This window comes from Archocentrus centrarchus, chromosome 24 (genome assembly GCF_007364275.1).
Source record: "Archocentrus centrarchus isolate MPI-CPG fArcCen1 chromosome 24, fArcCen1, whole genome shotgun sequence".
NCBI lineage: Eukaryota > Metazoa > Chordata > Actinopteri > Cichliformes > Cichlidae > Archocentrus > Archocentrus centrarchus.
In genome coordinates, this window is record NC_044369.1 from 14,752,198 (window position 1) to 14,865,170 (window position 112,973).

At 41.5% G+C, this 112,973-nt stretch overlaps 3 protein-coding genes across 3 annotated transcripts; all 3 read left to right on the forward strand.

Moving 5' to 3' along the window:
- Positions 1 to 479: 479 nt before the first annotated feature.
- On the forward strand, positions 480 to 51,366 carry grm1a (glutamate receptor, metabotropic 1a). Its single transcript, XM_030721189.1, is given in 9 exon segments — positions 480 to 1,209; positions 7,584 to 7,833; positions 34,000 to 34,235; positions 35,738 to 35,984; positions 36,506 to 36,674; positions 44,121 to 44,247; positions 46,396 to 47,332; positions 48,906 to 48,955; positions 48,958 to 51,366. Coding segments are annotated over 9 exon segments (3,507 nt in total). The 3' UTR covers positions 49,719 to 51,366.
- Positions 51,367 to 54,227: 2,861 nt separating this feature from the next.
- Positions 54,228 to 67,754, forward strand: rab32a (RAB32a, member RAS oncogene family). The gene is made up of 3 exons (XM_030721503.1): positions 54,228 to 54,600; positions 64,787 to 65,064; positions 67,510 to 67,754. Exons 1-3 carry the CDS (start codon positions 54,387 to 54,389, stop codon positions 67,657 to 67,659), a joined length of 642 nt encoding a protein of 213 aa, XP_030577363.1. The 5' UTR covers positions 54,228 to 54,386; the 3' UTR covers positions 67,660 to 67,754.
- A 1,890-nt stretch (positions 67,755 to 69,644) lies between these two features.
- On the forward strand, positions 69,645 to 111,717 carry adgb (androglobin). Its single transcript, XM_030720861.1, is given in 38 exon segments — positions 69,645 to 69,830; positions 70,039 to 70,198; positions 70,361 to 70,435; positions 70,437 to 70,454; positions 73,752 to 73,823; positions 74,067 to 74,171; positions 74,173 to 74,220; positions 77,292 to 77,431; positions 78,831 to 78,917; positions 81,254 to 81,426; positions 83,301 to 83,377; positions 85,433 to 85,607; positions 86,019 to 86,112; positions 86,611 to 86,755; positions 89,140 to 89,182; positions 90,054 to 90,165; positions 90,347 to 90,410; positions 92,264 to 92,359; positions 92,763 to 92,874; positions 93,136 to 93,274; positions 94,819 to 94,933; positions 95,772 to 95,939; positions 97,994 to 98,132; positions 98,368 to 98,499; positions 99,809 to 99,865; positions 100,249 to 100,342; positions 101,054 to 101,185; positions 101,686 to 101,839; positions 102,023 to 102,210; positions 102,314 to 102,480; positions 103,391 to 103,527; positions 104,949 to 105,060; positions 106,982 to 107,115; positions 107,896 to 108,051; positions 108,246 to 108,330; positions 108,434 to 108,533; positions 111,051 to 111,234; positions 111,360 to 111,717. Coding segments are annotated over 38 exon segments (4,464 nt in total). The 5' UTR covers positions 69,645 to 69,759; the 3' UTR covers positions 111,564 to 111,717.
- Positions 111,718 to 112,973: the final 1,256 nt, after the last annotated feature.

Sequence of the window (112,973 nt, forward strand, 5' to 3'; positions counted from 1 at the left end):
CGCACAAAACACACCAGTGGTCATTTGCAATAAAAACACAGAATTGTCTAAGGGGGTTTAAAGTGGCTGACTGTCTCCACGCGCGTTAAATAGATGCATGGTTTGGCAGTCCAGACAGTAGTACTGTTGAACCACTGTTGGCCACAGATCAACTGGGTGTCGGATAAATGCCTTGCTCAATGGCATTTCGTGCCTGGTAGTTGATAATAGTGGCATAAGGAGGGTTGCCAGCTGCAGAAATATGTAGCAAGGCGGGGATGTAAAGGAGCATGCGTGTTTAGTTAACTCTTTATTCATAAACGTTTGGCACATCTACCCTCTTTTCTCCTAGCTTGCATGTCACAGCAGTTTGTCTTTTTTTCCTGCAGATGTGCGTGGATGCCTCCCAGGTGTCGTGCTCGCAGGTCATGGATGGGATAAACGTGGAAGTACCGGCAGATAGCAGATGATATGCCTGCACAGTTGGCACGGCTCACGCGATGTGGCACAACCTGGCACGCGTAAAGATGGGTCTCTTTGCTATCCTGTGTCTCCCCACGTGTTTCTTTCGGGTTCTTGTGCTCTCCCACAGCAGCAGCATCTATGAGCGGTCGGTGGTCCCTCGAGCTGCTTCCCGCTCCGTGGCTCGCATGGACGGAGACGTGATAATCGGCGCGCTCTTCTCCGTGCACCACCAGCCGTCTGCTGAGAAGGTGGCCGAGCGGAAGTGCGGGGACGTGCGCGAGCAGTATGGCATCCAGAGGGTCGAGGCCATGTTCCACACGTTGGATCGAATCAACGCCGACCCCAACCTGCTCCCCAACATCAGCCTTGGCTGTGAGATTCGGGACTCCTGCTGGCACTCCTCTGTCGCCCTGGAGCAGAGCATCGAATTCATCCGGGACTCCCTCATCTCCATACGGGATGATAAGGACGGGTCCAAATGGTGTATTGACGGTACCCCATCCAACCAGCCACCACCTACCAAGAAACCCATCGCTGGGGTGATCGGACCCGGATCCAGCTCTGTGGCTATTCAGGTCCAAAACCTGTTGCAGCTCTTCAACATCCCTCAGATTGCCTACTCTGCCACCAGCATTGACTTGAGTGACAAGACTTTGTTCAAGTACTTCCTGAGGGTCGTTCCTTCAGACACTCTGCAGGCCCGGGCCATGCTGGACATCGTCAAGCATTACAACTGGACCTATGTGTCTGCAGTGCACACTGAGGGTGAGAGCCTTTCTCTAGTCATCTCTAAAATAATCACAAGAATAATGCACCAAATAGTCTTGTTGTCTGTGTGTGTACCATTTAGTGTAAGCATCACAGCACTGTTGCAATTGCTCCCAGAGTTTTGAGCTTGACAGTGACACATGTACAGCTTTTGGACAAGACTTTGTGAGAATCCTGGGTGTTTGATTGTCCACGTGTGAAGGGCAACTACATGGTTCATGTTTTGGCTGGATTCCCAAACAATTCACACGGACCAGCTTTTTTTGTGTGCTTTATCTTTAGTGATTGCTTTACAAATATATGTTTTTCTACTGAGGGTAGACACTTAATAATTGCTTTACTTCTCTTTGTACATCACCCTGTACCTGTACATCAGTCTTTAGCTTTTTGTAGCACATGGTCACAGCCACCTCTTTGTATTACATCCTCACTAGTTTGGAGGGTTGTGTTGGTCTCAATTACAGCAAAGCATCTTATATGCACTAAAACAGTGTTGTAGATGTCTTGCTTTAAAAAACAAACAAACAAAAAACAAAAAACATGCACAGCTGTGTAAGCTTAGTAAGCACTGGGTGCTCTGTTGTTTTGTTCCTCCATCTTGGTGCATTGTTTGCTTTAGAATTAGGATCCAAAACCGGACTTTCTCATCATTATTAAAGTAATTGTTGCAAATTTAAAAAGTAGCAATCTGGCGGGGCCTTTGTTATCATTTAAAATGCAGGTGTTCATTTGGAAATGTTAAATTAACTACACTGTTAAGTGAGAGGGCTAACCCTGGACTGAAAAGTGACATCAGTGCTTAAAATTCCACTCAGTGCATGTAAATTAAAATGAATATCATGTCTCATACAGTGGGCTCACCTTTGTTTCAAGAACTCTTTTGCTCTTTTGTTCAGATTAACAGCGGAACAGTGTATTAGGGCAGAGACAGGAGGTAAAAAGGAGAGACAGGTTGGGAAGACAAAGTAATTACTGTGACATGAATTATGTCCATGGCTTTTCATTAAAGTCTTGGTGAACACACAGTCATCGACTGTGCACCCAAATTATGAGTGACAGGCTACATTATCCAGGATCCCCCCTTGAGGAACTACATACTCATGGGGAGTGCAAAATGTCTTTGGAAAGTCTTATTATAGTCAGGTGTTGCAGATGGGCTTTGACACAGGTTGCTATCAGATAGATGAAGAGAGGGAGTTAGGGAGGTGTAGTACCTGGAGGCATAACTAGGTGGCGTCAGCTGTCTGACCTTCAATATACCTGCAGCAGGATCCTGTGGGACTGAAGTCATAATTTAAGAGTGATGAGAGCCCAGTCTGGGGACAGTGAATTTGATTGCATGCGGCATCGCTTACTCAATATTATAAGAGGAAGATACTTGTTCACAGTACAAACTTTTGAGCTTTAATTAACTGAAGGCATTCTATGTTTCAGTTTATTTAGACTTGATATATTTTGCCTTATGCAGACCTGACGCTGACCTTTGAGAAGTTGACTGTGAATCCACTGATTTGTTTTGAGCTATCGTTACTCATCTCTGAAACTGCGGTCACGACTGTCTTAAGCTCATGAGTTCCTACTCCCTGCCACCTTATTCAAGTTATAATTGCAGCTTGTTGCTAGTAGCAACAGCTAGGGCTGTGAAATTGCATAAATTACCTGTCCCGATTATCATCCATCTGGTTGCAATGCTCTGAGTGGGTTTTTGGTGGTCATTGTCAAAAGGCCTGTCAACTAATGCACCACCACCCACCTGTCTCACAGCTGAGATGGAAGGAGTAAAATAATTGGATATCATTATTTCCATTTACCAGTGGGAGAATGAAATGAGGCAATTGAAAATATCATCAAAGGGCTATTGGAAAACCAACACATGGTCACATTGTGGCAGAATAAATGCTTTAGTGTGATGCCTGTTTCAGTCTCCCTTGCTCTATAAAGCCATGCCATGCACAGATAGACTACTTTTCCCTCATCACCCATGTCAGGGGGGAACAGTGAGGGCAATCACACAGTAACAACAGCTTTTTATTTAAAGGTGTTTTTAATTACCTTCGATCAAATGCAAATTCATCTTCCTGCATGCACAAGTGATCGACTTGTCTGCATAATCCAGGTATCTTGCTAAAGATCCGTGGGCCTTATCAGCAATCCAGCCCGTCACAGATTGGTCAAGCACCGCAGTCCGCATGGAAATAGAAGATTTAGGCTCAACAGCTTTGCAGGGCTCCTGATTGGGATAGCATGCAGTTAAGCAAGGACAGCAACCGTCACCCCTCTTGGCTTTGATTGCAATCACTAGCCAGCAAACTCCCAGACACTCATTATCAGTGGATCAGGGCTTCAGCTCGGTCAGGGCTTGATACAATGAACAACTGGTGGGGTGTTGCGCTTTAAACACCGATGGTGTCATGTATCGTCTGTGTGGCAGGCAGGAAGGAGGACCCCAATGCAGGACACGCCAGGCACAGGTAAAAGGTAATACAACTTTATTATCAGGTGCACAACAAAAGGCCGGACTAGGCAGAGCTAGTGGCAAAACACCGAGCAAAATAAGAAGGCAGAACAGGACACACAGCAGGAGACATAGACGAATACGGGACCACGACGCGACAACAGGCACTGGAAACACAAGACTTAAATACACAGGAGGGCTAAAGAGGGAGGTGGAAACAGGTGGTAACACAGGTGACGCTGATAATACTGACTAGACCAGGGGAAGCAAAACTAAACACAAGAGACTGGGACTGGACAACTATCAAAATAAAACAGGAAGTAACACGATGGAACAAAAACGCAGACCTGACACAATATAGAGAGAACACCAGGGACTAGAAATAATTAAACCTCACAACCAAAAGAAATCCCAAACAGAACAGACAAAACGAAGCAAAACAAAAACACACGGGGTCCTGTGGACCCCGGACCATGACAGTACCCCCCCTCAAGGGACGGCTCCAGACGTCCCAACCGAAACAAAAAAAAGCAAAACAAACCAGACCAGGGCGGGAGGAGGGGGAACCGGACGGAGGGACCGAAACAAACCAAACCCGGGAGACAAAACAGAAGTCAAAAACAGTTCAGGGGGTCTGCCAGGGAAGTGACAAGGTCCAAAACAAAACAAAAACACAGGGCAAACCAAAAATCGGCGCCACCAAGCCAGAAAAAAACAGTCCAATAAACAGTTCAGGGTACGAGGACAAAGATGGCCGAAGCAGTCCAGGGAACCAAAACAACAAAACACAAGGAACCAGAAACAAAAAAAACACAGGGCCCAAACAAAAAACAGCACAAGGCCAGAAACCAGTCCATAATGTTCAGGGGGCCGCCCGGGCCAAGGGGCAGAAATCACAGGCCAGGAAAAAGAAGGGTCCTCAGGAGGCCGACCACGCTCCCAGCGACGGCGACGATGGATGACCTCAGGTGGGCGGCGAAGAGACGAGACAGGAGGCCGGCCGCGCTCCCAGCGGCGGCGGCGACGAAGAGACAGGACTGGAGGCCGACCGCGCTCCCAGCGGCGGCGGCGACGAAGAGACAGGACTGGAGGCCGACCGCGCTCCCAGCGGCGGCGGCGACGAAGAGACAGGACTGGAGGCCGACCGCGCTCCCAGCGGCGGCGGCGGCGAAGACACAGGACTGGAGGCCGACCGCGCTCCCAGCGGCGGCGGCGGCGAAGACACAGGACTGGAGGCCGGCCGCGCTCCCAGCGGCGGCGGCGGCGAAGACACAGGACTGGAGGCCGGCCGCGCTCCCAGCGGCGGCGGCGGCGAAGACACAGGACTGGAGGCCGGCCGCGCTCCCAGCGGCGGCGGCGGCGAAGAGACAGGACTGGAGGCTCGGACTGAGCGGGACCCTCCAGCGTGGGCTCTGGACGTGCAGGCTGGGGCTGCTTTGCAGGGCGCGCAGTCGTCCCCTCCGACGGCTGGGTCTGCTTAGGGCATTGTTTGGGTGAGTCCGATGGTGAGGTTGATGGTGACAGGGGAGCTGACTGGGACTCTGACTGGGAGACTAGGGACTCTACAGCAGCTGACGGGAGAGACTGGGGCTGAGACAGGGAAGCTACTGAGGCTGACACCAGAGGTGCTGGCAGAAGCTGAGGGGTAGTTGCAGCTGACCAAGACTGAGGGGAGACTGCTACAGCTAACATTGACAACTGTGAGGTACCTGGTAGTGCTGACACTGGGGACTTTGACTGCGTGGAAGCTAACTGAGTGCGAGGCAGAGCGACTGGAGCAGGAGCTGACTGAGTGCGAGGCAGAGCTACAGGAGCAGGAGCTGACTGAGTGCGAGGCAGAGCTACAGGAGCAGGAGCTGACTGAGTGCGAGGCAGAGCTACAGGAGCAGGAGCTGACTGAGTGCGAGGCAGAGCTACAGGAGCAGGAGCTGACTGAGTGCGAGGCAGAGCTACAGGAGCAGGAGCTGACTGAGTGCGAGGCAGAGCTACAGGAGCAGGAGCTGACTGAGACTGGAGGGGAGCTGAAGCTACAGCTGACTGAGACAGAGGAAGAGCTGCAGCTGCTGCGGCAGGCGGCTTGGTGCGTGGCTGTGGCTTGGGGCCTGCTGCTGCAGGCGGCTTGGTGCGTGGCTGTGGCAGCGGGGGCTCTGCTGATGCAGGCTGTGGCAGCGGGGGCTCTGCTGATGCAGGCTGTGGCAGCGGGGGCTCTGCTGATGCAGGCGACGGAGACTGAAGCTGGGGCAGATGCTCTGCTGCTGCAGGTGTGGACGGCTGAAGGCGAAGGGTGGTGACCAGAAAGTCCTTTACTAACCCGTGTAAGGAATCCAGAAGCCAAGGAGAGTTATCAACCAGCCCTTGAAGCTTGGCTGCAATGGCTTTCTGTTCTTCCTCACACGGGTCAGACAACAGTTCAAAACACAGAGTGTCCACTCTCCGAATGATTATTGTTTTCTTTTCCTCAAATAGGGCAAGAGCCGCTGAGTCCATAGCTTCACGGTATGATATGGTTTCAGGTTTGTCCATGTGAGCCTTGCTAACAGTTTGTGGTTTAATAGTTCCTTTTGAACCCAAAACAGACTGACTCACTGTGTTGGTGGGCTGAGATACTGGTGGTGCAGACGGCGGGGAAACCTGCGGCAGCGATGGTGGCGATGAAATCCGCGGCTTTATACCGCACGGCGCCGGAGGGGATCCTCTCCACCGCTGCTGGGAGTCTAGCTGCCTGCCCTCCGGAACAGGCTGAGGCGGCAGTGAAGAGAGTGAACTGGGTGGCCAGGGACCTTTATATCCCAGGTACCGGGAAAACGCTTCCTCTGGCGTCATCCCACTTGGCTCCGGAGAAAACTCCCTCCGCTGCCGCCGAGAATTCCTCTTCCTCCGTTGTTGCTCTGACTGCGAGAGGGAAGAGGGGCGAGTGAGCGGAGAGGCAGGTGCGGGAGCGGCTGGAGCCAAAAACAGTCCGTCCCCACGATAAACCTGCGGCTTAGGCTGTAGAGGTGAGCGGCGTTGTCGGGGACCCTTCCAATATTCGGGTCCCCCCAGAGCCAGGCGAGAGCCGCTGTACACCTCCATATCCGCGGGGTCCATTCGGGTCGCGTCGTTCTGTCATGTATCGTCTGTGTGGCAGGCAGGAAGGAGGACCCCAATGCAGGACACGCCAGGCACAGGTAAAAGGTAATACAACTTTATTATCAGGTGCACAACAAAAGGCCGGACTAGGCAGAGCTAGTGGCAAAACACCGAGCAAAATAAGAAGGCAGAACAGGACACACAGCAGGAGACATAGACGAATACGGGACCACGACGCGACAACAGGCACTGGAAACACAAGACTTAAATACACAGGAGGGCTAAAGAGGGAGGTGGAAACAGGTGGTAACACAGGTGACGCTGATAATACTGACTAGTCCAGGGGAAGCAAAACTAAACACAAGAGACTGGGACTGGACAACTATCAAAATAAAACAGGAAGTAACACGATGGAACAAAAACGCAGACCTGACACAATATAGAGAGAACACCAGGGACTAGAAATAATTAAACCTCACAACCAAAAGAAATCCCAAACAGAACAGACAAAACGAAGCAAAACAAAAACACACGGGGTCCTGTGGACCCCGGACCATGACAGATGGTCTATCAGCAGAATAATTAGAGATGTATGGTTGAAAGCAATTACACATATTTAATAATGCCACTCTGTTATTACAAATAAAAGGCTTGGCTAACACCAAGATGTGCACTGTGTCCTAATCAAAAAAAATAAAGCTTAATTTCTTGAGCTCTCAGTTACTGAAAATGAACCAGTCACTGTATCACGTGCAAGAAGGCTAATGTAATAAAACACAGAAAATACATTTTATAAGAGGCTCAATTTTCACTAATCTCACTGTCTATTTTTTTTCATCTCCTACAGGAAACTATGGGGAGAGTGGCATGGAGGCCTTCAAGGAGCTGGCCTCTCAAGAAGGTTTATGCATTGCTCACTCAGACAAGATCTACAGTAACGCAGGGGAGAAACATTATGACCGCCTTTTGAGGAAATTACGGGAGCGTCTACCCAAAGCTCGTGTGGTGGTGTGTTTCTGTGAAGGCATGACTGTTCGAGGTCTGCTGATGGCCATGAGGCGACTGGGGGTTTATGGGGAGTTCCTCCTTGTTGGCAGGTGTGTGTGGGTTTTTTTTTTTTTTTGCCTTTTAATTAACAGTTCAGAGCCTTTCTTTGGAAGGCTGCGAGATGCTGTGTTGTCCTCCTGATGTGCATGTCACCAAGGCAACTGAGAAGAATTAGACCACATACCAATAGCACTGAATAGAAATGTTCTCCAGCAATGAATAAGTGGCATTTCTGTCACCAAAAAAAGCGGCAAACAATGCCTCCAGTCCATTCTCTCCATGTCCACGCTGCGTCTCGTTTGTCTTTATTTTAAGGTGATTGCAGTCATTTCTTATTTTCAAATGTATATGCATATGTATGTTTGTACACATGAAGGTCATCCTGAATCTGCCTTCATCATAAGAATCTATCCCTTTTAAAGTTATTCATCCTCCTTAAATATTCACCCAAGCCTTTCTTTTTCATATTTCTTCTCTTCCTTACTTTCCCTGTCATTTCTGGTGGTGGCTTAGTCACTGGAAAAGGGCAAGTAGAGTTGTCTCACACACTTATAGTGTCACATTACACCATGAAATCATCCTCAAGGAACATTCACAGTTGTCAATAAAAGTCACAGCATATTTGATGCTAATTTTCAGTTCATTCCTGCAGCATCTTTCCCCTTCATTTTAGAGAAGGAAGAGGTTTTTGGCTCCAGTCTGTTGCTGACCATTTCAGCTGATTACTTTTAATATGTATTTTGATACATATGACAGAATATATGCACTGTTAGTGTAATATTTTAGACATACTGTTAAGTTACTCAAAGTAAGTTATGTTTTTTTAAATACTTTGAATCATAAAATTATAACATGTCTGATATCATCTCTAGATGAACACAATATGGTTACCTGCAGAGACTTTACTGATGATGAGGATTGGGCAGCTGAGGATGACTTTGTAGCTGAATGCTGCATGAGCACAAATCAAACTCTGAACCTAGGGCACACAACACAGTACAGTGACTTCCATCATTTTTATATGTTCATGCATATCAAAATCTCGGTCATAGTCCAGTGACTTCTCAAAGAAGTCAATATGTTGTTCTGCATAAAAAAGATGCATGAATCATTTCAAGACTGGATGTTGAATCGGTTAATTACAGGTGAAAATCATTTCGCAATTAACAATTATTGGCTGTTTTTTTTTGGCATATGTACTAAAGGCTTGGTTACTCTTAGGGGGAAAGGCTGCGGGCATCCGGTCAAGGATGAGGCGTTACTTGTCTTTTGTCGTTTATTTTAGTTCTGCTCACATTACAGTTCCTTTGTGCATGGTTTAGTTAGCTGCATGCACACACAAAGCTCTCTTGAGTGGCCTAAACAACTTAAAACTACTGGAAAGTCCGGTTTTGCTCGCTCACAGTCCTCCTGCACTCCATCGCCGTCCTGTGCTGCTGCTCTGCTAAGTCCCGGAATCCTGAAGCGCTGATTGGTCGATGCTGATTATGATTGGCAGGCGAGCCGGCCAATGATGTTCCAGATCAGCCTTTGATGCACTGGCAGACAAGTTTCCAGTCTTTTCCACAGCCGCCCCCAAATTGTCTATGATAATTTGCAACTTGGGAAACTGTTCACGGTCAAGACAGACCATTTAATCTGGGACTTCTGGCAGTTTCACTAGACGGACTACTGGGCGAATATAGCTGCGTTCCTTCACTTGGACTTCAGCAGTGCGAATCCTTCCATCTGTTCCAGGAAAAACTGTTTTGATTGTGCCAATCGGCCAAAGAGCCCGTGGCAACTGTGGGTCTACTATCATTACAACGGTCCCAATCTGTAGGTCTTCAGCGTTCTCTTGCCACTTGTTGCGGGCCTGAAGGCCTGGAAGGTAGAATTTTAGGAAATGTTTCCAAAAGTGGTCGGCTAACACTTGACTATGTCTCCATCTCCTCCGACCAGTGAGCTCCACCTCTGGGTACTTGACTTGAGGAAGAGAAGGGTCCAGCCGCCCCATCAATAAGATGTTAGGGGTGATGGGATCTGGGTCAGCTACATCTGTTGAAACATAGCCAAGTGGTTTCGAATTGAGTATTCCTTCAACTTCCACCAAGAGTGTCCGTAGAACCTCCTCCGTCACGCTCTGAACTCCCAAAGTCGTAGTGAGTGCCAATTTCAGTGATTTAATCTCCCTTTCCCAACATCCACCAAAATGTGGTGATCCTGGAGGGTTGAATCTGAAGTCAATTTGTTGACTTGCCAACTGCTCCTGGATCTGTGGCTGAAGGGTTCGGAATGCCTCTTTAAGTTCACGTTCTCCAGCTTTAAAATTTGTGCCTCGGTCACAGAGAACTTCAAAGGGCTTCCCTCGGCGTGATATCAGACGTCTGAGGGCCAACAAGAATGAGTCAGCATCAAGACTTGACATCACATCTGTATGTACGGCCCTGGTGGTCATACATTTGAAAATGACGCCCCACCTCTTTTCATGTCGTCTACCAACCTTGATGACGTAGGGTCCGAAGCAATCCACTCCGGTGGAGTAGAACGGTGGTTTAAATGTTCTGAGTCTGGATGGTGGTAAATCAGCCATTTGAGGAGCGACTGGTTTTCCCCTCCATCGTTTGCAGCCAACACAATGTCGCTGATAGCGTCGAACCGCCTCCCTGCCCCGGAGGATCCAGAATCTTCTCCTTATTTCAGCGAATACTCTCTCTGGTCCTGGGTGGTGAAGTTGTTCATCCACATCTTTAATAATTAACCCTGTCACGGGATGACGGGAATCAAGGACTATGGGGTGTATAGAATCCTCTTCCAGCTCAGTGGCACGTCGCAGCCGGCCTCCCACACGAATGAGCTCTATAGATTGGTCAAACTGTGGATCTAAGAGGTATAAGCGACTGCTAGGTCCAACCCTCTGATTTGACTTGAGTTTGGGAAACTCAGTAGGAAAGCTCTCTTCTTGAGTTTGACGCAATATTTCCATTTCAGCCTTCCGATAATCATCTGCTGTGGAGGTGCCAGGAATGTAAGCCGCCCCATGAACGCGTCTCACCGTGGCCTCGACAAGATCCTTGAAAGTTGGATACTGTGTGACATCAGGGATGGTGGATCTTGGAATGTCTGACATGGTTCCACAAAACGCCGAACGTTTTAACTCATCTTCGCCATCTAGTGTTGGAAGTGAGGGCCTGAGCGGCCATTTGTCAACAGGATCTTGAAGAAAGGGTGGTCCTTGTGACCATCTGGAGATGAACGATAATTCCGTTAGAGTTTTTCCCCTGGTGATGTCATCTGCCGGATTCTCCCTCGACGGCACAAAATGCCAGTCGTGAGGTGATGTCAGCTCTTGGATTTCTGCCACTCGGGTCCCAACAAACACTTTAAAGTGGCATGACTCAGACTGCAACCAAGTTAGAACAGTGGTGGAGTCTGACCACAGAAAAACTCTCTGGATAGGTACGTTGAGTTCAGTCTTTAGCACATGAGCTAACTGGGCACCAGTAAGAGCTGCACACAATTCCAGCCTTGGAATGGACAGCTGCTTTCGTGGAGCAACTCGTGACCTTGCTGCTAGAAAGGCGACTTCCTTGAGCCCGTCTGGAGCTTCTGTGACTAGATAGGCAACTGAGCCATATGCCTGCTCAGATGCGTCACAGAACACATGAATGTCCCTTTTGCTGTCCGGCATATCTAAAGCTGCTGTGGTGTAGCATCGGGGTAAAGAAATCTTCTCCAAATCAGGCAACTCTGCTTGCCAGATTTCCCATGTCTGCAGCAGGTCTTCAGGGAGTCTTGGGTCGTCCCACTCTCTTTTCTTGTCCCAAAGACGCTGAATGACAACCTTAGCTCGGGTGGTGAAAGGGATAATGTAACCCAAGGGGTCATACAAGCTAGCCAAAGTTCTGTAAATACTTCGCATTGTCACTGAGTGGTCCCTAGTTGGAAGATGCTTGTAGTGCAGCAGATCTGTAGGACAATGCCAGTGGAGACCAAGTGTGGATTCGAATGAGTCAAGCTGATTTTGATTTATCCACAAATTGCTGCTGGTGGACCTGGCATCTTCTGGGAGGTGACTGATCACTGAAGGTACGTTGCTGGCCCATTGTCTTAAATCAAATCCTCCATCAGCAAGGATAGCTTGTAGCTTGTCGACTAACATCTTGGCTTCCACTTCGGTGCTGAAACTGTGCAAACAATTATCCACATAGAAGCTCTTTTCAACTGCCTCACGGATGTCCTCTCCAGGCTGGCTGCGATCTCGAATGTGCTTTTGCAGGGCATAGGTGGCACAACACGGACTGCAGGTCGTCCCAAAAGGGAGCACCTGCCACTCGTAGACACTTGGAGGTTCCTCTCTCTTCAAGTCTCTCCAAAGGAACCGCAGCAATGATTTGTCTTCAGGGAGGAGTCTCACCTGATGAAACATCGCCTTAATGTCACTGGAGATGGCCACTGTATGTTCGCGGAAGCGAAGAAGTACAGCCAACAAGGATGGGCCTAAAGTAGGACCAGGTAGAAGCAGTTTGTTCAAGTTTTTCCCTTGATGCTGGAATGAACAGTTGAATACCACTCTCTTCTTATTGTTATGCTGAACCATGTGATGTGGAATGTACCAAGCTTCCTCAGACTTCTCCACATCTCCAGGTTGCAGTTTAAGTATGTATCCAGCATCCTCCAGTTTCTTAATCTCAGACTTATATGCTTCCCCTTGATCAGGAGTTTTCACCAGTCTCCTTTCGATATTTCTGAGAAGGGGGAGAGTTGCTTCGGGAGTTGTATGCAGCGGTTCTGCGCCCTTAATGCGAAGCATTGGAGTGGCATATCTGCGTATCCCGCTAACCTCGACTCTGACGGTTTTCTCTTCCAGGATACGCAAAGCCTCACTATCTTGGCGGGACCTTGTTACTACCTTGGAGCTTCGATATGGAAGAACATCCAGTTGCCAGAGTCTTTCAATCTGTTGATGCAACTCAGTGTCGGGAGACTGAAATGAAATGAAGTGACATTGTTGTTCATCTGATCCTGGTTTTATTCCTTCCGCAGGACCTTGTAATGTCCAACCTAGACGAGTCCTGACTGCTGCTGGTCCACTTGTATTTCCCAAGCGGACAGGTTCGGTAGGAGTGATTAAATGTGGGAAGTCAGATCCAATCAGGAGGAGTGGTTGCACCGTGTTTATTGGTTGAAGTGGAAGATCCTGCAGATGTTTGTATTTTCTCTGAAGAGCCTCAGTGGGTTGACTATGTTCAGCAAGGGGCAGAGATTTAGCTGTGAAGGCTCGATTGATCCCAAATATCTTCGCTGGTTGAGTTATGGGGGAGACCGAGAATGAGACTGCGCTGCCATGAATGACCCGTGAGTCCCTTTTCACTGTGTGGAGTACAAGGGCTTCAGGCTCACCTTCCAAACCAAGCTCACGTGCAGCTCTGTGAAGCAGAATGGATCGTTCTGAACCATCATCCAGAACGGCAAAGGCGTCCATGCTTTTGCTTCCATTACTCAGTCGGACCTTGGCTATCTTGAGTAACACTTTACGCTTCGTTAGGGAACGTCCAACATAAAGGCTATCGTCCAGAGTGCTTGTTAGACAGGCACCCACAATGGTTCCTTGTTCTGGAGGTTTCCCCTTTTCCGGTGTGTCCCCCTTCCCCTGCCACTTCTCATTAACATCATGTAATATCAGCAGGTGTCTACGACCACAGGTTTTACAGGTTACTCTGAGAGTACATTTGGCAGACTGATGTCCTCTACCACAGCGCCAGCAGCGGTTATTTGTTCTTATCCACAGCACTTTCTGTTCCTTTGTGAGCTGCTGAAAGTCCTGACAGCCATTCAAGAAATGAGTAGAGTGGTCACAGTAGGAACAGTACATTTTACTCTTAGTTTTCTCAGAAGTATTGGCAGTCTGTGGCAGCTCCGAAACTTTGATGTCTCCTGATTTCCCAGCACTAAGAAGTAATGCTGTAGTTCTTGAAGCCAGTTTCTTATCCTTATCCATGCCTTTTTTCCTTTGGTTGTCTCTGGTAGGAGTCAAGAACCTGGTGTTGTCTTCATACACTTGCATCTCAAAATCCAGCCACTCTCCAAGATCATACAGCGTTGGGATGGGGACCTCAGTGGGATGAACTCTCCTTCTGAAACTGCTTCTGAGTTCCTGTGGAAGCTTACTTAGCAACCTAGAAACATGAGATCCACACTGGAGTTCAATGTTGCCTTCTCTTCCTAGCTGCTCTAACATGCCTAACAGGGAACGCACTCGTAAAGCAAACATGCGGAACGCTTCTCCATCCCCACTGCGGATGTCTGGTCCATCCATCAGTTCAGCTATGCGGGCCAAGGCAAGCTGGTGCGGCTGGCCAAACTGCCTGAACAGGGCATCCATTGTGTCTGTAAATGGATGTGGAGAGTTGCAAAAGGAATCTGCTATCAGCTGAGCTTCCTCTAATTTAAGATGGTCTGTGAGAACCTGATACTTAAAATGTTCAGAGGCACCCCCAGGTAGGATGTTGTCAAGAGCAATCCTAAGCCTGGAGAACTCCCGTGGGTCGGGATGCACAAAATAGGGAATAGTTGGAGCGGGACCACTATATGTGCCCTCATGCTTAGGTTTAGGTGCAGACGGCGAGCTAGGAATCATTCTGGAGGCACAAGGATCTTCTCTTCCCAAATGCACATCAGTGTCTGTGCAGTTGAACCTGGATGATCCGGGAGGGACTAACCTTCTAGGAGCTGGCACTGGATGTGTGGAGATCTTTGCCTCCACTGAACGTCGTGGTGCAGGACTTAGAGACTCTGGTAGACTCGCTGATGCACTTTCCTGGTATGTTCTGTTCCCATATGTATAGCCTTGGTCTGCATGTTGCACACGCTCAACGTTGTGAGGGACTGCCAACTCATCTCTTATCCTTGCTGAAAGTGAATGATGCTCTATGTCTTCCCTCCGAGCTTTCTGTAGTGTGCGAATCCTGGGCTTTGGGACAGGAAATTCAGCTGAGTGTACTCGGTGTGCTGATGGAGCAGAAAACTTATCCTCGGCCTCACTAGCCATAAGTTTCTCCATTTTGTGTTCCATCACCTTTAACGACTCCAGTACTGTAGGCAACTGTGATGCCGTTCTCCGCAGCTCCTGCAACTCTCTCCTCATCTCACTGTTGTAGTGATATAATTCATCTCTATCTCTTGTGAGCTCCAAAATAGCTTGCCGTTGGTTCTGATTTTCATAGCGTAAACGCTCCTTTTCTCTCTCATCATCAGAATGCTCCCACTGATCCATCACTCTCCAATCGGGAGGACTAAGTAGCTGGCTGACGGGTGCACTATAACGATCTTCAGCATCTGAGTCACTGAAATCAGAAGGAGGTATCTGTGCTCTAGAAGCAGACTGACGCCCGGGCTGTCTAACATCCATCTGATAATCTGACAGATAGCTTGGTTGGCATATAACTCGTCTGAGCCTCACTACAGGCCGATCTTCATCTCCACTTTGCGCACTGGTTGCCATTTCCTGCAGTCTTTCCCTTAATCCGGCTCGAAGGACCAAATTGTACTAAAGGCTTGGTTACTCTTAGGGGGAAAGGCTGCGGGCATCCGGTCAAGGATGAGGCGTTACTTGTCTTTTGTCGTTTATTTTAGTTCTGCTCACATTACAGTTCCTTTGTGCATGGTTTAGTTAGCTGCATGCACACACAAAGCTCTCTTGAGTGGCCTAAACAACTTAAAACTACTGGAAAGTCCGGTTTTGCTCGCTCACAGTCCTCCTGCACTCCATCGCCGTCCTGTGCTGCTGCTCTGCTAAGTCCCGGAATCCTGAAGCGCTGATTGGTCGATGCTGATTATGATTGGCAGGCGAGCCGGCCAATGATGTTCCAGATCAGCCTTTGATGCACTGGCAGACAAGTTTCCAGTCTTTTCCACAGCATAGTTGCGCATGTAGAAAACTCTGCAATACACAGTTAATTCTTGCTAAGTTACACGCTAACTTACTTTAGGATGTAAATAGTGTTTACATGTCAGTGTCAGTCAGCAGCATTATATTTGTTGACATCAGTAAACTCTTCTTCCTCTAATTAGATTGTGATTTTCATTACAAATTGGTGTGTTTAGAAAGAATCATTTCCTCTTTCTTACCGTTGATGTTCAGGTGTTGCCTTAGTGTCTGAAGCTGATCTCTTGATGAGGTGCAACAGCATACATTTGATCAGTTTTTTATTTTGTTTGTCACTCAACAAAGAAACTTTAAGGGGAGAAATGTTAACCATGAATTGTTAATCCTGCTACTGATCCTCTCAATATTAATGTAATATAAATATTATTTGTGTAGCTAAAGCCTCATGCAACCCATCTTTCATTGTCTTAGAGCCCAGCTTCTTTAGGGTGAAATGAAACACTGTGTTAGTGACTAGTGGATTTCCATAGACACGATTTGGCTTAGAGAGCAATAAATAGAGACATGAAGAAAAAAGGGGATAAATAGCAGGAAATGACATGCAGCAAAGCTCTGATCAACCTGGAAATGAATTTCAGACAAACTGCTGATGGCATTTGCACTCATGTGATATGATCACTAACCACTTACCCATCAAGTTGCCCGGTATACAAGTTGTCAGCAAGAAAAATACAACACCAGCTGCATGCTTTCAAACTTTAAGTTGTCTTTAGGATGTGAAATAAGACTTCTTGTTGCATTAGATAACATTTGTCAGCGAGCGTTTGCTGAATCTAATTCTTTTGCCCACATTTAAAGATTTGCTGGCACGATCAAAGCATTTGTTTCTTGTCATTGCCATTAGCAATGAAGAAGCCTTTCTGACTTCCTGTAATAGCTCGCGTTGGTATATGAAAAGAAGATAATTGGTGCTCTTACCAGGAGCACCTGTTTTGGTGGAATGTGCTATGTTCAATGCATACATGCATATTTAGGTTCGGAGCAGAGGATGGCACTCTTTCTTTTTCAGAAGCCGTTTAAATTATCTATTATAATGACGCTCTGGGATTGGCTGCATTGCTTCCCATATCTTTACTTTTCTCTTTCCTCCATAGGAGATGGGAAAAGTGTGTCTTTTTTTAGCTTCTGTGAAAGTCTCGATGGGCAGAAGAAATGCTTCTGGGTCAAAGACAGAGAAAAAGAGGGAGAGTGAGAGAGTGAGAGAGCGAGAGGGCCAACACATTTAAAGCCATGTGTGTGTATGAATGAAGCTGGCACACAGGTATTAGTGTATCAAAGAGAAGCTTGTTTTCTTAGTTTATGCGTTCACCTCCAAGGAAGCTTTTATGAGGTGCATGTGCATCAGTTTGTTTATTTGTGTGTGCATATGTGCAAATCATATTAAATGTGGCAATGTACCACAAAAAGCAAAAAGGTACAGTAAAAAGGAAAAACAAAGAAAGAAGTCTGCTGCACATTTTTGATGAATTTGCATGCGTTGATCAATATTTTGGGACTAGCAATAACTGTGAAAGTAGGTCACTTGTAATGAAGAACTGACACAGCGCAGCTCACTGTTTCAGTCTTGCAGGCTGCAACTTCACAGTTTGGTGGCTGCAACTTCACAGTCTGCATTGTTTGCAGTGGCAGTGGGTAGCTGCAACCCCCCCCTTACTTTTCACTACCTTCCCAGCACTAAATGGTAGTCGGGCAAAATTAACAACCTTGTGTCTGCTTGTTATGTAAATTAACAGCCCTTAATATCAAGTTAAAACATGGTAATAAGTCAGTGCTGTGCTTATAGCTTGTTTCTGCCTCATGTACTGAGGCGTTGCACGCAGAAAATATAGAACACAAGTATTTGAGTTTCTTTTAAGCAAGCAAACAGTGAAAATAGTTTTCTGTATATTATCACCTACACATCAGCAGATAGGTCTACTGAAGGTCTTAATTGTTCCCAAAAATCATCACACAATGCTTAAAATCAGAACAATTAAAACATGCCAAAGCAAGGCATAATATCAGCAACAGTCAGGTTGCAATTATGAGTTTTTATAAAATCACACAGGCACTCTTGAGGCTTGCAAAGCTTTTTTCACCAAAATAATAAAACATCCAAATAGTGTCCTCATCAGGCCAATCAGTGTACTAATTAAAATGTAAGTACCAGTAAAAAGAATTACACTTCATCAAAATTATTATTTTGTTTTTGTGATAAGTGTACAAGTGAGGATATTTGAGTTTAAAATATGATGGCAACTTATTCTAGTTGGCATATTTTTTTTAAGGATAACAAAACAAAATCTGTGAGATGATAAAGGCAGATACTGCAGCCTACTTTTCCCCCCAGCCTTTCATTGCACATCCCCATTTCATTATTATAAAAAATAAAGCAGTATAGTTGGTGTACCAGACATAAATGTTTGCAATATTCAAGAGCAGGCAATGTTGCGGTTTTCCTTCCATGTCGCATATATTGAGATGATCATAGAACACCACAGAAGTAGACACAAACATAATACAGCAGTGGCTGCATAAACTACAAGTGGGCATTCAGGGATGTTTGAATCTGAGAGCCTTTGTTGTTCCGTGCAGCTAACCTCCTCTTCAGACAAGGGCCAGGTGTGGCAACGTGCTCGACTCACTTCATCCCTTATCTACAGTCTCTGCTCTGCATTACTTCCACACTTTACATCCACTCCACTCTCATATTGTCACTCAGAGAGCCTCTTGTTTTTCTCTCTCTGTTGTCAATCATGATTTTGCCAATCATTTGCCTCCATTTCTTTGCGACTGCCGGCATATACACACACTAATACGCACATGCACACATTGCATAAAGAAACAACATTTGTTCCTTCCATATATTCTGGCATGGAGATACAGAGACATATTGGCAACATAGCTTATCCACTTCATTCCAATCAAGAAAAACACTGACGTCCATCTTCTTGTTGTGTTCAAGTACATTTCAAATTTATTCCATTCTATTAGATAATAATACCTTCTGCAGAACCATGAGACAGAGTGAATCATAAAGCACAAGCAATGTATTGATTCTGAACAAAAGTGAGTGAGTGCAGCTTAGTGAACAGCTCAGGAGAACCAGGCAATTCTGTGATAAACAGGTCAGAGATGGAGTGACTTCGATGATCACTGGCTGCAGATTTCTACTATTCTGTCCACTGAGTAACCTAGTGAGAAGAAAGAGACAGACACAGAAAGTTTATAGAGACACACAGAGGAAAAGAAGAAGAGGTCACAAAGCTAAACATAACTGGGAGCAGACTGTGTTAGTTTATCATCTCTAAAACTGTTCCTGTATATTTAAAAGCACCTGAAAATTCTAATGCAACTGTGAGTCTGCAGCTGAGTCACTTACACCTCTCCAGAACAGGCTCTCTCAACTTTTAGTGTGTACAATGCCAGCTTTCAAAATTGCTGCAACATGAAAAATGAAACATCACAAACTCTCATCAGTACATCTGAAAATGGAGACTTGTATATTTATATTACACCAAACTCAGCTGCAAACTTGAAAGTTATGGTGGTAACCTGCAGCTTTGAGTGATGCTGTAACAAATTGCTGTCAAAATCCTGGAAATTTTGTGAAAGTGTTTTGTTTTTTTTTTTTCAGAATAAAATTAAATACCTTAAATATTATATGGGAGTTATGCACCACATTAAGTGGAAAATGGAAATGATTAGAGGGAATTTTATTTTACATAATGCATTTAGAGATTAAAGTCAAAATGTTTAAAATTGAGTTGAAAAACTGGTTTGAGAGTTATGCCCAATGTCAGAATAAAATTAACATCTATGATATCCTCTATAAAAAGCCCCGTGTAGATGAGTCCATCATACTCTATTCTTAAAAACTGCTTTAATTAAAAAGGAAATGACTTCTCTTTTTGTGCATTAGCGCAATGGGGCAATCAGTATTCGGATTCACACAAATTTGGAAGAGGTGGTCCCATCGATGGTTAAATCTTTGGGTAGTACAGGGAGGGTAGGTCATATATGACAATCCACAATAAGACACTTGATCGAGTGGTTTGGACCTGAAGGTGTGGAGCTCAGGCAGGCGACACTTCTGAGACGCAGGTGTTACCACAACAAATGCATTGTGACACATACATTAGTACAATAAACTGAACCCACAAGGCATTCACATCACTGGTTTCAGCTAATGTGTTGTGTGAATTGAAGCTGATTTCAGATTTCACTTTTTCTTTAAAAAAGGACGCCAGCTTTAATCTTAAAATCTGATTTTACTCTCACAAGTAGAACTTTGTTCCTAAGATTTCAACTATATTCTCAGAGGTCTGAATTTATTCTCAAAATGCAACATTTTGAAAAAGACGTCCTTTTCCCTTTTTCCCTTAATGTGCCTCTTTGTAAACAGTCAATGCCTTTGGTGTATAAAATATTGCTACATTTTATACAGAGGTATATTTAATATACTGAGTTATATTTGACAGTAGAATCACAAAAGATATAACAGCATAATGACAACCGAACAGCCGACAGTATTTACTGTATAACGTGTATTCCATGTAACACAGCAGCTTTTTTTTTGCAGTGAGAATCTGTTGTTGTAGATTGCAAATGTTGTGACAGAAATGCATCATTAACAAATCTGACTGAGTGCGTGTGTATGTGCGTGCGTGTGCATACGTGTGTCTGTGTGTGTGTGTGTGTGTGTGTTTAACTCAGGTTTCCTCGGGCCAACACCATTAAAATCTCACAGTCACAGGAGAGCTCTGAATCTGGAATGCTAATTTCAGTTATGCAAAGAAATATCGGTGGAACTGAAGTCTGCTGAGCTGTAGTTTTTGAAATTTCAAAAGCTGGATGTGCATTCACTGTACAGTGTCATTATCATTCTCTCTAAAGTCTGTAGGCCTACCATTCTTGGTTTCTGAATGGCAGCATGGAGTGCATCCACCTACTCATTTGCCTGCCTGCTTGCGCTCTTGCAATTAGTATCATTCGTTTTCTCTCTCCCTCTAATGCTGCTTGAATGCTGTTATTACTAAACATCATTTGCATAAGCTGCTTTTCCACATGTAACGCTCATTTCTGTCCCTGTCTTACAAACACAGTTTTGGTCTGGCTCCCATTTTGAATGCTCTTTTTCTTGTTTGCATTTCATTCTTGACAAAATGGACACTGACACAGGAATGCGGATGTTCTGCCTCTGGAATGGCTTGGCACCAGTCATTAACATAGTATGAATGCATCTTTTGAGACTGCACTGAGGTGCAAAGAAAGCTGTGAACCCATATTGTCTGCGTCACGTGCATTCCTGCATTTGCCCGTCCTATTCAATTTTCTGTAATAAGGGGACTCTGAGCTTCAATAAATGAAATGTTTATGACAAGAATGAGACACACACACGGAGAGAGAGGAGTTGTGATGGGACACATTTTTTCCCCCCATCATCTCTGAGGCTCTCATCTCCTCCCCATCTCAGGAAGGAAAGCGAGGAGGATGTGGAATTCTGCCTATTGACTTCTTCTTGCGAGTAATTTGGCAAATTGCAGGGCTTAAGCAAAGAGAGACGACATCGCTGGTAATATAGCACTGAAAACACCGCCAAAATAAATGGGTATATTTGCCATCCGGAACTGTAGATTCAGAAAGGGTTAAGACTACATTTTTGATACTCTGCTTGGGTGTAACTCACACCTTTTAGTCAAATCTTTTAAACATATACTTAAAATAAAGGAAACTCAGTAATTTTCAACTCATCACAAGAGTTTTCCATATGCTCTTTTTTCATATTGTCTCAGATTCTCCTCAGTTTTTCTTTCTGGATGACATAGTCTTATCCCCCCCCACCCCCGCCACCGGTGATGTGCTTCATGTTTTCTTTCCAGCAACAGCTTCCTTTTGTTAGGCTTCCAGTTTCCAGCAAAATCGTGACTGATAAATCAGTCCTGAACACAAGGATTGGAGATCGAGAGCGAAGGTGCGGAAGGCAGTGGAAGGGCTGGCAAGAAAATAAAGAAGCAGAGAAGGGAGGCGGACCACCAAGCCTCCCTCTTATATTATTCTCAGCATGTGACATGACCCCGTTCTTTTTGACCCTCTGCACTAAAGCAGCGTGCATGAAAGTTTTGCGAGAGTTTCTGCGTGTGTCACGTGGGAATTAAGGTCAGTGCATTTGTTTGTTAGGAGAACAGGATTTACAGTACCGCTGGAATAAAAGGCTCGTGTGCCGCTTGTGCTACAGTCACCATGGAGATTTTGTTTGGCCTCGAGATGGAGTTGGTGTGATCGTCTCGCTGCAGATCTGTCATTCAGTCTGTCAGCGGGGCTCCACAGAATACAGCACAATAGTCGCTTCTCAGAAAATATGGCTGACATCTGAAAAATTCCTCCCAGCAACAACAGTAACAAAGATGGTAATTATAAGATAAGAACACATTGGTGGTGATCATTCAGTAATGGAGCCTGGCTTGCGAACACTTGTGGCTCTGAATGTATATTCAAGTTGAGTCAGAATTTGTGATTACATCTGTTTATGTTCCACTGAGCAAGGGAGCACAATGAGCTACATCTGAATATTTATAACACGCCTCTGATGTTAATTGAAAGCAGCCACACATTGTCAAGGACATCTCCCTCTTTCCAATTGATGCCTTGTGCTCCCCGGTGCAAAGGGGTGGGTGAATGACATTGGCGCGATCAAAAAATAGAACTCGGGCTTTGCATCTGGACACAGTTGTCAGATCCAGATTAGTAGAAGCTGAGAAGCTTTCCTCTGCAGACAGCTAACAGTGGAGCAAAGGGAACTGGTTATAACTGAGAGAGCAGTGAAAGATGCCACACAAAATTTGGACCTACACTCAAAACACCACAGATCAGTCAGAAGAACAAATCCTGAAAAAAGACTGACTGAAAAGAAAGTAAACAATAGTCATGCTTGATAATCGTTTGTAATTTAAATCACAAACGTTGTTTTTCAGCCTTTTTCTATATTTCTATATTTTTTTCTGCATCACTTCCAATCGGACCGCCTCAAGTGTTGGACAGTTTCGCAGATGAAATAAGCAATTGGAATATATCATCTTGGGCTCTGCGCTATTCTCATGTAACATTTGCACAATCTAAAGCAAAGCCTCTGGATAGCGTTCACCCTCAACCCCAGCTGGGTAAAGCAGCGGGCTGAGGAAAAAGAGAGGCAATCTGCAGTGAATTCCAAAAAAAAAAAAAAAGTGATGTAATGTTTTTACCTAAAAGGTCTCTGTGAAGCAAGTGCATCCAGATCTACCTCCCTGGCTTGTTTTCCTGTAACATATAAATATTTATTACTTATGCATTATTACTTTTCTTATGGGTAGTGAATAGGGTACAAAGTCATCCTCATAAAGTAGTGTATTACATCAATACATATTTTTTGTTAATATACTGAACAAAGTTGCAGATTACAGCACTATGTTAATCATGCAGTCCAAAATGAGACAGACTAAATAATTGTTTTTGGAGTCAAAATGCACATTTTGCAAATCACAAAAATTATTGTTGGTTCCAGTCATACAAGAAACATTAGGCATCAGTGGAACGCACGCCTTAATCAAAGTGAAACAGGATAATAAATCCTGTCGTTATATAACAACAGTCTAATAAAAATATGATCAAAAACATCTAAAACACAATTTTCTTCAGTTTTACATAGAGGTTCTACATTAAATTAATCAAGTATTAATAAAATGTCATTGAGACTTTTGTGATGGGAGTTAGTATTGAACTGACATCCCTTGGCAGTAAAAAGCAAAAGGTATTTTTTTTTTCCCCCAGCAGTGTTCCCTGTCATTGTGGAGGACAGTGATCTTCCAGCTCAAACTGGAGCATGATGAATAAATAAAAGCAGCCTGGATAGGCTTTAAAGGCTTCCCAGCAAACCCAGGGCCCCTGTGCCTTGCTGTTATGCCGCCAAGTAGCTAACAAGCCACCGCCACTTCTGTTTTAACTCAGAAGAACGCAGATTGAGATAAATAAGAGAAAAGGAGGAGAATGGAAGAGAAGGGAGACAGAAGAGCAAAGAGGAGAAAGAGAGACTTTTGCAGGCAGAGCGTTAATGCTGAGCTAAAAAAGACCGGCTCCTCTATGACTAGTTCTTCCACTCCCCGAACAATTTCAAATTAATTAAGAATGTTGTGGGATCAGGATGAAGATGGAGAACTGAGAACTAAAAAAAAAAAAAAACTACCCCTAAGAGGCAGTGTTGCTTGAAGCAAAGGAAGCAGCATTGAAAATGTCTAAAACATTTGCTTGTACTTAAATAGTGCTCTCAAGAAAATTTCTGAGACACTTTTTTATTTATTGGAGTATTTTACTTCATTATATTTTCCACTCTCTGGTGCTGAGGACAGCGGTGTACTAATGTTCACTACTTTCCTGCAAATCACATGTTCACCTGTAACATGTGATGCTTGTTTGTTGTTCAGGTGAGGCTAGTTAATGAAAGTCATCGTATCAAAAGTGCTCCTTGTACTGTAAGCATAATGAGCTTCATGCTCATTTGTAACTTCTTTGTATCTGTTGTTATGATATGATGCAGTGGTAGGTTACTAGCCTATATGTTCATCAAAGTTTGTCTGTTATTATTCTTGGAGGCAGAAATTGTAAAGAGTTGAATGAATAGTTGTTATTTACTGGTTCAAATGCTTGATGTTGTGAGGCGTTTAGTTGCCAATACAGTACTGTGCAAAACTACCCCTCATTTCTTTATATTCTGCTGCCAAGGAGCCAGACGTGTTGTAATTTTTTTAAAGTGGTCTTAATCAATAGTTCTACAGGCTTTCTGAAGGTCTTTCAAAGTTTTTCTTTGGACACTGGCTGTTTTATGACTGGTTTTCAGTCCTGTCCTTGTAAGGCACTTAAAATTTTTTTTTTGAAATGTCCTTCATGAAGCCTGGAAAACTCCTCAAAACTATTAAAATAAATTGCAAGAAATTGCAAGAAGAGTTCAAGCTGTGCTGAAGAATAAAGGTGGTCATACCAAATATGGCTCAGATATATCAAATATAGCTCATTAGAATTGGACAAACTATTTGTTTTTGTTTTGTTTGTATTGCCTTTCATGCTCTATTTCCATGTTTGCATGTTTCAATATGTATTTCCCATTTTCCTAGCAAAATATAAAGTAATGAGGGGTGACTCGAGACTTTTGCACAGCACTGTAGTAGTTACACCATGGTCATTTACATCAAATAAAAGCTCAAAGTGACGTTAAGAGTTAGATAAATGTGAGCTGCTTATTACATGACCGAAAACATTGTAACATTGAAAGCGGTCCGTCTGCATCAGGAGTAATTCTACGACTTCTAATGCTAAGCACAAACATTGTGGCATTTTTGGCATCATCCTCTAACATACCTTAAAGGGCTATCTGACGGTTGAGAAATATGCAATACGTCACTGAGGGTCCTCACAAACATAAATGTATAAACCCACGGGTCTTAAATCCTAATCAAATGTTAAATATATGATTTTATTTTTTATAATGAATAAATGTTGCCATTCTATTGTACTGTGAATGACAGGCAGACAGATTAAAAGTTTTTCTATTAACTAACTTTAACTTTTTGTTTTAACATTTGCACAGAGCAATTAGGAAACTCTTGACTCCCCTATCCTTCCCTTTCTTCTTTTTAAAGTAACTCTTCTCATTCATCCTCCAGGGGAAACAGTGCATGTGATTAAATCTCTGCCCTGCCAATTAATTCATGGCTTCATAAATATACAAATGTGCTATCAAACTGGAACTAGATCATCCGGCAGGGTGAACGGAGCCCTCAGTCTACTCTCTGTTGTGTACAGTTCTGTTAATTATACAGCTGTGCTCCTCTAAACAATGCCACACATCATCAAGTCTTAGCAAGTTATCGAAATATGCTCATCCTAATGCCAGGCATATGGCATTGAAGGGATAGCAGCCTGCTGACTTTACTTGCCGAGATAAGTACTGACATAAATCATTAAGTAGAGTAGTTTAGTGTATTTGGAAAGTAGAGAATAAAGGAGAACTGAAATTTAGCATAGAATGTGAAAGATTGCCTCACTCTAATAAGTTTTACTCTTTTAGTCTGTAAACTTTGTAGATCCATTTGTGAATGCACGCACACATTCACGGACCACACGGCAGATCAGTGTTTATCACGTCCTCCCAATAAGATGACCATCAGTTATTTGCTCAAAAGCTAAAAATGTGAGTCGTGTACTCTTATACAATATAAAACATCTAAGGCATCTTAATATTAGATCCTACAGCTTTTTCACATCATTATTCCGATTTTGTGGTTGCCTGGCTGCCTGTCAAATTTATAATTTAGCTAAAAATTATTTTAATTACTTTTACATAACATCATAACTGAGCTAAGATAGAAACTTAGCTCAGCTTAGATAGAAAAATTACTTTCTATAGTTATAAATTGTACTTACCTAATATTAATTTTCTGACATCCCATACCTAAAAGAAAAAATGTAGGCAGAAGTTACATTTGTTACCACCAAAATCCCTGTATCATGACTGAAGGTGTTTACTATTTATTGGGCAGTTTTCTAGTGACTGTTTTGTAAAGGGTAAAAAAAGAGCTGTTTAAATAAAGATTCACGTCTTAGCTGTTTATTATCATCATTGCCCAAAGGGCTATTTATAGTGTGATCCATGTTTTTTTGCCAAACAGTCACCTCACGGTGCTTTATATTGTAACGTAAAGACCCTACAATATATATAGTAGGGTCATGTAGTCATGTTGGACAGCTATGTTGTCTGGGGCGTGTCCCCCTGGTAGCGTCTCCCATGGCAAATTGGTCCTGGGTGAGGGGCCAGACAAAGAGCGGTTCAGAAGACCCCCAAGGGAACAGTTTACCCTGCCTGGGATAGGGTTACCAGGGCCCCACCCTGGAGCCAGGCCGGGAGAGGGAGTTCGAGGGGGAGCGTCTGATGGCCGGGCATTAGCTTGTGGTGCCTGGCCGGGCACAGCCCAAAGAGATGACATTGGCCCGCCCTCCTGTAGACCCACCACCCACAGGAGGCATCATAGGGGTCAGGTGCAGTGTGTGTTGGAGGGTGGCCAAGGAGGGAGGCCCTGGTGGACCGATCCCCGGCTATTGAGACTGGCTATGGAATGTCACCTCTCTGGTGGGGAAGGAGCCTGAACTAGTGCATGAGGTTGAGAAATACCAGCTAGATATAGGTGGGCTCACCTCAACACGTGGCCTGGGCTCTGGAATCAGTCTCCTGGAGAGGGGCTGGGCTCTGTTCCAGTCTGGAGTTGCCCTCAGTGAGAGGCAGCGAGCTGGAGTGGGTATTCTTGTATCCCCCCGGCTTGCTGCCTGCGTTTTTACCAGTGGACGAGAGGGTTGTTTCCCTGCGCCTTCGGGCCAGGGAATGGGTCCTGACTGTTGTTTGTGCTTAGGCGCCGAATGACAGTTCAGAGTACCCACCCTTTTTGGAGTCGCTGGGTGGGGTGCTCGAGGGTGCTCCATCCAGTGACTCCATAGTCTTGCTGGGAGACTTCAACGCTCACGTGGGCAATGACAGTGAGACCTGGAGGGGCGTGATTGGGAGGAACAGCCTGCCTGATCTGAACCCAAATGGTGTCTTGTTATTGGACTTCTGTGCAAACCACAGTTTGTCCATAATAAACACCATGTTCAAACATAAGGGTGTCCATAAGTGCACATGGCACCAGGACACTCTAGGTTGATGATTGATTTTGTAATCATATCACCAGATCTGCAGCCATATGTTCTGGACACTCGGGTGAAGAGAGGAGCTGAGCTGTCAACTGATCACCACCTGGTGGTGAGTTGGATCAAGTGGCGGGGGAAAATGCTGGACAGACCTGGCGCACCTAAATGTGTTGTGAGGGTGCGTTGGGAATGCCTGGCAGAAACCCCAGTCCGCGAGATCTTCAACTCCCACCTCCGGCAGAACTTCGACAGCATTCCGAGGGAGGCTGAGGACATTGAGTCTGAATGGACCATGTTCCGCACCTCCATTGTCGAGGCTGCTGCTCAGAGCTGTGGCTGCAAGGTGGTTGGTGGTTGGTGCCTGTCTGCCCCGAAGCAGAGTCTGGGGATGAGGGGAATGACTCGCCCATCACCGGGGGTGGGGTCACTGAGGTGGTTAAACAACTCCTTGGTGGCAGGGCCCCTGGGGTGGACGAGATTCGCCCTGAGTTCATGAAGGTTCTGGATGGTGTAGGGCTGTCTTGGTTGACATGCCTCTGCAACATCCTGTGGAGATCTGAGCGGTTCCACTGGATTGGCAGACCGGGGCAGTGGTCCCCATCTTTAAGAAGGGAGACCAGAGGATGTGCTCCAACTTTTGGCGGATCACACTCCTCAGCCTCCCCCGTAAGGTCTATGTTAAGGTGCTGGAAAGGAGGGTCCGCCTGTTAGTTGAACCTTGGATCCAAGAGGAACAATGCAGTTTTCGTCCTGGTTGTGGAACGCTGGACCAGCTCTTTATCCTCTCGAGGATATTCGAGTGTGCGTGGGAGTTTGCCCAACCAGTCCACATGTGCTTTGTGGACTTGGAGAAGGTATTCGACCACGTCCCTCGGGGTATCCTGTGGGAGGTCCTGTGGGAATATGGGGTGTCTGGCCCATTGTTGCGGGCCATTCAGTCCCTGTGCAACCGCAGTGAGAGCTTGGTCCGTATAGCCGGCAATAAGTTGGACTCGTTTCCTGTGGGTGATGGATTCTTCCAGGGCTGCCCTTTGTCACCGATTCCGTTCATAATTTTTATGGACAGAATTTCTAGGCATAGCCAGGTGGTGAAAGGCTTCTTCCTTGGTGGCCTCAGAATCTTGTCTCTGCTCTTTGTGGATGATGCGGTCCCGTTGGCTTCATCAGGTGGTGGCCTACAGCTCGCAGTGGAATGGCTCGCAGCTGAGTGTGAAAGGGCTGGCATGAGAATCAGCACCTCTAAGTCTGAGGCTATGGTCCTCAGCCGGAAAAGGGTGGAGTGCCCTCTCCGGCTCAGGGACGAGTTCCTGCCCCAGGTGGAGGAGTTCAAGTATCTTGGAGTCTTGTTCACGAGTGATGGGAGAAGGGAGATGCTGCACTGGTCTGTCATGGTGAAGAGGGAGCTGAGTGTAAAAGCGAAGCTGTCGATTTACTGGTCAATCTACGTTCCTACCTTCACCTATGGTCACGAGCTTTGGGTAGTGACTGAAAGAATAAGATCGTGAATGCAAGCGGCAGAAATGAGCTTCCTCTGAAGGGTGGCTGGCCTCTCTCTTAGAGATAGGGTGAGAAGTGCGGCCATTTGGGAGGGGCTCAGAGTAGAACCGCTGCTCCTCTACATCGAAAGGAGCCAGTTGAGGTGGCTTGTCCCACTGGGAGGAGACCCTGTGGTAGACCAAGGACACGCTGGAGAGATTATATCTCTTGGCTGGCCTGGGAACGCCTTGGGGTCCCTCCGGATGAACTGGTGGAGGTGGCTGGGGAGAGGTAGGCCTGGGCTTCTCTGCTTAGGCTGCTGCCCCCGCGACCTGGTCCCAGATAAGCGGAAGAGAATGGATGGATGGATGGTATTGTCATTACTATTTCATTAACTAATAATTATATTGCAATATTTTGTGTGCATTCTTACCTCCTCTCAGTGGGAAAACTACCAAACCTATGCTCTCTTTTTTTTTTATGCTCTCTAACAGCAGTGACTCCTTAATCTCCTTAAACAGGTGTTCCTCAAGTATATCTAACCCAGGTTATGCAATAATGGGCCTTTTCGATACGCGGTGTGAACATTGAGGTGACATTAAATCAGATTTGATCCCATTAGGCGTCCCTTTGGTGGCCCCGCAGTTTTGATGAGCTGTTTGGAGTCCTGCCAGACAACACCATCCTGAGAGAGGCGAGCGAGAAAAGAGAATGTCATTTTACCTCATCACAAACTCCACTGTGAGAAACAGTCAAGCATGTCTTCAGCGCGTTGTGCATTATTCATGTCGCGTGTTGAACAGCACTTCTCTCTCTCTCTCTCCATCTATCTCTTCTTCTACCCCCTTCTATCTTTTAATCTAAGAACAGTCTGCTATTCTCTCAGATAAAACCTGAAGTGCACTGACCACATTAGGCCACATTAAATGCAGTTACCCTGCTATGTCTGATATGACTTGGAACATAGAAACAGAAATATTTAAACTAGTGTATGAGTCTCATACCTCTCCCTATACTACATGTACTTAAATGTAGAGGAAAGGACAAAGACTGGATTCACTTGGAGTAAATGAAGGAAATGTGACCAGGACTAATGAAGTTCACGTGCCTCTGACTTAATTAGGAGGAAGAAAAGGATGACTCAGCTGAATTGTGCTATTTAAATATACAGTGCAAAATAAAGTAAAGAGTTTAAAATCTTTTAGGCAAATACAGCCTGCTGTAGTTACCCACAGAAAACAAATGTTATGCTGTGATTTCAGAACACCATACTGCGGTAATTTTTTGCCCACTCACAATTACCTAACACCGTCTCTGTCTTTAACAATATTAGCTGCATGCAGCAGAGGATAATTTAATGAATCTCAGCCTGCCTTGGTGAAGAGCAATCATTACAAGTTATTGAAAAATATTTTTCATATAATTTTTGCTTTAACGGTTAGACAAAGTACACCTTTGTCAACTTATGATGCATTGCAATATGCCAATACAAGCTCACAAATCTACACATTGATATCCAGTTTATGCAAATATGCATATCTGTTCCTCTTAGATGCACCACATTGACCAAAACATAGTTAGATGGCACTGACTGAGCTTTTTTTTTAAGCTTATTATTTTTTTATATTTGCCTAAGTTACTGATTTGGAATCCATCTATCCATTTTTTTTTAATGCTTATCCACTTTAGGGTCACAGGGCCAGAGCCTATCCCAGCTATCTTATGGTGAGGGGCTGGGGTACACCCGGAACAGGTTGCGAGTCTATCAAGGGGCTCACACAAAGAGACAACCAACCATTCAAGCTCACATTCATGCCTACAGCCAATTTAGAATCAAAAATGAACCCCACATGCATGTCTTTGGACTGTGGGAGGAAGCTGGAGAAAAATGGAAAGAACCAATGCAAGGAGAACTTGCAAACGCCAAAGGGCCCCAACTGGCCAGTGGATTCAGACCCAGGACCTTCTTATTGTGTTTCAACAATTGCAATGCCAGACATTTGATTGCAGTGTTGTAATGCGATTCTCAAGTGTAATTTCTGGAGGTTTCTTGCCCAAACATAAACACTGAAACTAACCTACAGCATGTACATACAGTACTGTAAATGCAAAGATGACGATGTATAATATAAGTATATAGTAATATATTACTTATAGTAATAAGTAATATAGTATAATATAAGTATAATATATATATTATTAACTAACATTTAAAAATATTGAATATGGCTTCTTTAACTGCTCATTTTACATATAATTTAGCCTGGCAACGGTATACGCTTTGAGCCATCTGGACCAATCTGGACTGGGCAAGCCTTTTTGAATTAGTGATCACAGCTCATTATAACATGTGTATCCAAACGAGAACTCTCAGAAGTGTTAGGACAGGTGATTAAAACAGCCCAGAACATCACCGGCACTCATCTAATGAGCATCAGTGATATCGTCAAGGTGCAGAGACCAAATGATATTAAAAGACAATACCCAGTCCCGTCACAGCCTGCTCACCCTTCTGCTGTTTGGCAAGCAATACAAAAGTATTAGAAATAGACTTCAGAATGCTTTGTTCCCCTTAGGCTGTGAAACTTCTGAACTCATCCTACGCAAGCCACAACAACAGTTAGTTATTTATTCATTAAGTTATCACTGTTTGTTTTATCCCCTGGAATATAACTTTTGTCATACAAGAACAATGCTTCATCATAACGAGCATTGTCATTTCATTTTTATTAGTTTGGTTGTGCATTCATAGATTAAGACTCAGGGGCGTAGATCATACACCAAAAGCAGATGGGGGCAAAAAGTATTGCTGGTTGTGATTCTTGAGGAATTTTTTGACAGAATTAAATACATAGAACATTTCATCTCTATTACTTGAGTTTCAAACTCCTAGTCACAGTGTGTGTGTGTGTGTGTGTGTTTAGGCCACAAAGTCTGTACAGAGATGACAGAATCAGAGGGTCAAACATCATGGTCAGCTGAAGATACTTTAACAATGTCTGGATGACATGGGGTTTATTTTTAGAATGCTTTTAATCTCCTGCAGGCTCAGTGTTTGAAGGAACCCACATGAATTTTAGCATGAGAAGGGTAAAATAGCTCAACCATAAATTCTCACAAATTAGTCTGAATGTCTCCTTTTTCATGACTGGCAGTAATTGTTGAGCAAAAGGTCAGAGACTTCGACCTGCACCTGCACGAACATGCACACGTCCTTATCCATCATCCTGTGTGTGTGAGGTGCCTAATTGGTTCGATAGTGAGTCATATCTAATTGGTGTGTAGCTGTCTATAGCTCAGGTACTTCGAGGCAGTAGACTGGAACTCACATAAAATAGAACATAAAAGATAAAGAGAGCAAACTCTAAAGAGCAGTACTGCTGGAAGCTTTCTGTGGGACAGGGAGAAAGAGAGAGTTCATTGTGGTGTTATTTATCTCTTAATTTGTTTTTCGGTGTCCCCATCACTGGTGTTTTCAATCTCTCTTAGAGCCCAAATCAAATTAGCTCAGTAGGCTAGAAATTCTTGCACAGAGGGTTACAAAAGTAAACAAACAGGGAAGCTGAAGTGATTGTGTAAAGTCTGCATGTATTGTTGAGGCGCTATTGCTGAGATGATTACGGTCTTCTTAAATTGAGGTTTGCTGCAGGGGACTTGAGATAAGTCCCCAAACTGCCATGCTAATTTAGCACTGTACAAGAGCAGAGGCTGCAGTCTACCTATTTGTGTTGGAATCTTATTTAAATAAAAATAGAGCCTGATTTAGAGTTTTGACTTGTGCTATGATGCTTTTCTGTCATCATTTTTGCCTCTTTAAAGAGAAATATTGTTCTGTGCTTTAGTGATCACTAAAAAAACTTTTAATAAGGAACTAAAGAATGTGATTTTGCTCTGAGGGCGGCTCTACTGCTAAAAGTTAATGATCTGGACCGTGATAATAGTGATTTAGTGCAGTGATTTCAGTTTAATGATTTGGTATTACTTATTTCTTTGTGCTTGTGCTAAATACCTATCCTCTCCTGACTAATATGATTATGACTAAAGCAGACAATCCGTCTACTCGTACAGTGATACTTAATTTACAGCCTGTGAGACAAAAGAGGCCCGCAGCAGGATGACAGCAGGCCTGCCAGCCATATTATAATTCATTTTCACATGTAACAGATACATCGGCAACCAAAATGCATATACAGCTTTTGATTACAGTAAAATATTTCAGCCAGGACTGCTAAATTTGGTGGTATGGCTCTGTTTTGGGACCTTTCTGCCTTTCCAAATACAAACGTCGAGAGCTGGATGCAGGGAGAGCATTTTAACAAGACTTCCCATACAAAACATAGCAGGCATCAGTGACAACAGATATGGCACTCATTAAATCACACATAATAGGAAAAGAAGAGGCTGGGGTGGAGGTTAGTTGCAGTGTAACTTGTATGCCTGTGTGAGATTTGCCAACTGGATACTCATGGAGCAACTAGAAGGGTATCAGCCGAGCCATCAGCTGATGCAGGCTGGCATTAAGATCAGCTGATCTGCTGGGACTGTGACCTTTGATCTTGTGGCCCACCTATGGTTGATTGATGATGGATGATTATGATAATTTATTTGTTTTATAGGCCTTAGTACGAGTTCTTGTAACAAATTTGTGTTATTAACGCCAGTTAAAAGAGATGGGAAAGAAAGATGAAATCTAACATTTAATTACAATAGGGCCTTCGCACATTTTGTGCTCGGGCTTTAATAATAATAATAATATTAAGTTGGCCCTGACCACCTGCCATTTAGCAAAAGTGCCCCAAGCAAAGCAAGTTGAGTATCCTGGCTCTAGGAGATGTAGTGGTACACAGCAGCAGCCCTTCTTTGTTTACACTGTGTTGACTGAACGAATAAAGCAGCTTTTGTGAAGAGTTTGTCGATTTGAATTCATAGCTAATTACAAATTATAATATTCAACAATCCGTTATAAAACAACTATGACAGTGACAGGCACAGAGTATCATCAGTGTCTAGCAGTGCCTCTCTTGATTATGACATTTAATTCTTCTTCAGATCTTCTCCATAGTCTTTTGCTGTCCTCCCTATGATCATCAGATCACAGTCTCTGCTTTCTCTCTTGCTCCTGTAGTGATGGATGGGCAGACCGTTACGAAGTTGTGGAGGGTTATGAGCAGGAAGCAGAGGGAGGAATCACAATGAAGCTCCAGTCAGAGGTGGTCAAGTCCTTTGATGACTACTACCTAAAGCTGCGTCTGGACACCAACACCAGGAACCCCTGGTTCCCGGAGTTCTGGCAGTATCGTTTTCAGTGCCGCCTCCTGGGCCATCCCCAGGAAAAGAAGAACTACAAAAAAGTCTGCTCTGGTAGGATATGACAAAATATTCATATGTTCATATGTCTGATGTTTATAGATAGGAGTGGATTTTTTCTAAACAATGACTAGTCAGACAGTTTTGTTTTTCAGGCACTGTCTTCTTTTCTTTTACCTGTGAGACCAGAGGGTTAAATATGACCATAAATATGAGAGCAAAAATTATGAATAATAACAAAAACTGTGACCCCCCCCCCCCCCCCCCCCCCCCCCCTGTGTTTTCCTCCATGAATATTCTCTCCATTTGCTTGCAAAAGGTGATCACGGTAAATTGTGTTCTTGACTTGTTAATAGCTTTCCAACCACTATTCAAAAATTGCTCATGACAAATCCACCCTGCAGAACGGCAGTTAGATAAATTGGTCGCATGCTTCTAATCAAATGATAAATAAAAATCAATTAGTGGTTTGTGATGACTGTTAACTTCTCAGAGCTGTAAGGTTATGGATCCTTTTCTACTTTGTATCACACGTTTACAAACCTCTTATATTCCAAAGATCTTCGTGGTGGTAAGTGCATCTTTCGAGACATGATTATTAAAACAGCATCTGTTTGAATTTCACTTGCACTTTGTTCGCATTTGACTCCTCCAAGACAGGACGAGTTTGACTGATGCTTTTTTAAACACAACGCTCTCTGTAATATCTGTGATTTAGTCAAACGGGTAGACGTCTCCATCCTGACAGGCTCAGACTCTGTTAAAGTGAGAAATTCATCAGTCAAACTCCAGTGCAAAGCACTTGCTTGTTTGGACTGTGCAAGGAGGAAGAAAGAAAACAAAAATTGATGTATATACTAGAAAGCTGCACAAAGGAATCGCTCACTTGGCACACACTGCTGACACAAACACATGGCTGCATCCTTGTGTTTCCCCCCACTGTGTGTGCATGTTGATGTCACAAACAAAGCACATCAGTATTTTAAATGCACTGTCAAATGAGGCAAAGATAAATATAGTTTAGGAGAAATCTATTATTTTTCCACCATTCTGCCAAACACTGAGCTGTGACTGTGGGACAGTGTCTTTAGATGACTGAAATACAACTTGCACAAACAGTCTGAGGATTTTCCCAGGCACTGGCTGTTCTCCTCATCTGTTTCCTATTGAGCTTTTGGGCATCAATGCTAACATATTTTGCTGCAAAAAGAAAAAAAAAAAGAAAAGAAAAGAAAAGAAAAGAAAAAAAGAGTCTGTTTCTCTGTTCTTTAGGTCTTTTTCAAATTTCATCATACTTCTAATGCTTTGAGTACAGCAACACAAAAGACATTAAAAAAACATGTTTTTTGGAATCAGGTTAAGAAGAGTGGAAGAGAGTGACAGAAAAAAAGAAACTACAACAACAACCACAAAACTGTGAATCAAGGTTAACACAGTGCCTTGGTTTTTGGAGTTCATTTCTCTCTCTCTCTCTTTCTGCTTTGAAGCCAGTTTTCTACACTTGCACTTCAGAATTCTTTCAACTGTTTGACGACCTGTTCTTTCATCTCTGACAGGGAATGAGAGTCTGCAGGAGAACTATGTTCAGGATAGTAAGATGGGCTTTGTCATCAATGCCATCTATGCCATGGCCCATGGCCTCCATGATATGCACAAGGAGCTATGTCCAGGACAGACAGGGCTCTGTGAGGCTATGGATCCTATCGATGGCAGCAAGCTGCTGGACTACCTTCTCAAGACATCCTTCAGAGGAGTCTCAGGAGAGGAGATTTATTTTGATGAAAATGGAGACACTCCAGGAAGGTAAGAGGATGAAGAATCTAGTAAGAATATTAAAACAAAAGGCACGAAATGGAAATAGAGATTTGAAATCACCATCTTGGTCATCTGCGTTTCTCCCTTCTCCCGCTCTCCTACTCATTAGCACACACTTGTGCACCAATCTTGAGCATGAAAGGATGTAATTAGTCCGGACTGGAACAGATTTAGTGGATTGTCCGCTGTGGCAGCCACTTTCATCTCTTTACAGTCCAACAGACAACATTTGACAGTCAGAAAACACACCCGTGTCATTCCTCTGTCAGCTGGAGGTTAGGTGCAGCACATCCTGGTTCAGTATGCGCTGTGCACTGGTATGAGCTCTTGATGTTGCATAACAGAGTTGTAAGCAGTTTGTGACTTTAGATAAGAAAAAAAGTTGCTAAGCTGTGGAGTTATCATTAAATAACCCATCGCTCTACCTCTTTCCCACTCTATCCTTTTTTCCCCTTTTCTCACTTAATAAATGTTTTAATACATGCTCCTCCATCTCTCTAAACATCCAGGTATGACATCATGAATTTACAGAGCGTGGGTGATAATCGCTATGACTACATAAATGTGGGGTCGTGGAGCGAGGGCATCTTGAGCATTGATGACAACAAACTGTGGATGAACAGCAGTGACATGGTTCGCTCAGTCTGTAGTGAGCCCTGCTCCAAAGGACAGATAAAGGTAGGGATTCAGATCCTTCTTATAGCAAATTTTTCAGTGTCATATAAACTCATCTAAGTCCATCTCTGAGATATCAAATCAGCACATTTCACACCCTTCCAGAGTGACACATTGGCCATCATCTTCTAAACCAGTATAATATTTGTGTTTTTGTCAAAGAACAACTAAAAAGAAATTCACAGAATTTAAGGCAGACTTAGTAGACAACCCAAGATTTATGGGATGGCGTAAAGGGCTGTCCTATAGATTTCTCAATCTTGTTTTCATCTTGCCTTAATAAAAATAGACTTAGCAGAAACTCACTTGAAAAATATTTTGATCCTGCTTCAGGCACAACAAGAAGTCAGATTCTCTGAGGCTTTACAGGAAAGTATAGCAGTGACTTGAACTGAACTGTTTGTTAAGATGCATAATGGTGTTCTTATTGCACAAAGCCAGAATATAGTTTTAAAGCACCCAGAAACAGTCATCTGCTAGGTTTAAGACTATAAAGAATACTCCAATGTCATTGCCTTTAAAACACCTCTTATTTTATAGACTCTTATGTTACACAATGCAGCATTTAAAACTCTTTATTCTATTCTCTACATCTGAAATATCACACAATATAATGCTTGTATTTTCTTCAAGAACTCAACCTGCCTTCTCTGTCTGACTGTCATGAAGTCATGGCCCTTGGGTCTGGGACCGAGGGTTTTGAAATCTCTCTTTTCGTAATTCATGGTTTGTCTTACGATATTTATATTCCTAGGGTTTTGGTTCTTCTTTAGCTTTTATATTATTCCCTGAGTGTTCCTGCCTCTGTTGTGTTTCTGTCTCCATCTGTGTGTCCCCGTGTCTGTCTGTGGTTCCTATGTCCAGTTCATGTTCCTCTAGAACAGATGTTCCCTTCCTCAGTGCGTCTGCCTTCCCTGTATTGTGTCAAGTCTGCAATTCTGTTTCCATAGCTACTTCCTGTTTTACTTTGGCAGCCCTTTATATTGTCTACTTCGCCTTGTCTCGTTAGTGTGTTTCAGTTCACCTGTTCTCCCCGGTTGTTCCAATCTCTTCTCATTACCTCTTGTGTATATATTATCTTTGTTTTCCTCAGTTCTTTGTTGTGTTGTCATCAGCTCCCCTCATGCTTTGGTTCCTTGCTCCGGGTTTCCCATGTTGTTTCTGAGTTTCTTCCTAATTAGTGTATTCCTGGCTCCTAACCAGCCCAATTTATATTTCGTATGTTTTCCCTGAGTTAACCAGCAAATAAAGTTGAGTATTTTGAGTTCAGTCCTTTCTTACGAGTTCTGCATTGGGGTCCTATACCTGCCTACCACACAGCGATTTATGCCACTGATAATGAATCTGAGTCACTCAATACCCCCCTTCTCTGTAGAAGAGTTAAGGATGGCTTTTGTTAAGGTAAATTGAGATCAAATTTCCATCAAAGCTATGTCTTTTTTTAAACTAAATTGAGACCCCCATGGTTGGATATGATTAATACTTATATTAATGGGATGCAAAAGTCATAACACAGGTTTGCCAAATAAGTATTTAACTTAATGAGGTAATTACACACCTCTCTTCCTCCTGAATGGGGATGTTAAAGTACTTGCTACTTTGTTAGCAGTACATTGGACGAAACTGATGAACATTGATCAAATCAGTTTTATTAAGCCTCGTTTAACATCAGACAGTGTATCACATATTTATGTGGCACGTAGTGACTCTTCCTGCTTGGTTCTATGAATTGGTTCTATTGAATGCCAGTCAAAATTTGTTGGGTTAAAGTGGAATTATTTTAGATTAGGTACAAATTTGGCCTGTGAATGCAAGTCATCATTATGATAAAACTCTATCAGGGACCCAACAGCCAAGAACATATAGACACGGGTGTATTTTTAAACTGTGGGTTTTATTGTACCCCAAAAAGGACAAAAAAAGTGATATAAATCAAACTCATGAAAGTAAGCTATTCTAGGAAATCAGTGGGCCCATAAAAGATGTCAACTAAACAAAACTTTACACAAGAGATATGCTTAACAAAATACCAGAACTCAACCTACTGACCTGTTCAACCTGACTGAGCAAACCATTTTAAATGCCACAGGGGATGCCAGAGAGAGTAATTATACTTAAAAACACAAAAAAGAACCCATTCCCCCATGTGGTCACAAATGGTTAATTCCACTTGACTGACCTCTGCACTTAAACCAGCTCCACCCTCAGCTTCCTCTTTTGCTCAAACCAACAGACAGGTAACTCAAAAACAAACAAACAAAAAAAACAGAAAAAAGAATTACTGACGAACCAATGTTAATCAGTTATATGCACCATTATTTATAATTTTACTTGGCATAATGGATTAACCACATTAACCACCAACTTCAATAATTATAAACTAATGAGATGGGAGTATAAAACCCTACTATATTTAATTTACACAAACTTAAATAAATATTACCAGAGTCTTTCAATTGTGTGGTTGTAGACAACCATCACAAACTCTTATGCACAAACTGGTAATGTTCTGCATAAGAAATAGTCCTTCTCTATGTAGGGGAACCCATCAGAGCTGACCCCTTTAGCCATTACTATTTTTTCTTTCCCCAAACCACTGGCTCAGGAAATTAGTGAATATCATTGTATGCTGATGATACTATTGTTTATGTAGGTAACACAGTTTCCTCTATACCACATGTCTTCCACTGTAATACAAAAATTTCAAGGTATATAAGGTCATATAGAGATGGAATCTGAACTCTGGTGAAATCTGCCACATTAACTCAAAGCTTGTACAGTGATCAAGCATAACATTATGACCACTGACTGCTGAAGTGAATAACATTGTTATATCTTCATCGAGTTACATGCTAGTGGGTGGGATATACTAGGGAGCAAGTGAACATTTTGTACTCAAAGTTTATGAGATAGAAGCAGGAAAAATGGGAAAACGTAAGGATTTGAGCAAGTTGGACAAGGGTCAAATTGTGATGGCTAGACAACCGGGTCAGAGCATCTTTAAATCTGTAGCTCCTGTGGGATGTTCCCAGTCTGCAGTGGTCAGTATCTATCAAAAGTGGTCCCAAGAAGTAACAGTGGTGAACCAGCAACAGGGTTATGGGCAGCCAAGGCTCACTGATGCACATGGGGAGCGAAGGTTGGCCTGTGTGATCTGATCTAACAGATCAGATCACACCTCTTGCTTCTCACACATGTTGGTTCTGATAAAGAGGTGTCAGAATACCAAGTGCATTGCAGTTTGTTGCGTATAGGGCTGCAAAGCCACAGACCGGTCAGGGTGCCCATGCTGTCTCTTGTTTACCACCGAAAGCACCAACAACCACACAAGCCTTAGAACTGGACCACGGAGCAATAGAAGAAGGTGGGATGGTCTGATGAATTATGTTTTCTTTTACATCACGTGGATGGCTGGACACGTTTGTCTCTTACCTGGGAACACCTGGCACCAGAAGGCAGTGTGATGCTTTGTGCAATGTTCTGCTGGGAAACCTTGGGTCTTGCCATCCATATGTTACACATACCACCTACCTAAGCATTGTTACAGATCGTGTACAACCTTTCATGAAAACGATAATCCTTGAGTGTAGAAAAGCTGAACGAAAGTGGAAGAAAGATAAGCTCCAGGTTTCATTACAAATGTTGAAGGACTGCTGGTATCGCTATCAGGCAGCCATGAGAGATGCTAGAAGGAAATATTTGTCAAACATCATTAGATGAAACTGCAATAAGCCTCATATATTGTTTAAAACTGTAGACTCTGTTCTTGATGTCCCACAAAGTATCTGCATTGAATCTTCATCTGAGACGTGTGAAAACTTTCTAAATTTCTTTGTGAACACGGTGGCTAATGTGAGAGCTCAGATATCGTCCTGTGCTGTCGACCCGTCATTCACTGTTCCCTGCTCTGCTGTTTTCTATCAGTTTGAGCCTGTGACTTTACCTTTTTTGTATGAGGTTGTTGGTCATATGAAGCCCTCTGGGTCCCCTACAACTGTTATTAACAGCAGTTTGTCCTCAGGTGTTATTCCAAAAGACTGGAAGCATGCAACAGTGCAACCTCTGATTAAAAAGGCTGGCTTGGATCCTACTGTGCTTTCAAACTTTAGACCAATTTCCAAGTTGCCTTTTCTTTCAAAAATTTTGGAAAAAATTGTCTATATACAGTTAAAAGAGTTTTTAGAGTCAAATAACATTTTTGAGGTTTTTCAGTCTGGTTTTAAGCCCTTCCATAGCACAGAATCTGTACTATTAAAGGTTTTTAATGACATTCTTTTAGCTACAGACTCTGGGGATTATGTTATCCTGGTTTTACCGGATTTAACTGCGGCCTTTGATACAGTGGATCACAGTATTTTACTCTCTTGTTTAGAGTATTGTGCAGGCATTCATGGCACTGCCCTGAGTTGGTTGAGGTCCTACCTGGCTGAGAGAACATTCTGTGTCAGTCTTGATAGTTTTAAGTCTTCATGTTCTCCTCTGCTGTGTGGGATACCCCAGGGCTCCATCCTTGGACCACTGCTATTGTCATTGTATCTTCTTCCCTTGGGTTCCATTTTTAGAAAGCACAAATGTGCTTTCCATTTTTATGCTGATGACAGTCAGGTGTATGTCCCCTTAAAACAAGAAGACTCTTACTCTGTAGAATCTTTGACTAAGTGCCTTGATGAAATTAAAACCTGGATGGCACTAAACTTTCTTCATTTTAACGACAAGAAGACAGAGGTTTTGGTTGTTAGTCCTGGTACTACTGGTGGGTCCTCTACTGTAGATCTGGGGCCTCTAACACAATACACAAAACCTACTGTTTCTAACCTAGGTGTCAGAATGGACAGTGTTTTTAACCTAGATAAGCAGATCAGTGCAGTGGTGAAGTCCAGCTTTTTTAAACTCAGACAATTAGCCAAGGTCAAACAGATCCTCTCAAAACAGGACTTTGAAATTGTAATTTATGCTCTTATTACATCACAACTGGATTACTGTAACTCTCTTTATTAAGGGGTTTCCCAGTCATCCCTGTCCCGTCTTCAGCTGGTGCAAAACGAAGCCGCTCGTCTTTTAACTGGTACACGGAAGAGAGATCATATTTCTCCTGTTTTGGCCTCACTGCACTGGCTCCCTGTTCATTTTAGAGTGCATTTTAAAATTCTTTTATTGCTTTTAAGTCATTAAATGGTCTTGCCCCCCCCCCCCCCCCCCCCCCCCACCTCTCTGAGCTCCTACATGTGCACTCGCCCTCCCGGTCGCTCAGGTCCGCTGATCAGCTGCTCCTGGATGTGCCGAGGACACAACGAAAGCTCAGGGGGGACAGAGCTTTTGCTGTGGCAGCACCTAGGCTGTGGAATTCACTTCCACTCCATATTAGACAGGCTTCTTCACTGTCCATTTTTAAGTCACTTCTTAAAACCCACCTTTTTTCATTGGCAACTGCTTGAGAGTTGACTTTTATTATTATTATTTTATTTTATTTTATTTTATTGATTATTATTTTTATTGACTTTTACTCATTTGTTTTATTTATCAGTTTTAATTGTGTTTGTTTTTACTGTTTTCATATTTTATTGTGTTTTAATGTTAAGCACTTTGGTCACCACTTGCTGTTTTTAAAGTGCTATATAAATAAAGTTGGCTTGGCTGGCTTGGCTTGATGGCTGTGGCCTCTTTCAGCGGGATAATGCAGCTTGCCAAAAATCAAAAACGTTTCAGGAATGGTTTGAGGGGTACAATAACGAGTTTGAGGTGTTGACTTGGCCTCCAAATTCTCCAGATCGCAATCCAGTCGAGCATCCGTGGTGTGTGCTGGACAAACAAGTCATGGAGGCCCCCCCCTCACAACTTACATGATTTAAGTTGCCAGATACCACAGCACACCTTCAGAGGTCTAGTGGAGTCTATACCACAATGGGTTAGGGCTGTTTTGGCAGCAAAAGGGAGACAACACAATATTAGGCATGTGGGCATAATGTTATACCTGATCAGTGTATATCAATATTTAAAATGGACATATGCTTTTGGGTCAGTGTTTACTCATTTATTATCCCTCTTGCTTCTCTTGACTCCTGTCAAATTTTAGGATGTTCTTCTGGTTCTTTGGGCTATGCCCTCTCTCTGCTTGGTTTGGTTATAGTCCTTCTGTCTCTTGGAGATGAATAATGGGGAATATTTTGCTACCTCACAGATTGCAAGACCTGGTAATCAAATTCAGGAGCTATAATTGAATTTCTTTCACTACTTGCTATACTGTATAAAAAAGGAGGTGCACGCCGATCTTGAAGGGCACAAGCATTTTTTTCATTCCAAATGCAATATGTATTTTTTTTTTTTTTGTCCCTGCAGTACAGGGATGGGGACGTAATATTTTAGAAAACAAAACCACAAACAAACAAAAAGAAAAGCCTCTGTTTATGAGCTTTTTACGATCTACAAGCTGAATGTAATCTGCCATGATAATTTTTTTTTCTTCTATCTGCAATTAAGATTAGCAATGTGGGCATATGATGGCCCATGGGGATCAGCACTTCCCACACAACCTCTTAAAAAATGATTTACTTTGTATGTGTTTATGTGCATGCAGCGTGTGGATGGAAACTGGGGGGAATCAAGCCAAGGAATCAATATGATCATTAAGATTAAGGCTCAGGAAACCATGAATGTCTAACTTTCAAGTCAATCCCTCCTGTGATTAAAAAGAGACATCATTTAAGAGATGATTCAGCGGTTGGACTAGTGCCCTTAAATATCTGTTCCTGGTAAAAAAATAAAAAAATTGCAGTAAATCTTAATCCTTTACATTTGTTTATATCATTTGAAGCAAGAAGATTGCAGATGCTATTCTGCCCTACATTTTTAAATCCTCCTCTAATTACAAGTTATCAAAAGAAAAAGACAAAAAAATGTTTACTCAGTCTATTTAAATATGACAAACATTTGATATATTATGCACTATTAACTCATGCGACTTCCACCCTACCTGAACTAGGAGATGGGCAGTTTTGGACACTAAGTAATAAAAAGTGCTATTGAGCACAGGCTGAGTAAATGCCCTCATTTCCTACATTTGGGGATGATTGTTTTCAGCCTGGCTATACACTGAGTTGCCCCGAGGGAGGGTGCATCCTCTCTCCTAGCTGCTCATGCTTCCCTCTCTATCTGCTTTGTTTCGTGCCCCACTTATCACCCTGCTTTACATATCACAGTGCTGGTAACAGCTTCTTTGGGAGCACAATGTAAAAGCAGCTGGCCTTGTTTTCTAAACACTGTCTGGGGCTTGAGAAAAAAAAAAAAAAAAGCACAAACAAATCCTTATCTTGATAGCCCCGAGGTGCTGATTACTTATTTAGGTTACTTCAGGTGAGATGTGCTTTTTTTTTCACGGTTCACTGTTGTGACTGGCTACTGAGCTTTCTTTGACACACTGATCTTGATGATGTGTTGCTTCTCTGCATGCAGGTGATTAGGAAGGGTGAGGTGAGCTGCTGCTGGATTTGCACCACATGCAAGGATAACGAGTATGTCCAGGATGAATTTACCTGCAAGGCGTGCGAGCTGGGATGGTGGCCGGATGATGACCTGGCAGGTAGGAGAAACAAAACCAGAAGCTGTGAGCCAATCTGTGTTTGTATTTATTACATCGTTCATCCACACTCCCCATCCCTTACTCTCGATAACCGATCTGCACTCATTATTTTACCCATTTCATGTATTCACTATTAGCCCAACTAGAGTACTTTTTAGTGGGCCTGACATCTTTATGCTCTCAATAATCATCCCCTCCCCATGAGGCTATTCGCACAGCACCTCAGTGGTCTGACAACACCTTTTCACCATGCAGCTCCTGTGCCCCTGCTTTCTTCATTTCCTCAACCTTAACACCACTCCCTCAAAAAATACTGCTGCTCATTTCCTTCCTCTCTGCTCTTGTTGTGACCTGGTGCTTGTTCTGACAGCGATTTATAAAGTTGAGAGGAGCTCTCAATTCCCAGGTGTAAAATCCTATTACTGCCATGAGAGGCTTGAGGATACATTTCAGCAGTCTGTCAAGGAAGAAATTTTTCCTTCACTCTCATTACATTTGAGGAATACTAATAGAGAGAGATAATATGCTATTCATGGAGCAAGGGTCTGCCATTGTGGATGTGTATTTTTGAAAATATACAGCAGAAGAGTAAACTTCATTTTTTTCAAATATTCAACGGTCTTCTCAGAGCTTAGAGACAGAAATAAGGGATTTGAGGATTGTGCTAGATAAGTGAATGCAGATACATTTCATCTTTGCCACTGGTGTCTGTTTGTATGCAGAAGGGCAAATGCATCTGCAAGCTGAGCTGGGTGGGTGGCCAAGAGAAAACAAGCAACAGTTCTCTGTTGCTACTTCCCCCTGCATTTAAAATAAAACCCTGCTGTAAGAGCTGCTTCACACCTTGATATGCTCATTAGTACCTTTCTGATTAGAATACCCAGAGGAAGAGAAGTTGGCTTATTTTAAAATTTCAGCTATCTTATGATTTGGCATATTAGGATTTTAGCATGCAGACCAGAACTGGGTTCCTCCGTGAAGTCACTGTAATGCTATTAGCAGAAGCATGTAATTTATGGAGTGTTAAGCTGGGGAAGTCTAGGGATGTCATTTTTCTCCAATTAAGCTCTCCAAACTTCTTCTGTGTGTTGGATGACGAGTATGCAGGGCATCATGACAGAAGAGAAATAGAGCTGTGGGGTGTGTAGGACGAAAAATGCAAATGAGCTCCTGACAGTGCCATAGCACAAATGTTTGAGACTGGCAGAAGAGGTGAGAGATCCAAAGTAATGTGATATTCAGAATCCCCATATATCATTCTCTATATATACCTATATGTTGTCAATACAAACAATGGCAGTAAGAAACATAGTTTTAATAAATAGCTCTAGATACTGTAGCATTTTTATCACTTTAACCTTCATATCAATCTATTGGCCTTGAAGGACAGGCCAGAGGTCAAATATGACATATCTTAAATCTTTATATGGTATTTTCTATATGTTGAAAAGACACACCGCACTTCTAAGAATCATAGGTTCTAAGTTATAAGGCTTTTTGACAATTTTTGACCAATAAATCATTAAGTTGACCTCGAACACTGTGGTAGATGTAAGCCAAATTTTAATGGATTGTTAACATGACCCCACTCTACACGCCTACAAAGTTTTAGCAGAATTCATTCAAAACTTTTCAAGTTATTGTTTTTACAGACAGAATGACACACAAATGCTGCCAAAAACATAACCTCCTCCAACAATTGTTGGAGGCAATAAAAGTAGGTTTTAACTGATTTGAATTCTGTCTACTGGGGTTCAAAATTTATATTTTAGGTGACATTTAGTAGCCACTTGAGTTAGCTTTAACTTATTATTATACTTTTTTTTATCATTATACTTATTATGTGTTATACTTTTATTGAGTTTCTTCCTAGTTCTTTTATTTAATTTTATTTTCTGTAAAATGGTTTACATGTCTGTGAAAAGCACTTCATCAATAAACTTTACTTACCTATTTACTTGGTATAACAACCGAAAGCATCTTCCAAAATCAGGCCCTTGTCAAGACTCTGCTCTCTGCTACATTACTCAACTCTTTCATGCTCCTTGACTCACTTGTTCCCACCATGTTCTAATGTACTTTTCATTCGATAAAACCAACTATAGAACCAATAAAAGATTGACCCAGCATCTCTTCTATTGTTTCCAGGTTGCCAGCCCCTACCTTTGAAGTATCTTGATTGGGGAGACGTGGAATCTATGGTCGCAGTGGCTTTCTCCTGCGTGGGCATCCTGATCACCTCCTTTGTCACCTTTGTGTTCATCCAGTACCGTGATACACCTGTGGTTAAATCCTCCAGCAGAGAACTCTGTTACATCATCTTGGCAGGCATTTTCCTTGGCTATATCTGTCCATTCACATTAATCGCTCGTCCCACAGTGGCCTCCTGCTATTTGCAGCGGCTCCTAGTGGGCCTTTCATCTGCCATGTGCTACTCTGCCCTTGTGACCAAAACTAACCGCATTGCCCGCATTCTGGCTGGCAGCAAGAAGAAGATCTGCACCAGGAAACCACGTTTCATGAGCGCCTGGGCCCAAATGATCATTGCCTTTATGCTTATTAGTGTGCAGCTAACTCTGGAGATTACACTCATCATTCTGGAGCCTCCTGAGCCCATCAAGTCATACCCAAGCATACGTGAGGTCTACCTCATCTGTAACACCAGCAACTTAGGCATGGTAGCGCCGCTGGGGTACAATGGCCTCCTAATCATGAGCTGCACATACTATGCCTTCAAGACGCGGAACGTGCCCGCCAATTTTAATGAGGCTAAATACATTGCCTTTACAATGTACACTACCTGCATCATCTGGTTGGCCTTTGTGCCAATCTACTTTGGCTCTAACTACAAGATCATAACCACATCCTTCTCTGTCAGCCTGAGTGTAACAGTGGCACTGGGCTGCATGTTCACACCCAAGATGTACATAATCATTGCCAAACCAGAGAGGAATGTCCGAAGCGCCTTCACCACATCTGACGTGGTGCGAATGCATGTTGGAGATGGGAAGTCTGCAGCGCAATCAACAAGCAACAGCTTCCTGAATATGTTCCGCCGGAAGAAGCCCGCATCTGGCAATGCCAAGTGAGTGACCTTTTGTGTTTTTTCACCTTTCTAGTTTGTTTTATTTTCTGGGGTCACTGGTTAGAGACCAAATGAAAAAGGTGGCTAAGCTCTCAAATTGATGAAACATTTTTTTAAAGTCATATCAAGCTATCGTTTACTTGTAAATAACATGAGTTGCTTGTTTTTACGATGTGTTTATGCATGTCAGCGGTCTATTTTTAACTCTCCAGTACCCCAAATCAGTGGTTGTATTTATTTAGTAAACACTGGTTCTTATGGCACATCCCCCTCCCCCTGAGAAAGAAATATTGTCAGTGAAATTAACCTGAACTTAACAGGAAACTCGAGATGCTGTCATTGATTTAACACTAAAAGGCCATTCAAACATGCCAGGGATAATTAAAGTACAGATTTCACATGGCGATAGTAGATATAAGACTTGCATATAACTTTTTGAGATCCACAGCAGTGGCACGTGGACAAGTGACTAAAGTAAGGAGCGGGGCAGAGAATGAGAGTCATCCCAATATGTTTAAGTGTTGTCTCTTACCCTTGCTATGCAGCCTATCTAATCTTCTAACCCTTCAACCTTCTATACTGAGGAGCGTACTGTCAAATGTCAAGGCTGGCAAATGTTTTTGGAGTCATTCAACTTCCTTCTTGGAGAGCTGCACTGCCAACTGAGCTAAATGCTTATTTTATAATACAGCCTGGGGAATGAATCTAGTATCCAGCAATCAGATAAACGCTGCAGCGAGATAGCTGAAAAGTGTTAAAGCTGAAATCACCTTTTTTTTTTCTACACTTGTTTTCCCAATGCAGTATGAGAACTTGATTGCTAAAAAAAAAATCTTTAGGTCAAAAACAAAGTACTGTAAGTAACTATTTTTATATTGATTAGCTCTCAGTTTTTGGAGCATTAGTTGACAACCTGCCTGGATTATGTGTCTGATTTAAAGATATCATTTGCTTCTGTGATCCTGGCACTCCGGAGCTGGCAGTCACAAAAATATTTTTGACCTTGCAGCCCTCCAAGAGGGTGATCTGCCACCCTGCTGCTTTCAGTTTATCCTGAATTAACCTCACATTTAACTTTTCTCAGCATGAACACCCTCCCCCCTCACCACCTCCCCAACTAATCACATTAGAGCCAGTCCTAGCTCATTCTCCACTAAACTCTGTGTCGTCATCAGGCCAGTTCAGGCAAAACCAGAAATACTTTGAAAATGCATGCACGTTATTTAACAATATAATTAGATAGGCAGGAAGAAGCAAAAAAGATGAGATGGGCGGCTCTTAAATCTGTTATTTCAATGTCTGAGAAAATTTTTTGATCATAATGCTGTCTGCAGCACATTATGAATCACTGTTTGTGAGGCTTATAAATGTGACGCTCTTTAGAGGTCATGGGTGGACTCCTTAGCAAAGCTGTTAATGTCAAGTCATGTACTTCAAAAGTATTTTAACATGCAATGAAATGTTGAAATGCTGCTGCTCTGTTGTCTTATGTTGCTGCTATGTTGATGTTGTTTTTCTGCCTCCACCTCCTGGTTTCCTGTGATAGTAACTTGGGTTTTTATCTCGTTCATAGTTCTAATGGCAAGTCTGTGTCATGGTCTGAATCAGGTGCAAGACACCCTCCGAGGGGGGGAATGTGTGGCACAGACTGTCTGTGCATGTGAGGAAACAGGAAGCCGGCTTGAATCAGACGGCGGTCATCAGGCCCCTAACTAACACCCCCGACCCCCACAGCTGTGAGCCCTCCACCTGCAACACTGGCACTGGCTCCCCAGATCCCCCCCAAGAACCACCTGGTACTAAGCCTCTGTACAGCCTGACGGAGGAAGACGACGAGGGCGACGCGCAGCGCCCCCTCTGGACTCCGGCCTGCACTGAACAGATGCGAGGGCAGGACTCCGATTTGGATGAGCCGGCTTCACTTTTGCCCTCTCGCTTGTCAGGCCACACCACAGAGCGCTTGCAGGGGGCTGTGGTGGACACACACAGCTCCCATGCACCTGCACTGAATGACCATACTGCCAAGGAGGCAATCCTTGCCAATGAGCCTCTGAGCTTGACACCCTCTCACCTTCCTTCAGCTCCACAGCGTGGGGCATTTGTGGAGGAGGGACTTGAGGATGAGGAACTGGACCTCTTACACAGCTACATTTATGATGCCAAGGAGGAGGGGGAGGGGGATGATGGTGAAAGTGAGGATTTAATTCAAAACAAGGCAACGCTGGAGGATTCCCTAGCTTTGTCTCCCCCCTCCCCCTTCAGAGACTCTGTGTATTCAGGAGACTCTGTCACCGGCTCCCCCATCATTGATTCAATGCTTGGTAGCCCTTCAGTCTACACTGCAGACATCCTCCGAGACTACGCACACAGCTCCTCAACACTGTGAGAGCAAAACCGGCACTGGCACGGTGGCTGTCAGCAGACTTGTGCATCACACAGAGTGCATTACACAGACACACACACACACACTCAACACATACAACAATACGAGATACAAGATTTTAACATTTGTTTATTTGCTCTGACATTTGCTTGCTTAACTGTATTTATTACTCCACTGTTATCAGTAAGTGGTTAATCAAAAGTAGAGGTAGACTGCAAATTATCTATGAGTGCTTACATTTCTGAGGGGCTGTCAGTGCACAAAGCCTTTCCGAAAAATGTCAAACTGGGACGAGTGCCAAAACTAGTCAGCTCTCATGCCAAATTTTTTAATGAATGAAGCAACACAGAGAGTCAGAACAGAAGATGTAGCTGTGTTTTTTTTTTTATAGAGGCAGTGCAATTGTAGAAAAATATGGCAAGAGAAACACAATAATATATGTGCAGAGTGCACTTACACAACACTGACCAAACTTTCTCTAAAGACTGCAATAGCTTAAGTGCATTTCATGCCAGTTTTGATTAGTCTTCTACTGCAGCACATGTACAGGTCTGTTCATGTGTGTAGCAGTCAAAGCTGCATAAAAAAAAAAACAACACTTTTTATTTTTATTTCATTTAATTATTCATTAATTAATTGCACCCTTTCTCTAATGAAACCTCATTGCAGTTTATATATTACAAATGAACAAGAAAAGTGAAGTATGTTGTTTGAGTATTACATTTATGTGCTGCAAGGTGTGCTCATCACAAAAAATAGGATCAATGAACTCAGATTCTGCTGAAGATTTGCGCTGTATGATATGTGACTATGATTACAATGTGCCAAGCAAAGTCGTTATCAACCTACATCCCTGCTTTCTGCTGTTTTTTTTTTTTTTTTTTTTTTTTATAATGTAGCTGATAAAGGTATTAGGGTGATTGTAGATGATGGCAATGCTGTTCATTCCGTTTACACGAAATCATAACCCTGGGAATTTTTATGCGCATGGGACATGATAACAGAAGATTTTGCTTTCCATGCCGTGTGGATATTTCTCACATTTTCTGAGTTTGCTGTGTCATTGTAATGAAAAACACAGTAAGTTGTACAAGTTCTCAAAGTTTGTAATAATGTTAAGCCATCTCTTGTTTTTCACACAGGTGGTATGTTTGTAATACTAATAAATGTTTCTATATTTAGAATGTCAACAGAAGAACAGAGTTTATACATTTTGAAACTGTCCTCAGATATTTGTCAAAAAAAAAACAAAAAAAAAAGCAGTGTGTTTGTTTTTGGGTAACTTTTAAGTTGAGTCAACTGTATCCTATTGAACACATTTGGCTGTAAAAGTAACCAATGACTATTTGCTTCTTGTAATGAGGTTATATATGTTTCAATTTTGCTTAAATCTTGCATTATAAACTTAAGTAATTTAATTGAGGTTAAGTTTCTTAGTCCTTTTATCTATAAGAATGCAAATAATTTCAAAGTACAAGACTACACAGTACATAGTGCAATTGTATTGTATTTCCAAATGTTTTTAGTCTATTATAGTGTAAGTTGTTAAATGAGTTTAACCAGTGTAAAATATACCAGGTGCCACCTGAAAAACACTGTCAAATCTAGAATGAAATAGGCCTTTATGTTTTGGGTGAGCTGAACATGAACGATGCTGTAAAATAAAAAACAAAAAACATTTATATTTAGAAGACTGATTACTGCCTATATTAGCTGAAAAAAAGGCAAAAAAAAAAAAGAAGTAAAAATCCTAAAACTGCATTAATGTGTCAAACATATGACCTGACCTCCAAAACTGAATCCTCAGAATGTTCTGATCTGGCCTACCTGCAAAATGTGGAAGGTGCAGAGAAGGAGTACATGCATTTTGGACTCATTGCTGTGTTTTGCCCCATAAAGCACTGTGTTTCAAGCTTGTCCAAATTGGCCCAAAGATTATAATTATCATCAGTTTTACAAACTTTATACTGACAAAGACATTACCTGCACTATATGGATAAAGGTGCTAGCCATGCAGTCTGCCTTTACAAAAACTTGTCATCCTAAAGAGTTCTCTGAATTTGAGTGTGCCATCTTTTTCAACAAGTTTGCAAAATTGCTTTCCTCTTGAATGGTGGAGCATGGGGTAACACCAGCCCCCCTTGACTACTTTACTGAAATTTAGGTTTAAATCAAGTCTATATTATATGACTTTTTGGCTTTTATTCCACTATGTTTTGAATGCAAATGTTATATTTTGTAGTCCACACCATTTATTTAAAAGTTTTCTTATTATTTTGAAGACTATTTTCATTATTAAGCTACCCAACAATATGGAAGAAATTATAATCATCAACAGCTAGAACATTAAAGAGATTTAAACACATCGGACAATAATTATGATCCAGTAATATGTATGTAGTACTGTAAATGATCCTGAAGTGCCATTCTACATACTGAGTACATTTACTTTAGGTACTTTAAATATATTTTGATTATAAAAATTGTGCACTATTAAGCTACTTAAATAGGACTCTAACTTTTACTTATGTAAAAATTCTACTTTTTCCCACTTTACACAATTATACAACACATAATATTTAAAGTCTTTTGCAGCACCAGGTAACAAATCTGTAAAAGGATGCTGATTTGCAGCCTGAAGATCATACCCAATGTTTTCTGTGCAATTTCTCTAGACTGATTTTTATTTTGAATTAAATATTCTGATTTGCTGTCCTGTGCCACCCCATTTAATGAATCCTGGGAACACCCCTGCTCCTCTGGTATTAACATTAGCACACAAGTGTGTTTCCATAGCCTAGCAGCTCCTGTAGGTGTAATGTAAAGGGACCCCAGTACTTTTTTCCATATAGTTTATCTGATGGTGGAAAAATTGAGACCTATTATTCAAACTGCACTTAGTGTTTTTTAAGGTTGTATGTTTGTTCATTTGTTCTCAACACTGTAAACCCAGATTTTGATTCGACTTAAAAATATTGAGTTCATATTACTTAAATTTACCTAGAATGTGAACATTACTTGTTAATGCTGAGTAGACTGTACTTTTTGATGGTCTATCTTATTGTAATTATGTCTTTGAGTTCAAACAACTTAATATCAGCAGGTTTTGCACCTGCTAAAAATCTAGTTTATACTTTAACAGAGGGGCTTAATATGAAGCAGCACGGTGACATGGTGGTTAGCAGAGCTACCTCACAGCTAGAATATCTAGAAGGTCTGGGTTCAATTCCACCTGGGCCCAGGCCTCTCACTGTGTGGAGTTTGAAATAGTAGATATTCTTTTTGTTTGTTTTTTTTGGTCACCCTCGGGTTCTGTACTTGTATAGTTTTTATTGTTCCGTTTACAAATGTTATTTGTAAATGTTAATGTACCAGTGTTCAGCACGGCCGAGTTTTATCATGTTTGTTTATTTATCAAATTTAAACAGACACAGTTCAACATTTTTGCTCCTGACTAGTACGGTGGTGTGGTGATTAGTACTGCTGCCTCACAGCTAGCTCAAATAACCTGGGTTCGATTCCACCTCAGCCCGGGCCTCTTGCTGTGTGGAGTTTGCATGTTCTCCCCGTGTCTACGTGGGTTTCTTCCCACAATCCGAAGACATGCAGTTACTGGGATTAGGCTAATTGCTCACAGGTGTGAATGGTTGTCTCCCTCTCTCTGTGTTAGCCCTGCAAAAGGCTCGTGAACCCCCCCTAATGACCATAAAAAGGATAGGGGGATTGATTGATTAAAAGCCATTTTAATTTTTCACGAACTATAAAAGATAAGTTTGGTCAATTAGAACATACAATTTAGTTCAACTGGCAATGGAGTAGTGCTTACTTAACAAGCTGAGTTAAACAAATGGGTGGTGAATGCTTAAACTAAGTATCTTAAGTTACTGGAGCTTTGTTATTAGTGCATTCTACTTAGATCTTCCATTCCATTCCAAAAGGGTCTCAAGTACATTGAATATAATCCACTGCGCTTATTCAAGTGTTTCATTACTTAAAAAATTTAAGGCAACGAGTTACCTTGGTTTTTTTAAAGTGGATTCAACTTATCCGGGTTTTCAGTGAAATGAACGCTGTCCAGATTGTACTTGCTCTTCTTTCCACCAAGAAAAAGCAAGAATTTTGAGGTGTTTATGGGTTATTATGCAATGGTTTTATTGGTCTGGCTCAGCTGAGATCAGTTTGGGCTGTGTAGGGCACCTTTCATTTAGAACTTTTTTTTTTTTTTCAAATTAGAGTTTTGGTTCCACTGAGGATTCCTGAGGATGTTTTCACTGCTTTTTTCCCTGTTTTGTTTCTTCACTTTGATGGCTAAAATCCCCGCCCCTCCAAATTTCCTGAATTTATTAGGCAAAGTAAATAAATAATAATAATTAAAAAAAAGGAAATAGGAAACCACAAACCACGATTTTCGCAAGAAAAGCTTTATGTAATCGCACTAGGGGGAGACGCATTCTGTATCAAGATTTGCATTTCCGGCCGAGTCCTATGACTTATCAGGTGGTTGCTGAGGAGGAGGAGTGAAAAGGAGAATTAGAAAAGTTGGGGGGGAACTAGAGCACTTTCTGTTGCATCTGGTCCTCAGCTCTAACTTCCATCGCTCCTCGCAGGACTATCTATATGAGCGAGAAAGCAGACGTTGCCTGAGTTTTGAGAAAAGCTGTCAGTTTCAGCATGGCCGGGGGCTCGGTGTCTGAGTGCAAGGAGTACTTATTTAAAGTGCTGGTGATCGGGGAGCTAGGCGTGGGCAAAACCAGCATCATCAAACGCTATGTCCATCAACTTTTCTCGCAACACTACAGGGCGACGATCGGAGTCGATTTTGCACTCAAAGTTATCAACTGGGACAGCAAAACGCTGGTCAGGTTACAGCTGTGGGATATCGCAGGTAAGGACTCTCTGACGTCATTATAATTACGTTACAATAATGGATAGGATGTTTTGGAGGCGCGGGATGCCAAATCTAACTTTTCTGTGCGTCACACTGGGGAAGTTTCACTTTAGCACAAAGCATCGCCGGGAGTTCAGAGATATGGTTTTCTGTATGTGTGTGTTTCATAAAATGATTTAAGTTGTCACCGCCGCATTGATAATGAAACGCCGTGAGCTATGAGAGGAATTTCCAGCAGAAAAGACCAGTTGATCGTGTCTGCTGTTCTCTTCCCCACTTTATGATCACAGCAGCTCATAATTGTCAGTGGAATGTAGGTCACGCTGTTATTATCGACTGAGCGCCGCCTCACTAAACTCACCGTCATATTCCAGGATAATTTTCACCAGGCCTTACAACTATCTTTTGTTAAGGGGCTTCGCTTTGTCTTCAGGTCATGCCGTCCTATCACTGTCGCTGGCCTATCATTCTCTGCTTCTGTAAAGATTTCAGTAAACTTAAGTAACTGTGCCCACTGGCCAACCTGTGCATTCCAGCAGCTTGAGTAAGCAAGCTGAGAGGAATCAGAGCAGTGTAAATACAAGTTTCCCACACGCAGGCAGCACTGCTCAAACTCACACTGTTTGTCATCTCCAGGCACAGAAATATCACACTGTAAACAAAAGAGTCGGAGAATGACGCGCTTGAAAGGACAGGTGAGAGAGAGGAAGTGAGCCAAGATGAGAAGCGCACGAACCTTCAAAACGTGAGCAGGAGCCAAGCTGACAGACATAGTCCACGGTGCACTTCAGTCAGCAGGAATGAGAGTGTGACGTGCTGTGGGGTGCTTGTTGGGTGAGGGGTCTCTGCAATGTCCCATTAGCCTCTATCTTTTCGTGTTTGAGCCCAGTGCCAAAAATCCATCTGACATTAGGGCTTTTCAAATTCTTCGCTCACTCACAACTGTGCTGACTGTGTTGTAACTCCCGAGTCCAATTTGTGATGCTTCTCTTGGTGTTGAATGTAACGAGATCGTGTGACTTGAGGGCCATTAGGCTGTGTGTGTGTGTGTGTGTGTGTGTGTGTGTGTGTGTGTGTGTGTGTGTGTGTGTGTGTGTGTGTGTTCGTGTTCGTGTTCGTGTAAAATTCCAAATTTGGGGGAATATTTTAAGAAATTTCACGATATTTATAAAAGACAAAATATGAACTGAAAAACGGTTTTCCTCTTTTTTTTGTCAACAGTCAAACAACCATGATCTCATACATGGAGAGGGACAGCAGGATTTGAAAGAGCAGGTTTACATTGTTCGAGAACATCAAGACAAATAGGGCTGCAGTTATTCTGCTTTGAATCATTTGTAGTTTATTTATTTATTAAAGTGAATCAACTATTTGTCAGGAAAGTTATGAAGATTACTGATTGCACCAACCCAAAGAAGGGGACAAATTTACACTGCTTGTTTTTTTTTCTTTTCTTTTTCTTTTTCCTTTTTCTTTTTTGATTTTAAGCCGAAATGATCATCATAAAGTTTTAAGAAATTAAATACATTTTCAACAGTATGAGCTGCTGTTGCCTAAGAGATTATTTCAGTATTTACCAAAATGGAAAATTCTGTTCCTGTCTGTCATTTTTTTAAAGCTAAATAAGAATGCAGAATTTGGCCTTTTTAACAATCTTCTTACCAAAATTCATGCAGTTTCAAAGTTGGAGATTTTAGTCAATGCACTCTTTTCTTCAGGGCTTTTAAAGATCATATTAAGGTGAGCTGTATAAAGTAGTCTCATAAGAGAAAATTTCCATGTGTTTAGGAAGAAGTGGCTATGCAGTGGGTTAAACAGAAAGCTTTCAGTGAGGAAAGAGGGGTGCAAAAATCAACATTGGCTTGTTTTAGTGTGTGTGCCATATTTGACTGGTGGTAGGGGGTTAGAACGAGGAGTGAAGATCCTCAAATTCTGTGAGTGCTTCTGCTACTGTTCTCATAGTCTCATAGTCTACTGTTCTCATAGTCTTGGTCTTCTCACCTGTGTTGTTAAGTTAGATGCAGTGGGTTAAAGCCATTGTAGTGTGATTACAGTATTTTAAAGAAGTGTAAAACAGGACTTATGTAACCTATACCTCAAAGGAGTTTTTGGTCACTGTGTTTGTTCCTCATCTCAGAACTTTGCTTTTTCACAGCCCGTTGTGCCTCTTTGGTGAGCTTGAGTGCTGGAATAGTGTCACAGTGTTGGACTAGTATCTTGTACTAAAATATTGTGAAAAATATAACAAAATTATGAACATACTTGTAGTGACTAAACAATGTGTTATATAGGGTTTTAAAAACATGAGCCTGCTTATTTATTATATATAAATTTTTAACACATAAAAAAAACCTATGCCTGCCTCTAGATACATCCTATTCTTTCTTTTTGGCATGGTTGAGCAGGTCCTTCCTCTCACTCAATCAAACAAAGCTCATATGCTGAGACAGATCAGGACAGATGGTTAGAAGACTGCTGTTTTTATTTTATTTATTCCATCGCTTACAGCAGTGACAGAAAGGGGTCGAACATTTGGGTGTCGGGGGGAGTCGTCACAACAACTTGCATGTCTGTCACAGACTGAGTGGCAGTGCGGGCTTAAGTTCCCCACTGTCACTTGGGCCCTGCCAGCACAAGCTCAGTGTGCAGGGGCATCTGTGACTGAGCGCCATGAAGGGCTGTCTGCCTGTCACAGGCCGACAGCACTAAATCAGACAGAGGATCTGTGAGGGTAAATAAAACTCTGACACACACACACACACACACACACACACACACACTGATATCATTAACTGAGACAAGGGAACATGCTTGCATATATTATATATATTAGGCAAGATGTGTGAATGTGTCCATAGTTTGACCAGGTTAGTCAGTTACTCAGTTATTAAACTGCATTATTCTGAGGACACTTTGAGGATAAAATAAGTAGTGAGACGTGGGTGTAAAAGCTAAAAGCTCGAGGTGTAGTTGCCAAGTCATTAAGACCATTAATGAATGGCCATTAAGCCATTTAATGTACAGAAAAGGAGGAGGAATAATCATCTTGGCAACGCTGAAAGCAACTTCAGAGCTGCTTTGTCTTTTACCGACCTCAGTAGTGATTACAGCCTAAGAGGAATAACAGTAATCAGAGGATTGTACAAGATGGGGGAAGTCAGTGTGAAGCATGCAGGTTTCCCACCCCTTTTCACCCAGAATTGCTACTCTCTCCTGGTTTTACTCAAGCCAGTGGACACAGTGATTACCACCATGGCACAGAGTGAAAGGCCTGCATCTTGTAGGATCAAACATTGAAGTGATGAAAGGTTTCACATTAATGGGATGTGTGCTGTGACCTCTACTGCAGTCCAAACTTTTTGTCCCATTAAGATCCCTAATTTTACCTTCAACTCTTACACCCGAGTGATAAACTCCTCTTCATCTCATCTCTCTTGCCGTTTTCTAACAGGGTTCAAAGCAGTTAGACACTACCCAGAGCGAGGTTTCAGCACAATGTGACGTAAGGGAAACAAAGGAAGAATTAGACTGGTGTCTTATTTTTTTGCATTTTTTTTTTTCCCTTCTGAAATGAAAAACTGAAGTCTTCTACACAAAGGCATCAGTCTGTGATAAGGGGCTCATGAGAAGTTATCTATTTGTTTGCACACAAGCCAAAAAAGCTGGGAAAGGAGCTGTTACTGATTTAATATTTGGTGCTTGATGTTTATGTTATCAGTAATCTGGAGATTACTGATAACATTTTGTCCTTATCAGTGACTCATTTAGATTAAAAATAACAAGAAAACAGACAAACAAAACAAAACACAATTTTCCAGTACTCGCTTATTTTTTTTAATTGCCTGTTGTGTTTGATTCTGACACTCTAAAAATGTTATGATATGACATGTAGCATCACACAAGACATATCAAGAAAAGCATATACCCATGATCAAAATGGTTAATGTTCTCAAACAATCGCACAACTGATTCATTTACTATCAAAACAGTTGCTGCTTAATTTTCTGTCAGCGGTCTAAAAGATCACTCTTCCCGTTGTTTGCGCTTTACTTGTGAACGACCGAATGAAACCAAATCACTGCCAAGCAATTTAGCTCCTTTTGCCAAGTATGACAGGGCATACTAAATGTGACACTGAGACATTTTCAAGCACACAGTGTGGCAGCACAGCCATCGACGGAAGTGGAAGCGAAGGCTTATGCCTGGAGAGAACAGAAAACACAATGTACCGGTGGGTGAGAAATGAAAGGAAATATCAAATGTAAGTGTCTTAGTAAGGTGTTGGACCACCTCACAGTGCCAGAACGGCTTTAGTGGTTTTGGGCATATATTCACACATCTGAAGTATAAACTCTCTTGGACAAGCTGAGCACCATGCTTTCAAAATATATTCTCTCATTTGGTGTTTCAAAAGTGGTGCCTCACACCCAAAACTTAATCACTCTAAGGAGCTCCTCAGTCCTTAGATTGATTAAGGATTCAGTCACCCAGCCCTAGAGACCGGTCAGTTACTTTGTAATCAGTCCCCTTTGGGGTGCGTCAAGAAGGGCATTTGACTTTAAACTCTGCCAGATCAAACATGCAGAGCTACCCGCCGTGGTGAGCCCTTATGACAAGAGAGCTGCTGAAAGCAGCTTACCCTCTTTGTAACCAGTTTCACAGGGTGACAGTCAGCAACCTCCAGCAACTACTCAGTAACTGGTCAGGGAATACACATTTTTCCCTAGTGACAGGAGGTTGCCAGGCGGTCGTGACTCAGTCTCTAGGTCTCTGTTACCTCATCACTTACCTGTTTTGATTTACCCCTATACACTGCCTGCTTTTTGAACACTCTAGTGGTACAGTCTTTGTGTCATTTGTGATATTTTGGCTGTTAGCAGCAGTTGTAGTAGTACTGCTGTAGTAGTAGCTGACATTCTGGCCACTTTTGTGTATTCGTGCCACCCTACTAGTTTGATTTTTCACCCACAAAAGAGGTTAAGACTAAGAAAACCGCTCCCTACTTGTTCTAAAAACTTGCACGGATTCCCATAGGGCTGTCAGCAGCAGCAGCAGTGGTAGTAGAAGTATAATTATTAATTCAATTTCTAAACTGAGGTGCACCCAGAAAACCTTTTAGCTGAAAGTGAGGGGGAAAAAATCATGCAGATTTTCCCTCAGTTCAGACTGTTCAGTGCTAAAGGCCGTAGTAAGCTGTAGTAAGTCATTTCTCACATGCTGCTCTGAGGAATTTGAACGTGCCAGTCATGTGTTACACTCTTTTGAAACTCATGCTGAAGACTACCTCCGTGACTGGGCCCGATGTTGCTACTTTAGTGTTGGGGGGGGGGGTTACAGCCAGTCGCTTCCTAACAGCAGACGGAGACTGCTGCTGTTGTTACTGCCATGTCTGGCTTGGACAGTTTCTATGGTAACCCACCCACAGGATTGCAATATCTACAAATGTAGAGGAAACTAGGGTTGCTAGGGCTTTGGATAATGATGAGACTTTGCTTTATTTCAGTCTCTCCCACACAGCAAACACAGATGATACAGTGACTGTAACGAAACCATTTCATTTTCATCAAGCACTTCTGTAACTGAAGATTTATGAAGATTTCATAAGCAGGGTGCCTAATTGAACTTGAGGTCATGCACCAGTATTTATCAGTGTGGCTGACTGAACTAAAGCAACCCTGTTTAAAGCCCTTGTAATCCAACAAAGTTCACGTTCTTCGGCTAGATTTAGTTTCACACTTCTCTTCTGTTTCCAAGGCTGTTGCCTAATATTGTGCATTTGATGCAGAAGCACACACCTTTGTTCTTTCTTGATCTCTCGCGCTCATCTGTGACATTCTCTGAGTAAACAGTCAATTGTTCTTACAGCTCAGCCCACTCCCATGTTTTTCTGCTGACTGGGTTAGGAGAGTATGACACTCATTAGTGATTTAAATATAATTAAATTAGTCCCTTTTTATTGTAAAATGTTCATGAAAATGACTTTTACGGGATGGTGATGAAATGTAGAAAGCAACGAGACAGACGGACCTACTGACAGAAAATCACTAGTCTGTATCTATCTTGAATTTTCTTTGTGAAAATAAAAAAATACACTGTTTATGCACAGAAAATTAGATACCAGAGAACTATGAACTTTAGTATTTTCCCTGCATTTTACATACCAAACAATCAGTTAATTAAGAAAAAATATCAACAAATTTCAGAGAATGGAGGAAACTGTATAGCTTTCATTGAATTAATTACACTTTAGATCAGAGGGAGAGGGGCAGAGTGCACAATGTGCTGTTTTTCTGAGACGTAAATGAGGCAGAATAATTATGAGATCTTACTTGTGACACTGTAAAGGTCACAATTAGTGACTTCTAGTGGATTCATAATGTAGTCGTTTACACATTTGCCTAACAAGTGAAAAATCCCCGGTTCGATTCTGGGAGGAGACGCAAATCCCCTGGGGGTTTGCGTCAGGAAAGGCATCTGGTGTAAAAAAAAAAAAAAGAATCTGTCAAATCAAATATGTGGAGCAGCTGAAAGTACCTAAGGTTAGTGACTCATGTGGGGAAAAAAACACAGCAACTTGGGAATGCCCTAAAAAAAAACCTTAATCCAGTGTATAACATCCGGGTATGCAGAGCAACTAGACAGCAGAATACTCTAAAGTCCATGTATGACAGTCAGGCATGTGTAGCATGTGTGAGTGTACACTCATTGTGCAACTTCTATTGCACAGTAAATTGACTGATATGGAGTGTTTTCTGTGTAACCAGTTCACTCCCAGGAGGAATGATGCCAATACCTTCTGACTGGCTGTTCTTACATAAATGACCTATTGTATTTATTTTTGCACATTAAGTTTTTTTTCTTTAGTTTTTTGAAAAAACATGGTTTATTATATTTTTAATCAACAAACACGGCTGAAAATATTTGTAAATTTATTAAAATGGCACTGTGGCCAGTGACGTTCTGTCACTTCATTCTGGCAAAATCATATTTTTTCCAGTAAAACAAATTGGGCTTGAAAATGATTAGCCAATATTTCTTTCCAAATTCCACCCTTGCCTTCGCTCTCCTGGATGTATGAGTTTTACAAGGCTTAGAAATGAAAGCCTTATTTCAGTCTATTTATCCCACTGTGTCGTGTCTCTGGTGAATTCACCTGGGGTTATATCTGCTAAAATTAGACTCTCAATTATGAGCAATTACCGTCAGGCCTGTGGGCCCCACAGTGTATTCACTCTCTTGCTCACACCCGCACTGCGCCACGCCACTCCAGTTTATTGTGTGACTGGGTAAGTACAGTAAAGTGAAAGCATGCTGGGTAAAGCTTTGCTCACACTTCCTCAATCTCTCTCTTGGTTCATTGTTAGTTTGTGACTCAATGATAGTAAAGACTGCAAATTATCTAACACATTGAACACTTCCACTTTCCCTGTAGGCTTTGTCGGAGCAGTGTACCATAAATATGTGCTAAATCCAGCACGTTATCTCAAGACATTGGTGGCCTGCTATAACTGCAAACACTTGATCTAAATATAATAAATGAGCAGGTGCTTTACAGGCTCCATCTGTGGTAATATACTAAGAAACTATACCCCATGGAGGTAATCGGGTAGTTGAATATTTAGTTGAAAAATAGCATATGGGCTAAAATGTCCTTAGTGGCTAAGTCCCTAGTCATGTGCATATAAAGTTATAACAGAAGATTATAATCTGCTGACAGAAGTTCAAACTGGGTGCTGCTGTAAATTTGGTGCCATTAGAAAATCAGGAGACCTGCATTTTTAGTGCATACAAGGAAACTTAAAATTCTTATACGGTACCTTTCACACTTTTCTATTCATACCTTTCAGTGGTACTGATATATTATCTTACAAATAGGAAACATATGCAAGAGAGTCTTTTCATTTAGCGATAAGATGGATATAATTAAAAAGGAGGGAAAAACAAACATCCTTGTCTAAGTTTTGATGATAAACTGCTTTTGTTGTATCTGGTAAATTTAATCCACTGGGACTTGGCATGACAAAGATTCATTCTTTGGAGGAATCTCCAAACCTGTGTGACTGAACAGCATGCCAATGCGTCTGCTCAGTCCTACTAACTATTAGTGGTTTTAGGTTAGCGCAGTACTGACACACTGCACTGAAATATTTAGGCTGGCCTATTTAATGACTGTTTTTATATTTATATATATATATATATATATATATATATATATATATATATATATATATATATATATATATAAAATATTAGTTTTGTCCCAATTGCAAAAGTGGACTACACACAACAGCATGAGTGTTATTTTCAATGTGATGTGATGCTGTTTTTCAGCTCATCTGCACTCTATTGCTCTGCTGAAGAAGGGCACTTGCCTGAAACATCTGTGCCTTCCATGCATAAACAATTCAAATGGAACGGTGTCCTACTTTCATTTTTTATTATTGCCAACAATTGTCTGTTCCTACTAACAACCCAACACCTGATACAGTGTATTGCAATACACTAAAAAACTCTCACAAAACCCATTAGAGCAAAAGTTTATAACAAAAACCATATGGAGAAGAAGTTTTTCTTGTTCTTGATAATAAACTGTTGCAGCATCACTGCTATCTGCTGTGTAGCTGTTCAGTGAGCTTTTAAAGTGAAAGCACATTTCCTGCACATAATTATATTTGTGCACTTCTGACTGTAACAACTCCAAATGTGTTATTTAATTGTCACCCATTTGTTGCACTCTCCCTAGAAAATTAGAAGAAACAATTGAGTTGGGAAAGATACTTTTTGCAGTTCAGCTGCCTGCTAATTCTACACACTATAGTTATGTAATGATTGTGCACATTTGTATATTCCTCTGAGAAACTTTTCCCTTTGTACAGCTTTGATGATGAGGTTCAAAAACATTTTAGACTGAATGCGTGTATTGCATGCATTCAACTATAAATATAATCCAGGTAAATACATATTATACTCTATATTTTCATCTATCGTTTATGAATGGGCCTGAGGCTGAGAGCAGCACGTGGGCAAGGGAAGTTTAAATGTACAGCAGACAAACTAAGACAGTTATGGTCTTTTCATTAGAATTTTTTGACCGTAAAAATATATATCACTGATATTATATCACCAGCCATATCCCTAAGATTTATAATTTTGTGCTTTTGGGGAAAATTAAAAAGTGTGAAAATAATATATCCAAGTGGTTTTTCCTTAGTACTCAACCAGTCACTCTATTTATTGTACCTAAGATGAAACTTTTGCCAGTTTAGCTCCTTATCCTGGACTCACTTCCCTCCACTGACTTGCTCTTCTGTTTCCCTCCCTGCACACTAGGACTAAAGTGAAAGCTTAAACATAGGATGCAGTTCCTGGTGTTATTTAATTACCTCGGTAATATTTCCTCTTTAAAGTTTCATTTTAAGTGTGCCAATAAGAAAATGGAAGTATTGAAATATTGATGTTTAAATTATAATTACAATTATTCTATGACATTGTAGTCATTTCCATGATGTGTTAGCATCTAAAGAAAATCTACTGCATTTTAGAACATGAAACCTAGAATATAAAATTTCAAAATATGCACTCTGAATAGTTGATTTAAGTATCCGTCTGGAGCCAAACAAAAGGAAGACGTCAGTTCTCTTAAACTAAAACTAAAACTCTTAATGAACTTGTGTGACAGTAGTTCTGAGAAACACAGGAAACTGCCTGAAAGTGATTGAGATTAATGGTGACACATCTTATAGTTCCCTTGCTTTGCCTTGGTCAAATATCACCTCAGATTTTCTCAGAGAATGACTTCAGAGAATGGACTTACTATAGCGGCAGATTACGTCTGTCATTCACTGTGTGTGTGTGGATTAAACCCACGGCCAATTAGGAAAAGTAGGTCAAATAGTAACCATCTCGATCCTTGTCGTTTTTTGGCCACATTTGAAAGAGAAATAACGTCATTTCTCACCGAGTTGTTACAAATTGGAGAAAGAAATGACAATCCCAGCACTGTTTAGTTTCACTGTTTGGTGTTCGTTTCAGGTGATTGATCCCATACGCTTTAACAGGAGCCACAGATCCACATTTGGTCTCTCTCACAAACCTCCATCCATATCATTTTATTCTTTTAGCTGCTTTTGGCTGCTTTGGAGAAACTCTGTATTTACCACTGTATTTTCTTCCCACCCCTCAGGTCAAGAGCGATTTGGGAACATGACGCGGGTGTACTACAAAGAGGCCGTGGGGGCATTTGTGGTGTTCGATGTAACAAGGGGCTCCACATTTGACGCTGTGTCCAAGTGGAAGCATGACCTAGACAGTAAGGTGAAGCTGGCTAACGGCAACCCCATCCCCTCTGTGCTGCTTGCCAATAAATGCGACCAGAAGAAGGAGGACTCCAACAACACAGCTCTAATGGACAATTTCTGCAAAGAAACTGGCTTTCTGGGCTGGTTTGAAACCTCGGCTAAGGTGAGAAATTGCCAGTAAACAAACATGTATAAAAAAACAGCTGTTTAATTTTACATGCATTCCTCTTTAGAGCTGTCTAACAGGCTTCTCTTTAAAGGAGTGTCCTCTCTTTCATGTTTGTTCTGCACTTTAAACCACTCTACAGCAGCATGAAATGAAAGGTTAATGCTCATAATAATGCTGTCTGAAATATTTCCTTTAAAGTCAACTGAGTCATTTTCAAAGATGATTAATGCAGGATTCAAATCTGATTTTACACATGAATGTGTGACTTGTGTTCGACAAGAGCTTTGCAGCGCTAACATAGCAAAGTGAGCATAAAAGGAGATACTTGCTGTTTTACTGCATGGCTTTTTTGAACATTTTTGCCACTCATGGCAGACAGGAAATCCTCAAAAGTTAAGAGAAGCAAGACATCTTCTGTATGGCGTAATCGTGCTGGTTTAACTGTAGCTATTGGGAAATTGTTATATATTTTTGTGGTTTTCTCAGAAGCCCATTCAGCAGTTGTTCATATTACCATTTTTGATTCAAAAGTCAATGGTACATATGGTGGTTTGTAAATAATTTGCATTAGATTAGAGTTAATGGCTTCATCGTGATTTAAAGCCTCAAAAATTACCCAGTGCGTTGAAGTTGTCTTAAAATTGTACAAACAATGCAGTTTTTTTTTTAAGACAATCTTTAATCCTGCTGTCTTTGCTGTGCATGCGCAATATCCTGTGAAAAATGTGTTGGACTGCTGGTGTGATAAGGTATCACATGACAATGATGGATGTTGCAGCACAGAGCTGCAAGGATTAGAGGGATAAGGGTTTGAATGACAGTGTTTTGGAGCGTTTCTTCTCAGTTTGGGCCACAGTGTCACTGGTTTGGTATTACCATGTTAAGTTTGCTGGGGGGAGGGGGGGGGGGGGTGCTGGAAGCTCATACTTTACACCTCAAAGTTAATAAAAATCTCCTAACTCTATGAAAGTGGATTTTCAGGATATGGGACCTTTAAGAAATAAATTAAAACATCTGATGGATAAGAAATGATGGGATGATGATCAATCAGATCATTATTAGTAATGCATTAATATATAAACGGTTCGCTAGTGTTCTAATTAGCCAAGATGGTACTAATTTGGCTTGTATATACTGTTGGGTCATTTAAAGCTACAAAGCAACGCCTTATTTTATAAATTATACGTGTAATAGCTCTGTGTGAAATAAAGTGTAGTGGTGGTAGTAAAATAGTAGTAAAAGTACTCTAAATGTGTTCAAATCTGCTCACCAACTTGTCTCAGTTGTTAGTAGATGTTGTAGAGCTTTTTTTCTTTATGATTATAAATATGTCTTCTTAATTTTAAGACTCCAGGAAAACTCATTTCCCCATCCTTCTTTACATAACTCATCTGTAATATTTTTTTTTATTCCTCATCACTGAGCTTCTTCTTAGAACCATTAAAAAGTACAAACCCACAAACCAGGAAACACCCACAGGCACGCACTTGTACATTTCAAATAACAAACATCGATTATATTTCCATGTTGAGGAATGCTCGGATGACTTTGGAATCAGCTGTTTCTATTTAGCTCATTCTAAATAACTGTTGTTCCTGGAGCTGTGTTACGTACTGAGTCATGTGACGTGTGTGTGGACGTGTGATGAGAGCAGAGCCATTTCCTTTCTCTGAGTTGATGTTTTGTGTGCCTGTCACACTGGTGTTAAACTCAACCCACAACGACCTGCGACTGGGATTCTGTTAATAAGTGTCAAACTTTCCTTCTGATTCAAATGACAAAGTCCATTCATCCCTATGGTGGTACAACTGAATATAATGCATAGTCATGGGGAGGTGGAATTATTTGCTCCTAGTCAGCCTTTCCTATAATGTAGTCAACAACCACATGCCTATACGATTAATAAAAAATAGATTTTAAGACTAAATGGATGGAGTTAAACCCAGCATAAGTATTTTTTCTAGCTCGGTATTCTTTAATACAAGCAATATATTAATAATTAATCACATCACATTTTAAATCTACATTTTCTTTTTGTTTTGCCTTTACTTGAGATGCCCAGGCTTCTTTGTAAACATCTTTGTTACAGTAGACTCTGGGCAAAATCCATAAATATTCATTACCTCTTCAACTCATGGCATGACAGCTTTGGGCCATAGTGTGAAGGACAAAGGCAAACAGTGATTTTTTAGCCTGTCTCTGCTGGCCTCGCTTTTGCCTTCTGTTACCCAGCTGTTGCTTTAATAGGCTGGTTCATATAAAGGGTTTTCATGAACTTCTGAAACCTCTCTGAAAGAAGGCACTTTACCTGTGTGATACAAGCACTGTAGTACAGGAAAAAGCAAAGGAAAATTTCACTGTCTCCACTGATACTCTGCAATTTTTTTTAATTAATCGTTTAAATCACCTCTCTAACATACTGCTTTGACCTTTTTCTAGGACAACATCAATGTGGATGAGGCTGCACGTTTCCTGGTAGAGAATATCTTGGCTAACGACAAAGGTTTGCCATATGAGGAGAGCAATGGAGACCGGATCAAACTGGACCAGGAGACTGTGGCTGCTGAGAGCAAGTCAGGCTGCTGCTAACACTCAATCCATTCACATTAGCCTCCCTTTGGCACCCATCCAGCCTGTGGCTCCTGCTCTCTATTGCAGCCTTGGAGGTTTTTTTTTTTTTTTTTTTTTTTTTTTTTTTTTTGGTGAGTCTCCAAAGCTCCAGGAACTTCTGTCTGCCCTAATGCCAGTTTGACCTCCACATCCATACATAGACAAGTTTTATTTAGATTTCCCTTAAATACTCCTTCTCTTTATCTACAAGCCTATTTCAGGATCCTTGGTGCCATCTTCATCTTATGGTGTATTTCACAACAACAACAAACCTCACCTCTCTCACTCACCCCTTGTTGTCCTGACAGCCTCTCAAGACTGTACCACACTGGAGAAGGGTTTCAAACTAAGCAGAAAGCTGAGAAACCCAAGCTCAAAAATAACCTGTAGTCTTTTAAATTTGGTGTTTTCTTTGCTGTACTTTCCCTCAGTATCCTCCTTCTGTTTATGTTTGTCATCCAATAACAAAAAGTGTCTTAAAACCAACATAAGTGGACACTAATGGCCCTTAATCATTCATCTTACAGCAGTAAACTATGTTTGTGTCTGCAGCTGTTCTCCTTTTAGACTACCATGTAAAAAGCAAGTGAATGGGCATCATAGTTAAGCAATATTTTATTAGAAATCTGTTTTCTTAATTTCATATTTTCTCTGAAAGTGTCTTAGTTGATTTATAATGTAATGAGGAGATGGGTCACACATTTTCTTCACACTCAAGTATACAGCCGGGCAATGAAGTATTACAGTAACAATAATAAAAATTTTAATGATGATACTAAATGAGACAATGAGAAACCTTTGTTTGATTGTCTCGCCCCTGGTATGACAGTATACATCAGAGTTCCAGTATGTATTTTTAAATTGTCAGACTGAGGACTTCACTTAGCTGTCTTTTGGGATGCTATTTTTTGAATTTTTTTTAAAAACATGTTTACATGTAGGAATACTTTAAGAAAATTCAAGATGAAAATAGAATAAACATTTTAACAGATTTGTGTTGCCCACTTGTGATTAACTTGTCTGATCAACTGTATGAAATTGAATAAATGTGTTTATCTGACATGTATACGTATGTGACAAGAAAACACTGCGGCAGTGTTTACATCCAATCATTCAATCATGTAACGTAAGCTGCTGATAGATTTTGTGAATTAGTAAATAAGTTCTGCTTCATATACCTAAAGCATGGTATTTTGGACTGAATGCAATATAACTATACCTGATTATATTAATACGCTGCTTTTTCTGGCACGTAGAGAGCTTGGTTCAAGCATGGCTAAGATGGGATTATTCTCCTAGTAACAAGTTTCTTATTAGCAATTTGAACAAGCTCTAATGCTAATGTTTGTGAGGACTTAGATCTTTTCTTATGCAGTTCACACTGCAGTTATTTATCAGAAGTGCTCTATTACCACTAATAATGGGCACTATCTATACCACATTCAAGAAAACACTATATCCTTTGTGTTAAGCTTACCTCGCAGCCCTGAGGATCATGGCTGAAGCTGTATTTGTGAAAACTACAGCACGCTTTGTGTCTGTGTGTGTGTGTGTGTGTGTGTGTGTGGGGGGGGGGGGGCTACATGTGACTCCACTCAAGAAACTGTGTGATAGTCATCAGACAGGGTGCTCTCACCACTAGGGCCTGTGCTCTTCCACACACCTTGCTATAGTAACTGTTACAGAAAGAAATGCCTGCTGTGACGTTTACAAGCTCTACTTTAACTTTATTGCCAGCACTCCAGTCTGCTTCAGTTAAACTCTGCAGCATATTCTGAGCCTATATTCTGTGGCGGTCATGTGTTGAATTTCAGTCTACATTACGAAATGCTTCAAATCTTTTGTCACTTTGCTGTGGCAAGCTTCCATATTTAAAGTTAAAAATCTGCTCATCCTTCACTATAGAAACAGGAAACGCAACAGCCTCAGACCCCGCCCACCTGACTGCTCGGTTGCGTGGCAACGCGTAAACTTTCAACAGCAGAGAGAGCGCGAGAGATGTAGCTTGATAAACAAAGGCACCCCTCAGAGGCTCCTTCACTTGTTCCTTACAGGTGACCTCGTGTTTTTGCCACTACAATGTCCAAGGGACATGCAAAGAAAAAGGAGTCATCTTCCAGCAAAGTGTCTTTATCCGACCGGCAGACTGAGTGAGTTCGGTTTAGTGAAAGGACAGTTAGCTTTAGTGTTAGCTACCATCAAGCCAGTTAAGACAAGACGTACTTTAGAAATGACTACAATTTTTTTTCACTGTTTGAGGGTAAACTGGGTTGGTTGGGTTTATACAATAAATGTCGTCGCTGGTTAATTTTATTGTTAAAACTGGCACAGAACAAATGAAATGTGTCATAATTTCAGAGCAGCGTCCTTAGCAGCCACTTCTTTTGAGAGCCTAGGACGCGTGGGGAGATACAGATTCTCCATTTGGCCCGAGTGGGATGAGGCAGACGTCAACAAGGAGAAATGGGACTCAAGCACAGGACCTGAAGATGGGAAGCCAAACAAGTGTCCTAATGCTGTAATAATGAGGAAGAAAATTTTTTACATTTTTAAAAGAATCTATTAATTTATCATCACCAAAAAATGCCCTGCAAAGAGTATTGAATATGTATAGTCAGTAACATTATGGTGAGTCCTGGTTTGTGTACTTCACATTCTCTTTGTTTCCTTTTGTATGCAGCCATTTTTTGAGGATCCTGAAGGAAAGCTTTCTCTGCCTCCATCTTTGAAGGTTCACACCTGGAAGCGCCCCAGTAGAGTTTATTGTTGACAAGGTAACCTTCATGCTTCTATTTTCTGCCTGTCTCAATTTTGCACTGATGACTGCTGTTATTTAAAAGTGCTTTGCACTTAAACATCAGCAGTTCATTTGCAATTTCATATACATGGCAAGGTTAACAATGATATAAAGGGTCCAGAATATGTGTGATATGGGTTTGCACATACTACTGATTAAAAGATTTTATCAGTTGACAAGAAATTTTAAGACAGTACCTGCTTCCTCTAGCCTTTTTGTGGTCATTTGTCTTTGTTAACCACTTCCTAGACTAAAGGATAAATCTACTAATAAAAAAAGACAGACTAAACCTATTTTAACTATGTGTGTTTCTTTGCCACACAGTGTGAAGTGTAGTTAAGGAAACATGGTCTCTTGTCACCTCCAATGAATTTTTAATTGCATCACTCCACTTTTCTGTTACCCCTTTCTCAGTGCAGTATTGAGCAATTACTGCAGGCTTCCTGTTTTTTGAATTAGTCCTTGCCAGGTCACATGCTGCCTTTTCACTCAAGATGTCAAAATCATTTAATTAATTTCATAAAAGAGGAGCACAGGCTAATCACAGAAGCCATCAGCCATGCAGATAGAAGCAGCAGCTCTCCTATAGTATTCTGTGTTCAGTCTGTTTCCAAAGACAGTATTACTGGGTGAGTAACATTGTCTTTGGACATGGTTTAAAATTTGGTTGTTTAGAGTTTCTTGCAACGGTACTAAAATAGATTCTTTCTTATCTTGCAGCCTCACAATCAGCTGACTCATTTAGTCATATTTAATTAGTAACATACTAGAGTCTAGTAACTTGATTGTCAAATATTCAGTGCAGACACAGTCCTGGGAGTGTCATGATGAGGTTACACCAGTTTAGGCCCTGGGTTGAGCTGACTTGTAGACCTCCTATTCTTGTGCACTTTAACAGCAGTTGTGACCTTTGGCAGCAGTATTCTAAAGCTTGTTGCCCACTATTTTATTACAATGAATGTTATGTACACAGGGATCAGTTGCTGCCCCAAGTGGAGGAGTTTAAGTATCTCAGGGTCTTGTTCACGAGAGAGGGGAGAAGGGAGTGGGAAATTGACAGACGAATTGCAGCTGTGGCTGCAGAGATGCACACGCTGCACTGGTCCGTTGTGGTAAAGAGAGAGCTAGCATAAAGGCAAAGCTGTAGATCTACTGGTTGATCTATATCCCACCCTAACCTATGGTCATAAGCTCTGAGTTGTAACCGGAAGAACAAAATTGCAGATACAAGCGGCAGAAATGAGCTTCCTCTGAATGGTGGGTGGCCTCTCCCTTAGAGATGAGGTGAGGAGTGCAGCCATCCGGGAGGGGCTCAAAGTAGAAACACTTGTCCTTCACATCAAAAGGAGCCAGTTGAGGTGGTTCGGAAATCTGACTAGGATGCCTCCTGGGCAGTTCCTGGATGAGGTGTTCCGGGCCTGTCCTACCTAGAGGAGGACCTGGGGTAGACCCAGGACACGTTGAAGACTTGGTGACCCTCTGGATAAGCTGAAGGAGGTTGCTGGGGAGAGCGAGGTCTGGCTTTCTCTGCTTAGGCTGCTGCCCCCATGACCCAGCCCTGGATAATGGAAGAAAATGGATGGATGGATGGTTATGTACACATGTACATCCCTCATTCTAGAACATGTGTTTCAACTGGTAACAGCAAAGTCTGGCAACTCTAGTCTTGACTCAAACTTTACTTTTGTTGTAATTTTGTCTGTTTTTTTTTCTTTGTTTTGTCAAGTATTGATGGATACTTTTTTTTTAAATTGAAATGAGAACATCTGGAAGAGATGTCAGGCGGTGTGACAGGCAGAGATGGACCCAGATGCAGGACACCAGAAACAGACATAATTTAAAGGATGTTTGTTGCAAAACAAAAACCAAACTACAAAAATCTTTGTGGGAGCCAGCGCAACACACCAAAAAAAAAAAAGCGCAGCAAGATGAGACCACACAAGCGTGCCAACATAACATCTTCAACTACACAACAACAAGTAGAAGAAACACAGGACTTAAATACACCAGGGAATAATGACAGAAGTGGAAACAGCAGGGAGCACAGCTGAACACAATGACACTGATGAGACAAGGGGAAGCAAAACTAAACACACTTCACAAGAAACAAGACACTACCAAAATAAAAGAGGAAGTGGTACAAGGGAACAAAGACACAGACTTGACACAGAACACAAGGAGCTAGAAATAAACTGAGGACTAATACAGAAGAGAACAAAAAACACTGGGCCACCGGCCCAGGACCATGACAGGTGCAAAGGTGAAGGCTTGGAAGTGGACATATAAGCCCTTTCTGCCAACAGTCATCATGGAAAATATCAACTCTCTGCCCAATAAAATTGATGGGCTGGAGATATTGATTGGTGAAGACTCAGAAAGTATACCATGAGTGCAGTCTCGTGTGTGTTTTACTGAAACATGGTTGAATAAAAACATCTCAGACTCTAATGTGGCTCTACCTGGTTTCACCCTCATACGGTCAGACAGAGATGCTAAAGCTAGTGTCATTTGTTAGCCAGAGATGGTGTGGTCCTGCACATGTCGCTGTCAAAGAGAAGATGTGCTGTCCTGATGTTGAATTATTGGCAGTTGGTATGTGACCACATTATGTACCAAGAGAATTCAGCTATATCATAACAATACTTGTGTACATTCCACCCAAGGCAACAGCCAAAGTTCCTTGTGAAGTTCTCCATGAAACTGCTGTTAGGATACAGACTAAACATCCAGAGGCACTCTTCATAATTTCAGGAGACTTCAATCATGTTTCTGTCTCCTCCCATCTGACTGCATTCACACAATATGTTGACTGTCCTACCAGAGAAAATAAAACCCTTGATCTGCTGTACGCCAAATCAAAGAAGCTTACAGAGTTCCTTTCTTAACACTTGGCAGTTCAGACCACAACTTCTGGCTGGAGACAGGACATGGTGGGAGAGGTAGTGAAAAAATGCACGCTAAAGACATAAGAAGCCATCCTGAAAACTCTGATCGCCCACTTTATAACATTTTTATGGAACAAAAAACATCAGTACTGGAAGACTCCTCTCTTGGGAGACAGAGGAAAAGCCATCGGGCTTTCAATTCTCATACAAATAGCAGATGAGCTATGACAGACATATGAATTTCCCTCTGGGATCAATAAAGTTATTCTTATGCTATAATACACTGTATCCTAAGTGCAGTTTTTTTGTGAGTTTGTCAGTTATCTGTAAAGATTCTCCTGTCTTTTATAATTTGCCTTCAGTGCAAACAATATTTTGCTTTATTTCAGGGTCCCACTGTTGTTGACAATCAAATGACATTTGACCTAGTCTCCTCCAATTGTCATCTGTTTTGCAGTGAGGTTAGTATTCAATATTGGTTTTCTACTTTGGACTGACTTTTTGTTAGCTATCATCCATCAGTGATCAGATAGTCTAATTCAGATGTCAACGGCGTGATGTTTGACTGACAGAAACAAATTATGTGGGGGAAATGCAATGCCTTTGTGAATTAAAAATCAGATGATTGAGGATTCAGCTAACAGATACAGACTGTTTTTTCCTCTCCCCTTCTCTTTTCCGTCTCTACTCCATATTCCATCAAGCTGATGAGGTGGATTGTCAGCGAGATCCACATTCTTTGGATGCTCAGGGGCTGGAGACCTTGGGCGCACATCTACTCGTTGTGTAAGGTGGTGAAAGGTCATGTGCCCACTTTTCAACAACTATGGGAAATACGTGGTCAGACTTTACTGGATGGTAAGGACGCATAAACACAAACTCAGAAAAGCTATGGATTGAAAGAAAACGGTTTTACTAGTTCTTGCGTACAGTGAGAAGTGCTTTTTTTCCCCCCTAAGTTAATGCTAAAATTCACAACGTGGGGAAACTTGAAACCAGAAAATTCAGTCATCTCTGAAGAGGAAGTCCCAGCTTACAGTACCTTTTGTTAATGAATATTATTACATAGGCATAGCTGGATGGCATAAAATTGCATTACATTGTTCAGCAGACCTCAGGATGTAGCACATGAGAGGGAAACGATTGCGGACTGAGGGATGGAAGGGGGATGGGATGAGAAAGCCTTATCCTCTCAGAGCTCAAATCAATCAGTCTCGCTGCTGTGCCAAAAGTGGCTGGGCTTCATACATTGCCTGATGAATAGATAAGGCTTAACAGGAGTCAGCTGCTTCTCACAGAGCAAGGCTCAAGTTTGATATCTGCACTTAGTAAACCCTTGAGAGCGGGCACAGCCTGCTTTTATGCATAATAGTGTCATTCGGTTTGATTATGTGTAAGCGTAATGACTTTACTGATTTAAAATCATTGCACAGGAACACAGCCTGAGCGCTTGCCACAGAGTCTCTGAATGGAGGACCCTGCATCTTTGTGTCTTTTCAGAGAGAGACAATTTGGGTCAACAAGAGAGTGAAAAAGACAGAGCTAAAGAGCAATAGTGTCCTCTAACACTGTGACTCTTGCCTTGACAAACAAGAATGACATGGTTGTAGGCAACCATCCCAGTGCCAACCATAGCACACTAGCAGATGGTTGTTGAGATGGCATTAAGCACCCAGCCCCCACCATCCCCTTCCCATTTCCTTCTCTGTTTTCGCTCATGGGCTGCTCCTTTCCTCTCACTCATCTGAGTCTTTGTGGTTCCTCACCTATATTTCTCACAACTTTTTTCTTCACACTATATGGATCCCGACAGCACTGCCTCTACATTCCTGCTTTTCTTGATCTCCCCTGCAATTTTCCCTATTACACTGTATTTTTACCCATCTGTCACAACAGTGCCTTCTTTGGGCAATGGTTTGACAAGGAAAATGGTAGAACAAGTGAGAAATAGTGTGCCCCGGTCGACCTCTAAATGGGATAGCACGGCTTGGGTGCACTGTTTTGACAGATAAGGAGAGCTGCAGATGTGATTATTACCTGTTTTGCTGCTTTTTCTTACAAGCAGTGTGAAACTCCCTCAGATGAACAGCAGACCAACCACAACACAGATAACAGCAGAAGACACAAGCATAAGGTGGCAAATGCTAGGAGAAGTGTTAGGCAACAATACCAAAAAGCCTTCCTGTCCTGAAGCTACAATCCCAATTCCAAAAAAGTTGGGATGCTGTGTAAAATATAAATAAAACCAATGATTTACAATATAACAGAAAACAAATCAAATGTTTAAGCTGAGACATTTTATCATTTTAAAAAAGTATTAGCTCATTTTGAATTTGATGGCAGCAACACATCTCAAAAAAGTTGGGGCAGGGTTTACCACTGTGTAGCATCCTGTCTGCTTTTAACAACAGTCTGTAAATGTCTGGGAACTGAGGAGACCAGTTGCTGGATTTTTGGGTGTTGTCCCATTCTTGTCTGATATAGGATTCCAATTTCCTGTCTCCGGTCGTTTTTTGGTCACATTTTTGGTTTCATGATGCCCCAGATGTTTTGATTTAGTGAAAGGTCTGGAAGGCAGGCAGGCCCAGACTCCTCTACTATGAAGCTGTGCTGTTGTAATAGCTGCAGTATGCCGTGTAGCATTGTCTTGATGAAATATGCCAGGCTTTCCCTGAAAAAGATGTTGTCTGGATGGGAACATATGTTGCTCTAAAACCTGTACATACCTTTCAGTATTGATGGTGCCACGGTGTCATTTCTATAGACACTAATGCACCCCCATCAGTGATGCTGGATTTTGAACTGAATGTTGATAACAAGCCGAATGGCCCCTTTCCTCTTTAGCTTTGACCCACAGAAGCAAGCGTTTCTAGATCATGTTCACATATGACTTCTTCTTTGCATGATAGAGCTTTAACCTGCAGTTGTGGATGGCACAGCAAATTGTGTTCCCAGACAGTGATTTTTGGAGGTGTACCTGAGCCCATGCAGTGATTTCCATGACACAATCATGCCTGCTTTCAATGCGGTGTTGCCTGAGAGCCTGAAGATCATGGGCATCTAATACTGATTTTTGGCCTTGTCCCTGCACACAGAGATTTCTCCAAATTCTCTGAATCTTTTCATGCTATTATATACTATATTATATTATTCTGAATTTGTTCCTCAATTTGTAGATGTGGTTTTTTGCAAATGGGTGAACCTTTCCTTTGTTTCTTTTTAGTGACACTTAGTTTTCCAGCCTTTTGTTGCCCCCCTCCCAACTTTTTGAGACGTATTGCTGCCATCAAGTTAAAAATGTCGAATATTTTTTAGGAAATAGTAAAATGTCTCAGTTTAAACATTTGTTTTCTATGTTCTATTGTATATAAAGTACAAGTTTATTGAGATTTAGAAATCATTGCATTCTATTTTTTATTTTCATTTCACACAGCAATCCAGCTTTTTTAGAATTGGGGTTGCATTAGCTAAGTGAAAGTGAAAATTGTAAGGCCGTGGAGTGTAGCAGTCATCAGTCATCATCAGTCATGAACCGTCATCAGTGAATAAACAATACATCAGCTCAGTTCATGAAACCTGAACAGTGTCAAGACTGAACATTAGGCCAGAAATATGTATAAAAATAACAAAACAATCTGCCAAATAATCACTCAAAACAACACAAATCAGTGTTTCATTTGTGTATCTATTATATTCATACACTTCAGTTTTTGCCCACTAATTTAATAAGCAAGATACAACTTGTTCTATGTTGTTTCTCAAAATGTCAGTGTTTTCCTTTATGATTTATGATTGCTCTAATTTTTATAATTGGAGAAATTAATATAATGAGATTGTGAGATGAGAAGTTCTTAGCCCTGTTATTTGAAGAGTACACATTGTAACATCAGGTTTCTCTCACTGTCTTTTCCCCTCCTTCCTCTTTTCAGGGTTGTTGGAGGAAGATAACAGTGGATGATTCTATGCCATTTGATGAGGAAAATAACCTGCTTCTCCCTGCCTCTACCTGTCAGTCAGAGTTATGGCCAATGCTATTGGCTAAAGCTCTAATAAAAGTGGCAAACACAAAGTGAGTTACTATATGTTTAAACAGAAACTTTATATGTATTTTAGTACTACCCCAAGCAACTGGGGAAACTATTTATAGTCCTGGGCTGCTTTAGAACAGAACTAACTCTGCTTTGCTTCAGCAGGGTTAATGTACTATCTTAGTGTCCAAATTTTAATTTAATTTCAGCAAATATATACAGTGATTAACACGGCAAAAAAAAAAAAAAAATGGAGCAGGTCATTAAATCTCCTCACTGTTTTTTAAGAACTATTTATACTGTGCCAGCTCAATAAACCGACAAAACTTAATTTTATAATTTAGTCAAGCTCATCTGTCACAAAACTATGAAGAAATGTTTCCTCCCCATCTAAGTGTATTGCAGATATTTTAATGTTTCAAAGTAGAATTTTACTGTGAAATTTGGTTTCGAGAAGTTAATCCCTAAACTGCCAAGCACACATGTATTTCCCACATTTGCAGAAACAATTTGAAGCTCACACACATGCAAAAGAACTCCCACAGAGTGCCATTTGCTGACTTGGCCCAACCTTCCCATGACTTACTGCATATCTCTGCCACGGGTTGGGTGTAATTTGGCGACAGACAGAAAATGTTCATGCCTCTGATGGTGCTGGTCTGTTGTCTGTAGAAGGTGGAGACATAAAGGAAATAAAGGGGCCTTCCTCAGAATAATAATAAATTATATATGCCATAATTAAAGTTCTTGGGCTCTTTCACTTTGGTGCTGAGCAGCATTTTTGGCATGGCTATAGACTGTGGCATTACCATTTAAGTTTTATGGATTTGACTTACTTGAGTGTGAATGTGGACTGGATGGGGAGGTCATAAAATCCCAAAAGGACCAATTAAAAAAAGCGGCAGCTGTCTGTTTCAAGTGAAACTTGTGCGCAAAGGATATTTACTGTGGACATTCTGGCACACACACACTCCTCAGAGTAATTTAGAGCAGTAATAAGATTTCTAAAATAATGCAAATTCCAAAATGTTGAACTTAGGTTGAGCTTGTATTCCTGACATGCAGTCAAAAAAAAAAAAAAAAATGTCTAGGGTTAGGACAAGTTAGGTTGTCTGGTGACTCTTAGAATACTATTGGGGATTAATTGTTAATTGTCATTCAAAAGCATGATGGGACTCTAAGGACAGTAAACACAGTTCTTCAATATGTTTGAAAAGAGATAGAGACATTCAATATTTCTTCTGTTAACAGCATTGTCATGATTTAGCCACCCTGCCATCAATCACGTTAAACACGTAATTTCCCACGTTGACACCATCCCTTCACATGATCTGTTTGAGAACAGTGCCAGTGCCAAAACGGGTGGTTTGAGTAGTGTGTCTGGTTGGTTGCACATTTTTGAACAAAGAAAAAAAAAGTTCTTATGTGTTTGTTTTATAGTTGGCATGCAGATGTCTGCGAGGAGATGGGCGAGTTCACCTTTATCCACACCCTCACCAGCTGGATTCCAGAAACCCGTCCGATAAAGTAAGGTTCTAGTTTTCTATCTATAATATCTGCATTGCCTGTCCTATATCACTTTATGTTCGATAAATTATAGACTCACCAGCCACTTTATGACTTACTTTATGCACTTGTCCGACTGCTCATTAATGCAAATATGTAATCAGCCAATCACATGGCAAAAAAAACCAGTGCATTTAGGCATGCAGACATGGTCAAGAGGATATGCTGAAGTCCAGACTGAGCATCAGAATGGGGAAGAGAGGTGATTTAAGTGACACTGAACATGGCATGGTTGTTGGTGCTAGATGAGCTGGTCTTTCAGAAGCTGCTGATCTGCTGGCATTTTCCCACATAACTAAACAAGACTGGAAAAGTGTTGCCTTGTCTGATGAGTCTCGATTTCTGCAGCAGAATTCAGATGGTGGGGTCAGAATTTGACATAAACAATCTGAAAACATGGATTTTTCCTGCTTTGTATCAGCAATTCAGACAGCTGGTGGTGTAATGTGTGGAGGATAATTTCTTGGCACATTTTAGGTCCCCTTAGCATCAGGTGAGCATTGTTTAAACGCAGTAACCAACCTGAGTATTGTTGCTGCTCACATCAGTGAGTTTATGACCACAGTGTACCCATATTCTGCTTCCAGCTGGATAATGCGCCATGACACAAAGCTAAAATTATCTCAAACCGGTTTCATAAACATGACACTGTACTTAAATGGCCTCCACAGTCACCAGATTTCAAACCAATAGAGCACCTTTGGGAGTGTGGTGGAATGGGAGATTCATGTCATGGATGTGCTGCAGCAACTGTGCGATGCTATCGCGCCAATACCAAATTCTCTGAGGAATTTTTCAATGCAGAACGAGAACTCTGTACTGGCAAAGTGAACTAATAAAGAGTCCAGTGGGTGTATATGGAATATATGTTCTGCTTACTGTAAGTTTGTCTTTGTTAACAGGGTTGATTTTCTGCCTTTAGTTTTTTTATTTTTTAAGAACTATGAAAAAAATGATGCGGAAAATTGTTTATGAAGATATATTGTATACTGAAGGGAGGAATTTCAGTGTCAAATTTCAGCTCATCAGTGATGGAATTTTAATGGGGCAGCAGTATTTGGTAGTGGAGACAGGGAGTGTTATTCTCCATAGCTCAGCAGGTTAGCTGTTGTTAGTGGGCCGCCTGTGGAATCTACCAACAGGTACAACAAACGAGCATGACTACGTTTGTGTTTCAGATTGATTTATGGCAGTTGTTGTGGTTGTAGTTATTTATACACTTACCCACACAGAATACATCTGATATATGGATCTGATATGCCCCATTTACTGCAAAATAGTAATTCTGACAATATAAACATATTAAATAAATAAATTATTATGTTTAATGTTATGTGACACTGTAAAGGACTCCCAGGGTGCCTCTATCTTTCACTTGTAATATTAAATTAGATTGCGGCGCACAGAGAGATGTGTTAACTTCTTCAGTGTCAAAAATCCTAAAATAAAGACACATTTACACTCTTTCTTCCTTTATTAATAACAAATAATGATGATGCTCATCATCATTACTAATAATATTGCAGCTTCAGCTGTTTTTATTCACACACTACACCCCTAACTTTATTAGACATCACCAGACTGAGTTATTCATGAGAACATCTGAATCAGTGGAACTGGACATTAAATGGATTTAACTTTTCCTGTAAGCTCCATAGTGCAAAGTCCATGTAATGTCTGATTGAGCCCATGCGAGAATAATTACATGTAGAATTCACAATAAGCAAGTGGGCGTCATGTATTTAATCTGCTGCACCAGTCACCACCTCTTGCCAAAGTCTAGAAAGTGCATACTGATGAAGCTGGTGTACTTGAAGAACACTCTCATTCATTCATTTTGTTACGAGATATTCAAGGGGGTTTCTTGCATGTATTGCCTATATTATGTTTCAATGAAAACACCAGTAATGTCCTTGGGATGTACTTGTACTTTTTCACATGACTGTGAATATGGGAGCCTATTATATTACAAAGGGACAGTACAGGAACAGGAACAGAAACTGCAGTAGACACAAGCACACAAAGCAACAGTATACTTCATTTGATATCAGACTTGTAGTTACATGTGTGAGTTCGTGTGTGTGCGTGCGTGCGTATGTGTGTGTGTGTGTGTGTGTGTGTGAGAGAGAGAGAGAGAGAGAGTGTGTTAAAAATATGTCCTGGCAATGTTGCTTAAAATTCACAAAAAAAGAAATACACCCAAAACCTTCTTAAAGTTACAAATAAAAAGGTTTTAACTTAACAATGAAACTTATGTAACCCTGAAACTGATCATGTTGTCTTCCACTCCCTCTCAGGTCAGTATATTTGAGAGAAATTTGGGAGTTCTTACTGCACTCCATTCCTGCATTTAAACACCTGGATGACAGCTTGCCAGTGACAAAGCCTGAGCCTGCAGATGCAGCTGCACGGAGGGATTCCACTCTAAGTGAAAATACGAGTCAGCTGCTGGAGTCAGAGGAATGTAAAGGTACATATTGTGCCTCAGACACAACAAGTAGACACAAAGTCACAGAGAGACAAATAATCATGCAAATATGCATGCTTGCAAACTTGCGTCTTAATTACACACTCTGCTTGCACATTTAATTGAGTGAGTAAGCCAATGCAATCAACCATTACGGTCATAATTTGTATGCACAGAATTGCTTTCTTGCTCAGTTAATTAATTTATCAGCACATGGTTTTAGAATTATTTCTGCTTCCTGTGTTTGTAATTGTGCTGTATTAATGGATATATATGTCATATCTATATTTCCTTGGCTGACATAACATGTATATGTGATATATATGTCCCTTGCAAAGGCACAGCAGAAGCCAGGGTATGTTTCTGGTGATAGTTTATTGGTTTGTTTGAATATCAGTCTGTTTGTCACCAAAATGATGCAAGACGTACCAAACTGAATTTTGTGAAACTTGGCAGAGAGGTTGAATATGATCTACAGTACTTCATTTAAGTATGGAGCCCCTGCAGAAAACCTCACAAATATAAATGATTCCCTTATAGAGTTAAAGAACTCCACCTTGTAACAATCACAGTTTTGGTCTAGGGATTTACTTCAGGACAGGACAGACTCCAGGACTTAAGTCACTACTTTGCTGTACTTCATAATACGAAACTTTCTGAGCTCGATTGTCAGCCTTGGGGCCTCTTTCATGTTGCATGAAGAATAACTTCCTGTTTTTTGTTAGGTCCGCACTCCATATATTATGGAGTGCAGAGGGTTAACGCGTGTATGATGGAGCATAAATAATCCAGCAGAGGGAGCAGTAGAAGGGTAAATTATTTGGTGCTCCCGTAGGGCAAAAGAGCTTCCCCGGTAAACTGTGGTTATCTGAGGAAGACAAAATTAAAACATGTCCTCGCAAAAGTATTTGTTCCTTGGAGTGGTTTCAGGTCACAGTAGTGTCTTTTAAGGCTATACAGTTAATTCAAATACATTGTTCAGAATGCCAGTTGCATCCCCAGACTGCATTCTACAAACCAAATTAACTATTGGAGAAATTAGCTGACGTTACGGTGTTGAATATTGAAGGTGAAGGGACAAAACAGCTAATTATGTGCAACAAAGGCTTCCTTTTGTATTAAAACCTATGTATACTGTATTCAGAGTACTGAATTCAAACACTCTTGGGTGACATTTTGCCATTTTAGACTGCTGTATACATTAAAATCTATCTCTGTTTCTCTCTCACGTGGATGTACCTGCTCTTTCTGACAGCAGACTGTCCCCTGTGCTCCGCTACAGTCCCACTTGCTTGTGATAATTCAAGTGCTGCATATTAACATAATGTGATGACACACATGCAAAGGTGATATTACTTCACAAAACATTTGCGCTTGAGGGAAATGTACTGCATTGTCCCTTTCCACACATGCAATCACTGAAAGACCCCATGTGTTCCCTCCTGTCTCACTGTTTTGGTGCTCACTGTGAAATTCCAGTGAAATGCAGGAATCACCAGGCAGTGTGAGAACAACTTCTCTTTTCAATTTTTAATGTGTAGCCTTTATATTAGCCCGGCAGTGTTCCCATCTCTCTCCACCGTGGCCCGCCAAATTGATTTTCCATGTCTTTTGGCCCATGTGCTCTTTTGTGATATACTCTAAGATGCACTGAAGGGGGAAGAACCCCCTAAAGAACCTCAATATAACTTCATTGTTTTATTTATACCTGTGGAGGACATTGGTGTTTTTTAATCTCCAGCATTTTCACTATATCAATTTGATTATTTAGAATTAATCAGAGTCACTCTTTTTAAAATCTATTGTGTGGTTATACTTATTCATATGCCGGTATAGTTTACCTATACCCATTATTGTTCATTGTGTGTATTTCTCAGGTGACCCTGAGGTAGTGGTGTGTGCTGGCTACTACCCTTTTCAACTACATAACAATTCCTTTGGGTTCGGCCAGATGGTATGCCTTTTCACTATTCCCCCTGACTTGTTGGCCACCTACACCTACACCTAGCTCATAACATGCAAGTTTTGCTCTTCGGAATTTTGCAGCTATGAAATTTAAATTTCACTTGCTAGAGATTGTAGCCTGATAATTCAGTGCAAATTTGAGAAGATACAGATTCATATTCTGATGCAACTACAACATACAAACATAGATACATAGTGTGATTGCTGTAGCACCAGCATGTTAACATGAGATGTGCCATTGACCTAAGAATTGCAGGTAGTTCATTTAAGATTTTACCTATATTTACACAAAGTCTATGTATTCGATATAGTACTGTGCAAAAGTCTTTTTGAATTGGTCTTGAGCAATAGTTCTCCAGGCTGCCTGAAGGTCTTTCAAAAATTTTCTTTGGAAATTGGCTCCTTTTTCTTGTACCTGACCATTTTCAGAGGAATGTTTCTTTTGTTTGTTAAGCTTCTTAACATTGCCCTATGAAGCAAGCATAAAAAGGATAAACCAGTCTTGCGTCTACACAAACTAGACAACTTAGCAAATAACCTAATTTGCATTTTATCTTTAGGCACTTTGTTACTAGCAGCCTATCCCAAAAACATGTAATTTGTTTCCATTTCTTTAGCCGAATCTTCAAAACAGTCCAAAGATAACACAGTTTGATAGTCATAAAATCGTATTTTTGTGCCAACAAGGTGATTTCCAGAGAGCTATTTGCTAAAAACCTGACATATCTCAGCATGGTGTGCAGTGTGTCCTTAAAAAATTGAGGAAACTGGGCAAGTGGAGGACCAAAGAAGAAGTGCCAGGCCTAAAAACCTATCCACAACAAACAGACAGTAGCTTAAAGTCATGTCTTTAAGAAATAGGAAAAAAACCCAGCAAAGACCTGAGAGATGAAGCTGGCCCTTCAGTTGATCCATCCAGTGTTCATTGAAGCCTGATCAGAAATAGTCACAGTGGAAGGATGGCTGTCAAGCCATTTTTAAGGAAAGGAAACAGGAGAAAAGGCTGAGGTATGCCAAATTACACAAAAACTGTACTGGAAATCAGTGATAACAGGTCTTATGGAGTAATGAATCCAAATGGGAAGTTTTTGGTTTAAATGGTTTTCAATATGTACAGAGGAGGTCAGGGGGGAGGCACAACAGTGAGTGTCTACAGCCATCTGTAAAACATGGTATAGGCTCTGTCATGGTTTGTTGCTGCGTTTCAGCCAGTGGTGTTGGGAATCTTGTCAAAATTGATGGAATTATGAAAGTAAAACAGTACCATCAGATTTTGGTCCATCGTGCAATACCATCTGGAAAGCATCTGATTGGCAATAGCTTTGTTTTTAGCAACGATCCCAAACAAACTGGGAATGCAGTAAAAGCACACCTGGATACAAAAACTTAGACCCACTTATGTTATGGATTGACCTCCCCAGAGCCCGGACATCAGCATTACTGAAGCAGTGTGGGGCCATCGTTATAAAGAATAGAACAACAGACCAAAGAAGAGTTTTGAATGTCTTTCAAGAAGCCTGGAAGAGAGTTCAGGCTGTGCTGAAGAATAAAGGTGGTCACACCAAATAATGACTTTAAAGTTAGAATTGTACAAACTCTGTTTTTGCCTTATACACTGTGATTTATTAAAATGTTTGCACATTTTAATAAATCCTTCAGCTATTTCCAATTTTCCGAGTAGTACTGTATATTCGTGATTCCTTGCTCCATGTTAATATGTCACTGTGTTTTTAAACTATCTAACACCTTAGATACTGCTGTTACTTCACACAATATTGTTCAAATGCAGTGAAATCCCATAGTAGTAGTGGGTGTTAAAGAAAAAAAAAAAGTTTACTATTTACACCCTTAAATCTGATTGGGAACAATTTCTAGGTGTTAAATCACTCCACTCTTTTCAGATCAGCTGCTGCAGATTGTAGTCAGATATTTTGACTTCACCTGCTAAGCTACTTGGTCTGCCAAAGCATTTTTTTTTTTTTAAATATTCATGGCTGACTGCTGTATGTGTGTTTATTTCTGTGTATGTGTATTGGTCATGCAGGCTAATTCCTCTGAATTTCTACGTTGTTACGGCCTGTCCTTGCTGTATAGCAATGCTGTCCTGTTGACTAGAACCCGCTCATGCCCGCTAGAGGCACCACCGAAACCTCCACCTGTGGCCCGATGGAAACTCATCCGTCAGCCCAAGAAAATTTTGGTCACTGCTGAACCACAGAGTGAGTTAGAGAAATAAGGAAGCAGGAAATGAAAGATGTTAAAATTAAGTTTGGAGAAATAGCAGTGGAGGGGAATCAGGAGGAGTATGCAGGGGAGGATATCAAACAAATAGAAAAGCGCAAATTATGCCATAGTGTGTAGGTGAATGTCATAAATATGACTAGAATGAAAAGTGAGTGTTAATGCAGGAGATTTAGAACCTGCAGTAGAGAGGGCATACAGCACCACATGCTGAAATGAAAATAGGAGGAGGGCAGTTACATTATTTCAGTTTTGAAAATAGCTGCTGGCTCAGGCATATCTGACATCAGCTGATCTCTGAGTGAAAAACTGAAAATGAAGTAAAAGAGTCAGAGTGTGAAAAATCGGTGCTGGCATGATATGTAGAGTTTTTTTCTCTTTTTTTGCAGAGATCCCTTTGTCAAAACCAGAGCAGTTCATTGAGGCTGCCAGCCCTTTTCTCTTCGACCGTACCAAGAGCAGCGGGGGCTCAATTCCAGAGTTGTGCGTACAGTGAAATGATCTAACACTGAGAAATTTATAAAGCATATTTTCTTCTGTCCTCTCTGATGTTTTTCAGTAGTCTATGGGTGATCTGAGCATGACTTCTTTATACAAAAAGGAAAGCATGACAACAGCTTCCATACAAATTACATCACCATTATCACCTATTTTTCATGATCTTATTTTACCACCATCTCTATTCTCTTTCGCTAATGCATCGAGGGACTATTACATTTATAGTAGTTGACAAATGTAAACTACAGGAATTTTTCTTTTGTTTTTTTAAAAACCCTACAGTGGTGTAAAGATAAACGTAAATCCACCGATCTATCCATCCATCCATCCACTTCTGCTTAGCCTGTTGTTCCCATGTTACTACTATAATGCTACAATATTTTTTGTATATAAATCACGGCTTAAAGAATTTCATGATATCTAAGTGTGGTATGATTATAATGTGTTACATTTGCTGCTTGAATATGTGTCTTTATGTGTCAGAGAAGCCAAGCAGAACCCTCCCAGGAAGTGCTCCCGCAGATCCCCTCTGGTTTCCATTACTGAAGAGACTGAATGTCCAAAAGGCCTTGAGCTTTACACGGCTGACCACACCACTAACTTACCAAACTGCACTGACAGAATAGAGGTATATGTAATCACGGTCCACAAGTGTAAAATATTTAAAATTTTGCAAATATTTGTGTATAGAACATTATTCTCAAGTAATTTCTGTTACCCCTTAAAAGGATTTCAAGGATCTGTGAAACCTTGGAATGTGAAAAAGAAAAAAAAAGATATTTTGTTTCTGCAAAGTTTTGTTACCTTTTTTTAAATGTCTTTATTTCATTGCTTCCCTGTTCCCTCACTCCTCTGTCTGCCCCTGCAAATATGCAGTCATAGGCTATTCAGAGTAGTTCTGTGTGTCAGTGACAACACGGCTGCCATCCCCCAGTCTCAAAGTCACTTCTGTTGTCTCCCAGCCAGGCCACTACTGACCAGGGGCACATCTGCACTAAAGAGAGAACCAGCTAGGAAAGGGAAATAACAGGGGGTGGGGATTCAGAGCATCAGACATAGGCAGACACAGAGAACAGGGCAGAAACAAAGATACCAAGGAATTAAGAAAAAATGGTGGACAATGCATTGTTTAGTAAAACATATGTGGGAAGTTAAAAAAAAAACTCCGACAGTCCATTTGGACTGGAAGAGATGAAAGCGGGGCAAGAAGCGGAAACGGGGAAGTGAGAATCTCTGGTGTGAGCTTAATGCGTGGGTTTCATGCAGGGAGAGGTCATGTACTGTGCTGATGAAAAAAGCAGCGCAATTAGATGATGAGCCATCAGTGTCTGTGTCTCCTGGGGGCTTCATTATTACACTTCACTCCTAGCATAGGGAAAAAATAGAGTTCATATTAATCGCCCTCTTGTGTAACTGTGACCAGTTATAGAGCGGTTAGGTTAGGGCAGTGTGGACATGCTAATTTGATGTGTCGTTTGATGTGCGTGCAGGCATGCACTTGTGTGGATTGGTTTGCGTGTATATGTGTGTGTGTGTGTGTGTGTATATATCACATGGGCCACATTTATCTAAGTGTGCGTTCCTGCTCTTGACAAGCACATGGCGGGTCACATGTTGACAGACTATAAATGACATGAGAGGGTTTTTTTTTTTCTTTTTTTGACCCGTCTCTGTTTCTATGATAGAAGAAGGTGCTCTCACATGATGTGCTTAATACCCTCAATGGCCCACTCTCTCAACTGTAGTGTGGGTTCAAGCATTAGGCCGGGGTTTAAGCATTATATTTCAACTTCTAATATGTTTGGAGTGTGGTAATTGCACCTGCATAGTTTTGATTTGCATTCCTAATTACAGTTTACCTTGGGGTAAAATATGAAATATGAAGAGAGTATATTGGAGAGCGCAAGCTTTAATCTGTCTGTGCAAAAATAAAACAGTGGGGTGGGTTTTGAAAATGCCACCTTCCTCCCATCGTGGCTGTGATTTTTTTGGAGAAACTGCTAAAAAGCCGAAAGCAGCAGCTAAAATCTTAGGAGCCCCTGTGTGTAGAGTCTGTGTGTCTCAACATCCCTTTGGTGTATGCAGGTAAGAGAAGCGGTGTAACAAAATGCTATGCTGTGTGTGACCAGGACATACCACAGCTCAGAGCTTGGAGCTTATGCATACAGAACACGTTGACATACGCGCTGACATTTTTGCAGCAGGAAAGTGTTGCTATACAGTGATGAAGAGGAGGTCAAGTGTGCCTCCCAATCACAATGCCTCTTTCCGTCTGTCTGGGTCTCTGGGTACTTATTCAAATACGTGGTGACTCACACAGAGACACACACACACACACACACACACACACACACACACACACACACACACACGCTCTGACTCATCAGAGAGTCTTTGGCAGGGGTTGCTTTGAAGTTACACGACACAAGATAATTCTTATTCGGAGCTGAGTAAACTGTTGGACATTTTTCCAGGGGGGGAGCATTGTTTGAAAAAAAATTTTTTTTTTTAAAAAAGGGAGGGGTGAGAGGAGGGGGCAACTGGAGGAAAGTCGGAAGCAGCTGATATAGGTGCAGTAATGCGCTTTTATAGACCACACCATCTTCTGCCTTGGTCACACAGAAGATAATGCTACTTGAAGGATGTGATAATGACTCATTAGCTGTGTTTCTTTATTGTGCTGGCCAGATGAGCATGAAATCAGAACTGTTTAGTAAATCCGCTCTAAGAGAAGCAACATGCTAAACAACATTGTAACTCCTCATCTGTCACTGACAGTCGGGGTAAATTAGAGCTGGTATTCCCTGTTGGTGTTTTTAGCAGGGGGGGGGTGGCGGCCCCTGTCACATTAAACCGTGTCTCAGTGTTGGGTGAGAATGGCCCAACACCACAGCTGGCATGGAATCACTAGAGGGTGTAGGCGTATCTCTGCCAGTGCTACTCTGTCAGCAACACACAGTTCATGCCTCTCTCACTTTCTCTTTTTTTTTTACTCTCTCGTTGTCCCTTTAGGTTACCGCAGAGGACAAGAAGAACAGTGACGACATCTCCAATGGTAAAAGCTGTTCCTTTGTAACACCAGGCCACTAATGCGAGTTGTCTTTGAATCCCAACATGAGATGGACTTACCTAAATATTAGACTGCCACAAAAAGCAAATGCCCCTTAATTCTACTTTTTGCAATTGACATATCTAGTGGAGGTCTTCATTACTGGTTGACTAGAATGGCATTTGTGCAGCATGATCCCAATTAAGGAGATTAGAAATAGTTGCATCTCTTGCGTCCGTCTTTCTCTCCATGCTTGTAACGGTCGGCCGAGACATTTTGAAAAAAGATAGGACTGAAATTATGCTTTGTAACAACCGGCCAATTGCCTGCCTCCTCTCTGCCCCCGTTTAGTTGCTTAGTAACACCTGCAGTTTGAGTTAACGGACCACCATTGCTCAACAGCAGAGACAGTGGCCCTCGCCACCTCAGCTTTCTGATCAGACTCTCGCTTTAAGTAGAGCTCGGGGCAGACTGTTCGTATGTGTACGTGTGTGCGCGCGTGTGTGTTTTTTGGGATGTGTGCATATGTCTATGAGATGCATTGAGATAGTGGGAGTGGGTGAGTGGGAGTGAGGATGTGCATGTGTGCTTACACCATTATGTGGGAGTTTGGCCAATTCGACTCACTGTGTTTAAGATAATGATTTGAGTCTAGGATAACTTGCTATGAGTCACAAGAGGAAAAGCATTTAGTTACTCCCTGCATTTTGAAAAAGAAGATATCAAGAATTTTACCCAGTAGCTCAATTTTCAGTTAGGTGGTTATATTCTACATTCATACTACCTTATACCAAAGGTCTAACCCAGGAAAAATTGAATTATATAAATGTATTTAGGGATTATGTCACCCTATATTCAATTTGGACTTTACTTACAGATAGGCCCAAAACTGCAATCAAAGAGGCAGTAACTGAGGAATCTTCAGCTGATGGCAGTCCTGTCCTACAGAAGACCTGGGTTGACCTGGAAAACTTTGATAAATGCTTTCAGTGAGACACACACATACACACATCCATAAATAGACACAAATCTGTACTTATGCACTGCAAAAATACTGTGCCAATGTGAAAACGTGGTGGTCAGCCTAAGAAAAGTTCTAAATATGATTCTATTCTATTCTATTCTAATGACGCTAAAACGTAACTGGCATTATTTGTCTTTTAATTTCAGGACTCTCTTGGTGTTTCATAAACCACAGATTTACCAGCATCATATACAGAAATCACATTTTAAGGTACAGAATGTACGGGTTCAGTCTCTGAGGTTCTTGATTTCTAAACTTTGGATTTATTTTCCCATATAATTGTGCCTTGACATAAAGTGGTATGGAAAAGTTTGGGCACCCCTGAGAATTTTCATGATTTTCCTTTATAAGTCATTGGTTGTTTGGATCAACAATTTCAGTTAAATATATCATATAGCAGACGAACACAGTGATATTTGAGAAGTGAAATGAAGTTTATAGGATTTACAGAAACTGTGCAATAATTATTTAACAAAATTAGGCAGGTTCATAAGTTTGGGCACCCTTGTCATTTTATTGATTTGAATACCTTTAGCACTAATTATTGGAACACAAAATTTGTTGACCCTTGACCTACATACACACGTGAATCCAATTATGAGAAAGGAAAGAGTTAAGGTGGCCAATTGCAAGTGTTTCTCCTCTTTGCATCTTCTCTGAAGAGTGGCAACATGGGAGCCTCAAAACAACTCTCAAATGAGCTGAAAACAAAGATTGTTCAACATCACGTTTTAGGGGACGGATACAAACAGCTCTCTCAGAGATTTCAGCTGTCAGTTTCCACTGTGAGGAACATAGTGAGGAAATGGAAGACCACGGGCACAGTTCTAGTTAAGGCTTGAAGTGGCAGGCCAAGAAAAATCTCAGATAGGCAGAGGCGAAGGATGGTGAGAACAGTCATAGTCAACCCACAGAGCAGCTCCAAAGACCCACAACATCTTGCTGCAGATGGTGTCACTGTGCAATTGTTCAACTATTCAGCGCACAAGGAGAGGCTGCATGGGAGAGTAATGCAGAAGAAGCCTTTTCTGCACACAAACAGAGTCGCTTGAGGTCTGATGAAGCACATTTGGACAAGCCAGCTTCATTTTGGAATAAGGTGCTGTGGACTGATGAAACTAAAATTGAGTTATTTGGACATAACAAGGGGCGGTATGCATGGCGGAAAAAGAACACAGCATTCCAAAACAAACACTTGCTACCTGGTGGCGGTTCCATCATGCTGTGGGGCTGTGTGGCCAGTGCAGGTACTGGGAATCTTGTTGAGGGCTGCATGGATTCAAGATTCAAGAAGACTTTATTGTCATTATATGTAAACATATAACGAAATTTGCGTTCCAGAACACCCATCCGGGCGACAGGTGTCTGAGGTCGTGCAGCCGTTTTACCGGCGCTACCTTTATTCCAGTCAATATCAGCAGATTCTTGAGAACAATGTTCAAGAATCAGTGACAAAGTTGAAGTTGCGCCAGGGATGGATACTTCAACCAGACAACGACCCTAAACACTGCTCAAAATCTACTAAGGCATTCATGCAGAGGAACAAGTACAATGTTCTGGAACGGCCATCTCAGTCCCCAGACCTGAATATTATTGAAAATCTGTGGTGTGATTTAAAGTGGGCTGTCCATGTTCGGAAACCATCAAACCTGACTGAACTGGAGATGTTTTGGAAAGAAGAATGGTCCAAAATACCTTCAACCAGAATCCAGACTCTCATTGGAAGCTATAGGAAGTGTTTAGAGGCTGTCATTTCTGCAAAAGGAGGATCTGCTAAATATTGATGTAATTTTTCTGTTGGGGTGCCCAAACTTATACACCTGCCTAATTTTGTTTAAATAATTATTGCACACTTTCTGTAAATCCTACAAACTTCATTTCACTTCTCAAATATCACTGTGTTCATCTGCTATATGATGGATTTAATTGCTGATCCGAACAACCAATGATTTATAAAGGAAAATCATGAAAATTATCAGGGGTGCCCAAACTTTGGCATATCACTGTAATACTGAGAATTGTATGGGATATAGTGCAATTAACTACACTGTTGTTATCTGCAGAATGCTGTCCTGTCCAAAACAACAGTAGCCTTCAAAAGCAATGGATCATCTACACAGTCTCTTAGCACTGGATCCCTGTCTGTAGCAAGCCTTCAAGTACGCATGTAAACAACAGAAACACACCCATATGCACACTTAGAATTGACTTAGCTTGTTATTTCAAAAAAGAGCATGCTTTCTGACCCTTTTGGTCTCTGTCTGTCTTCCCCTTTCTTTGTCTCCTGATTTGCCTTTCTCACCAGCTCATTTTTCTTACATTACTTAATCCTCTGTCTCAGTATCTCTTATTCAGGTGCCACTAAGAAGCCTTCACCTGTTTTTTTTTCTATCTATTTTAATCCCCCACCACCTTGCTCTCTTCTCTCCTCTGAATTTTCCTTCAACTTCTGTTCCACTAAGCCACCCTTCTATCAGTTTATCTGCCATGTCTCCCTATGGCTTTCTGCTCTTTCTCTCTTCCAATTGTTCTTTTCCGTGTCTGTATGTGTGTTTCTTCCAGCAGTGTCCAGAGCTGAGAGGCACTTATTACCTGTGTGTGGACAGCCTACAACCTTCCCAGATCCTCATCAGCTTCTCTGCTCTTCTTCTCTGGGGACATACTGCCAAGGAGAGTAAGGGCTTATCAACACATGCTATGCACACACACACACACACACACACACACACACACACACACACACACACACACACACACACACACACACACACACACACGAACGTGTGATTCTCCTTGTCAGCATACACAAACCATATATCGAAACCACATTTAATCTACAGGTTGGACTTTTATTTTATGAATATGAACCACTATGATTGTGTTATATGCCTGCAGAGTGCCACCAATGCACTTTTTTCTTTCTCCACTTTTATAGAACAGGAAATGTCAGCAGCACGTAGGTCTGCAGTTCTCATTGCCCTGCCACACTCCTGGACAAGTCTGCAGTCTCAGCTGCCAGTTCTCTCCATCAAGACCACCTCCACAAAGGCAGCTGTGTTAAACTTACCCCCAGGGTAGGACATAACTGATTAATATTAAGAAATGCATAATATTTTGATCAAAATTATAAGCTTAGATCAAATTTGCAGTAACAGCATGGCAGTATGACCTTACTATGCTTCATATGCAGCATACTGCATGTGATATAGCAGCACTTTTGATTCTTGTACCTAGGATTTTGCTGATACCATGTGTTCCTAATAAAACTTTACACTCAATACATGATACTAGGTAAAAGCTTTACAGTTGTGTATAGCCTAATCTCATAAATATGCAGCCTTAAACCTTATCTTTTGACTATATTTTCATGCTATTTATTGACACATCAAAAATATCATCTCTTTCCACTTTTCTTCACACTTCATTTCTCCACGTTCACATTTACACTCATAACCCTAAATTACCCTAAGCGATATGTAATTGTCATCATGAGAACTTGTTCTAATAATGGCTGATAGTTTTTTTTTTTGGTACAGCACCCTTGAGATCTTTTGACAAAGAAGAAAATGTGCATATTTCACACTTGTTGGGATTTCTACAGCTAAGCAAAGATCTGCTCTGCATAGCTGTAGAATATCCTGCAGAGGGTACCCTGCAGAGGATATCTGCCTACCTCAGATGCTCTGAAAAGCAGTAAAAAGCATCTGTCCTAGTCTCTATTATTGGGTGTGACTTGGCCTAGAAGCAGAGGGCCTAGTTTCTGGGGTCAGGTGCAGGTATGGAGGAGTGCAATTACCACTGAGCCATAATCACACACATAACACTCAGCTAACCATGCCCATTCGCCTCATATTATTATCTCCAAAAGACGTAATATCTGATATTGCTTCTGGGCAGCAGTCATTTTTAAAGCTCTCTATCTATGCCCGTCTTCAAATGTTACACTTTACGGTCTCTTCGCTGACATGATGCTGTTGATTTTAACAAGTTTTTTTTTTTTTCCATCGTAACTTGTTTTTAAGCCTACTCTTTTGTCTCACTTTCTATTTTTGTTTCTTCTTGCTGTCCTCTCTCCCATACACCTCATCTTCTTTTCTCTCATTACCTTTTGAATGTTTCTACAGCACTAGCCCAGCTCTGCCTCAGTGCTCATCCATCTAGTTAGGCTGTGATGGCTAAATTATGTAAAGCTAATGGGGCCAAGAAAGTGGAGCTCCACGCTCTCATGCCTGACCAGGCCCTGTGAACTCAGCTTGGTACTTGGCAGAGAGGACATTAGGCTACCGCACCTCTGACTGTGTGACCTAGTCAGTATTACTTGACAGAAAGACTGCAGTTCTAATTTTAAGAAAGAAAAGGGGTTTCCCTTTGATTTTGTAGTTTCTCTTATCAAAAACAGTGGCGTCACAGAGAGTTAGATGGTTTTATAGTTAAATCTAAGAAAGAAACATCACTCTGTGATTGAACTAATGACAACACGTCTAGCCTGCCGTGTGCCGACTTAGCCACTCTTTAAAAGGTCACAAGCCAAATAGGCTGGGAACCACAGGTTTTTAGGAAAGTGCAGGAAATGTGTGATTGCTTCCAGAATGCAGTTTTTCTGTTCTCTTCCCCTCAGGAGGCATGTGCTGTGCATCCACATAAATGCAGCATTGGGTTACCATGTCCATCTTTGCAGCAAGACACCATTCATCTTTGGAGAGGAAGAAACCATCATGCCACACCTTACAAAGGTGCCTGTAGTTATCAGTTCACAATGACAGCAATTCCAATATAGTAAGAGGTAGTTTTCAGAGTGATCGGCCTCCTTTCAGCATATTATCCTGCACCAGTTTTCTGCTGCATGCTGCTACTAGATAGATACACCTTCACATTTCTGATGTAAGGCGATATGTCTGCTGCTTTCATTTTCTTTTGTGTCCAGGAAAATTCACAAAAATAGAAATGATCCCTTTGGTGATACAATCTTCGTAAAACAAAAAGGGTTCAAAGGGGCGCACATTGACTGAGAAATATAGAGGCTGATTAAACACATGAAGTAACTAGCCCTCTAAATTTAAAAACATGTCTTGTGATATTTTGCGGAGAAATGACCGAAACTGAAAAAAAATAAGAAGGAAACTAAAAACAGGAGAGGATATATACAACCTTTCAACCTAAATCACCACATTATTAAAAAAAAGAACAGAGCTTACTGGGAACATAGTGACAGAAAGGATAACATTGCCCTTGTTGCAATGTCCTCGCTGTGGCATTTTTGAATGTGGTATACTCCAGCTTCAATTTAAAAAATCACATCATGTTAGACAGTGATTCTGCTTTCACACTTTTAGCCTTGCGTTTGTGTAGCTGAATGCATATGTTTCATCATTTTTTTGTTGTTGATTGTTTATCCTTAGTCTAGCACCGTGTATGTATATAGCAAGTGTCCTATAAACAATTTTGATTTGCTTCATTATGAAGATGCACCAGATTGTATTGGTATTCCAGTCCCGTTTTATACTCTTTCTGTTTAGGTCACAGCACTGAACAAAACTGAAATGCTTCCCGACTGCTTTTCTCTTTGGGCAGGAAAGTGCTCGTTTCACTGAGCAGGCCCATTCTATCTTTAGGGCTCTGTCCAGATTGGTGGCTTCCTTTAGTGATGAGCAGGAGCAGCCAGCAATCAGAAAGATCCTGGAAGAGACTCACTGTCCCCAAAACATCAGCACCACCCTGGAAAAATGGGAACACTGCAAGGTAGCTCGCTCTTGGTGGTACACAGTTAGATTATATGTACAGTGAATACCTTAGTATCCTTTATACTGTGGGCAATTCATTGACAGCTGACAGCTCCTAATTCTACATGACGAAAAATACATTCTACTGTTATTAGGCCATGTCTTTAATTCAGATTAGATAATTTACTGCTTTGAACTTCCATAAACTATTATTGAGCAGATATGTTTAACTATTGTACAAGTGTAGCTTAAATGACATTGATTTACAGCAGTCCATCCATCCATCCATCCATCCATCCATTTTCTTCCGCTTATCCGGGGCCGGGTCGCGGGGGCAGAAGCCTAAGCAGAGAAGCCCAAGCTTCCCTCTCCCCAGCCACCTCCTCCAGCTCATCCGGAGGGACCCCAAGGCGTTCCCAGGCCAGCCGAGATACATAATCTCTCCAGCGTGTCCTGGGTCTACCACGGGGCCTCTGCCCGGTGGGACATGCCCGGAACACCTCACCCAGGAGGCGGCCAGGAGGCATCCTAATCAGATGCCCGAGCCACCTCAACTGGCTCCTTTCGATGTGGAGGAGCAGCGGCTCTACTCTGAGCCCCTCCCGGATGGCCGCACTCCTCACCTTATCTCTAAGGGAGAGGCCAGCCACCCTTCGAAGGAAACTCATTTCTGCCGCTTGTATTCGCGATCTTATTCTTTCGGTCACTACCCAAAGCTCGTGACCATAGGTGAGGGTAGGAACGTAGATCGACCGGTAAATCGAGAGCTTCGCTTTTACGCTAAGCTCCCTCTTCACCACGACGGACCGGTGCAGCGTCCGCATCACTGCAGAAGCAGCCCCGATCCGCCTGTCGATCTCCCGTTCCCTTCGCCCATCACTCGTGAACAAGACCCCGAGATACTTAAACTCCTCCACTTGAGGCAAGAACTCGTTCCTGAGCCGGAGATGGCACTCCACCCTTTTCCGGCTGAGGACCATGGCCTCAGACTTAGAGGTGCTGATTCTCATGCCAGCCGCTTCACACTCGGCTGCGAACCGTTCCACTGCGAGCTGGAGGCCCCCCCCTGATGAAGCCAACAGAACCGCATCATCTGCAAAAAGCAGAGATGAGACTCTGAGGCCACCAAGGAAGAAGCCTTCCGCCACCTGGCTACGCCTAGAAATTCTGTCCATAAAAATTATGAACAGAATCGGTGACAAAGGGCAGCCCTGACGGAGTCCAACACCCACAGGAAACAAATCCGACTTATTACCGGCTATACGGACCAAGCTCTCACTGTGGTTGTACAAGGACTGAATGGCCCGCAACAATGGGCCAGACACCCCATACTCCCGCAGAACCTCCCAAAGAACACCCCGAGGAACACGGTCGAATGCCTTCTCCAAGTCCACAAAGCACATGTAGACTGGTTGGGCAAACTCCCACGCACACTCGAATATCCTTGAGAGGATTTACAGCAGTCCTGAGGAATAATCATTTCTGACTGCTTTAGGATCCTGTTAACTCCCGTAATGTACCTGTGTTTAGGCAACTTAAATACAATCTCACCCATGCAGTTCTTTAAAGTTGTGGAGCCTAACAACCCTCCTACACAGGGAGGACTTTTAGTTCTAGAAGTTATGGCTTATGTTTTATGAAGACATGGCCTGTCACAAGTTATATAGTTACAATGGTATAAAATGTACAGTCGTGGTAAAAAAAAAAAAAGTACATCCTTTTTAATTGCTCATTGCTGCTGTCTTTCCTCCTTGGCATTGTGTTAACACACACCTGAAGGGTCACACTTACATGTACTGATGATCCGCTAATCAAGTCCATTTGTTTAGTAGCTCCTGGCTGCTACTTACCCTCTGAATTCCCATAGAAGTAGTAAAAGTGTGCTTAGATTTTCACACACTGCTTCTGCATTTTGGCTTTGTTTTTGTTAAGTAAATAATGACATGTTGTAATATGCTGTGTGTCGGTGTTCATCTCAGGTTGTATTTACCTAGTTTTAAGGCCTGCTTATGACCAGATTAATTTTTGTTATGTTTCTTTTTACCATGACTCTATGTGTGCTGGTGTTTACAGGTGTTTAACTTGGCAGTTTACCACATGCTGGGTGAGGCTCTGGGGAGGAAGCTGAAAGCAGAGGAGCAGTTTGCTGTACAGGCTCTCACTGCCAACCCTTCACGCTTCACTGCAAACCCTGAAGAATACGCCCCTACACGTAGGTGCCAGTTGTTTGCTTGCAAATCTTCTCATGTTGTGTACATAAAAGTACATAGATAAAACATGTAATTGTCAAAGTCATTAAAAAAATACTATAAGGTTTCAGCTGCACATAAAATTAAAATAATATTAAATAAATATGTCTTTGATTAAATGCTATTTCGTTTCTTTTCATTAATTCATTTTCACCCACAGTTTGCTGTTTTATGCCCTCATTCTGCTTTGATAAGTAGATGCAAATTCAGAGCCCCCAGAAATGTGGAGAGACAGGAGGCCAACAGACAGAGAGGTCAAGGCAGTGACCATTCTGCAGGCTGGATTCAGAGGGCACTTGGTGCGCAAGATCCTTAATGCCTCAAAACCTGGTAAACAGTTGCATGTACACACACACACACACACACACGCGCGCGCGCACAGAATATATTATATCAACTAAAATATGAACAAAAAGACCCACATAAACACAAGATGGTCTGTGTTTCATTTGTAGATTATCATTTATTTTCCAGCCCCACCACCACCACCACACACACACACACACACACCAACACAAGACACCTAGTTCTGCATTCACGGTATGATTTAGCCTGCTGGCATAAATCGAGCTCCTGAGCAGCAACACAAATATGTATAGATGAGACGGCCTCTCTTACTAATAAACCCTGAAGGATGGAGGCTAGCCACATTGGGAATACACAGACGTAGAGGAAACCTGCACATCATACACATGTGCAAACAACATTCCAGAATCACCAAATGACGTTCATTAGTGACATCAAGAGAAAAACAGGGAAGAGGAGACACGGAAACAGTGGACACTTTCTAGGAAAAAATGAGAGATTACAGAGAGACAGTGCCGAGCGGCTCTTCATCTGAAAATATGTTCGGCAGTCTTGCTTTGAAATAATGTACCATTTTAGTCTCAGCTTTGCTTTTGAGCCATTTTATGGCAAATTAGAGATTTTCCTCAGTTTTAGCTAAAATATTTTGATATGTTTTTTGAGTTAACGTAACAGTAATTATCTTAATGAGAAGGTCCGTCACTGTTTGTTGATTCCCGAGGAAACACTGTAGGTGATATCCTGCACATCTCTGTTTATTGCTGTGTCTTCTCCGGGCAACAGCACATGACACTGTGACCCCTCTGAGGAACTTGTACATATGGGTGTATGGACAGTTTCATTAATGCAGGATTTGCCTAAAGCAGCGCTGTAGTACAGCATAAATGAGAGTGGGCTTAATTTCCCATTGCTTGAAAATGTGGCTTGAGCATCTCAGACATCCAAAGTACCCACATCATTAGCATCCATCTGCCAGCACTGCTAAAATATAACGCTGGTGGTCGTGTGGCATTAGTATGAGCCTGTGTACATGCACAAACTGAACAGCTTGACTTTTATGAAATTGGCCTAACACAATTAAGTTCTCTCAAATCTTTTTTCATGACTAGGCAAAGGACAAAGTGCAGCTTTTAGAGTTGCACTCATAATAACACTGACTGTCTAACAACACTTTGAGAATCCGTTCATTCAAAGCATGTAAGAACTGGCATTTTCTTATCTTAGATGGCCACAGCGCTTGTTCATGACACGGTCTACTTCAAACACCTCAGTGTTTCCCTGAAATTTATGCTCTCTCCTTTTGTTTTTGCTCTCTTTCCTTCCATTCTTTTAGCATTTGTCTTTTCCCCCTTTGTCATCTCGCAGTTGCCGGTCTTGGTTCATTATAAAGGTTAGTTTGGAGTCCCACTAGAAAAAAAGAAACTGAGGACACCTTTACCATATGTAAATATGTGGAAAAAAAATCTAGCATTCAGCAATCTCTTCTGAGCATTTCTCTTACTTGCACGTAGGATTACATTTGTTGTCAAAGATTCTGTTCTGTCAGATGGGTTACCTGTCTGGTGAGAGGAGTGTTAACATTAGTGTCAAGGTGAGAATAATCTTCTCCTATCAACATCTCACTGAATGGAGCAAAAATGCACTTTGCAATTTCTGTTTCCCACTCTGATCTAGGCCAACTTCAATTATTTTTTCATGTGTTTGACAGCAACATGGATTGTCTTTCATCTTTAATAGAGACTGCTTTTCTGTGCATGTGCTCATGTCATCCAGGAACGAAGGAGAACCTCAGTGCGTCCAAGATCCTTTCAGACGTGTGGCCGAAGGTTGAATCTGATACACACAAACATGCCGCTTTCTTGCTAAGGTAAATTTACAAATTAGGTTTGTAAAAGTGCAGTGACTGTAAGTTAAAAAAAAATTATATATATTTCTATTTGTGCACATACATTGTGACTCGTGCTAACATATCAGATTTTTGTTAACACAAATATTTGAAAAAACATGAAAGCAATGTGAATGCAGTCCAGTGCCAGTGCTGTGTATATTGCATGGCATGCGTTTAGCCTCTCTGTTGCACTGCATGCCCAGAATCTGCTCCCTCTCCTGGTTGTGGCAGCCTGTGGGGGCCATGCAGGGAGCATTTTCCACATTGTGTTCCATCTTTTCCCAGTGGTACCATCTGCTGTTTATACTCTCCCCGTTCCAATCAGCTAGCAGCGTCTGCCGAATGACCTGCTGCCTGGGGATGTGTGTGTGTGCATGGGCATTAAAAGCTCAATCAATGTGTGTACGGTGAATGTGTGTGTGTGTGTGTGTGTGTGTGTGTGTGTGGGGGGGGGCTTGTCGTGATCCTTTGAGCATGTGTTTTTCTTAACTGACAGAAATGACCACTTAAGTCAAAGATCACACTGAAAAGCAAAGTGCATCTCGTCTGCTCAAGAAGGAGCTGTAGATTGTTTTCGGGGACTATGTCATGGGTGCATAGCTTTATTTTAAATTAAAACTATGTATTCATGACATGGTTTTATTTTAAGCTGAACTTTCTAAATGTGCATTTTCTGCATTTCTTGCACAGGTATATCATCAAAAATTCGAAGAGGAATGGAAACCTCTACCCATATCTACAGGATGAATCGACCAGGCTCACCTTTGCTGATTATACCGTCTCTCTTCCAGACACAGTCAGCTCGTGGGTCTTGGTCTTTAGGTTAGAGAACATTGTAGACTTTAGAACATTGTAATCCTTTAGAAGCAAGTCTTGTCACTCAACAGCCATCGTGTTCCTCCTTGAAAATTACAGTTTTGCAATGAATGTGCAAGCTTATATGATGTTAGAGCTTTATTAATGGCTCAGTCCTCTCAAATTCTGATACTACCCACAAAAGAATACCACTGTGCTAACTCAGGTTATGGATACAGTAAATTGAGACCCAAACTTTTTATTCACATGTGTCAGGGCTTTGGGTCAGGTTTAGGACAAGTGTTATCTTTGGTGTTACACATACATTTTTCTTTAGAACTGCCATGTTTCCTTCTTATGTAATGTCTCATCTTTGAGTACTGTATTTAGTTCAGATTTATGCTGGAAAAGCTAAATGAAGTTTAGAAAGATATTTCACATTTTACCCCACCACTCATTTTGAGAAAGAATTGTAAGTATTAGAATGTGATATAGTTTCATCGACTTCATTTTTATTTGGCTCATAGAGAGGTTTTCCTGGTTTCTGAGGAGATGCTGGTGGTACTAAAGGTCTATTCACCAATCCCTAATTGTCTGCTGCATGTCATAAATAATGACACAGGAAAGGAGGTGGACCTGGTCTTCAACAGAGTAGCACCCCGTGTCTATCAACCCAATAAGGTATGTGGATATGAAACAACTGAAAACAGCTCATTTTGTGTGTGTGTGTGTGTACGTGGTTCCTTTTTTGACCATTTTCAGCATTATACATAGAAAAATCTTTTTCGTGTTATCATCTGTCAAACACCCCCCTTCTAAAATAAAAACATCATTTTATGATGACCTCTCTATCCCTTGACCCAGCTTGGTTATACCTTCGTAGCAGAGGCTGTCACACCTGAATTACCCACTATTGGTGCAAAGTGGAGGATGCGCTTGATTGGCTCAAAAGAACCCCTTCCAAAGATGTCCCGTGAGACTCCAGTCAGTACATTCTCAGTAAAGGAATTCCGGGATTATTACATTCCCAATGACAAAAATCTTATATGTCGGTAAGAGAATCACAGGGTGTACAGTTTTTCTTTTAAAGTTAATAAAAGGGTAAAAACGGGAATGCTTTGAGAGACTAATGCTGTGATGTCAAACTTTTTACAGTTACAGTGTACATGTAACAACAAACATTCTAGGAACCATTCAGCTTCAGACTTCCCAGCCAGATGTATTGATACGTCTGTCAATTCTAGACCATGAGAAACAAATGGCCAGCAAAACTGGAAAGGGCTGTGTGGTGATTCCCGCTTTTTTCTTCCTGGCAAACAAAGGTGAGGAGTCATTAGGTGCAGTAACCAAAGCAAATAATTAACGAGAGCATTGTGGATTGAAATTCGTCTGGCAGAAGATATGAGACCTTTTGACTGTGTGGCAGAAAGTTACAGTACAGGGGCAGCATCTCTTTCATCTGTGATATACAAGACAGATGCATCACACACATGTCAAATGTACAGTATGGGGGGGGGGGGGGTGCAAAATTGGGATTCAGCTGTCAACATTGCAAGTGTGTGTGTGTATAATATATATATATATATATATATATATATATATATATATATATATATATATATATATATATATATATATATATATATATATATATATATATATATATATATATATATATATATATTACATACAGCACATGTAAATAGTATATACTATACTATTAGACTTGTGATTACCCTGCCTTATGTCTTTTTTTTTTTTCCATCTTCCAGCTGTCCAACAATGCTCAGCTAGCTAGCAGTTTCTACAAAATGCCCATTAAGGTTATTAAAGGATTTTCCCATTTCTCCTGACCTTTTGCCTATTAGTTTTGTTTTTCGGAAAACATTTTATACATTACTTTTTTGTTCTCTCTCCCATATTTATATGCCTGAGTAAAAATTCTCCTCTCCGATTTTTAAATCAAATTATGCATTTTTTGGAAGCACATCTCAATGTACCGATAGCACAGCACAAACCCACCCTTGACCAACCTTAGAATCCGTGAGCAGACCTATTATGCTGGAACTGTACCTGTTATTGAGACTTATGTAAATGTTAAAATAAGAAGAAAAGGGCTTTAAAATGTTGCACTTATTTAGAGAAGTTGCTAGAATGTTTTGAACATATTTACTAGTGTATTAATTACTCTTGTCTTTTATCAGCGTTAATAGGTTCCATTTTTTGTTACAGACTCAAGTTGTACAGAAGAGAAGAAACAGGAGCAGCCTCCCCCCCAAAACACTTCCCTGTTAAAAGATGGAGAAGACAGTGCAGTTAAAAAATCTAACTCCTCATCTGACCAGTACCAGCCTCCCACAGAGACTATGGTATCACTGACAACTGTCTGCGTGGTATCTGCTGTTGCTCAAACACTTAACTATTCTCACTTGCACGGGCATCTCACTTTCCCTCTCTGTGTTTCTCACCCACGTGTTTGCTGCCTGTTGATATCATTTTTTTCTGCCAGATTACGCCTGTAGCGCACACACACACACACACACACACACGTGCGTGCACACGCACGCAAATTTACACTCACCCACACTCACATTCTCAGAGACACAATTTGACAAGAAGAGGAGAGCAGCAGAAACTGGCGGGGTGGTTTTGTTACTGTCTGACTTATCAGTGCTTGTCAGGGAGCAGTGATTTGTGCATGATTTATGACTCACTGTAATGTCTGAAGACCCCCCCTCACCTACCCCATCTAACAGACCTGTTCTCGTAGTTTAAAGGTTGCAAAAGCATATATAATGTTCTATAGGTGTGTGCCATCACACATTCATATGCGCACACACACACACACACACACACACACACACACATACAACAGATGTAATGGAAAATGAACAGAGGTTGTTACGATTTTTTTATTATTATTATTTTCTTCTGCTGCGAAATTTTTCTTCCAGCGATGCATCTGGTGAGCATTAATCCCTTTGGTGTTTCCTCAGCAAACTCTCACAATCACACACAGTTAATGTCTCAGTTAAAGCAGTGAATTAAGCCTACAATGACATATAATTTTATAGACCTATTAAGACGTTTGCTTTGGTTATGGCCTGCGTGTGGTTTAAGTCCTTTTTCTGTGAGTCAGTAGCACTGAAACAGATCATGGCAGACCGCACTGATAGCAGCTATTGATTAGAGCTTAGAACAGGTAAAGACTTAAAGCAGAGGATCAGTGAATAGAGCACTGTTGTTTGCCACAGGGACACACACAACACACATAATGATGCTTTGTAACGGTAGATTAATTGTAATCGGGGGTTGGGGGGTGGACTCAAAGATATGTGTAAGCGAATGAAAAAACCCCAAAATACAGCAGTTTTATATTTTTATAGTCCTTTTTCTGTTTCCTTGTTCGCTTGAGTTACTTCTTGGAGTTTTGTCTAAATTCTGTCCTTTCTATTCAGCGTGATGGATGTGGGAGTTTACTGTGATATAATCTTGGCTAACTAGCCCTCTGCCTTCACTCTCCTTTCCTGGTAAACATGTGCTTTACGTGTTCACCACAACAGCAAAGTGAGTTTTGGGTCTTTTTATCTCCTTGAAGTATGAGCACTTCCAAAGTTAGCAGGTGTATGTTTACAGTATATCATCAAGTCATGTTGGCTTTAGTTTGTAGTTTTGTATGCTGCGTACATCAGGCCATGTATGCTTTTCTTTTGTAATGTGTATATCTGTGTGTACACATTATATTGTACTCCAGTGGGGGTGTTATACACTGACTGTCTGTGTTTCACAGGATCACAAGTATGTGGTGCAGGCAGAGGTGCTTTATAAGACCTGGCATCTGGATGATTCTCAGCTGGCTTTTGCCCGTTCAGTCAAAGACTCGGAGAACAATGAGACACGAGGTACATGCTTAGGACATTCACTATTACCACTTCAGTTTCCAAGGAGATAGCCAAGAAAGAAACCCTGTTTGCATCTTTTTCCTTATGGTTAGATAATTCAGTATAGTTCCATGAATCTTCCCCAAATATGCCTGTAATGGTCCATAAAGCAGTTTCATTTTTATTATTGCAGTCAAAATGTTGTCAGCATTTAAGCACTGGGTTCTGAATGGATTTTCCACTAAGCCCTTAATGTTTGTTTTTGCACAGTTTATTTTGTGCTCAGTCTGAAATGTGGGTGATACTCAGTAGGCAGTGTCAGGGGCCAAGGCAGACGCAGTTTATTCTTTGCTTCCACTTGCCATAGGCCTGTAATCACAAGTCTAATGAAAGCCAAATGAATGCAGCTGCTTTTGCAGATCACAGAGTGTGATTTCTTGTGCCCAGTGGTCGCTGGCTGTGGCAATAATCCTGTCCTCTGCCACCAGCTCTGATTCTCTGTCTTTAATCGTGCTATACAAATTGGATCAATTGAAAAATCAGGGCTTTGAAATTGGTTGAAGCTTCTTTAAAAAAATTGAAGGGGATCATATAATCGCAGCATCTGTCGATGCTGATTTGAATGGGGTGCTGCATGGGGAAAGCGTGCATGAATGTCTGGAGAGAAAAGCCAGTTTGCTATCATTGAATTCTCATTGTTTTTTCCTTGTGGCTGATGGCAATATTCCATATACTTACCCATTTAGTTATTCAGTTCACATGGTATGAAATCCATAGGTGACGCGTGTGTGTATGTCAGTGTATAAAATGTAATTTGATAGTGCCCTAAATATACAATGTTTATCTGTCCGTTTCCATGTCATTTCCCTTCATAAATGTATGTGACCACGTTAAGATTTTTGCCAGCATACGCTCACATTAGTCTACATCTATCTATGTATATACCAGTGTCCACACAAACCCTCTGTGTTTTCCCTAAGCTTATGAAAATGGGTCAGTGGGATGTCAAATGAAGCTGGCTCTTGCCCTTTGGTGCCCTGGGAAATATCTCAGCAGGAAAGTGAATTAATTTCACCCAGTTTAACTCTGTCTCAGTGGTGAGGCTCTGCCCTTGATCATGCTCCCTACATGCTACATGGATAAGCATGCACTACATGTGAAACACCAAGCTTTGAAACCTCTTTAACAGGCAGTTTAACAAGCTGCAGTCAAAAAAAAAAAAAGACACTGCATATGTTTAATGCATGCACGTCTTCACATATTTGCTTAAAGTCCTACTGCTAAAGGAGCCAGCCTCATTTCTTTACAGCGTTACCATGAGAACACACAGCAGTTTTTCTTAACACTTTCTTCAAGCACGCCCAACTTAAATCAGTTTTCAGTATCCTTTTTTTTGGACTGAATTACAACAACACAGATTGATATTTACATTCAGTTTTAGCACTTAATTTTTTCATGACTCGAGATAGGAGTAAGTCATTGAGCATTCACCAAAGCTCTTCAGGCAGAATGGCAGGGTGTCAGCTAAATGATGGATTATTACGCCTCTATATCAGAGAAGTGAGTTAATGCTTCATCTAAGCTGGGGATTGAATCCGAGTCAGGTTTAAAGTGCAACAGTGCCATCTAGCACATGTTCAGCCGCACAGCGCATGCACTGCACGGCCAGTGTCACAGTCCCCTACTTCAGATGAGCTTTACTTTTTTGAGTAGAATGTGAACACCTGATATTCTTTAAAGTCTATGAACATGCATGGTTAGAAAGAAAATGATCTAAAATTTTGACATTTTTTCAATAAGAACATTAGATAATTTAGTCCTAATAGCCATGCTATTTTTTATCATTTAAATTTCCAGTATTTATAAATAAATAAATAAACAGCAGGTTTTGTAGATGACAGTAGAAAACTTTAATCTTCTTAATCTCTGCCTCAAAATGTAGTAAACAAACTTGAGGATGTAAAGCTTTCATCCACCGCTAGCACGCCGAGTCGTGACGGGCACAAGTCGAACGCACCCAAAACCCACCGTAAAACCGAAGGTGACAAAGGAAAGCCAGCTGCCACGCAGGAAGTGGTAATGTATTACTACAGCACGCTTACAAACAACACAAAACACCACAACTCTGCAAATCTGTCAACTGTAAATCAGGACTAGAAATATAAAAGCATATATAGAAAGCTATATACACATGTATATACAGGCTTTAGCAATGCCAAATGCAATATGCACTCAAATTGAAGGCCATGTGTATCTAAATGTATTTTTCACAGTAATCTGTTAATAGAAGGTGCTGAGATATTTGCCATGTAAGACTTAGTCAAGGAGTATAGGATGGAGGCATTTGGGTTGAGGGTGCAGTTAGCTTCTCCTCGAAGATGTTCATCCAACTATGCCACTTAATGCAGATCAGCATGAACCAAATCTCTGTATGAAACTCACTCACCGTGCAGTATAATCTGCATGGTGAGTGTGAATAATAGTCTCAGAATTCTCAGAATAACAGTCCTGGTTTAGCAGTCAGAATCATAGCCGCTCGATAAATCTCTGATCCACGTAATAGCAGCTTTTTTGTTCTCAGCTGCGCTGCACATTAAAGCCTGAGCACAGTGACATTTGCAGGTTTTTATAATACTGATCTCCTTCCATTTTCATTTTCATTTTGTTGTTGAGCACAATTTTGGTGGAGAAAAGGCACTAAATGATCTCCAAAGAAGCTAAAAACGATCTGTTGTTTAAAACAAAGGCAAGACACTGGAGCAAGCCAAACTTCAGCTGTAATGTTTGTGTGTCTCAGCGTGTGTGTTATTTTATTTCTGTGGGTGCTTTGCGCCCTGTGTGCGTATGTTTGTGTAGAGCCTTGACCTAACTAAACCAAACTGGATGCTGCGTGTTGTCACGGACAACAGCAAAACTGAGGGCATTAAGGTGAAGAAGGACACGGAAAGAATAGACCAGATTAAAGCCATTAAAAAAGCCTGGGAGATGGTTGAGCCAGGACGCTCTGCCAAGGTAACCCAGGTGTCCTTATTTTAATCCAGTATATTTTCTGTCTTCTGTTGGAAAGCAAAATGTGTGATTTTTTAAAATGTTGCATAATTTCTAGTTTTAGCAAAAATGGGATTAAAAAATTCCTATTTATGTTGGCTTCATCTATACTCAAACATACACTACAGACAGAACGGTTCACTGTGCCTTCTTTTTAGGCTTTACAGTCTCATCTCCGATTTCTTAACCAAGTCCAGCAAAAAGCGAGTGGTGAAGCTGCTACAGAGGAAAACAAAGACCCTGGTATTATACTTTAGAAATTTACACATATTTATGTGGACACTGATTTTCTTTTTCATCACTTAAAGAATGGGAATGAGAGCTTGTCTTATTGGTGCTTTTACAGCTGCTTCAAGATCTGGTCTAGACATCCCTCCCAGTCCATCCAATCAAAAGCTGACTGGCACCCCCTCCTATCCTCACGTGGACTACAGTCACTTAACCAGGTTCTCCACTTCTGTACTTACCCTTCTCAGTTCCTTTTCACTCTTTTACCATCTGTTTGAGTGCTCAGCTTGTCCCAGCATGCAAGCTTAGAAGACGGGAAAATAACTCACAGCCAACAAAGAAAGTATTTTAAAACAGATCCTTTTGTTTCCCCCTCTGTTGAAGTCCTGTGGTTAATATGCACAATGCGGTCCAGTTGCCTAATGTAGATTTGTGGGCCTGAATTAAGAGTTAGCTGCAAGGCTTTAGGCGTTAGGGTATTTTCGTGTGTGTGTGTGTGTGTGTGTGTGCGCGCGCGAATATGTCAGTGTCCTTGTTTTCAGGAGCAGATTGGTTCATACAGTATCTGCAGAACATTGTTAGTAATTTCCTGTCTTTATGACCTTTGCTCCCATTGGTGCAGTATGAACAGCAGCGTTAGACTGTATATTTAATATGGCCTGAAAGGGCAATAGAAAGACAGAGCACAGCAGTGTGTGTAATGTATGGAGATAAGGTGGGTGCTATTTAGTCTAACTACTGACATCATTTTTAGTTGTGCCTGGTTCTTTATGGATGTAATTAAAATATTTACATGTAAGTGTTTTATTATTTTTGTTGTTTTTATATTGTATTCTTTTAAATTATTTCTCTAGTCGTTTTTTTTTTTTTTTTTATTGTATTCACCCTGTGCTTGTTTGGGTTCTCTCCGGGTACTCGGGCTTCCTCCCACAGTCCAAAGACATGCATCTCAGGTTAACTGGAGATTCTAAATTCAAAATAGGTATGAATGTGAGTGAATGGTGTGTGTGTGTGTGTGTGTGTGTGTGTGTGTATATATATATATATATATATATATACTCTTGATGTATATATATGTATGTATATGGATGAATGGATAGCCTGACACTTAATCATTCATGTTCTGGTGTTTGATACTTGCTTGGTTTGAGTGGGTACTCTGAACATTAGCACACAGTGATGTAGTACACAACACACCAAAAATAGTCAATAGTTTATTTACATCTTAAGCCTTTTAGTTCTTGTATTTGAGTTCTAGTTACAGTTTATAAAGTCTGTTATTTGTGCTTAGTTTCCTCATTGTTTCCTTTATTAGGATAGTTTTGTGTTGTGTTTAGTGACTCTGAGTTAGAGCCTGTTTTACTTTGGTAGTCGGCGAGCTCCTGTGCTCTGTGGTTAGTTTTACTTCCCCCGCCTCATTGTCTCGTTTATCCACACCAGATGTCTCCACTTCCCTGCTCACCCCATATGTCTTCCCTTCAGTCTTTCTTGCAGTGTCTGTTAAATTCTCCACGTTTTCCCTCTGTGATCTCCTGGGTTAAATTTGCATTTGTGCTCCTGGTTTTTAGCTTTAGTTTGAACTGTGACTCAGCCAAAATTTAAAAAAACGGCCCGCCTTCTGTTGAATCAGTCTGCCTCCAGAGTCTGCGTTTGGGTCCTTGAACCTGCAATCAGTGACAGTTACCAACAAATTAATCATAAATATCTTTCATACAATGCATAGTTCGGGTCACAAGGAACTATGAGTTTCCATCTCAACTATGTGTTCCCACTGTAAATAAATATATGCAATTAATTTTTCTGAGTCTGTAGGCAAGGGATATTTTGGTTTCTCTTTATAGCCTGCTACCAGTAAGAATTAAGTGACCAGTCATATTTGAACAAACTTTGGTTGCATACAGATAAACGGTCAGTGTAAACTGAAGACAATTTAGATTTGTATTATCATTTTTTAACAAGATTTTAAAAAAAGATCCACCAACAGAAAAAGAAATCTTGTTCTGGAGATCTGCTGACGTCACCATAAGCCCCCCAAAGTTGAAGGGTGGACTAGCCGATGGCTTCTCAAATTGATCTATGTATTAACCGCTTGCGTGTATGTGTGTCTGTCTGTGTTGTCAGAGTAGGAGTTTTAAAGGGAAGAATCTCCCTCCACAGTCCCCCCTGGGTCTCTTATTACTCTCCCTGACACCATCTCTTGTTCCCTTCCTCCATCTCTCTGTCCATCCCTCTCCAGGATAAATGAGATGATATTTGGGTCTTTTAATTAGAGAGCTATTTCAGGACCCCAATGAGCTCGTTACTCCAATGAGATGTGCCCCTCTCCCATCACCTCTCCATCCTCTCCTGCTGTGAGTGTGCGCTTGCGCATGCCAACACGTGTGTCCAGCTACCAGTGGCTTCGACACTGCCCTGGAATATGAGCAGAGAGAAAGAGGTGTTAAGTTTATTAAAGGGTCTCTGATTAGTCCGTAATACAAATCTGTCTCACAAAGGTGCACCGCTGGGCACATCGAGATGCACGCTTGTGAACACATATGCATGCCAGTGTCCTTACTCTCACAAAAGACCCAGAAAACTTTCCTATTTTGTGAGATGGGATAAACTGCAAACTACAGTATAGGTTTATAATATTGTATGAGAAGTCAATATTTGTTTAATATCTGATCCAGCACTGTAGTATATATACTTACCATGCTGTACACAGTGTATTAAGTTCTTGTGCATACATGTAGATACCAAAAGGATTCTCCAGTGCTGATGGACTCACACATAGAAGAGGCCCGGCAGAGGGAGCACTTTGAAAAGATCCAGACTTACCGGCTGGTCCGAGAGAATGCGTTGGAGCGGAGTAAACAGGAGGTGTTCAGCAGGAAGGAGCTAATGAGACGTCAGCTAGAGATGTATGAAAGCATGCAGGTCAGTGACAGAGAGACAGAAGAATGGAACAAAACTGCAAAAATGAGCCAAAGTAAAACAGACCTGCTTTTCCCTCTGGTTAGACATAATTCTCTAACTTCTTTCTGTCTGCCTCTTGTCTGCAGGCAGCCTTGGGGCAGCGTTGTAAGAAACTATGCGATGCGTGCGAAGCATTTAGTAGTTGTCATCTAGCGGGCATCAAAACGGAACAAGAAGAGAAACAAGCTCTGGAGGAGGCCCAGTCGGCAGCTCTGGAAAAAACAGCCCTCACCTCTGCTTCTGCTCAGCGGCTCAACAAACATGCCAAGAAAGCTGGCAAGAAGAAATGATGGCCACCGGCACCAGCATCCAGTCTCAGTTCTCCTCAGCAGACAGCTCGTCACACTGAATTATCTTCATTCAGTCACAACGTTGTTGCTCGTATTATCAGATGAGAAGTTTGATTGCACGATTCGGTGCTCTCGTCTCTTTCCTACGCCTTTAACTTTCTAAAATAAAAGTTACTCTAAACTAATTCTGGTGTTTATTAATTCTTTCATAAAGTTGTTTAACAGAAATGTTCATACTTTTATAATATTTAAATTATATTCCATAAGATATTGAATGCATTATAGCACGCAAGTTCTTTGTCTTTACCTGTATTGTGCATTAACACAATACAGGTAAATCAGCATTAATTACTGATATTCGTTGTCCTCTAAAATGTGTTAATCCTCTTGATGTTTTTGCTCTACACAAGGATTTACTAAAAAGCTGTTTTCAAATTCTTCTGCTGAAAGTGGAAAATATGTCTGAGCTCGCCTCAAATCTGAATTGGAGGTGCGACAGATGCCGCCGTGGTCTAAAAGGCACTAAAAGCTAGTTTTTAGTTTACACTATGAATGAAAAAACATTGCATGAATGTTAAGGATGAACTTTGAGTGATATTTCCCGTCCTGAGTTACTAAATTTAAATTCTCAGTCATTAAGAGATTCTGAATTTTGAATTAAAAAAAACAAACATATTTGACCATTTTATATGTCAAACGTCGCTGGGAAGGATCTTTAATTGTAGTAAACTGAAATGGTTGTATGAAAGCATGTAAAACACCTTCTTTCACTGCACTGAAAAATGAATGTCTGTGACTTTGATGCCCAATATTACTGATTATACTCTCGCAATCTTCAGTTTTCTTGAAGGTCACAATATTGACCGCGTGACTCAAAGCATAGTGGGTACAGCCAACCTCCTACAAGCTGAGTGGTACTGATTGATTGGTTGATTGATATATTCTTGCTGATACAGTCACATTGCGCAAGACCAAGACAAAGTGAAGCACATGAAAAATGTAATCCAGGTAGGTGGCAGATCTTTACTGCAAGATGGCATCGATTGGTAAACGTCAAAGCTACAGAGTCTGAAAACTAAACTGCTGGGTTTTTTTGTTTTGTTTTCTTCTGTGGTCATTTAAATCTAATATGTTAAAGTGCCCTTTATCTTAGATTCATATTTAGCATGCATCTAGTTCTGGATCCCTCAGAGTCGGCTGATCAGCTGAAAAATGAGAAGCTAAATTGGAAATGAAAAGGAAGAGGGTGCCATCTAGTGGACATTAATAAAATCTCATTACATACCTGCACTGTGCTGTCTCAAGATAGACAATAATAAATAGTCCAATTTTGAGCTGCTGCATGAAGGAAATGATCATTATGCTGCGGATGTATGTGCACGTGTTAGAGAGCGTGAATGTGCATGATAG

Coding starts and splice junctions, on each gene's coding strand:
- rab32a (XM_030721503.1), top strand. CDS start 54,387: ATGGCCGGGGGCTCGGTGTCTGAGTGCAAGGAGTACTTATTTAAAGTG. Junction 54,601..64,786: donor ACAGCTGTGGGATATCGCAG/GTAAGGACTCTC, acceptor CCCACCCCTCAG/GTCAAGAGCGATTTGGGAAC. Junction 65,065..67,509: donor GGTTTGAAACCTCGGCTAAG/GTGAGAAATTGC, acceptor ACCTTTTTCTAG/GACAACATCAATGTGGATGA.